This window comes from Camarhynchus parvulus, chromosome 8, assembly GCF_901933205.1.
Source record: "Camarhynchus parvulus chromosome 8, STF_HiC, whole genome shotgun sequence".
In the NCBI taxonomy this organism is placed as follows: Eukaryota; Metazoa; Chordata; class Aves; order Passeriformes; family Thraupidae; genus Camarhynchus; species Camarhynchus parvulus.
In genome coordinates this window covers 27,359,259-27,476,804 of record NC_044578.1, presented here as the reverse complement: position 1 = coordinate 27,476,804, position 117,546 = coordinate 27,359,259, and the positions used below count along the sequence as shown (strand labels likewise).

General features: G+C 48.5%; 3 protein-coding genes across 3 annotated transcripts; 1 reads left to right on the top strand and 2 right to left on the bottom strand.

The window, feature by feature from the left end:
* Nucleotides 1–300: 300 nt before the first annotated feature.
* On the top strand, nucleotides 301–83,567 carry ACBD6 (acyl-CoA binding domain containing 6). Its single transcript, XM_030953749.1, has 8 exons — nucleotides 301–504; nucleotides 6,852–6,916; nucleotides 7,397–7,493; nucleotides 26,768–26,853; nucleotides 36,685–36,790; nucleotides 44,092–44,181; nucleotides 79,070–79,100; nucleotides 82,973–83,567. Exons 1-8 carry the CDS (start codon nucleotides 307–309, stop codon nucleotides 83,125–83,127), a joined length of 828 nt encoding a protein of 275 aa, XP_030809609.1. The 5' UTR covers nucleotides 301–306; the 3' UTR covers nucleotides 83,128–83,567.
* Nucleotides 83,568–87,275: 3,708 nt separating this feature from the next.
* LHX4 (LIM homeobox 4) lies at nucleotides 87,276–97,245 on the bottom strand. Its single transcript, XM_030953603.1, has 6 exons — nucleotides 97,154–97,245; nucleotides 91,799–91,970; nucleotides 88,754–88,956; nucleotides 88,411–88,565; nucleotides 87,767–87,938; nucleotides 87,276–87,676 (listed from the first exon to the last, which is right to left on the bottom strand). Exons 1-6 carry the CDS (start codon nucleotides 97,227–97,229, stop codon nucleotides 87,276–87,278), a joined length of 1,179 nt encoding a protein of 392 aa, XP_030809463.1. The 5' UTR covers nucleotides 97,230–97,245.
* A 5,100-nt stretch (nucleotides 97,246–102,345) lies between these two features.
* On the bottom strand, nucleotides 102,346–112,887 carry QSOX1 (quiescin sulfhydryl oxidase 1). The gene is made up of 12 exons (XM_030953924.1): nucleotides 112,593–112,887; nucleotides 110,305–110,405; nucleotides 108,957–109,005; nucleotides 108,676–108,778; nucleotides 107,813–107,903; nucleotides 107,438–107,583; nucleotides 106,856–106,993; nucleotides 106,602–106,731; nucleotides 104,691–104,813; nucleotides 104,437–104,581; nucleotides 104,022–104,201; nucleotides 102,346–103,663 (listed from the first exon to the last, which is right to left on the bottom strand). The coding sequence occupies exons 1-12, from the start codon at nucleotides 112,858–112,860 to the stop codon at nucleotides 102,942–102,944; spliced, it is 2,196 nt and encodes a 731-aa protein (XP_030809784.1). The 5' UTR covers nucleotides 112,861–112,887; the 3' UTR covers nucleotides 102,346–102,941.
* Between the last annotated feature and the right edge of the window lie 4,659 nt (nucleotides 112,888–117,546).

The window sequence follows — 117,546 nt, the reverse complement described above, 5'->3', positions numbered from 1 at the left end:
TCTTTGGGACAGGCTGCCATCCCTGTAAGCCCTCAAAAACCGGTTGGATGTGTCAGCTGGCGACACAGTTGAGTGGTGAACATGTTGGCGCTGCAGGGGAACGTTTGGACTCGACGATCTCGGAGGTCTTCCCCACCTAAACCATTCTGTCACTCCCCGTCATGTCGCCGCTCGCCGACCCGCGGATCCGCGGCCGCCCGGAACTCTTTTGCGTGGCGCGCGTTTCCCGCGGGCAGCGCGGGCGCGCGTACCGAGGCGCGGCGGGGGAGCGTGTTGCGGGGCGGACCGGGGCGGGCGCGGGCCGCCATGGCGTCGCCCCCGCTGTCGGCGGCGGGCGGGAGCGGTGGCGAGCTCAGCTCGGGCTCCGAGGCGGCGGCCACGGGCGCGGCGCTGCCGGACCGGGACCTGCCCGCGCTCTTCGAGCAGGCGGCCGAGCGGCTCCCCTCGCTGCTGCCCGCTGCCAGCAAGGAGCAGCTGCTCTATCTGTACGCCCGCTACAAGCAGGTGAGGCGGGACCGGCTGAGCGGGCCGGGCCGGGGGGCGAGAGCGGAGCGGTGCCCCGAGGGGCCGGGCCGGGGCTCCGCCGGGGCCATGGGCAGAGGGGCTGCGGCCCAAAAGGTGGCAGCGGTGCCGAGGAGGGAAGTTGCGTGCCGGGGTGATGGAGGAGCGGGGGTGTCTCCCTCCGGGACAGCGGCGGTGGGGGTGGATGGAGCCCGGTGGGACAGAGCCCCCGAAATTTGGGAAATTCGAGGGAGAGTGGTTGGGGAGCGCCCCAGCGGGAAAGGAGCTGGTGGACAGCGGCTGAACGTGAGAAGGCCGAGGGCTGTATCAGCCATGGTAAATAACACAGGGAAGAGAAATTTTCAGTTCCAGCAGGACCAGAGCAGTGAGAGACCTCCTGCGCTGGGCATGGGTGAGGCTCCATCTCAAATTCTGGGCTCAGTTTTGGACTCCTCCATTCAGGAAGGACACTGAGGTGGTGGAGCGTGTCCAGGGAAGGGAACAGAGCTGGGGAAGGGTCTGGAGCACCAGTCTGGTGAAGGGCAGCTGGGGGGGCTCAGCCTGTAGTAAAGGAGGCTCAGGGGGAACTTTGTTGCTTTCTACAACCCCTGAGAGGAGCTTGTGGCCAGGTGGAGGTTCTGCTCCCGAGCAACATGTGACAGGACAAAAGGAAATGGCCTTGAGCTGGACCAGGTGCAGTTCAGGCTGGACATCAGGAAAAGTTCCTCACTGGAAGGGTGGTTGGGCATTGGAAAGGGCTGCCCAGGGGAGGTGATGGAGTCACTGCTCTTGGATGAGTTCAAGAAATCACTGGACGTGGCCCTTGGCACTGTGGGCTGGTGGTCAAGGTAGTGGTAGATCTAAGGTTGGGCTCTGTGATCTCTTTTCCAAACCAAATATTCTGTGAATCCATCACCCTGGTTGTTCCTCACTTCTCAGCCTCACTCAGTGCCAGTGGCCCTGACACTGCGCCCTTTGAACAGCAGGAACCAGACTCAAGTTCTGCCAGCAGAGGTCCAGGTTGGATATTAGGAAAAACTTCTTGCTTGAAAGAATGGGCTAGTGGGCACTGGAATGGGCTGCCCAGGGAAGTGGTGGAATGACCATCCCTGGAAATGTCCAAAATCCAAGCAGAAGCAGCACTTTGCCGTGTGGTTTAGTGGGAATGGTGGTGTTTGGCCAAAGGTTGGGCTGAATAATCGTGGAGGTCTTTTCCCCAGCTAATGATTCTGTGGTTTGGCTTTGGCAGAGTCCAGGGTGGTTGTAATTGGTGTGGAGGACCAGCTGCACACCTGAGCTGGTTGGTTCTGGGGGTAACCTTGCGCACAACCCCCATTTCCCCTTCAGGCTGTGTGACCTGAGCAAGCCACGGGGTGCATCCTGTTGGAACACACAGTGTAGCTTCTTCCTGCTCCTGTGGCAGAAGTTACATAAAAAACCAAACAAAGCACCAGTTGCAAAGGACTGTAACAATCGCTTAACTCTGAGAAACACAAAACTGTTGTTACACCCAGAATATGAAAGAATAAAACTATAAATACAGGCTGGATGGAGCTCTGAGCAGCCTGTTGTGGTGGATGGTGTCCCTGTCTGTGCCAGGGGGTTGGAACTGGATGATCTTTCAACCCAAACCATTCTGTGATTCTGTGGCTCAGGTGTGTGGCAAGAGAGCTGCTGCCTCAGCTTGGGAACTGGATCCCACTCATTTGGATGCACAGACAGAATTGGGTGTGCACATCTTCCATGTATGTTCCTCCCACGTGGATTACCTGTGCCCTACTACTGCCGTGTATAAGTGCTCTCAATTTTTTAGTGCAATATTTAATTATCCTCTAAGCTGGCAGCTCCCAGGCTGTGGTTTGTGGACCAGTAATTATGTTAAAAGCAGGCTGGTCACGTGAGGTTTTGTTTTCAGACTGTGCTTAGTGCTTAAACAGGACTCCAGGTTTCTCTTTCCCTTGTGAGAAAAAAGAGGGTAGGAAAAAAATACAAGGAGAATTTTGCCATGCCCAAGATGAGAGGAAAAAGGGGTCTTTATTATAATTTTTTGTCTGTATTTTCAGGATGCTTGTTGCAATAACATCTTTATTTTTTGCTCTGTTTCAAATGCTTTGAGACTGTCCTGGGTGGAAATGGGAAGGGATTGCTTGCTGGTCAGCCCATGATTGTCCACAGACTGCACAGGGTTTCCTGGTGTTAGCTCTGTGAGACCAATAAGGAGTTTATTGTTAAATTTGCAAAAATAGAAGCTGTTTCACAAGATTTTTGATACAAGTCAGAAAAAGCTGACAATTAACACTTTGTCAGCACACATTTCCATTTGCTTTGCACTGAGAAGAACAGGGCACTTCTGTGTCCTTCTCCTGTGTCCCTGGCCAGGCAGGATGTGACAGGAAGTTCCTTTGTGCTCCTTGGTTTCAGGCTGTGCTTGGCTCCTGGATTTCTTTGCCTCCCCAGTTCAGAAGGTGCCCTCCCTGTTACAGAGTGCCTGGCAGTGCAGTGCTGGCTCTGGAGATGGGAGAGGTTTGCTAGCACAGCCACAGCAGGATTATGCCCTGCTAACTTTAGGTTTTGCAGCATTTTGTGCTTTAAATCAAAACGAGGGTGTTTAATGCAAGTTTTCTGTGTTTAATTACAGCAGCCATATCAGGATGCATAACGAGCTGCTAATATATTACCCGTGTGGATGGTGGAATTGCTGGCACACAAAAGGTGCTGACTCAGATCTGTCCACTGTCCTTGATTTGGCATCCCTGTCTTTTCCCAGTTTAGTGTTTTGTGTCACTAAAGGCTTTGATTTAAGATACAGCATCGTCATAAAAGAGGTGACAGTAACAGCTGAGCTCTCTGTTAAAATACTGTATATAATTTATTTCAAACTGTTTGAGTATATAGGCATTTTCCTGGAATTTTATTACCTTTTATTGGAGGCCATTTCAGGATTTTATTACTTTTCTCTCTGATTTTGTTTATGTGTCAGAGACCTGAAAATAAGGGAATTGCTTAGTTGTCATCTCCAGTGAGGTTTTTAGAAGATGTTGCTGAGTTTATGACTCTGCCCCACAGCAGGAGGAACAGACTAGTCCATAAGGCTCTGGACTGGGACTGATTTTTCTTCTTTTCCACTACTTTCTGTGTGGCTTTGGGCAAATCACTGGTCTGGGCCTTGTGTCTGTAGTGAAGTGAAGGAAGCACTTGCCCATCATGGGGAGGATGTAAAAATCTGAGGTTCAGAAGGTGCAGCAATGGAGACCAGTGTAGCAGTGCTGATTTAGATAGGGGAGGGGATCCACAACTCCCTGGAAATCACTGGACTGGGAAAACTACCCTGCCAGGAGGAGGATGTGTCCATGTAAATGTTGAGAGCTGCTGGCAAGCTGGAAATCCACTGCTGATGGCAAAATGGGGCCTGTACAGTCTCCCAGTGTGGGCTCAAGGATACAATACCAATTTTGCATGATGCCTTTCAAGTATTGTGGGATGTGATGCCTGCCCTGAACACAGGAATTCCTGCCTGCAGCTCCCTGTTGCATGGAATTGTGCCATGGCACTGACTTGGTTGTTACCAGTGTCACTCTCTGTCTCTTTGGGACATGCAGTCCCTTGGTCATTGTGACTCCTCCTTCTGTGGTTGGTGTTTGCTTGTCCTTCCTTACACCCCATTTTAAGTCAGGGCTTTCCCATGGCTTGGGACAGAGCTGTGGACAGGAACAGGCAGGAATTGCTGTCTTGAAAAAGCAATTTAGCTTATTTGGCTTGTGTACAGTCCTGCTGTCCCTGGAGGTTCTGTTCCTGCTCTTGCTCCATAGGGAGGCTGCAAATACAATTCACCTTACAAGATCTGCAATCAGGTGGCAATATTGGGCTGGAACACCCTGCTGTATAAATATATTGGCAGAAAAATTAGCAAAGAGCCATTTAACCACCACCAGGGAGGGAGGACCAGTCGTGGAGTAAGGTGTGAGGAGAATCTCAAGGTTTCTCACAGTGTGGAGCAGCAGCTGAAGGTGTATGGGGATGCTGAACAGCATTAACACATCTCTGAGCATCTCTCTAAATGTCATTGACCTTCAGCTCTCAGGTGAAGGCCTCATCCAAGGTTTCCAAATTTATTTTGGCCACAGATGGAGCTGGCTGCAGATGCTGCCTGTTTGGGGCTGCCTGGGTCACATTTGTGCCACTCAGGAGAATTGTGCCTGCAGGCAACTCAGCATGCAGAAGCAATGCCAGGAAGTTTTTAATGCATTCTGCCTGTCATGTTCTTTTAATGCAGCTGATGAACTGTAAGTGAGGAGAGCTGAGCATCAAGTGACCAGTCAGCACCCTAGAGACCTTCAATAATTATTTTCTGGACACAGAATGAGAAAGTCTTAATTTAAAATACTAATACAGGCTCTTGGCTTCGTGCTGGCTATGGAGTAAAACAGCTTTTGAGGTCCTCTAGGGAAGTAGCAGGAGGACAGAGTCCTGCACAAAATTTTGTCTTTTTTGTCAGTATTGGCATGGTCAACTCCCTTTCCTCAGCTGTCAGGCTCTGATCCTCTTTTATGTTAAATTCCTCATTGGTTTCTCCTGCATTGTGAGTCTTGCAGCAAAAAGAGAGGAGCCAAAATCTTATGTTTTATTCTTTCCAACAAAACCCCTGCAAGCCTTTTAAATGTACCTTAAAATAGCAAGCAGGGCACAAGTGCGCTTTTTTCCCCTCTTGATGGATGGAATTTAACTACTGTTCCTTGATTTGTATACTATCAATGTTACTAACAGTCTTCCCCAGTGCTAGAACAGCCTTTGAGTGCCAAATCTCCAGAGAGGAAACTGCTGTTGTGTTTTGATGCTGGCAGTGGAAAATTAATATTAAAACAGATTTTTTTTTTTTATCTATCTTGGCCAATTTCTGCAGGTTGGCTGTTGAACTAAAGAATTGCCAAGCAGGCATTTTCCATACAGATAATGAATTTACATTTTATTCCCTAGTTTGTTTTGCTTTTTAAAACAAGTGGTCCAATCCACCTCAGAACATAGAGAAAAACCATTTAGACTACATGAATTGTGACTGATTTATAGAACTTAACTGTTGCTAGCCTATTCTCCTATTTCTCCCTGAAATGCAATATGTTGTTTTAAAGGCCAGCTAAGATGTTCTAATTTGGATGAATTGCTCACTGGGAGACAGTCAGATGTACAGAAAATTAATTTCAGTTACAGTCACTCATATCCTCTAACACTTTAAATGAAAACATAGTGTAACTAATAAATATCTCTCAGCACAGGCATGTTCTCTTTAAAGCCTGATTAATGCTTCCATCCTCAGCATAAAATCCCCACCCTGTTAAGGTGAAGAATTGTTCCTTGATTTAAGCACTTCACCTGCCTGAACACTTGAGCATATTTCATAAAACATTTGCTGGATGCAGTTTGGTTTTGCTTGGCTAACAAAACGTTTCTCCAGAAGCCTTTGCCCGCCTCCAGGGTGTACCTGTGTCCCCTCCCTGGGGTCCCCATCTGTGCTGTGTCCTGTCTTAGGGGGACTTGCTGTGGGAACTGCTTCCCAGGAGCTCTGCTCTGGTTCAGCTCTGATTTCTAGCCTTTCACCCATGTGTTCAAAAAATTTTACATGTGGAAAACTGCCTGAGTTCCACTGGCACCAAGTTCATTTTACACTGGCTATGACACTTTTTTCCATATATCTGTCCCTGGGTTCTGTCTCATTCCCTTTCTTCCTTGTGTTTTTTTCATTTCACCCCACACACACATATTTTAATTTCTGCCTTGCTTCTGACAGATTGGCTCATCTCTGGCACTCAGGCCTTGACTTGTCTCTCATGCAGTGCTTCCTGCAGCCAGGTGCCTGGGAGCAAATTCAGGAGCTGCCTGGCATTCCTTTGCTCCAAGTTTGTCCCCTTGCCTTCCAGAGGACCTTGAAAATAATTAAGCAAAGTCTGTTTACTCCAGCTTTGTGCGGAAGCAGGTGAATTTCTGCAGTAATGAATAATCATCTCTGTGGAAACCCTAATCAACAGAATTTTTCTTTATCCTGGTGGAGGATGAGGCATTTGGCTGGGTAATAAACATAAGATTAGTGAGAAATCACTCACTGGTTATCCCTGTGGGTAATGCATGCAAAAGAAATGAGCTGCACGACAAAATTGCTTCCCGTGCATCATGCAAAGAAAACCCAGGGATGCAGAGGTGCTGAAGCAGGGGTGAGATGGGGTTGATGAAGTTTTTTCCCAAAAAACTTCTTTTTATGGCCTTATGACATGGTTACCCTGAAACCATCAGAACACTGAATTTTCCTTGTGCAAGTCCCCTTTGTTTTGTTCTGACAGAAGGAAATTTCTTTTCTTTAGGTGAAACTTGGAGCCTGTAACACCCCCAAGCCAGGCTTCTTTGACTTTGAGGGAAAGCAGAAATGGTAAGAGGAAATCCTTGTCATTCCTAGCAATTCTGGCTCTACTTTTTGTTCCATCTTGTCTCATTTGTAGACAAATTATGGACCTAGGGGAGTTGGCCCTGAAATGGCTTTAAAATTCTTTGTTTAACAGGGAAATGTTTGCTGCTATGCCTGATACAGATGTGAAATACCAGAATCCTTTATTTACTGTCTTCATCCAGAGCTGGCATGCAATACAGCAGAAATGTGAGAACAGCTGCAGCTCTTTGAACACAAACTGTGTTCCAGCCTGGATCAGGATCCCCTGAATGATCCTTTCACAACAGAGCTGCACTGACAGTGGCCATTCATGGCCTCAGAGAAAAGTTGACCATTTCAAGCTGAATGAAAGATGGCTTTGCATACCCTGAAAGGATTTTGATGAGTCTGTTTGCTGTGTTCCACTGATGTCACGATAAAAACCACCTTGTGCTGTCTCTGATGTTTTGCTGTTGCTCCTAGGGAGGCTTGGAAAGCCCTGGGAGATACCAGCCCTCACCAAGCTATGCAGGAGTACATTGCTGCCGTGAAAAAACTCGACCCCAGCTGGAATCCACAGGTAGGAAAGGTGGAATTGTCATTCAGAAAACCAACCAGCATTTGTCTTTGTGAAGCTGCCAATGGTTCAGCTTCTCACAGGCTTTAATTGCTGCATGGCAAACTTCATTTTGAGCAGATTAAAGTCTAAATTTGTTTCTAAAACTCTCCTTTTGTTGTGACTGAAGCATGAAGAACCATCTCTTTCATTCATAATGATCTTTATTACAGCCAGCTCATGCACAGGGTTGGTTTGGTTGTAGTGATCTAATTTATTTTGCTCTTATTGGTTCATGCTGTATTTAGCATGTAAAGATACTTTTTTATCCTTTTCTCATCCTTCTCTTTTCAACTACTCTTTAAATGTTGATCAATAGAAAGCAATCTCCATGAAAGTGACATGAACTGAATGATCAATTCTAAAAATGTTTCCTTTTTGTTTCCATGCAGCAAATTACCAAATCTGATTATGATTAGGTACTCCAACATAACAAGTCTGTATCTGTGTGTTATAGGGAGACTGTACTGTCATTTTAATTAATTTGTCTTTCATCTACCAGGTTTATTACTTGATTGAATCCTTAAGGATATCTCCTGTTTATAGACTGACTTTTATACAATTTTTAAAGAGGATTGCTCTTTAGAAAAAGTATAGCCTTTGGAAATAGAGTGGAGATATTTCACTAATAGTAAAATGCTGAAGGCATGGTAATTTCTTCCCATGGTAGGAAATTTGTTCTTCTATGCTCCTGTGCTTTGGAAGCAAAATCTTGTGTGGGTACAATCCTGTGAACCAAGAATTTGATTTTGAGTTGTCTTCTGATGCTGTTCATGAGGTTTAAGGTTAATTTTTTTTTCTTCACTAGTTCATGTTCCACACCATTCATAGTGCTTTTGCAGCAAAGAAAGGCTGTCATTTAGAAAAAATCCTTTTTAATGCCCTTGGAGAAAATAGTTTTACGTGCTGTGCAGTTAGCCAAAGTTGGCTGCTTGCTGGGTAAATTCTTGTCCAGGCTACAATTCTCATACAGAAATAAAGTAATTTGTAAAAATCCATGTATAATCCTAAATTAAGTAAGTGTCAAGTGAAACACATTAATATTAATTTAAAAATGGGGAAAAAAAATCAAACAAAATACTCAGTGCTTTCCTGAACAAATCATTCAGTGTGCTGACAGGTTTAGCTTTTTGGGTATTCCCTTCACTTCCTTGCCTCAGAGAAATACTGTCAGAGCTGTGAGCTTCAGGTTTCAAAACTGTCAGCCAGGAAAGAGGTGTAATATGTTTTTACAAAATAAATACTTTTAAGAACCCATACAGCAAACACAGAAAGGTTGGCAGCACTGTTCCTCCCCTCTTCCACTAAGGTAAAAAGGTTACCTTAGCAGAAAATGTAATTTAAAAGTCAGCATTGAAATAAAGGTGGCTTTGCTTTCTTCACAAGAATTCACCTGTCCTTCTTATTACATCATCCTTTTAATTCCACTTTTATAGGACCAAAATGCTCTCAGGAATCCTCTCTGATGCATCTCGTGCTGCTCTCCCATTTTTCCTTCTCCCCACCAAACCCACGTTGTGGAGCCACGAGAGGGAGCTCTGTTCTTTAAAATGATGGAGATGTATGTGTCAGGGGATGGAGATAAAATAGCTACTTTAGTCTTCAAATTTCAAATTGGATTTATAGAAAAGAGCTGTGGGTACATTACAAGGTGCTTCATCACTGTCATTGTGTCCCCTTTACATGCTCATCTGCTGGGTTCCTTCAGATTTTTCTTATGTACCATAGATTCTGAATGAAATACTCCAATTGCTTGGTTTAAAAGCAGTATAAAGTGCACATTACAAATTTGAAAAGTTTGGCTTTCATATCATTGTGAATTATAAATAGTAATTATAGTACAAAAGTGTTCGATTTCTTGTTGTGCATCCTTGTGAATTTTGCTATTTAAAAGCTTTCTCAAGGTTCCCAACTTTCTTTTTCTTCAATCTTTCATCTCATCCGTTAAAATTGTTCTTTTGTGTTATTTTAAGTCCTCCTCAGTATCCTGTTTCATATATTTGCAAAAGGGCTTTATTATCCTGATCCTTCAGTAAAATTTTAAGCTTAAAACCACTTATTTTTTTCATAGGTTCATTCTTTCCTCAGCAGATTTGCTGCTGTTCTGCAGCCTTCAGGCTGTCAGTGTTTTTGTTAACAAATAGAATGGAACTAAAGGCAGTATTTCTTGTGCAGTCCAAACAGATCCACTTCTTCATTCCTTTTTCTTGTCTCTCCATTGATTCATTCTTTCATATTGAAGTTTCATTAGTACACTTCCAGCATCAGATTTACCTGCTTTAATTTAGTATCTTTGGTTTGGATGGAAAAAAAAAACCTGAAGTAAAAGGGTTCTGATTCAGGAGGATTGCCCTGAATTTGTGTCCAGAAGCAATGAGAATTCTAACAGCAGCCCCAAACCTCACCTGCTGCTTCCTATTCCTGCACTGACTTTGGAGTACCCACTCTTCATTAGTAGACAGCTGAATGTGCAGAGGCAGCAGCATAGCTGTTCTCTGCTCTGTGAAGTTTGTGTGCCATTTTTGACTGTATCTGCTTGGCTATTTCCAATGTGCTTTAGTTTCTTTTTCACCCTTGCTGCCTGCAGGTTGTCTCATAGTGCTGCCTAATCTTCTCTTTCAGAGCTTTGTCTAAAACCTGGGAAAAAATGATCATACTGCACTTATTTTCAGCAATTTTATTTCCTGGAAAATCTTTAAAATTAACAGGTAACGTTGAGGGTATTTGAGGTCCATTGTCTTTACATCCATGAAGGCACGGGAATCTCATGGCTGCGTTGATCTAGAACAATCACAATTGCCTTTCAGGATGTTCTGCAATTCAGCCCTTCTGAAAGGCTGAATAATACCTTCAGCCAGGTCTTACTATGTGTTATGGGTTGTTTTACTCCTTTTCCCAAGAACAGCTGTTAGCAGGAGGTCAGGAATATTCTTTTCCATGCTGTCTCCATTCTGCTCTTGATGCAGTCTTCCTTTGTCATCTTCTACCTTTGAGCACATCTTTTGTTTCTCGTGAGTCATTCCTTTCAGTCTGAAGTTCCAGGCAGTGGAAAGGTAATTGCTTGGACCAGCTCAGCTCTATTTGCATATTTCAGAGACATCACCTGTCCTTCAAGTCTATTTACTCTTCCTCCAGAACAGAGAATAATTTATGAAGCCATTCTTTTGCGTTCTCCAGCCTGAAACAGAAACATTTCATGCCGTCAGCACCTCCCACTGCTTCGGGTCCTTTACAAAGGAAGATGTGTCCTGGCTGCTTCTCTTCTCCTATGTTCACCTGTCCTCTTCCTGCTTTACTGGCAGCAAATGACAATTGCTTTTGGTGGCTTTGGCTGGTGTGAGGTGGTGGTGACACTCACCTGCCCTCCCTGCCAGCTGCTGTGTGCGTGCGTGTCCCTCTGGCTCTGCGTTCCCACTGTGATAGATAATTAATATGATGATTGACTCTCACAATTAATGGACAAATATCATGTATATAGGTTAAGAAAAGTTTATAGATTTATAGTTATGTTGTACCCCTTGTGTTGTTATCAAGGGACAGCTGGGGGTGGGACATCTGGGAGGGCTGGCTTGTCACTGTGGTGACATCTGACCTCCAGTCAGGATTTGAGGAAGAGATCTCCACCACTGGACAGTGAAGAAGGGCTTGATGGACAGAACTTTGGGAGGGGTTAAAGGGTTAAAAGGGTAAAACCTCCATTGTGAGGGGGCTGAGCACATGGTGGGGAAAATCTTTTGCTCCCAGCACCATAACCTTTTTTCTTTATTCAGTCTTCTGTTGTGTTTTTGATAAGGTTTAATAAACCTTCCTAAACTATGAAAAGTGAGTAGCTATTTCTCCCACCACTGCCATGGTGCTGTTCTGCAGCCTCAGCAGTGGGCTCAGGGATTTGGGGAATGTCACCTTCAGATGATGGGTGTCACCTTCATGCAGTCACTTTGTTCTCATGTACATGGCTGCATAATCGGGCACTTCAGTACTTGCAGATTTGAGAGTCCTAGTGGCTGTTTGCAGCCCCCCACACATCCCCAAATTCTCATCTCTCTTGTGCATATCACAAATCCCCACTGGGTCAAGTTTTTCAAGCCTAAAGAAGCAGAAGGAGGTCAGAACTTCCTTTCTTAGCAGCATGGAACAGTCCCTTCCACCCAAACCCTGTCGCAGGGGCTGTGGGTGGAGGTGTGACACCACACTGCAGGGGTGGCCCGGAGCTGTTATTGATCCGTTCTTGTAACGAGATGGTTATATGGCACAGCTCAAACAATAAAAATAAATAATAAAAAAAGCATCCAGATTTGCTCAGCACATTTAGCCTTCCATTTGCTGATTGCAATTTTGGCATCGCTCGGTTCAAAATATTTCCTTTTCCTATTTCGTATATTACATATTTACCAGTTCAAATCTGAACAGCTTGTCACTACTAACTTCTGTGGCATCCTTTCCCAAACACTTACACACTTCTTCCTATTTGCTTTGAGTGCTGAAACTCACAGGAGGACTTAAAGATTTTCTATTTATATATCAACGCTTTAAAAGTTGGCATTTTAACTTATTTGACTCAGCTTCACCAATAATGCAGTTAGTAAAAGTTCTGCTGTGTAATGAGGAAAGTTGGAGATCAGGAATCTGAAGAGCCGAGACTTCTCTCTAAGGGAAAGAGAGCTCCACCTCAAAGAAAATAGGCATTCACCAAACATCTTCTAAGGCTTTTAAAGGTGTGAAGTCCCACTTCTGATGTTTACAGAGGAGAAAGTTGCCTGTGTTTTTTTAAGTACTATTCTGTGCCTTGTTTGAGCAGGGGAGGATTTAATTCTCTGTAATCTGGCCCAAATGGGAGTAAAATCTCTCCTTTGCTGGGTTGGTGTGGGAGCACCAGATCACGCCAGGAGGGAACCCTTGGGGGACAAAAAGGCTCATGAAACAGAAAACAAACTTCAGAGTGAATAAAATAGCAAATGCACAATTGCTGCAGGCTCGGAGCAGTCCAGTAAGCTGGAAATCCTTTGGGAATAAAACAAATGGATTTGTCCATTGGGTGTTTTTGCAGGAAGTACTGCAGGGGGCAATATTTGATAAGGTGGGTGGCCAGGTACCCTGTGCCCAGGGCTGGGCTCCATCCTTTCTGGTGAAATAACCTTTCTCTGTCACATTTACATGCCAATAAGCAAGTTGAAACTAAAATATGGGAAAGAGAATTTGTAGTTCAGGGATACAGTGAAAAGCAGGAGAAACAATTCCCTGATTTGCAGAAGAGCTGAGGTCTGTGTGTGCTTTTGGCAGGTTGCACCAGGTGTTAGCTGAATTATTTTAATAATTGATTTTAATTGATGAGGCCCTTGTATTTAAGTAAGCTCTCCAAGGCAGCTTAGAATCTCAATAGCGTAAGATCTCCGAGAGAATTGAAAAATTTCTATAATGATTCAAATATAAACTCTGTTTCCAATGACATTAAAAAAAAATTTGGTAAAATTCAAAACTTAATTTTTCTTAATTTTGGATTCATTGCTCAAGTCTGCCCTGTTGATATCTGGAACAAGAAGCTTTGATCTTTTGAAGCTTACAAGTTTTATGTCTGGTCAACTTCTAAGAATTACATTAGTGACTGGTAAATGCAGTTTCAGGCTGAAATCTCTGGATTTCTTGGTTAGTTCTGCAGCCCAGCGGAGTTTCTCCTGGAAATTAAGAAATGCATTAGAAAAACTGTTGTCTGTGAACAAAATGAGTGCACCCATCATGTTTTCCGGTTTTGTCTATCCGTCAAACAGATGTCTCCCTTGATAATCTGGCCCAGCAGCCACTGTTTGTGCTTGGCAAAGAGCAGCAGAGTGGTGTGGGCAGGATTACCAGGGGGATGGGAAGAGCAGGAGGGGAAGGGACCTGTTTGGGTCTCTCCCTGCCTGTCACCAGCAGCAGTGAGCTCAGGCACCTGCTTTGTTTGGGGGAATATCTCAATTTATGGCTTGCTGTGCTGCCAGGCCAAAAACTTTGAAAAACAGCAACTTTATTTCTTTTGTAGTATAAAAGCAATTTAATTGCAGCGTGTAAAGTGGGCACTAATCAAATGATGGCTGTGCTCCCTGAAGCTTGCTGTCCTGTGCTAATGCAGCACACTGGGAAGAGGAGCTGTGCAACAGTGCTGCAGGGGCTTGGCTCTGCACATTTCTTTGTATGGATCCTGCTGTGGCACTTGATCCTTAGGGAATTTCATATCTGACTTTTTGTTTGGGTTTTTTTATTTACCCAAATGTTTTTGATAACAATAACAATAATTTCTAACAAAATATGGAAAACAAACATCACTGTTTGCTCTACGTTTTTTTGAAAGCTCTTATTTCAGCAATGACCACATTGGAAGCATATCACTGAAACAATTTGTAAACTCTAATCAAGCTCTTCCCCTTGTAAAAACAAAACAAAGCCAAACCATCAAACCTGAATTTTTTTAAATTATTATTCTTTTAGCAGAAAATGAAGCCCTAGAAATTAAGATTAAAACCAGAAAATTGATCCATCCCAGGCTTCTGGCTTTAGGGTGTGTGAGACTACAGTGTCTTCTGGGTTTAGACAGACTGCTGAGTTGTTTTTTTGTGAACCACATTGGGGTATGTAATAGTTTTTGGGGATTTTATATCCTGAGAAGTTTTAGTTAACACACAGAGAGATTCTTCTGCTATGCTGCTTTTGCCAGCTGTATGAGGGACAGTCTCTAGCAAGCAAATGGAGTTGGTGGGGGATGCAGTTATTTACAGTGCATGGCTCACAAAACCTTGCAGTTTGTGTACACTTCACTCCTACCTGTGAGACTGGAGGTGAGGTGACCCACCTTATTTTATCCAAGTTGGAAAAAAGGCAGTTTATTATCTGCAAGATTAGATTTTAAGTGCTTTGCTTTTGGAGCATGCTTTCAGAACCAATTTTTCTTATTAGCAAGGGGATGCTTTGTAGTCCCTATTGTGTCAGAAACTAAAATACCACACTATAAACATGAACTAAATTTCCCCATTCTTCCACAATAAAGCTGGGTAGTGTTGTTTTGCTGCATCTCCTCATGAGGAGTGTGCTGATGCTTTAAGTCCCTGGCACAGATCCTACCCACAAAAGCTGTCCATAGGTAATTTGTTGCTTTTCTGTCCCTGTCTTTGCAAGTAACTCACCAACCAGGCATTGGGGTGCTGTGCTGGTGGGGCTGGGATTTTGTTTGTGGACAAGTTTGATCAATCACAGGGTTTTTTATCTCCTGCAGCCTTTTAATGTAGAGCACAAAACAAAATGCCAGACCCCGCACTGTTGTTTGGAATTGTGGCTCTGGCAAGCTGTGCAGAAGGGAAGAAGTTAAAATGAACAAGCATCTCATAGTAGAAATATAAACAGCTGGAATATGTGTCAGCCTCCTACCCCCTGGGAGTGTGTTGGATTGTTCTCTTTGATTTTACATCTCTGCAGAAATTTATGGTCTCAGCTCCTTTTATTTATGACATTCTGATCCTCGACCAAGCGATTGATTGAAATACAACAGTGCCAAGCTGCAAGTCTGTATTTCAGGGAAGCTGAAGTTTAGGAAGCAAACCAGCAATGCAGTCATGGATTGAAGGCTGCACTGAAATCCTGTACAGGGGTTGCCCACATTTCTATGCCCCTAAGCTTCTTCAAAGGAGAGAATTATCATGGCAAGGGTTATGCCTCTTCTCTCTCCCTCCTTTTAAGCTGCCTGTTCTTGCTGAAAATACACTGTATGTTAAATATGCAATCTTACCAGTCATCCAAGGGCTAAATTAGGCATGTAGAGATGCTAGTCCTCCTTTTTGCAGCTCAGTGTTAGTGAGTAGCATAACGTATTCTCTTGCAGCTACTTGGATGTAACAGTAGTGGATTTTGAGAAATCCAACCAAGAAATTGGGGGGGGGGGGGTCATCATTAGTGATTTTGGTTAAATATTAATACTAAAATATTTTTCTTTTGACTATATCACTGAATTAATTTGCACCATCTTGCACTGATTACAGAAATATTACAGAATATACTATTTGGGATGTATTGAGAAAAAAAGAAAAATTAGAGGCGTAGCTCTGACTTGCTGAGTGTGCTATCCCAGCATCATGACTCCTGGCTTACAGATGGATGAAGACACTGCATGCTAGCCAGATACACCAGAGGCAATTAAAAAAAAAGAGCAAATTTATAAATTTATAAATATATGTATAAATTTATACATATATATAATCTCAAACTACTGGCATACAGTGATGACAAGATGAAACAGAGTGAGACAAAGCACTTTACTGTGTAGCTTTGTGTGCAGCAGGGAATTTGTTGCTTTTTTGTTATCCCTGTAATCATTGTCCAGAAGTAACAGGTTCTGCTGTCTGCCTGCAGTCCCACAGTACCTGGTTCTTTTGTGATCCCGTGGCTCTGGGATTGGAAGCACAGGATGCAGCTGAGCTCTGGGATCTTAAAACTTCACTTGAGCAATTGCTGTCCTAGCTGAGAAAGCATCTCAGTGTCAGGGACCTGATCACCAGATCAGGTGTTAGTTGCTGCAGATCCTCTGCTGAAGGTTGATGCTTCTGTGGCTGAGTTGACAGAAAATGGTTAAATACTGGTGTTTCCAGGGATCTTGGCTTAAACTGAGATGGCAGGGTTGAATTTGTTAAAATTTCAGACCAGAAGCTGAAACCTCTGAGATGCAACCAGAGGTGCCCTCTATCATTTCTGCCTTGAGGTGGCAGTTTCTGGCAAGGCAAGGAAGGTGTGTGAATGCCAAGTGCAGTTTTCATTTGTTGCAGATTTTAGCAGCAATGCTGCTGCTCCTCAGCACAAAAACATGAATGACAAAAGCACTGAAAAGCTCATTTTTGTGAAGTAGCTGTGTGAGGCTGGAAGCAGGAAAGAGCAGTGTTCTCACATAAGAAGTGACTCCACCAGCAATCAAACCTTTCCTGTGAGGTTCATTTCTGTACTGAAAACTCTAAAACAAATTGGTACAAGATGCTTTTTGTAGTGCTGACATGACAAAACTGGGGGCTGGGAAAGCTGCAGGGTGGCCTTGGGGCAGGGGAGAGGTGTTGAACCAAGCAGGAGGGTGCCATGGGCCGTTCAGGAGCTTGGAGCAGAGAGCTGAGCCTCTGGGGAAACAGGAGGTTTGGAAGGGGAGGAGAAATAAATAAGAAATTGCAAGATGAGGAGGACCAGGAGGGCAAGATCTGCTCTCTCTGCCCAGTTTTAGCTGGGGTTGGAACAAGGTGACCTTTGAGGTGCTCTCCTGTGACCATGTTCACAGGGGTGTCAGGTTGAGGGAAGAGATGAGGATCTGACTCCATGTTTCAGAAGGCTTGATTTATTATTTTATGATATATATTACATTAAAACTATACTAAAAGAATAGAAGAAAGGATTTCCTCAGAAGGCTAGCTAAGAATAGAATAGGAAAGAATGATAACAAAGGCTCGTGGCTCGGACTCTCTGTCCAAGCCAGCTCACTGTGATTGGCCATTAATTACAAACATCCAACATGGGCCAATCACAGATGCACCTGTTGCATTCCACAGCAGCAGATAATCAATGTTTACATTTTGTTCCTGAGGCCTCTCAGCTTCTCAGGAGGAAAAATCCTAAGGAAAGGATTTTTCATAAAAGATGTCTGCGACACTCGCCTACCCAAAGCATTCTGTGGTTCTGTGATAATTCCTGCTGCCCAGGTTGCTTCCTGAGCAGGACAGAGCCTTTTTGGATCTCATTGTTTCCCTGGAGTGCCCAGAAATGTGGGAAAATCCTTTTTTTGGAATAGCCAAGTGAGGTGGTGAGTGAGGGTGGGGAGGAGCAGGGACTGACTCCTCAGCTTGTGGCACTTGGTGGACGTTCCAGAAGGGAGCTTGGACTTGCTCTGCTGCTCTCTTGCTTGCTCTGCTCCTGAAACTCCTGCTCCTATTTTTGCCAGGCTGGGCAGGCAGCTTTAAATTGGGAAGGGCTCGACCTCTAATTACAAAAAAATCTTATTTTTCCAAGTAATTGAAGCTGTTGCAAGACTCTCAGCTTGCTGTGTCAGAGGCTCTTAAAAAATTCAGGAATTTGGGTAGAAATTGCAGGTTTATCTTACTGTGGAATATGTAATACATTGATGTTTAGGTGTGGAGCTGTAGACATTTACTTGAAAGTATTCAAACACAGGAAGGGTCTGTGTGCCCTGCTGCTTCACATGGCAGGGGAAAGGCTGGTTTAAAAGACAGAGTGTCTTAATTAAAAATAACATATGCTTTTGGGTAGGAGAAACCAGCTGTAATTGTTCTGTGTACAACATAAGCTATAGCATAAGTAAGCTGTTTCTTTAGTGAAAATACTGCTTTTTGAATTAGGAAAAAGGTTAAGTGGCTATGTTTAGCTTGCTCTTTACAGGAAATATCAAGGAAGTATTGAGTGTAATGACTGGAGATTAGGATTTTGTTTGGATGTTAACTAACAGGTTGGTTAATGTCATGTAAACACTATTTGTCTCCTAGATTGGAAAAAGTTTTCCTTTACAAGGGCACCTATTGGACACTGTTGTTCCAAATTACTCCTATTCTAAGGACAGGTGGCACTCCTCAAAGGTCTCTGGAGCATCCTGTAGGTATTTTTTGCTGAACTAACCCACACAAAGGCAGGGAAAGGCTCAGTGCTCAGCACTAAGGGCTGCTGCTTCCAGATCCTGCATCCCTCTGGCTGAGCCTGCCAAGGGTTGCACTGTACATTTGGAAACCTCCTTGTTCCTGCCTGGGACCACTGAAGATCTCTTCATTCTGCCATTCCTGGGCCTGCAGACCTCATAAATCCACTCTCTGCCTTCACAACTGAGATGTGCTGTGGGAAACAAATGTCCATGGCACTGCTGTAGCAGCCTCAGAGCTGCTCCTTTCACCAATGGGGACGTTGGCCTCTGCAGGGGTGTCTGGCCCAGTGTCACTCCAGAAAGCACAGGATGGCTGCTGATGTCCTTTATTTATCAAAATTTAGGGTTACATTCAGTTTTCAGGCTTCAGAGCACCTGTTTCATCCCAAGCCATGGAGTTTTTCGGTATTTCCAGCTTGGCTCAGAATATATTTCTTGCTCCTACAAATGTCTGTGTAAATCTCTGTAAATATCTTGTATTAGATTGACAAAACCCCCCAACAATTACAGTACAGGCTGTGTTTGTGTCTGTAGCTTGGTCCCCTCTGCTTGGGCATTCCTGGATTTTCATACAGGTGATGGGACAGAAGGGATTGATTGCTCCAGGACTGACCTGGTTTCCTTCGTGCTGGAAGGGTCCAACCAACACCACTCCCTTCTCCCTTTGGGCTGCAGGCACTGGGAATGTGCAAGTTTGGGCAGAGTCCATGAAAAGAATGTGAGGAAAGGAGCTTGCTGGTGATCTTGTGCTTGCCACCTCCATGTCTGCTTTTCCTTTTAAAAAAAGTGCTCCACGAACCAAAAACTGTGGGAAGCCACTGCTTTGGGGCTTTTTTTTTTTTTTGAGCATAGTATTTCCTTCCACGCATATGCCAAAATGTGTACAGTGAATCATGAAATCACAGCTCCTAGCAAGCATTAGACTTGCTCAAAATTATATTATGCATTTTCCATTTATTTCCCTTCCCCTGACTGTCTTTACTAGTAATTTCCAACTGTGATTATGGTGCAGTTATTAATTAAGTCGTTAGAGTTAAATGAGTAATCTGCAAAGCTTTGCTTTAGATCACAGCACTATTTAACTATGACATTACTTATAGTATATAAGTATATAATATACTTATAGTTGGTTTTAATTTTTTGACTGTAATCTGGAAAATATTTTCCCTGTCTTAAACTGGTTTTTTAAATTTGTTTTTAAAGGGAAATTCTGAGATGAGACTTAAAAGAACTGGAAAACTTTATGTAGACATTATTGGAATATTAAATAAACTGTCCCTTTAATACTTAAAACAAAAAAACCCTAAAATTAAAAAAAAAAAACCACCTCAACCCCACCGTGCTGGCATTTTTCACAGGCAGTTTGCTCAGATTGTTCAGATCCTCAGTGGGCTCTTGAAAAGGCTCCAGGTGCTGAGTCATGTGCACGCTGGAGCCGAGCTGCTGCTGGGAGCCAAGAAGGATTGTTGAGAGAGGAATATTAAAATATTCTGTTTATGACAGTCATTAATAGGGCTGGTGTGGAGGGTACGGCAGCCTTTTGTGAAAAGGTGGCTCTGCAGAGGCTGTCCTCAGCCAGGAGGGATTTATGTCTTATTTGGGTGTTGTGGGAATCTTTAAAATCAGAGGGTTTTGGGAAAGCTGCAAAAGGCAGGCCTTGGAGACAGCAGAACTGGGATTAGAGCTAAGCAGGAGCCATGAGATGGATCAGCAGAAAAATTATATAGGAAGTAAAAAGTAAGGACAAATAGAACAATGGTCTGTGTATTCACTCTTGTCTAGAAAAACTCTCTAAGCTGCAGAAAAGTTTATCTAGAGAGATATTAGGAAGTTATAGGCTTAATAATGGAGTGCATTGTGTTTTACGGCTTACAAACCGGTCTTTTATTCAAAAGAAGCAAGCATTGTTTAACCAAAGGTACGTGTGCTTATAGTGCTTGGATGGAACTATTGTCAATGTGCTTTTGCTTTGCGTGATTGGTCAAGAAACTTATAAAGTGAGTTGTAACATTGAGTTCTTGGTCTGCTGCCTGGGATGTGAGCTACTGGCATCTTCCCATTGTCATAACCACGTAATGAGACTGATGCTGGAAAATAAACCAGCTCAAGGCACGTTCCCAGCAGTCCTGTCCCATTTGATTTGTACACAGCCCCCGACCAGCGATAGGTGTTGCTGCCTTACAGTGCTCAGCAAAGAGAGTGAGAAATGCTGAGCTCGTGTCTTCGTCAGGAAGGAAGGATTTGATGAATTTAAACCATGTCAAACAACGCCTAATGTTATAAGTGGTTAAAGCTGTATTTCCTGTGGTAGCATCACCTCCAAAGGGTTAATATTTCCCTTCGCTCCCGCTGCAGGGTAGCGCGAAGTTCAGCCGAGCTGTAAAGTCAGAAGGATACAGGTGGAAAATACCTTCGGAAGGGAGCATTGTTTGTCCTCATTTCACGCCTCATTAGCCGCGCTGCCGGAGGAGCCTCCCGCATTGTGCCGGGGTCAGGAGCCTCCCGCGGCGTCTGCGGGGACAAGGGACATCTCCTCCCCATCCCAGGGCTCTCATCTTCGGACCACCTGCGTTCGGGGTGGAGAGCACCCTCCTCCCCTTGCCTCTCCTGGCACTGGCCTTAACTAGCAAAGGAAAAGACGGCAGCAATTATGGCACACGCAATTAACGAGCTTCTAATCTCCAGCCTTGTGTGTAATTGCTGCTGTCAAATACAATTAGTCTCTGCCCAAGTTCCCTTCCCAGGGGGGTGGCCAGGCCGTGGCACACGGCGAGAGGAGGGGGGCGACTGTCTGAAACTTTAGGAGGGTTTGCATTTTCTTGTTGTCTCCCCAATAATCCTAGCTCTTCAAATAGAGAAATGTTAATCCAGAGCATTAGGGGAACATGGTGGCCAGCAGAGCAGGTCTGCTCTTGGGTCTGAAGTGTCTTCTGTAAAATTTCTCACTTGAGACTATGCCAGCTTAATTACAATTCAATCACAACATGGCAGGGATTTACTGGTACCTTCCTGTGAGCCTGACAGGGCTCCTGCACATCACCTGTCCTGCTATAACAACAGACTGGAATTCCTACACCTCCCAGGTGCAGTTTGGGGAGCTGGGACATGGGCCAGGGTTTCTCCTTCCCCTGCCAAGCAGATCTCTGTGAGCATCCAGCAACTGCAGCTCCTCCAGGCTTGGTGGCTCAGGACCCTTGGTTGCACTTCTAAGCCCTGCAGCACTTTGAAAAGCCATGACAGATCTCGGTGGCTTCTGAAGGAGTCACATTCCTGGCAAGGAGAGTGTTACACCAGTCTGCTGCTGTGTGTGCACCTTGCAGACAGGTACAGAGCAAGGTGATGTGTCCCTGTCCCCAGGGCTGGGTTCTGTGCCTGCCCATGCAGGAAAGCCAGGGAATGTGCCAGGCTGCCCCCTGCACTGGAGGAGCAGGTGAGCTGGAGAAGGGTGAATTGTGCAGCACAAGTGCAGATTGGAATCTGCACCATGCATTTGCTGCTGCAGAAATGCTTGAGAAGCTTTGAGTGGAGTCGTTTTGTTAGGAGTATTTCTTGTCTGCATCCCACAAAGCTGGATACAGCTGCTGCTCTGGCTCCAGCTGCATCAGGCTCAGAGGAAGAGGAAAATAATACAATAAGTAGTGCAAACTTCTTCCATGAAGTGTGGTGGCTCAGGTGTGAGATCCTGATGCATCACTCTCTTTTAAGTTGTCTCACTTTTCTGTTTCCAAGGTGCTGAAAACCTCAGTATTGACCATTTTAAGGCATTGGCCAGAATAACTTTGAAGATCAGTATTTTGATGAGATGGACCTTTTTTTGCTGATGGCTTTCTCTTCTTCTTAAATATGTTTTTATGAGAAGTTATTTTAAGGTTTTGGGTGTGGAGAAAAGCCAGAGTGAGATGTGAGGGAATTGGGGGGTGATAGATGTGCAGTGCAGCACAGCCACGTGCCTTGCCAAATAGCTGTTGCTGTGTTTGCTGGGTGTCTGGGCATGCAGAACCAGCCAGGCAGAGTTCCCATGTTGCTCTGGATAAAACTGGGATGCCCTACATTTAACCCATGCCTGGGACCTAGCTCTTCTATTAACTGGAAATTATGGTCTTTCATTTTTTAAAAAGCTTTACTGAAGCTTGTGCTGTTCCTGCTGTTTTGTAGTGTTTCTGTAGGACTTCTCTGTACCTTCCTTCTGTCAGAATTAGGAGTCCCTTGCCCTGCTTGTAAATAGCTGTGTCCCGTTCCATCCCAGCTAATCACTGAGAGTGAGTCTATTTGCATATCTATAGCTACTTCTGCCTCTCGAGCTTGAAGTGGGTCATTGGGAGGACCCATGAATTTGCCATCTTGTTAAATCTGTTGTAGCCTGTTTTGTGTAGATTGGAACAAAGCTTGGGTGTGGAAATGAAAAACAATCCATCCCTGTCCTGTCTTCAGGGATAGGGCAAGAGAGTGATCCACCAAACCAACCCCCATCAGGAAACTCCTGCTCCTCCTCTTAAATGATATTTTTCATCCCACTCCCCAAAAATGCCAAAGGAAAAATGGATCATGTTGCAGTCATGGGAGAGTTTTGTGACAAAACCCTCACAAAGAAAATGTTTGTCTGTAATTGTTTTGCATTTCCATAATGCTTAGTATGATAAAACCATCTTCTCTTTCTCCTTTATTTTTCAATCATGATTAGGCTTTAATGTTGTTAAAGCTTATAAGTGAGTTTGAGCCACTGTCTTGTTGAAGAGAAGATGGAGCTGAAATTTTCAGTGAGGCATTGGACAGGGTTTTTAATGTGTCTGTCATTATATGTTAACCTCTGAACTGGGACACGACGTCTGTTTTATGGCTGACAACAATTTAAAAGTATACATCTTGACATGGTGGATAAAGGAAGAAGGGGGAGTGGGGAAGAAAAAAAGAATTAATGATGTTAGCAAATATTAGTCCCTGTATTTCCATTCTGTTCTGAAAGTGGTTGTCAGGCTTTGAGGCTGCCTGGAGCAGCATTGCCAGTGACAGCCAGCCGGGATGCCATTGTCCCTTGGATCAACTGGGCTGTTATTGACAGACCCAGGGCACTGAGGCAGGGATGAGGATGCTCCACTGTCTGTTCCTGGAGGAGTGTGCCTTTTCTCCTGGCATTCCTGGTGACATTTGAGAAGGATAGTTCTGGGTTTAGTGGAGTTCCCTGTGCCAGTCCCTGAGCCCATCTGGAGTCAGGGGGGTAGAAGTCTCCTCAGGAATACGTTTGCTGCATGCCCAGCCCGGGTTTGCCTGTGATTGATGCTGGTTTTGGCCAGCCAGACCCACCCACCAAAGGTAAATGTCACAGGAACAGTGACTTTGACATCAGCCTTAATTGTACACCAGCCACAAAGAATCAGTGGGCAAGGGGAAAACATGAGAAATTTCACTGCTTAAGGCATGTCTTACACTTCTCTATCATCTTTTCCCCTGTTTCTTATATGCCACTGCCTGTGCTTTGGCACACAAGTGCAATCCTCCAAGGTGTCTTCATGTTCTGTCACAAATTCCTCTTTATTCCCACAGTTTTTAACTGGCATTTTAAGAGCAATGTCCTGTCCTTATGGAGTCCACAGCAATTTTGCCTTTCCTACAGCACCTCTCCTGCATGGTCCAAGTGTGGCTGCTCCTGCTGTCATCTCCCTTGGGTTCAGGTTCCAAATTATGGAAGCCCTGGATCATGCTATTCCTTCACTATTATTAGTTCCATGTGCATCTGCAGTGCTTCTGCACAGTGCTGCCAACAGTGAAAGAAATGGAGCTGGCTTAATTGAGAGCCACGTAGTTAATTATTAGTGCCTTTTTAACAGAGGAGACAGGAAATTTGCAGTGTCAGTTTTTAATTTCATTGTGGTTTGCGGGGTAATGTGACTTTAAATTCATGAGTCATTACCTGCATATAAGCAGCCCTAAAAGCTCTCTTTTGCTGTAAAAATTTCAAAAGATTTAAGAAGGGAAAGGGCATTACTGATCCTTTCAGCCAGGATGAACAACAAATAAAAACACCAGTTCTTGTCAGTGCTGACAGTAGCTGTGACGTGATTTGGAGGGAGCTGCTGCTTCTTGCTCCACTTTTTGTGTCACTGAGTTTGGAACATCATGCTCAGATATTGCGTGGAAATTCTGGCAGGCTGGGCAGCAAGGATTTTGGAAGTGGGCAATGAGCTCATGGATAGGCAGGTTGTCAAAGGCAGCTGGAAAGAAACCAGTTTGTGTCTGCATTGAGAGAAACCAGTTTGTGTCTGCATCGAGACAAGTTTGTGTCTGCATGGAGAGAAACCAGTTTGTGTCTGCATAAAGAGAGACCAGTTTGTATCTGCATTGAGAGAAACCAGTTTGTGTCTGTGCTACAGCAGAGTTAACTCTTTTGGGAAGCCTGGACACATTCCCCTTTGAAAGCCCCCTGAGGATGAAAGGTGGAGCCTTGTCTCTGTCTTCATGGCTAAATACTGAGAAAACAGATTTTTTTCCTGGACCTTCTTCATAAGCTTGTTCTATAAATCAAGGATTGTGATGGAATAAGCTTGCTTCAACATTCATAAAATGAATATTGAATTACCTATTTCTGTGTGAAAGAGATGAGATAAAAGCTACTTGGACAGAGTAACTTGTATATGGATTAAAAACCAGAGAAGTTTTGGCCTGAGTGTTTTTGGGAGAGCCTTTATCACTAAGTTTCCTGATGACCTTATGTGTACTCAATCAATGTCATTAATCTTTGGTAGAAATGCATTCCTTGTGCAAAGAAGGTGAACTTAATCCTAGAAATCTTTTTTTTTAACAATTTCTGCCTCTAGAAAGATTAAATGTATTTTTTCAAATGTTTTTTCTGACTTGGTAAAAAAGCAGCAACCAAGAACTAGAGTAGCCAGAGATAAAAGAATATAGATTAAAAATTTGTTGCAGTTTCTGACACTGATTGAATGCCCATCATCCCTCAGTATCAAACAGGATAGACTAATAGTAAGTATAGCTTCATTGTATAGGAATAACTCTTCTGTGCACTTTCAGGTGATCTGAAATTAATTTTATTTTATTAGTGGAATCGAAGTAATTGATGGACAGTAAGTTTCCCTGCTAAATAATTTTTTAAGAGGGGCACTGCACTGTTAAGACTCTGAAGCCCTTTGCCTTGAAGAACGAGAACTTCATGTCACTTTCTACTCTAAATTAGAGTCTACTTGCCATGGAATAGTCTTGAAAGTCAATTTCCTTTCCTTTCCTTATAAAGAAGTTTGTCTGTGATATCTGCAGACCTAATGTAATGGCTTTGGGCTGGTACAGGAGAACTGAAAGGTGGAACTGGTTGGCTCAAGCTGGGCAGAATGTAAAAGTGAATTATTACAGGGAGCTAGTACATTGATTTAAAACAAAAGCAACCTGAGGAGCAGGAAGAAAGACAAAGTATTTTTTTTTTCATCAACATCTTTCTAAGTAGAATTCTGATGGTACAGCAATGCTTTTGGGTGTAATGAAGGGATGAGATGGGATGGAGCAACTCTCCCATGAGGAAAGGCTGAGAGAACTGGGATTGTTCAGCCTGGACAAGAAAAAAGCTTTGGGGTGATCTAATTGTGGCCTTCCAGTACCTGAAGGGAATCTACAAGAAAGATGCAGAAAGACTATTTACAATGGCTGGAGTGACAGGACAAGGGGGAATGACTTCAAATTGAAAGAGAGTAGGTTTAGATTAGATATCAGAAAAAAAAATCTCCCCTGTGAGGGTGGGGAAACCCTGGCACAGGTTGCCCAGGAAAGCTGTGGCTGGCCCTGGATCCCTGGCAGTGTTCCAGGCCAGGCTGGATGGGGCTTGGAGCATCCTGGTCCAGCAGAAGCTGTCCCTGCTCATGATGGGAGAGTGAAAGTAGATGATTTTTAAGGTCCTTTTCAACCCAAATCATTCTAGGTTTCTGTGATTCTGTGCATTGCAGCTACAGAGAAGCTGCAAGAGGCCGGGACTTTGCTCCTGATCTTTTTCGCCCTAGATATGACACTCTGCCATCACAGAAAGCCTCAGACCTGTCCACTGACAGCAGCAAGTTGCAATTAGTGGGCTGATTTTTGTAAGGAATTGCTGCTGCAAATTCCAAACCAGTTTTGGCTGCTTATCTGAAAACCAAAATACTTAATGCCATGGAAGAGTTTGGGTCTCTGGTTCCCTGCACCCCCTAATTGGGTCAGGCTTTCAGACAGCAGGCACTTCCCCCTGCTGAAAGTCTGGCATCAATGTGAAGTCAGGCAATTGAAGATCCCAGGCTGCAGGATGGTTTTTTGAAAAGGTAGGCCTGGGGCTCCATATCGATCAATCATTATTCTAATTGTTCATTTCTATTATGGTGGGAATCATTCAGAATCCTAGAGTTCCTGGGAGTAAATCATTTGGAAATGCTGCCCATTATAAAATTTAATTTTAAATCTATATTAAATAGATTTATAAAGGCAAGCTTTGCAATCTAGTAACAGAATATTATGCTGCCTCACAGAGGCTCAGCTTTTGGGTCCTGAGGGGCCAGGGCTGGGAATGAGAGTTGGGAATATGGTGGGAGCCAGGATGCTGGACCAATCTTTCTTTTTCTTTCAGACACCAGAGAAGAGGGGAAAGGAAAGCAAAACTGTATTTGGAGGCCCAGTCATCAGCTCATTATATCAAGAAGAAGAAATAATCAGGTGATTATCTGTGCTGGAATTCGGATAAAAACTCTATTTTTCTAATGTCATTTTTTTAAGCTTTTTTTTTTTTTAATATTGCACAAGTGTGGTGGCAACTACAACAGGATAATAAATGACAGGAAAGAACTTTTCAGGTCCATAATCATTTAAATCAATATCTGCCTGTATCATTGCCAGGTAGTAACCTTTCCTTAGCACAAGATGTGGGGGAAGGGCAAGGCTTCCCATTTTTCAGTTATATGGCTTAAAAAAAAAGGCAATATCGGATATTTTTAGTAGAAAGCTATTCAGGCACTACCTTTTCCAAATAGTTATTTCTTTACCAATACATTCATTAGGGGCTGTTCAGTGAAGGTTTTAGTGTTGGACAATGTTTGCCTTCAGGGACGGTTTGTGCCTTATATCAAATTAATTTTTTCTAGGCTCTGCAGCTAGAAAAGCCAGCTCTGCATTTACTGAACTAGAGTGGCTGCTACTTAAAACTGTCAAGGTGCAAGTAATAAGTGACATTAGCTACTGAATAAGGACACCTGGATGGTTTTTGTTTAGTTTATTTTTTTGCTGTTCCAGGCTACTAATCATGGGTATAATATTAAAATCCAATACCAAAATGATTTTGTGGAGGAAATTTTAGAATACTGTATCATATTTTTAGTTAAAATGAACAGTCAGAGAAGACTAAATTTTTGACAGTGCTTCCCATCATGTAGTCACCCATTTACATGTGTGTGATCCCATTTTTTAATCAATGTCTTGCATCTTTTTACATCCAGGAAATGTGAGCACTGATTTCTCAACATGCAGTCTCCAGCTGAGAACTTACCTAAAGAGTTAAAACTCTAGCACAGCATTTCTTTGACTTGTTGTCACAAACCAAGGAACAGAAATGTTGATCAGGTGGCTCCAAACCCTTTACAAAGAGCTCAGGTAGGAATGGAGGCAGCTGTTGGAAGCAGGCAGGGTGGCAGATGTGTGCTTGGCAGTAATGCAGGCATTTCCCTTGGGATTGCAATCCACTTTGGAGTGGAGTGGAGGGGAGGACTTGGCCAGGAATAGCTTCCTCCCCTTGCATGGAGAGCCAGCACCTCTTTGTCTTGCCCTGGCCCTTGAGCAGAGGTGGTCAGGTGTGACCTTGGTTTAACGCACTGAGGAATGGCACTTCTGCTGACCACCAGCTCCTTTTTTGTCCCTGCTCCATCAGTGCAGGTCTCAGCCTCCTTGATCTCACAGCTTGACTTTGTGGTTTAAATCCTGTTCAAGCTCTCCTCTTAGGGGTAGATCAAATCCCTACAGTGCTGGCAGAGTCTTGGTTATCCCAAGTGCTGCCTATGCCCTTTCTTGGGTTTGAAATACAGAATAATGTACAGAAAAACAGAGTTTGCTCTGGTTGACTTGACCAGCCTAAATTTTTTCATGTGTTTGTTTTTATTTCCAAGAGTACAACTGCAAATACATTTTTCCAAACATAGCATGAGGAACATAGGTGCTGTTTGTTTAGCACAGCACAGCTGTCCTTACAAATGAGGCTGTAGGCAGGTACAGTCTCCCACACAGCTGAAATAGGGTGATTCTGCTGAAATTTGTTGAATGAAGTGTCCTGATTCTGCTGGCATAGTGGAAACTCATGTAGTCCATCTGCTCAATTTGACTCCCAGGCATCAGTGTCTTCCTTGCAAGACAGGAATGAGCAAGTGTCACCAAGATCTATCCCCAGAGCTGGACAGCTTCACATTTCCTGGTTCTTTTATCTACTGTTCTTTCCCTTCCTGAAACAGGGAATAAACATGCAAGTCCAGGCACATCTCCAGTGTGATAATTCCACTCATAAAAGCATAGCCTTAAACAGCAAAGTTGCTCTGGTACCAAACCTGCAAGGAGACAAACCAAAGAGAGAGTGGCTCTAAACATTAGGGTTGGTGTCCAGGTTTGTGTAGAGCAGGTTTTGGTTCCATAGCTGTAGAGAAGGGTGGCTTTTGTGAGGCTGTGAGTGGTTATTTAGAAAAACATAAACTTAGCATTTAGTAATACTTCATAAAACAGAATGTTATAATAAAAACAAGGCATTTTCTGTAGAGGAAGGACATGAAAAATTTTAAGGGGAAAGAAAACTGATTAGCTTGAGCCAATATAAGCTTTAACACATTGATAGCTCTGGGTAAGTCCTGTGCTGTCAGTTCAGAGTGTATGTGTGTGCTCCCTCAAAACCTGCTATCTGAGAAAAGAAACTTTGGTGCAGACTCTTTTATTGACTCAGTTGTCCTTAGTGGGTCCAACAAGCTTGCAAAAATTTGAATAGAAATCAAACCACTTCAGTTTGTTTCCTGGTGCTGTTGATAGGATGTTTTCTTGTTACAGGAACACTAAAGAAGCCCAGAATAACTAAGAAAACCCTCTTATTTTGTGTACTAAAAGCTAAAACTCGAGTCCTCATCAGCCCTGAGTCCTGACAGACTGCTGGAAGCAATTTTTTCAGCAGGTATTACTCTGCCAAACACAGCCTACACTGTGCCCTTTAGGATTCTGCTGATCCAAAGGCAGGAAAAGGCTGCTGATTTATTTGGACCTCAGCTTGCACCAGGAGAGAGACAAGAATGCAGGTGCAGAGTTTTGAAGGGTCGCCTAAGCAGGTTCACTTGTTTTATTCTTTACCAGAACCTTTTGAACAGTTTATCAAACAATTAAAGCCCTCCAAGCTGTTGCTGTTAGTATGAAGGGGAGAGAAATATAGAATGGAATGGAATGGAATGGAATGGAATGGAATGGAATGGAATGGAATGGAATGGAATGGAATGGAATAGAATAGAATGGAATAGAATGGAATAGAATGGAATAGAATAGAATAGAATAGAATAAAAATAGAATGTTTGAAATAGAATAAACCCCTTGTTTGCCATCAGCAGTAGTTAGCAACAAAGCAGCAGTGTCATTGATTTCAAACTGAGTGTCTAAAATGATTCCTAAATAATTCTCACATTCTTTTTGTGGAATGAAATGCTTGGGGGTTAGGATGCAGATCTAAATGATGGACAAAGTGAAGTCACAATACCCTGCCCTAAAGTGGATCAGCAGTAGGAGGAACTCTGGTGGTGCCAGGGCCACTTTTTTTCCTTATCACTAATTATCTCAAATGTTTCTAATTGAGAACAAGATAGAAAAATGGTCAGTCTGGCTCACAGTACATTGCACTGATTCCAAATAAATTCAAGAGCATCCACAGAAACAGGTTATACCGATCTAATTAAATCAATTTAGAAGGAGATTCGGGTAAATCAGTGCAATTTGTGTGTTCATAGATCAGCCCTCAAATCAGGAGAAGGTCTCTTGAGCTAATGAGGCATAGCAGTTATTTACTTTGGGGTACTGGGCACTGGTCATCAATTAGGAGTCATTAATAAACGCTGGCAATAAAGAGCTCAAGTACCCCCAGTGAGTAATGGGGAGCAGTTGCAGGATGTATTAGCATAGTGCTCTGCCTCTGGGTTTCTCTGCAAATCACTTATCTCCCCTCAGGCATTGCATAAAACTCCTGCATGCTGCTGACTGATGATGGGACTTGGAGGTTCCCTTGGAAGGAAAAATTTAGAAATTGTCAGTGATTTCAGGCTGGCTATAGTGGTGGTTTGGATTTTTTTACTGCTACATAAAGCTTTATGTTCCTTTTCTGGTCTTATTACCAGAACAAAGCAGTAGTAGTGGAGCTCTTTCATGATCAAAGCACTATAATTGGAGTTTCACAGACCTGGGAAATGACCAAGTGATCTGAGGTTGACTGATGTGTTACCAGTATAAATCTCATCCAAGACACAATCTGAGAGATACGCCAAAAATACCACAGCCTTGGAAATCCAGCTTTATTTTTCAGGGTTTTTTTTAAGCCAGGGCAAGGAGTGGGCAGTTTATAAGTGTTTTCAGGAAACAAATACATTGATTTGGCAGGTGGAGAATGAGAAATAACATTGCCAAATGTCCTTGTCCCTTTCCACTTCCACTGGAGGAGCCCTCCTGCACTCTGCCACTGGGGAGCTGCTTCCCCAGGGCCTTGGCATGCCAGGATGGGAATGACACCTGCCAGTCAGCACAGAGACCTCCCTGAGCTGTGTTTTACTCCTTCACCCCCAAGGGATGCTGAAAAACCCCTTTTCTGGTCAAAACCACCATGCTTCCCCAGACATTTGGGAGCAACCCCACTCATGAGTGGGGCAAACATTTAGGATGTGGGTGTGGAGCAGGCGCCCCTGGTGTGCAGGACCTGCCTGCTGCCGTGCAATCCATCAGAATTGTATTAATCCCACTAACGCAGCCGCCATCTGGTCCCGCTGCCGGGCCGGCTCGTGCGAGCCCCCGTGATGGATGGCCCTGGGAATTGATTAGTTGTTGTGTGAGACAAATGAACTGTTTTGGCAGAAAATACCAGAGGTCGCTGCATGTGGTCAGGCACAAAGGCTGCTGAATTTTAAAGAGCTGCTTCCAGCATCCATTGCAAGGATGCTCCTTCAGAGCAGAGACGGCTTTTGGGATGAGCCCAGTGCTCCAGAGCACGGTTGGGGTTTTGTTATCTCCCTCCAGCCTTACTTTTGGGAACACCAGCACTGCAAATGAGTGTAAAGCTGCAGAGAGGTGTGGCATCTGTGTTGGGAATTATGGGCTGGTGTGGTGCATGTCGCAGATGTGTCACTCACATAAGTAAGTGCTGGGCTGTGCAATCCCTGTGGAAGAGCTTTCCTGTTCTGTGGAACCCACAGTGTGCTCAAGCAAAACACCTGTGGGTCCTGGCAGCTGGGACTTGGGGTTTTTCAGGTCAGTGTTGCTTAGAAAGCGGTGCTTCCATGGTGATGTTCAGCAGACCAATCTTTTGACTTTAAGATGCTTGCCAAGTTTATTGCTACTACTCCTCTTTTTACTGTCCCCAGAGCAGTGACCTTTGGGGCTTTGCTTTGTTGTGCAAGGGGCTCAGGCCTGCCTTCCCTTTGGAGAGCACATCCTCCTTTGGTGGCTCCCACTCTGGGTTTTCCCGGCTGCCTCCTCTGCGGTGCGGTGGCTGGGGAATTGGATGACACATGTCCCGCCATGTCCCAGTGGCTCTCCGAGGGATGGCACACAAGTGTGCCGGCAAGTGGGCAACACTTCCCTCGGGACGGCCTGCCGGCTCAAAATAAACTTGAGTTATGGATTTATTCAACTTGTAAAACCTCAGCTGGCATAAATAATTGAGAAAGCAAAGGTTTGTCTCTGGAGCGTACCTCAGGGACCTGCTCCTGCCTCCCTCCCTCCCACCACCCTTTCTTATGAAAATGATCCCAGTTGCACTGATAGATAATAACAACACCAAGCAATTAAAAGCTATGGGTGGCTGGAGAGAGGAGAAAAGGTTCAGTTAATGAGCTTTTCCTCTTCCTGTGCCCAGGAGAGCCTCCGAAGTGACGAGGCGATTAAAGCGAAGAGATAATTATAGATTATGTGAAAATGGCTCCCTTGGGGGGCCCGGGGCCCTGCCATAAACAGCGAGTGTTGTGAGTTCCTCTCGCTCCCCGCACACGTTCTGTTCCGCTCCGCCGCCGTGCCGAGCCGAGCAGTGCCGAGCCGTGCCAAGCACCCGGGCCAAGCCACCTGTTAGTGGCACCCGGGGCCACTCCACTGCAAATCCACTGGGATGTGCCTTGGACCAGCCCCAGGAAAATGGGAGAGGGTGCCCAGAGTAGAGCCTGGTCTCAGTCCTCTGCCCTGAGCCTTGTGCTGGAGGTAACCTCTGGAGGGGGAGGAAGGGGACAGGGCAAACCTGGAGGGTGTTCTCTGCACAAGGGTAAAATAATGGGAATTTCAAATCTCTTCTTTGCCCTTTCCAGTAGCAGCCTTGGTGCTGTTTAGAAAGCAAGGAATTTTACAGCGCTCCAGATAAAATAATGGGAATTTCAGATGTCTTATTTGCCCTTTTTGGTGACAGCCTTGATACTGCTTTAGCAAGCAAGGAGTTTTACAGCACTCCAGATAAGAAGGAGATGATCTACTGGCAGCAGATCTTTTCCATGAGTTGTTTTAAACCTGTTGGTTCAACCCATGTGTTTTGGACAGCCTATGGAGAAAGCTTGCAAAGCCTTCTAAGCGTGGAGAGAGATGACTTGGTTTAAGTTCTTCCAAATCCTTTTATTCAAGGATGGAAAAAACTGCCCATGTGTTATTTGCAGGCGACAGGTATGCTTTAACTCATCTTTAAATCAGAATCTTCTTGGGAATGGGGGAGAGCACAGGGAAATAGCTTTGGGAGCCATCAGCAGGGGAGAAGAGAAACCCTCTGGCCATCCTAAGGAAATAGATGTAAAAACTCCACCTGCCTCTACTGACAGTCAGGTGCTTGCTAACTTGAAGACTCCTTTTTGTCTCAGCAATTTGACATGGAAAGAAAATCGTGTCCAAATCTTCCTTTTAGCTACAGGTTTTGCATTATTGTGCACATCTCCATTAGGTTGAGTTTCATGGTGTTTCTCATCTGAAGATGTCCTGAATACTGTATTTTTGATTTAAATTGAGATTTTTCTGAAAGTACTGATGGAAATGCTATGGGTTCTCTCCCCTTAACATGATATAAGCATGTCTTTGCCCTGTCACTTCTGTATTTCTCACATGTTTATGTCTGGTTTTTGCCTGTTTCTACCACTTTCTGGGCCTTGCTGCTGACTCTTACCAGTTTTATGAAGAGTACAAATTCCTGATAGGAACAGGTCTGATAAAATCATTACATCCTTTTCTTTTCCTGTATCTACTACAGTGGAGGTATTATTATATGCACATAAAATAAAGGAAGGGATAAAACAGAGTTTTCAAGTTTTCAAGCTCTGTTTCTTATTTGTACTGTGTGGTTTTCAATGCAAAGTCAGCAAATAACAGTAACTCATCATTATTCCATTCACACCGTTCAAGAAGAATGTCTTCCCTAGTATTGGTCCCTCCAAAAATCTGGGTTTAACTCCTCTGAGTTCATTCCTCAGTTTCCCTTCCAGGTTTTAGCTGGATCAGGTTGTTTTAAATGTCTGGAGTGCAGCTTCATATGATTACTTTATATATAGTTAAAATGTTCTCATTGTGAATGGAAAGGGCTTGTTTCTCTTTGTTAATATTTATAGAAAAGTTGGATATAATATATGCATATATATATATTATATATATATTATAGAATATATAATTTCTAAGGAGGGCATCAGGAGCAAAGGAATGCTTTAAAAATTGAGAAATAAGTGCAGAGTAGAAGAACGAAATTTCCCGAAACCTTATCTTCAGGTGGGGAAATTGGTATTCTGGATTAATTCCATTGTGGACACTTCTGAAAGAAAAGTGGTTTTTTGGAATGGGGATATATAGAGCATTTGCAGAGTTGGTTATTCCAGAAAACTAAATCATATCCAAATAGCTGTGTCAGGTCATTTTCCCCTTACAGACAGTAATATCCTCGGGAAAAGACATTAAAAGTCCTGTCTAGAGGCTGTGGTGGGAAAATGGGCTGGTTGTGGTAGGTCAGGGTTGCTGTGCCCTCTCTGCTGGCACAGACCGCATGGATGCTCCCTGTGGAGCACAGTCAGGTGCTTTATGGCTGCCAGGTCCCTGCTGGTACCTCTGGGGCTGCCCTGTGAGCTCTGTCAGGGCTCTGCAGCACGTGGAATGACCAGGTGGCATCACTGCCAGGGAGGGAAGGGCAAAGCTCAGGGTTGTGACGTGGAAAATCACCCAGGAGTAACTGTGGATGGCTGTGGGCCTCTCTAGTGAGAGAGGAGTGGGCTTTGCATCTGTAATAAATGAGGGAGGTGTGGCTGTGCAGTGGGGAACCAAGTTCCTGTACAGCGTTGTTTGAAAAGCAGCTTCTCCCAAAAGGCTGCTGTGGGCAGCCAGGGCTGTGTTGGAGAGGTTGGACTAACAAGGCAGGACTGGAGGGACTTCCCAGCATATCACATCAGCCCTTGGTAGCAGGGGCAGGCATGTCTTGTGACCTCCATCATGAGTCTGTCAAGCTCCATCTCAAGCAGTATAAGCTTTTGCCTTTTCTAATCCCGCTGTGAGATTCTTTTTTCCTGGAATTCAAGGTAATTGCATTTAAAGAATTCAGTGATCTGTTTCCCAGGAGTTTATGTGTAACGGGCAAGACCTCCAAGGGATGAGTTCATGACAAACTGGTGAAGAAACTGGGAGCCTCCTGGAATGTCCTTAGGCCTAAACAGAGAGTGTGGAATCCTGTGTGGCTCCCAGCTCTTCACTAGAAAGGTGCAGCTCAGGTGTCTCTGCAGGGAGTGCCTGTGTACAAAGGGTAGGGGTGATGTGCTGGAGAACAGTGCTACTGAGGCAGCAAGGTGAGAGGGAGGGCAGAGGAAGTGACTTCTTTGGAGAAAGCAGTGATCTGCCACTGGAGCAAGTATCAGTGCTTTTTCCCACCTTTTTCTGGCACCCTGGCAGGACACAGATGCTTGAGGTGTGAAGAATCAGACTGTAACTCAGCAAGCCAGATGCATAACAATAAAAGACAAAGTCAAAGTTGGTTCATGGCGCTCTGCAGAGGACATGGCCTTGCTGGCATTTGATTTCTGGGGGACCACAGGTTGAAGAGTGGCACTTTTTGTTTGTAACCCATTGCTCAGAAATGCCAATGTTATCTAGATTTTTCTTTTCCTTCCTGGAGTTCTTCAGCCTGTGAGTTTCAGAGCAATGCAGATTTATAGAAATGCTGTTGCCATTTAGCACCAGGGGATCAGTTCTCAAATTTCCCTGTTGAATTTCTCCTGCCCACAGCAGACTGAGCTCTTTACTGGGTCTGACCAGCTCCAGCAAGCTCCCTTTTCTCTGAGTAACTGAGGCTGTCACTCTGAGTTCTGCTGAGCATCCAGAAGGTCTTTAGTTAAGGTGATTGAAAACTGGGGATGTCATGTGAGGCAAGAACTCTTGTGTTTAACTCTTGTGAAGCTGCCAAGTCCTATAGCAATGCTGATGGGCTCATTTGAACCGTGGTTTTCATCTGGAAACTAGAAAGAGAGGATTATATGGGCTTTTTGGCTTACTTCTGGAAAACCAATGGCCTCTTTCTTCCCTGCTAGCAGCACAGTGGTGTCACTGTACTTATGCCCAAAGGTATTATTCTTGTAAGAATCTGTGAAGGGTCTTAACTGCATTAGAGGTGCAGTTTGTTTGGCAGGTAAGGATGGAAGTTCTACTGTGTCTGAAGCCAGAATATTGCTTTTAGCTGTAGGAGGAGCTGTAGGTGTGACTCCAGCACCTGTGACACCATCGTTTGATCTTTCTGCCTGCAAGCAGTTCGAAGTGAGCCCTTGCTGGTGTTGTATCCAGGATCCAACATGTGTTCAACCAGGGACAGATTGCTTTGCAGGTCTCCTGTTTGTCCTGCTGTTCTCTCCAAGCCATGTTAGTGGCCTCTGTCCAGGGTGGATGGCATTGGACAGGACTTTGTTGTGACCCAGAGTGGCTCTTACAAGAAGAACAGCTTTACCTTTTCTCTCCTGTGGGATTGCAGTGATTTATACCAGAACCTGAACATGGATTTTTCTGGCTAACTTCATACATGTCTTGTGCTATTTCACAGGAATAAACTGACATTTGTCTGGACATAATACTGTTAAAAAACAACCTTTGTTTTTCTAGGAAGCAGGATCTTCTGTCTCTTAACTTAGGGGAGGTGGGGAAAGGCACATAATTCTGCATGTGCAGTACTAGATGCCTGTTTGGATCCAGTGACAGCACTGAAATGTCTGTAACAAAGTTAGAGCATATAATGTGCATGTGGCCTTTGTGTTGTGGAGTAACATGGTGTTTCTTTTGCTTTTGTTTCCTGAACAGGGAAGAGGACAAGAACATTTTTGATTACTGCAGAGAAAACAACATTGACTATGTAACCAAAGCCATTCAATCAAAAAAAGTGGATGTGAATGTCACAGATGAGGAGGTATGGAGAAAAGATAAGGACCATCAATCTTTTATCTGTTTTGTGTATTAATTCACTGCTACTCCTTTTTAAAATTCCATGGATAGAATTGTTGTAACAAGGTGCTGCAGCAGTTGGACAAACACTTGGTCGTTGAGACAGGGTAATCTGGAAACAGCTTTCCACTGATTTCTGGTGGTGGGGATGTCTAACTGTGGGGCTGTAGCATGTCAGATCACAAACTTAGTTTCTCTGTTATTATTTTCAGCAATACCAGCAGCCACTTGCAGAGTAAGATCTTCTGAATACCTCCCTTTCCCCACTTTGTACACTAAATGTGGTCAGACAGAAGTAGGAAGTGAGGGAAACAGCTTTTTTGACCCATGGGGTCTGTTCAGGTTGAAGGAGGATTTCTGACATGCCACGAGCTTTTCATCATTTCAGACAGAGGGGAAATGTTGTGGCATTCACATTCTCTGAACAGAGAGACATAATTCTCTCTCTCAGACCTTTTTCCTAGAAAAACACAGAGAGAAGAAGAGAAAAACAATTCTTATCTCTACTTGCTACTCCTGTTATCTTGCACATGTGAAATGTGCTAAAAAATTATTTACCTAAAATAATATGTCAATTAAATTCTGCTAAAGATTGTTTTGTTTCCTTAACCAATTAAAAAAAGCTGTGTCCTGACTGTTGGGAGACAGTCACGAGTTTTCTTTAATATTCTTTAGTATTCTTTGTAGTATAGTTATAATGTAGTATAGATATAATATAATATAATCTACTATAATATAGTATAGATATAATATAATATAATCTACTATAATATAGTATAGATATAATACAATATAATATAATATAATATATATTCAATATAATATATTTGATATAATATATACAATGTAATATATATGATATAATATATTTTAATTAATATAACAATTGTTCAGCATTCTGAATCAATAGAGTCAAATACTCATCATTTCCTTCATCAAGAACATCCTAATTTTACTATAACGAGTGACAGAGGCTTTCCAACTTCCCAAAACCAGTGATATGGTCCAGTCTTTCTGTGCTCATCAAACTCAAACCACCATTTCCCCACAGGGAGATAATACAGATAATACACACTAAAACTGTGAATTGGCTTCATCCTTTTTTTGGTAAGAGCAAACACCTGGTGAGGGCAGTTTCCTGTTGATCCATCAGGAGTTGTGGCCATACCAGGTTTGTCACCTTGGTTTCCCTGCTTGCACACTGCCACCTAGCCCTGTCCCTGGTCCAGGCTGAGCCCAGCTCCTTCCAGCACGTTGTGTTTTGGTGAACAGATGAAGTGCTTACACATTCATAGACTGAGACGCCTCAAATTCAGTTGGGTTCTCCTGTAGCTCTAAGCAGATTTCTGCCCTCTGAGCCATGACAGCCCCGGCTGGGGCTCTGAATGCTGATGGCAGGGCCTTTTATTATTAATCAGGAATTCATGTGAATTAATTTTCAGAGGAGAGGAGGGAGGGTGTTCACAATCAGGATTGGAATTTCACATCATAAATTCAATGAACTGAAACTGTCATGTGCCACACGGTCGCTGCAACAGCGCTGTTCCTGAGCTCCATCCTCCTCCTGCTGATCACAGGTTACAGGAGGAGATGTCCAGGGCAGTCCCACAGAAAATGCAGCTGGAGTCTGTTCATTAATGAAAGCTCATTTTTAGGATCACATGTTTGCAATAAGTGCATGTTAGCATTGCTTTGTTTCCACTGGCAAGTTACTCTTTTGTAATTAGCAGCATTCAGAAGCTTGTATTTTCCTTTCTGTTCAAGTAATGTTTCTGTTCAAATATGCTTGTTTTCAGCCAAAGAAATACTGTTTAAAAAAATCAAAATATTTTATGGAAGCTGAAGTATATAAACTATGTAAAAAACTACCAGATTACATCCTCTTTGGGAGTTATCCATGAGTCCCTGACGTAAAAGAAGTCCTGTTTCTAGCTGATGGATATTAGCAGGTGGCTGTTGCAGAGTATGGGATTGATTCAGCACAGGCAGGAGCCAAAAACATCGGCTTACCCGTGAAGGACTTGTGAGAGGATTCCTCCTGGGACAAAATTCTCCCACATATTAAATTCTCACAGCTTCAACAATTCTGGTTTACCCCAACAAATGCACTCAAAACCCCAAAAAAATACCATACCAAAAGGAAGAATCTGAAAGAAATAGTTGTTTCATGATATGTTATGGAACTGAAAGCATTGCCAGTGTTGTTTGGTATCCAAACATGTTCTTCCCAATCTGGGAGGAAACTTCTTTTCCAATATCATGCGGGTTGATTGAAGTTTTAGAACCCATTTTAGACTAGAGATAACCCAGACTGAGCCTTTCATGAAGTGTATGCAGGCACAATCTTGTCGTTTTTATTAACTATTTTAGTGTTACTGGGTAAATCCATCCTGCCAAATCCAAAATCTGCCTCACCTGGCATCTGGACATAATTCACACTATCAATCCTTTGATTTAAATACCTATAAATTGAAAATGTCAGCAGGGTACATACAAAGAGTTAACTTCGTATGAAACAAAATCTACTGAAGCACCAAATAGGCTCGTGCTAAGCTGCAAAGACATTCAGCTCAGCCTTTCCTTGGACAATAAAGACTTGGCTGGGGTTGTAGGGTGTTTAGATTTTATTTTTATGTGATATGGTAGTAGTCCATCTAATTGTATCCCCCCCATTTTGTGCAAACCTAGAAGAAGTCAGTGAAGGAGAAAGGAAATCAAGAATAAAAATGTAAAGTGTGGTATGAGCCAACTTCATCAAAGCAAAAGGATTTCAGAAAGGGCAGCAGAAGATCCTGGAGTTTAGATAGTTGCACTGGGAAACTTCCAAAGCATAAGTGGCCTTCTCCTCAGAAGAAGTAAAGCTCTTCATGTGCAGCATTCAGGCCAGCATACTGCTAACAGTTTGGATATGATAAACTTCAATTTAGAATTAAACAAAGAACCTAATGACAGTAATCATGTACAAGCTTCCATTTACTGTATCTAAATTGCCCAGAGTTCAACAGAATCGCTTGCATTCACTTATAAGAAGTAGCACAGACTAAAACAACCTGTTTTCCTTGTGTATGTCAGCAGGACTAATGGAATACGAAATGGACTGTGGCTGTGAAGTCACCCCAGGCACATCCTGAGAGTGTGCCTCACTTGCTGCCTTTTTGAAAATAGTATTTCTTCACCTTCTAACAAACCAGAAGATGCTCAAAGGCAGAGATGAGTTGCTTTTGTAATTTGTGCCAAGGGCTGTGGAGGTTGTACCTAGATAATTTTTTTTAATTGTTGGATAAATCCCAGTAAACAAACATGTTACCTGTGTGCAATGTCTAAGCCCTTGCCCAAACCTTAATGAAAGGCATCTGACAGGATGCTCACTTGGTCCCTGATCCTTGTGTTTTTGAGACAGCAAGTGCCATACTGGTGCCAGCTTGCCAAGAAAAGGACAGGGGGGAAAATGTATTTGAGGAAGGGTCACATCCTTCTGGATTTATAGGCTTTCTCCCATTAGAAAAGCTTCACCAAACATTTCAGAGCTCTGAAAGTGATTGACTTCCAAGTCAAGTTTACCTGTGTAATTGTAACAACAACCCTTCCATTCACTGTTTCTGCTGTCACAGGGGGATGCAGCCATTCTGTAGATATCTGTCTCTTCTTAATTACTGCTCACAGAACACTTGCCACAAGTTAGAGTGGCTCATTGCTACCCAGCCATTATAGCTGCAAGCATCGTGCCTGGAAGTGCAGTTTGATACTGTAGCGCATCCATTCGGTTTGGCTTTGTTCTCCCCTTTCTCTGCTCAGGCTAATTGATGTGAAAATCATTCCCATCCATTTGTCTGCCGACTCAGTGTATGGGAGACAAATCCCTGTCCTGTGCTTTGTTTGTGAACACCCTGTGACTTGGAGCTGAGCAAAATTGATGTGCTGTTGGCTTGAGAAACTGCTGCAGGAGCTGGCCAAGCTGGCAGCGGTTAGCCAAGCAAAGCACAGAAGATTTAAAAGGCAGGGTTAGTGCACTGGGGCTATTTTTATGCTTTTTTTTTTTAATACTTCAAAGGTGGAGGGAAAATGCATCTACTCTCAAGTAGGTTCTGCAACAACTGTTGTGTTTGAATTGCAGGGAGGGAGTACCTTGATGTTTGACTGCATCTAGCCAAGACCTCAGTGCTGCAGTGCTTTCCTATGTGAAATTATTCATGTTGCTTTGAGTCTCTCACTGCTTAATGAAATAGTCATGTGGGAATTGTTTTGGGAAAGCTCAATCTGTGGCCCTTAAGATTTCTGCCACATTATTTAAGCACACAAACACAGGTTGTATGCTGATATCAAGCAGCAGCTGGGCAGACTAAAGAGTTTTTCAATATGCAGAGGTGATATCCCTGCTAAACAAAGATTGGCACTGTATTTTCAATTTAAGCTTGACTTATCACTGAGGTTTATTTTAAGAAAGACATGGGTAACAAGTGGATTTTGTATCTGTATACCTGCCTAAGTATGTTAGCTGGAGCTGTTGACTGTTATTCTGATGTTCTACAAATAATTGTGAATATTATCTAGTTTCCAAATAAATGTGAATATTATCTAATAGAGCCATTAAGGTTGAAAAAGACCTCTAAGATCATCAAGTCCAACCATTTTAAATACCAAATTTGTGTAGTAATGCTTTTTGTTATGCAATAAGTGGGTTGAGATTCTTCTGGAGGTATTTTTCCTTCCACATCTCCTGGTGTGCTCTTGCCCAGAAGGTTTCCAAAGCCCTTTGCACCCCTTGTCCAGGGCATAGCATGCTGCAGACATTTCTTGGGTGGAACGTGTCAGCTGTTTAATAGTGCACAATTACAATGCAGAGCCATTTAAGGCACTAATTAGAAAATATTGTATCCATTTAGAGTTGTGGAGAAAATATATAGGTAAGCAGAGTGTAATTACCCAAAGTGGAATTGGCCCAAGACTTGAAATCCATACTCCTGCAAATAGCACAAGGAGATTTTTAATGACTATGGATGATCAGGCTTCAGGGTTTTGTCTTGTTCAAAAGGCACCAAGTGTAGCAGAACCAGCCTGCCAGTGTCATGGGCAGGACCAGTTGCACAGTGCTCTGGTACCCCTGAGCTGTCACAACTAACTTGGTTTTCCATGATTGGTCTCAGCCAAGTTCAGCACCAATAAAATAAGATTCTCCTTGTCCAGAGACAAATGCAAACCAACATATTTTAGCCCCTAATCTGTAGCATGGATTTTGATATAAAGGATAAAGGTGCCTTTATTTTATCATGTAATTGTACAATGAATACATTTGAATAATTGCAGTATTATTCGTCTACACATATATCAAGACACTGAAATCATCTGTTGAAGTATTCCTTGTTATTGTACATATTTCAGATGTACAAAGGAATTCAGATGTGCCTCTTCCTTTTGAGACAAACATCTGTGGCTTGAAAAAAGTTGATGTTTTTCCAATGAAATCCTAAGTCTTAAGTAATTACCAGTCCAGAGATGAGTTAAGGATGCTAAATGTGAATTAAAGATCTCTCCTTATTTACCAGTTGTTTTAAGTTGTTCTCTTTCCCCCTTGTAGACTGTGATAGGGGTGTTGAGTGCAAGAAAACTAATCATTGAATGCCTGTGGATGTCATCAGTGCTTCCATAGAAAGTCACTGTCAGAAAATTCTTTCTAATGCAAGGTTTATCAGTGTAACATTAAAATTACATGTTACAAAAATTAATTAGAGGCTGGGTCAAAAAGTGTGAATTTCCTGACTTAAAATCATGCTCTACCTCTACTGCCCTGCCCAGGAATATCCAGCAGAAGCAGTGTGAGCTTTGGTCACAGGTGTCTTTCTGCCCCTCCTGCTTTCTGGCACCATGGCCAAGAAATTTGGCTCAGAGTTCCCATTAGCAGATAAATGAGTTGCTCACCTTGTTCCCCACTGCTTTGTCAAGAGATTTATAGCCAGGCATGGGCTAATTTAACTGATTTCTTTTGTGAGGGTCTGTGACTGTTTTCCTTGGCATTTTGAAAAACACAGGTCAGTCTGCTGGTGTCACAGCTTGAGGGAGGTGATTCCTGGTGATCTGCAGGGTGATTTCCAAGAAATCTCCTACAAGTGTGCTGTCCTAAACCAGGAGAGACTGATAGAACATTAAGGCTAATTTGCAAAGTGTACATAGGAGGTTTTTCTTTGTTTGCCATCTCAAACTGCTTTGAGTTCACAGAAATCACAGAATCACTGGGTTGGAAGAGACCACCAAGATCATCGAGTCCAACCCAGCCCCAACACCTCAACTAAACCATGGCACCCAGTGCCACATCCAGGCTTTGTTAAACACACCCAGGGATGGGGACTCCACCACCTCCCTGGGAGCCATTCCAGAACTTTATCACTCTTTCTGTGAAAAACTTTTAACTAATACCCAATCTGTATTTCCCTTGGTGCAGCTTGAGGCTGTGTCTTGTGGTTGTGTCAGTGCTGCTGGAGAAAGAGCCCAGCCCCAGCTAAGCACAGGCACCTTTCAGGCAGCTGTAGAGAGTGATAAGGTTTCTGAGTCTCCTTTTCTCCAGGCTAAACAACCCCAACTTACCTTTCTCAGGGATCCTAAGCTACTCCCCATGCCCTTGGGCGTGCAGGAAGATCTGAACTTCCACTACATCAATCCCATGGTGGCAGACACCTGTAGAAAGGGGATGGGAAGCAAACTCTGAAGGTTTGGGAGGTGCTGGAGGTATGGATGCAGCAGCCTGCCCAAAAGAGAACAGTCGGGGTGCCTGCCCAGACATCCAGTTTTAATCTTCTCTTCCAGCAGAGGCAGGACCCATGAATTGAGTGCTTCAGACCTGCCAGAGGAATGAGCATTTGGGGACTTGGCATCCAGGTGACTTAGGCAGCACTGAATATCCTACTCTTGCTGTGTAAGTCACTGCTCCCAGAAAAGTCAGAGGTGCCAAAATCCTAAATCTATACAGGAAAACAAATAATGTGCTGGTTCCTGTGTTTCATGCTTTGCTGCTTTCCCCCTCTACATTTCTAGCTGGCTTGTGGGTGTGGTGCTAAATTAATGAAAAATTGAAGTATGTGTCACTTTTGACATTTCTAGCATTATTGTGGAAGTCCAAATCACCATTAAGTGGCATACTAGTATTATTTTGTATTTTTTATTAGGTCTCTGTTAATTTTGGTACTGGTACTTATTACTTAATAGCAAGACTGATTTTCCTTTTTTTTGGTTTTTTTTTGCTTGGCTTTGTTAATTTTGTCCTGGCTGTTTCAGGGCCGGGCTCTGCTCCACTGGGCGTGTGACAGAGGACACAAGGAGCTGGTTTCAGTTCTGTTACAGAACGCTGCTGATGTGAACATCCAGGTAAGAGGGAGCACACAGGTAAATGGGATTGATGTGTTACACAGCCTCCTGACCAAATGTTTCCATGAATTCTAAATTCTTCCCAAACTCCACAGCAAGCTCTCTCAGGGTATTTATCACAGAAAAGCTGCTCCGTTCTGGTGAGACCCCACCTGCAGTGCTGTATCCAGCTCTGGGGCCCCAGCACAGGAAGGACATGGACCTGCTGGAGCAAGTCCAGAGGAGGTCACAAAGTTGATTAGAGGGGTGGAGCACCTCTCCTATGAGGCTGAGAGAATTGGGGTTGTTCAGAGAAGGCTTCAGGGTGACCTCATTGCAGCCTTCCAGTACCTACAAGAAAGACAGAGACTGTTCACAAGATCATTTAGTGCCAAGGGAGAACAACTGAAACTGAAAGAGAGTAGGTTTAGATTAGATATTAGGAAAAAGATTTTTCCCTGTGAGGATGGAGAGGCCCTGGCACAGGGTGCCCAGAGAAGCTGTGGCTTCCTCATCCCTGGAAGTGTCCGAGGCCAGGCTGGACAGAGCTTGGAGGAGCTTGATCTAGTGGAAGGTGCTGCTGCCCATAGCAGGTTTGGAACTAGATGATCTCTAATGTACTTTTTAACCCAAACCATTCTGGGATTCTCTTATAAGAATATCCAAAAAAAGTAATTTTTGAAAAATAACAGAATTTTGAGCCACTGAGGCTTGCAGCCCACTTGTCTGAGCTTAGCTAGCACCAGTTTTAGGATGTCTGAACAGACCAGGTTTTCACCTAAACTGGTTCAGCAACCACTTTGCAAATGGTTTCTTCCAGCCAGCCAGTCTGCCAGTGCTCCTGAGTCAACACTCCCAGTTCTGTCTTGTTGTAATTAAGGGCTGGCCTGTGTGTGATTGTAGTCAGAAATAATTGTCCAAAATATTCCTGTCAGATTATGATTGACTGCTCTTTACCATCATGGCACTTTTTGGCTCTGCTCTCCTTCCCAGTTTGGACATAGATACACCTTTGCTGATGAATCTTTGAGCTCTTACTGGTGAGATCTGAGCAGCCTTCAATAAATGCTTGGGTAATTTGTAAGAGGTGGATTTGAAGCACAGCTGCAGTCTGAGGGCTTGTGGGCAGAGCTGTGGTGTTCACAAGCTACAGATAGCTGTGTTGGTATTTACACACACTTCAAATTGTTGTAAAACAGTCTGTCTTGCCCTTTCCTGGGCAGAATTTCTGGTGGGGTGGGTATGAGGAAGCACAGCTCTGTGGTGTCTGGTGAGATCTGTATGTTTGTGCTTAGGTCTCCAGGGTTTCAGCTGTATGGATTTAATAGGAGTTTTTCCTGACACAGAACAGGGGTGGGGTGAATCCAGTTCAAATGGGGGGCTTTGCACATCCTGTCCATCTCCTGTCAGTCAGAGCTAGTGAGTGCTGTGTTGGATACAGACAGGAACAGCTTTCTGTTGAAATTGGGAAGGAGTGGAACCAAGCTCCTGCCCATTCCCTTCGCCCTGGCATCCTGGGAGATGGTTCTGGCTTCTCTCTGAAACATCTCTTCTCTTTGACACTTGTCTCATTCCATTGCAGGTAAAGTTCAACTCTTAGAAGAAAAAGCAAAAGAGAGAATCATCATATTTTTTCCCCCCAAGTATTAATTTTCTGTTAAATTCTTCTCTTTTCTTTTTGATGCATTGCACATTTTCTAACCAGATTATTTTTGGCCAGTAACAAAAGGTTAATAATAGTCATAAAAAGAAAAATCAATCTTTGATATGTTTTTCCCCACCAAGGTAATAAAGGAGAATTTTTTATAAAGGTCTCTATTTGCACGTAGGTGTGTTCCCAGAGAAAGCAGACACATTTTTATTCTCAGCCATATATAAATTGCAATAACATTTCAAGACTTTGTGACCTAATGTTTATTTCTTTCTTTTTTTTTTTAATTTTGACCTTTACCCTGGAAGAATTCACATCCAGACCAAAAGCAGGAGAAATTTTAAAAGCAACCAGAAGAAAAAGGGAGAGGGAGAAACTCTGGCTTCCTAACAGACCATAAACACCTCAGCACCTGCTATAACACATTACCAAAGGCACTTTCAGTTAATGTGTAGGCTGTACAGAGCAGTGGGTTCAGTGTGAGGGGATATCTGCTGAATGGGTGATGCTGTTTTTCCAGATGTAATCCCAGCAGAATTTCCTTCACACCTCTATCCAAGCAGCCTCCACAATCCCACCTGCCCCTCTAGGTCTTCAGGAATTCTTCTTTCTAGTTCAGTTTTGCAGCAGCACCTTCATTCAGGCAGCATGAGAGATAAAGAATAAATTAGGGATTATGAGGGTTATGAGCAGGTAGTGAAGGAGAGGAATGCTACAGACCAATTTTTTTTTTAATTGCCTGTGTTTTAGTACGCTTCCAAAAAGTTAGTCAAACAGCATGACAGATTTATGCTCTCTTCCATTACATTTTAATAAATGTTCTTCCATCTTGGCTCTTTTGCAGTGTGCTAAAGGATTTTAGCTGCCCTAAGCAGGCAGTGACAGTGCTGCTCTGCTGGGTGACCTGGAGCAAGTCTTACCTGCTCACTGTGCCTTAATACATTTTTGCTGCCTTATTTTAGTTACCTTTATACTGTCTGTTGTCAGAGTACTGCAGTGTCTGGATCAAAAGGGTCTGCAAGTGTCAGCTTACTGCTTTTTGCTGGTAAACAGCTTTAGGAGCAGGAAGAGAGGTCTCCTGGCTCTGCTCATTCTTGTAGCATGTTCAAACCCACTTTAAATCTGGGAATAACCCCATGCCCCTGGAGTGCAGTGATCCAGGGTCTGTGCTTTTTGTTTCAGCAGTGGTGCTGCACTTTCCAAAGGGTGGTCGCTGAAAAGCTGCAGCCACTGAATTCTCTGCTCGTTCATAATTAGCTCTAATAGCACATTTGAAAAGAGGTGCTAAAGCAATTGCCATGGGCAAGGGAGTACAAAAAGGCAGCAGGCTGCTCTGCTTTGTTGAGAAGGGGCATTTGTGTAATTGAATTACCTAAATCTCCAATGCCAGGGGCCATGTCAAAGTGGGTGGTGGGATGGTGTTTTGGAGCTCTGCTGGAAATACCCAGAGCTTGGGGCTCAGTCTGAGAACAACCTCCTTCACTGGAGCTGTTTGCCTAAACCAGCAACATAACAGTTGGTAACATCATGTTAAGGTAAAAGATTCTAAGCATAACACAGTGGTAACATAAGAGTCATGAAGAGGCTCAGCAACACGAATATCCATTTCTAGCTTTAAATCATAAGAAGACACAAATTTTCCTTGTAGAGGATGAGCAACAAAGGAAAACCCATTTCCTCTATGGGGAGAGCACCTTGTGGATGTGAGGTGCTGCTCAAGCAGCTTTAGAGGAGATCCTTTAGTGTATTTGGGGTCATAAACCATAGACTTTCCTCCTGGACTTCTTGTGGCTGCATTTTGTTTTATTTGTGGGTACTCTGTACTCCAAAATAATAATCCATGTGTTCATGGCATGCCCTTGGAAGTGTATGGGGAACTATCTGGGAGTGGTGCTCAGCAGCTCAGCTTACTCTGGTAAAGCTTTTCAAGCCCATTTGGCCATGTGAGCAAGTCTTAACATAAATATTGTGAGTTGTGAAGGGAACTGTGTCACTGGACACACAGGTTAATTAAGGGCTGTGTACATATCTATGAGGTAGAGCAGCTGAGTTTCAACCATTTCTAAATATTTTATGATTTTTAAACTGCATCATTGTGCAGTTATCAGTGTTACAGTAATAACATTCTGTGCTGAAATTTTTCTCTAATTCTGACTAAAAGGATGAAAATAGCTGTAACTGATCTTCAGTTTTTATTTCCTGATTTTCACTTTCCTGGTAAAGTGCAGATCAGTGCACTAAGGCTTTAAACCACTGGTCAGCAAGTTCTCAGTAGTCACTCGTTGACCCTTCAGGTGTTTGAGAAGGCAACTTGAGAGCAAAGCTGAAAATCATCAGGTTAAGAAACCTGTTGCTAGTATATGTGGGGTTCATTTTATTCATTCATGTATAGTAGTAATTTCAGTGAAAAGCATCTGGTGTCTGTGCTGTCTGCAGAGAGCATTGGTTGATTTTTGGGAGCAATGTTGGATTTGTATCTTGTACCAATTCATGCAAGGCTGCTCAGTCATATTTATGCACTGAGGTGGTGCTTGTCAGCATATTTTGAGTTAGATTGGGTGTTTTTTCCCCCCCTTTTTTTTTTTTAAGGCACTTAGAGTAACATGGTTCCCTCCCCAGGCTGTCTTTCTCCCAGTTCCCAATTTCCCTCCTCTATTTGCATCCTAACACTGTTGATCAGAGTGTTCCTGGAGACATGGAACATGGAGCAGCCATCTCCTTGTAATCCCTTCACTGACAAGGGATAAGAAAAAGGAAAAAACCTTTTCAAATGAAGACAATACAAACATAATAAATGGCAGGGAGGGTTCATCTCCCTCATGACTCAATCCTTTTCAAACAACATTATTATTGACTGACCTATTGGTTGCCAAAAAGGAAAATCAATTGTACTAGAAGTAGTTGCTGGGCCACAGATCACAGTACTAACCCAGCAGAGACAGGTTGATTTTTATCAACTATGCAAAGACTAATTTCCACCATTAGCTAAAAATTAAGTAAAAATTATGGATATGTCGAAGATTGCTAAGATTGGTGATCTGCTGGTTTTGTGTGTTTGTGTGGGTTTTCTCTTTTTCTGCCTGACTTCTAAAAGGCTTCTGTCTGTACAGGGTAAAAAGAGGCAAGGAATAGTCAGGCCTGCTTGCATGCCTGCTTTTTTTTCTTTTCATCCTTCTTCATTTGGATTTCACAGCCAGGGTCTTGTGTTGGAGGCATGTAGATATTTAAAAATTAAGCTGGTCTCAGCAAATGTGCATCCCTTCCCTGCCTCCTGCACCAAACATTAGTCATGCCCTCATGATCCTGTGCCTGTAGGGAGATGGAGAAATTGATGTGGATGTTTTGGCTGTTGTGACCAAGGACCACAGGCTCCATCTGCACATCTTTCCCCCTCCCCAGTGTGATGGGGGATGAAAAAACACTTGTGGGTAAGGTGCCAGCTGCCAAAGTCCTCTACTGTTCTGACCATTCTCTAAACCTGGCTGAGATTAAATAGGAACACGACAGCCTTGTGCCCTTGCAGTTAGTGTCCCTAGGATCAATTTCTCCCTAAATATACTAAAAGCCTGGCTCATAAAGCCAGAAGGGGTCCTGTCCTGGACCTGATACTGCAGCAGAGGCTTTGGCATAGGCATGCTCACAGCAAGCAAAGGATGTCACAGGTACTGCTGTGGGAAGGAGCTACACTGGCAAACACATGGGGACACTAAACAGAGATGAAAAGCAAAACAATGAGAGCAGATTTATTAACCACAGTAGTGTCCTTCTTCCCTTAACCACCCCCCATCCCCATCCCTGTCTCAGCATTTCCATGGTCAGGTTTGTTAAGCAGATCTCTGAAGACTCTGCAGCCATGCACCCCTTCAGTTTTGACACTGCTGCCAGTGGGTGTGGAAGCCATTAGCCAAAAGAAAGGAGAGATCTGCTCAGTGACAGAGGGTAGCATTCTACATTAAAGCATTGACATGGTGCCAGTCACACAGTTATTACAGGTGGCACAGCTCCATGTCTCTCCTGAGAGTCTCTCTGTGGAATGTAGATTGGCAGCAGGTTGAATGTTAAATGGTCACCACTCAGCAGATGCTGTTTTTACCTACTGGGAGAAAAGTCCCTTTCAGCAGAAACATTTGCAAAATATTTGCACTCTAAATATATGCTGGGAAAGGCAGAGATTTATCCCTGGTTTGCTCCTGAGCTTCTGAAGCCCCCTCAGGCCTCATCAACACTAACCATCAGTTGTACAGATGATGAGATGTTTCCTTCTGCTTGTCCAGGCTGGGCTTTTTTAGCATCGTTTCTTCCTCTCTTCCAGCTTGACATATCCAGTCTTTGTTTCTTCTGCTGCCTGTAGACAGATGAATCATTGCTTCATGGCTGGTGCAGCAGAGCAGTTGGCACCCTTGCAGGCAGCCCATGTGCAGCCCCGCCTGCAAAGCAGCTCAGCAGCCAGGAACTGCTGCAGGCTCCTGTGTCCTGCAAAAGCAGTGTTTGAAAGGTGAAATCCAAGAGCTGGCCCTGAAAAAGCTCACAGTGGTCTCTGCTGCTTTGCCCTCGAAGTCTCCTTTTGGGGTAATCAAAAGGCAGGACCGAGGACAGTGGCACATTTTAGTGGCTTGTGGGCCCTGTACTGAGGGCTGTGCTGTGCAGAGGGAGGCATTTCCATGGCCAGTGCTGGGCCAGGAATGCAGTCTGCCAGAAAGGCACACAGGTTTAGCTCAGGGAGCCTTGTGCTTGAGTCCATGCCTGACAGCACAGCTCTGTTGTGGTACCCTCCCTGTCAAGGCTCACAGTAGACAGAAGCCAGCAGCAGCAGTGAGCTTTGAGGTCGGTGCAGGTGGCACTGTGGAGGAGAAACAGGTATCTTGCTCCCCACTGTGTTCATGTGTCCCTGCAGAGGCAGGAAAGAGCCTTACCTTGAATGCCTCCCTCTGAGGACATGGGATGGCCCCATGGCCCTTGGTCCCAGGGTCATCTTTGAAATCAGCATGTGTTAAAACACCTGTAATTCCTGAGGTCATTGTTGGAAATGCCTTGGCCCCTCATTAAGGTGTTTGGGTAACTGCACAAACAGGATGCCACTGGCAGCCAAGCTGGTTCTTCAGGTGAAGCATCACCCTAGGAATGGTCTCTAATCACCCTAGGAATGGTCTCTAATCACCCCAGGAATGGTCTCTAATCACCCCAGGAATGGTCTCCAGCCTTGCTTCATTTCCTATGGCTTTGGTGTCACTCCTCCCTGCCAGAGGAACCACCAAGCCATCAGCTACCCTTTGCTCAGGAGAGATGGTTCCTAGAACATCTTTTACCATCAGCCTTTTGGAAAAGCTTTCCCTGTTTTGAAGAAGTTCTGCCACTCACCTTCTCCCTGAGGACTTCTCAATTTGAAAAAAGTCTCAGGGCTTTACTTTCAAATGGAATTTTGTATTCATCTGTTGTCAGTAGCTGTTTCTTCTGGTTTGTTCTAAAAATCAAAACCAACAAACTTATGTAGAACAAAAAAACACCAACAGCAACAACAAAAAAAACCCAATTCTGGGTAAATCATTGGGGCATCTCAAATTTGCAGTCTTCAGCACAAAGTACTTTTAAGTTTTGCTAAATAAGATTGTTCTAATGCTTTAGATATTGGGGCAGTAACTCTTCAAGCTTATTTTGATTAGATTTTAAGTAAGATTTTTCATTATTATAGCTCCATGGATTGTGGGTGGCAGAACATCACTGAAAATGGCAAAGTTAATTTAGTAGGTTCCTGTTTCTCAACTTGCACATGTTACTTTTGCATCCATGTCAGTGTTTGCATCCAGTGTCAGTGCAGGAAACTTTCTAGCTCAGAGTCCTGGCTCTGGTGGCAGGGAAGAGTGAATGCTTAGGAGACAGAGTAGGGTAAGCATAAGTGATAATTTCATATATTTTCCCAGAATCCAGGGCTTGGAGACTTCCTGAACCACTATTACTATTTTTGCACTTCTGGATTTTTCTTTGATAAATTTCTTTCATCCCTCTTTGGATTCCCAAACTTTATGCTAGTGGGAGTCCTGTAGTTTAACTGTGCATTTGCCTTGCACTTGCCACGATCATTTCATGTGAGAGCCTATTTTTCTTGTGCAATGAGAAACAGTAACTGTTCCCCCAGTTACCTTCTCTGTCCTGCTTTTGACTTTCTTGGCCTCTTTGATTCCCCTTGATCACTTCTTTTTCAAACTGAGGAGTTTTATCTGTTTAATCCTACCCCATTTGGAAGCTGCTCAGTAACTTTGTCACTTGGCATTCTTTGGGTCATTTCTAGTTCTTCCTTATTCCTCTCAGATGAAGGGAGCAGCACTTCTCCCAGTGCCCAAGCTGTAAGTACAATATGAGATATAATGAAGAAATATAGTTGTGTTTTCTTATTTCCTTTTTTTCCCCCAGTGCCTCCTTGTTGTTTGTTTTTTATTAACTACTGTTGAATACTGAGCTGGGGTTGTAAGAGCTGTCTGTAATAACTCACGATCTGTCTCCACAGTGGTTGTATTAGCTAGTTCAGAGCCTATTGCTCTGGATTTAGACTGAAGATTGGTTTTTTCCACATGTGCATTACTTGTTTTTTTGGAGTTGAATTTCATCTGCAGGCTTTTCACCCTGTCACCTTTAGATCCTTTTGTAGCATTTTACAGGCAGCTTTTGGTTTAAAGGACTTGGATAATTCACTCCCAGCCTGCTTCCCCTGTTCCCTTCTGTGGGCTGAACAACCCAGGCCCTTGCACACATCCCTCAGAGGCTCCAGCTCTCACCAACAATTGTGCAAGCTGGTTGTTTACTCCTATTCAATCTCTAATTTTGCAATCACTTCTCAAGCAAAGACCTTCCCTCTTGCTCTATGATAGCATCATTTAAATAGTCTTTGGTCAGAGGGTGTGTCCAGAGGCTTTTGGAAATCCTTGCAGAAATCTTGGGACAGCAAAGGCTGCTGCCATCCTCTCTCTGCCTGTCACAGAAAATCTACTCAGTTGCTCCCTTTTGTAACAAAAGAAGTAAATCCTATCTTGGAGTAATCTTCCAGTTTATCTAAAACACCAATGGACTGTCCCACCTTAGGCATACCATGTTGCAACAAGTCTTCCCTCCTCTTTTAAGTGCTCGGCTTGGCTGGAATAGAAGTTTGTTACAAAGCAAAGGCCTGAACATCCACAAAGGTGTGTTGAGGCTGTGTGTGGTGCTCATTCTCTGGCTAGGAGGTGCCTGTCTGCAGGCTGGGTACCAGCATTGGAAAAACTGTTGAACTTCCATCATCTAAACCCGTTTCTGCTGTTCCAGCCAATTAAACATTAAAATGAGCGTGACAAATAAGTGTTTGTTTATGGGTCAGTAACTCTGGAGTGTGGCTGTGACATGGCTGCCCTAGACAATCCATTTCAGGGCAGGCCTGGGCAGCCTGACATCCTTGGGTGTGTAATTGCTTTTATAGGGAAAGGGAAGCAATAAGGATAATGCAGCTGTCAGGCCCCAACTCACTAGTTCAGAAACTTCCCCTTGCCAATCAAATTCTTTTGGTATTCAACCAGTTTTAGGCTTGTTCCAAAGGCATTATTGTGCTGTCAGAAAATATCCTGATGGATATATGCATTCTCTCCAGTGTTGGATGTTACTTTTTGGTTTTGTCCACCAGCCAGCCCTCAGTGCACACTTTATGGCAACAGACAGGCCTATCTTGTCCCTCTCCCTTGCTTCCCCCTCCTCTATTATATTTTTTTTTCAGCACTATTAGATTATTAAATGCTTAATGACTATTCCATTCCTGCTAACTATACTTTTGATGAGCTGCAGTAATAAAACTTTGTAACAGTGAAGCGTTTGTCTGGTTCCTTTATAGGAAGGGCACATTTGGGGAGCTGAAGTAATGGGGGATAAAACTCAATTAATGAATAGAAATAAAAAGAAGTAAATGAAGTAATCAAACTCAGAGAAATTAGTATTGGCAGATCTTGAATGATGCTCTTGGATGAACAATCTTTCAAAATCCTTCCTTGTATGCTGCTGCTGTCTCTTTATTTATTATTAAAATAACATGATCCATGAGGCGCTCGGGGTGACTCCCAGCCTAGCTAATTCTAATTAATCCAGTCAGGGAGAGCAGCAGGGTAAGTGGAGCAGTCTATCGGATTGAAATTCATAACTTAATTGAGGTCAAAGTCCTGGGCTGGGAGAACAAAAGTCTTTCACTGGGACCAGGCAGATCAATAGCAATAAATATCTGGCTTGGATGCAAGTAGCTTATAGTGACGGATTATCTGACACTGGCCAGAGGTCTTGGTCTTGTTCAGGGCAAAGTCCTATGGCATGTACAGTGGAGGGTGACTTTTGCCAGTGTTCCCTCCAAAACCCCAAACAACTCTTGAAGGACTCGTGGGACCCTCAGGAGAAGGATGTCCATACAGAAGTCCACATGGGTCATGCTGAAATTTGATTTCTCAAGGTACAGTGTCTCATCAGTAGCACAAGGGCAAGTGTCACATTAGTGCTGATGGAGGCTGGAAGAAGTTGCTCAGGCTTACAGGAACTTGGAGCTAAATCACAGTTTGTCCAGAAAAAGACCTTTAGGATCAGGGGAAGCTGAACCGTGGATGGATGGGCTTTATGCCAAGTCTGTATTTATAGCACGTTTACATAGGAGGACAGAGGAAGGTTGGAAGAGGGAAGTGTAAATAATCATTAAGTTGGGTTTGTAGTGTGAGAGAAAACAGCAGAGGCAGATGTGATGTTGCCTGTTCTTCAGAAAAGCATCCAGTGTCTGCTGTTGTCACCGTCATATTTTCTGGAAAAATCTCTTTGCCCAGGATTCTTCTCCTGGGAAGCCGAGAAGCCTCAGAGAAAAAAATGAAAGCAATAATTATCTGATTCACTTCTCCTGTGTTTTGCTGCTTTGGAATGTGTTTGGACATTGTTTAGCAACTGGTGGTTGTTTCATTGGTTTCATGTGAATTATTTTGACTTACTAGCCAATTACAGCCAAGCTGTGTCAAGGTTGGAAAGAGTCACAAGTTTTCTTTAGTATCTTTCTAGCCTTCTGTCTGTATCATTTCTGTATTCTTTAGTATAGTTTTAGTATAGCATTCTTTAATATAACATAGATCATAAAATAATAAATTAGCCTTCTAAGAACATGGAGTCAGATTCATTCCCTCACCTTCGTTGAGGGCACCCTGAATACAAGATGCTGTGACCTCCAAAATGTTCTGTTCCAAGGGGTTTGCATGTGCTAAGGGTGGCTGCTTTCCCAAGCCCTTGCCCTCTCCTAAACCAGAGAGGAAGCCTGAGGTCCTTTCTGAGATCTGTGGCCTTGCACTGTGCACACAGCTTTCCCGAGGAGTGGGCACTGAAATACTCATCAATACCAGCAACTGCAGAAGCTTCTCTGAACTTTGAAAGAAGCAGGTCCTTCGGCTGGAGTTCAGAATTAAAATGCAATCTTCACCTAGGCTATTATTAATGCAACATTTATGCAGATTGGAGTGTTCTGCTCGTATCCTCTTTGCAGAGGACAAATCCTGCTGTGGTCAGCACTTGATACATCCCAGATGGATGTTGTTCTGCCAATGCACTTCAACACAGCTTGGAAGAGAGATGAAAACCGCAGCTTGGACCCAGCCAGGGACTTGGTTTGACACACCTGCTCCTCCCATTAACAGTGCATGAGGCTAAAGCATCTCTTCTCATCCAGAAATGTTCAGAAGATCTCTTTGGCTCCACAGGTCAGGTTTCCAGGTGTAGGGCAAAAGCCTTGGCTGGTCAGGTGTCAGGTTTTAATGTGATGAACAACTGTTGCTTTTCCTGGGTGTGTAAATGTGTAGGGGGACACAGTATGGGTGAGTGAAGGTAATGCAGAATGTAATCTTATCCCCCAATGAGTTGCAGCTGGACCCTATTACAAAAGATTAGGAGCAGGCCTAATGATAACAGGCAACACCTGTAGCAAATAAGAACAGTGGTATAAAAGAGTGGACTGGTGGGAGCTGGATTCAGAGGAGTGAGAGGAGTCAGATGGTTGTTGTAAGGGCCAAGAACAGTCGGTGCTTAGAGGAGTTGCCTGCAAGAAAGATTGAGGAGGTATGAAACTCTGGTGCTACAGAATCCTTGCACCATAATGGTAATAGAACTGTTGTAATATATAAGACGATGTAAATGATACCTCTGTACCCTCACACCCTTTTGAAACTGTCTCTGGGAAACACCTCTTGTTTTCCACTGCAGGACATTTGCTTTGTGTGGACAGAATGCAGTGAACAAGGCAGCTGTTCAGTACATAACTATATATATATATATAAAGTACACACATACACTTGCTTTTTCTATATACTGCTGTTATTATCTACTACTTACTATTCTGCTATATACTGCTTGCTTCATTCATGTCCCATCCATGGCACAACCTCCTCCTTCCAAGCTGGTGGTTTCACTTGTTTGGACCCTAATTACTGAGAATTTTAGACAAAAACCAAAAAATCCATTATTCACTCTCCAGATTCTTGGATTATTTATGTGTTCCTGCTTCATTCCTGCCCAGCCTGTATGAGAGCAAAAGGTTCCTGAAGCTGTTAAACACTGCACTGGCAACTGTCATCAAGGGGAGAAGGGGTTGAGTGATTTATTTTGCTGTATATAAAAACTAACAGAAAAATCCAAGTACTGAACAACTCATGACTTAACAGCAAGATTTCCTGAGCAATGCATCTTGAATATACAGAACTTTGAAATTACACTTTAGTTTGAGTCATGGCTCTTCTAAGGTTTAGAAGGAAAATAATTTAGAATATGAACATTAACATTTTTTCCACTTTATAGAGCCACACCTGTGATGCAGGTTAGAGAATTTGTTGGGTTTTTTTTCATTTGAGAGAAATTACAAGATTTGTCCATTCAGAGCTGGATTTCCACAGTTATATGTTATTAAAATACATAGCAATAGATGCCCAGATCTATAGAATATCTGTGGATTCAGTAAAGAAATTCTGTTTATGGCTCTTTTCAGAGTCAAGTTTAGGTTTCTAATTCTCCAGTTCTGCTACAGAATCCCAGCGTGACCTTGAACAAGTCACTTGATTTCCTTCTGCCATGGTTTCCCATTTGGGAAATGGTGGGGCAAATAATCGTTTTTTATCTCATGGATATAACAAGATTATAAAAATATGGTACTTTTAAGAACCTTAGAAAACTGATGAAATGAAATTAAACAGATCCTGCAGTCCGGATAAAATGAGATGAAACAAGCATGAAACTATTAGTGAAAGAAATGTTTCTTTATCTTCTGCAAATAAAAATGCAAAGTGATTAAGTGGGTCTTTTCTAGCTATTAGCAATAGCAGCTCTAGCCAGCTGACTTCTGCCACCCTTGTAAATTAATTTGTGGGGTACAGTCCTGAATTTAGTATCCTCACAATAAATACCCTTAAAAATTTTGTCACCTTCTGTGATGCACAACATTACTGCCATGATAGTACTGCAATTAACGTGCCCTGCAGATAAAAAGTGGCTGCTTTAAATGAGATACTCTAACACAATGCTTCGCAAATTTATTTTAATTGATTTTTTCCCCCTCCCTGTGATATTTCCTGTCTTTACTGTATATCCAGCAGTATTTTTGTGAGGCAGGGGAAAGGAATGGGAATAAAGTTAAAGGTTTTCCTTGTCCAGGACTGGGTTGGAGGTCTGGTGGAGCAAACCCCCCGATGTCCCTGCTGCTGGCAGCAAGGCTGAGCACGGTTACTGATGAACTTTGTGTGGGTGTGGAGTGCTGGAAGAGGAGCAAAGCCCCAGCTCAGACTGTGGGCATTTTCCTCCCCTGGCTTGGTGACTGGATGAAAAAGTCTCTCTTTCAGCACAGCTCTCAAGTCCAGGTAGGGATTAATGAGCAAAACAGGATAGGAGGAGTTTGGACTGGTTGGCTTTATCTAACACAGAAGGAAGACAAGCAGAGTGTGTCAGAAAGCAATAGGCTGGAACATGGTACAGAGAAATTTTGAGATGTGTGCTGGGACTCAGCCAGAGGCCAGGTTACCTGTGTTCAGCAAATCCCAATTTACTCTTCTTTTCTTTTACTTTTTTGGGGTTTTTTTTGGTTTTTTTGGTTTTTTTTATTCAAGTTTTAATCACATTTGGACTGTGCAGATGAAATCTGAATCAGAAGCCAGATCTGCCAAAGCTGCCTGGTTCCCTTCTCTGTGATGTCCTATTCCTGCTGCTGTTGTGGGGATGTTTTGAAGCAGTGCTCACAGATTACATAGTAATTTGGCTTCTGAAGTGGTATGAAATTGAGCATGACACTTTGAATTCCAGTGGTCAGACTCAGAAGAGATTTGTTAAGTTATGGCTCAGCAATTGCAAATGATCCATTTTTCACAGCTTAATGACCAAGGGCTTGTTTTTGGAGTGATGGGAAGTGATCACATACACCCTTACCTCCAGCACTAATTGCAGAGTAAAAGAGGTTAATTTAAACCTTGGAGGCACATTTGATCTGGGTCTTTAACAGCAGCAGGAAAACTCAGAGCTGTGGTGACTTTAAATCACTCATTTTACCTCTCAGAAGGAAAAGTTAAGCATGGATGTGGTCAGTTTGCTCTCATCAGCTGGAAAGAAACAACTTGCTGAGCCCATTCAGCTGGGATAAACCACAATATAAAGGTTATAAATGTGTATTGAGACAAAAATGGAAGATTATATAAACTAGTCATTTAGACGTGGATTTTAAATTATCCTCTTTTTTTTTGCCTGTCAGTTCAAGTGTTCCTCTTGTTCCCATTTAAATTTTAAGTCAAGGCATTAATAAGAGCAAAGACCATCCCTGTCCCAAAGAGATCATCTTGGCATCAGATACAGTGCCACAGGTAGTGCAAATGGGAAGGCTGAGTGAATGGAAGTAAGAGAACAAAACAGAGATCAGCAGAAAAATGGAATTCTTGGCTCATGGCTTCCCCGGGCAATGCCAGACAGCAGTGACACAGAGGGTCATGGCAGAAGGAGTCTTAAAGGAGGATTTAAAGGATGGGAAGGTGTCATTACTGAGGACTTCTGGCAAAGGATAAACACGTGAATTCCTTGCTTAAATCAATGGGACTTTTACTGGCATGTGTCCTAGGGCTGCGTGTGTCCCTTGCTGGGATCAGTTAAAAAAAAAACCCTGCAAATGCTGCATTTTACCAGATCCATTGGGAGGAAGAATCAGTGATGGAGAAGAAATGGGAGACTTTTCATAGAGAAAAAGAGAAAATTGCTTCATTTGCATAGGAATGTATCACAGCTGTACCCCATGCAGAAAATATTTCCTTCTGGGACAGGGTGGTTTAAAAACACAGTCACCCAGCTGCAAAATTGGTTCTGACTCAAGCAGACAATGGCCCTCATTTCTGGATGGATGATGCTTTCAATCTTGTGCCCAGCTACTGAAAACACCTGCTAGAGTTCTGGTCTCCAGGACATCATCTTCCAGTTAAACACAGGAGTCTGGCTGTTTCTAAACAAAGAATTTCTGAGCACCGTTCCCAAGCTGGGGGAATTGTCCATCTAGATTTGCCAATCACAACCCATCTTGTTTGATGTGGCTGCTTGATGGCTTCAGTGGTAGCATCTCCTCCATCATCAGATAGCATAAAAACATCTATCATCATTTGGTCTTTGAGACACTTGGTTTGGAGCTGGTGCTGCATTCCAGTGGCTCAGGTGTGTGTCCTGGGAATCTGGAGTTCTAGCAAGTCACAGGTGATGCATGAAATCAGAAATACAATTTTGGGGGTGTCTGGTGGGTTTTTAGCAAAAATCCAGGCAGATCTGTGGTTCTTTCATCATGCTGGCTTTCAGAAACCACTGCTGTGGAGAAGTAACAAGGCACCAAAACGGAGGGTTTCACCCTGTTTTTTGGCTTAATAAATTCTCTTGGAAATGTGAGTTCTAGTTATTGTTACTACCACTAATTTATATCCTACTCTAACCTTAATCTAATCCAATATCTAAATTGTGGTGTCCTAGCCAGGTGTGGTTTTTCCTGTTCCAGCAAGAGACTTTTTGCTTCTTCTCTTTTCAAAACACTTAACCAGTTTTCACCTCCATTTCTCTCCCATGTTTTTCATAGCTACAGGTCTACAAAATGTTAGGTGTTGTCTCTTCAATACCATTTAGGAAAAAGAGAGGAATGCAGGAAATATCTGATCTTTAGCACTGAGGGCTATTTTCTGCTAAAAAAAAAATCCTAAGCCTAAGATTCAGGAGGTTTCAAAGAGACATCAGTTAAACCTGCCTACTCAGTGAGAGCCAACAGTGGATCTTTCAGATGTCTGAGTGTTCCCTGGGGGTTCACATTATTAATATCTGCCTTATGACAAGGTGGCTGTGCTGATGCCAGGCTTTTTTTCCCAGCCAGCATGATTAATTTTTCCTTCCTTTCTTAATATCTCTGAGCCAGATGCTTCTAAATGTCCTCACAGGGTGGATTGCTGTTCTTAGCTACTCCTCCTTCCCCCCTACCCCTTTCCAACTAATTCATATAATGGCTCTGGAGATGCATTTTGTAGCATCACAAAAAGCAAAACTTTGAAAGCCTCCTAAGGTGATGGACTTGACACGTGCAGCTCTGGCCTCCTGATGTTCCTGGTGGGCTTGAAAGCTTCGTGCCAGGTAGTCTGTCAAGAACATTTCCCAATTCAGAGTGTGCTTATTTGCCTAGCACTTTACAAATTATATCCATGCAGAAGTGCTGAAGTGCAAGTATTCCTGGTGGGGAGGTTGACAGCAGGGTGTTGCACTGAAGTTTTGGAGACGGGGAATTTTGGCCGAGGCAGAGGAGGAATGTTTGCATTATTTATGGAAAGTGCAGTGGATCTTCAAGCACTGATTTATTTTAAGGGCTTCAAAACATTGTGGTGCTCAAAAAGGTCGTCATTCTGCAGATGAAAATGAATTCTCCTTCACAGGTCTGGTTCCACAGTGCAGCTGCATGGGCCTGAGTGGTACCAGCTGAGAGGGAAGACCTTAGCAAGCTCTACAGCTTGTTCCTTAGGTGTTCCTGCTTAGCAAACTGATATCCATCAGTTTCCTCCATATAATAGATTTGTGGGTCTTCTGTATTTATCCTCAGTGGTTTTCAGTCATTAGTGCATTCACCTGCATCTCAGGGGATTTTTCCTGGAGGAAGCAAAACCCATGAAGAGAATAGTTAGTGGTTAATAAATGAAGATTTAGTTGTGTCTTCTTTGTAAGTTACTTTGTTAATACTGTCTGTGCTAGGTAGATCAGTGGATTTAATGATGCAAGTCTGGATTTAATGATGGAAGTCTTAATTTAGGAAATCTAGAAAATAGCATTTCTTAATTTCTTATATGACAAACTAAAATCTCACATCTATTATATTCCACTGTTTGGGAGTGTTTTTGCAATTTAACAGTGAGAAAAGGTATAATATAAAGCAATTAATTTGCCAGTGCAAATAGAGCTGTAATTAGGGGAATTAAGTCTTCCATTTGAGTGTGAAGTTCAGTTTTTTTGTGAGAAAATGAGGATACTAAGAATGTCCTGAGAGTAAGGACGCTCTTAAGAGCACGTCTGTTCCATAACAGACAGCTGGCCATTTAGCCATGTGTAAGGCAGCCTCAGACAGCCCTTTGGCCCACAGCAATGTGGGAATTAAGTTAAAATTAACCTGAGTTTGGAAAACAACTAGCACCGCTTTATTTGTCCATTTAATTGAATTATATGACGCTGTGTAAGTATGCTGACCCACAGACGTAAATTGCTCCACCCTACCCATTTCCCTCCTTAATTCTCTCATGCTAATGGAGCTGATGGGATGTTGACTGCAGAGAGAGAGAGGGAAAGAGGCTGGAAATAAAAGAGGCTGGAAATAAAAAGGGACTGTTCTAGCCTGGTGCAAACCTTCCCCTTCGGTGAAATGCTCTGAGTGTCACAGCTGCACTAACTGCACTGTGATCTTTGTTGCCATTAAGCTGATTATATCCATAGAAGGGTTCATCCAACTAATCCCACAATGCTGCAACCAGTTGCTTTACATTTAAACACAAATTTTTTTTCTAAGAAATACGAAGTCAGTCAGGCTTCACCAGATTCTCAAAATGGTTCAGGCTCGTACAGGGACCCACATTTTTTTCCTGTTAGTTTAATAGAGGAAAATAGGACAAGTTAATGGGCTCTGTGGTATCAGTGGATATGCTTAGTTTGGGAGCCTGAAGTGTAATTTGGGGTGAAGGTGCTGTGTGTGACTGTACCTTTGGCACTGCATCATTTTGTGTTTGCCTGGGTGGCCATACCATAGAGCAGCAGCTCTGCATCCAACAGTGACTCTAATGAGGGAGATCCTGACAGGTTAAGATTGACTTAATTGATTTAATAATCAATTTATATCTAGTTCTTGATTATTTTTCTAAGGAGAGGTTGATCTTATTGGTTAGTAGTCATTAAAATGTGTTCATTTGCAGCTAAATATAACCTTTGTAGTAAATTTAATTCTTCATTTGCTAATCAGGTACACAATGTCTGCCCATGTTTGCTTAATGGTGTAGTTTAACCTATTCTTTTAGCATTCTTAATTTTTACATTTGAATTGGGATAGAAAACAGCAAATGAGACATTCCTTCTTAGTTTAGGCTATTAGGTTTTTTTGTTCTGTCTTGTGCACAAGTACATCTGAATAGAATTAGAATTTAATTTTAAAAAAAAACTTTACAAGGAAATTTTAAGATGTTTCTTAAAAATAAATTTAAATCACATTGTAAGCATGGTGTGTTTGGTTTTGAAAGGAAAAACTAAATAGAATTTTCCTTGTATTTATGAATTACATATGAATTAGAATTTAATTTTAAAAAAACCTTTACAAGGGAATTTTAGAATACTTCTTAAAATAAATTAAAATCACATCATAAGTATGGTGTGTTTGGTTTTGAAAGGAGAAACTAAATAGAATTTTCTTTGTATTTATGAATTACATACTACATAAAGGAGACTGTGTGGCATTCAGGTAGTCAACTCTCCTCAGGTTTTGTTAACAAAAATCAGGGATTTCAGGAGGAAAAGCAAGGAGCAGCTGGAGAAAGGCCTTGATTCTGTCATTAAGCATTCAGTGTTGGATGAAGTTATATCCACTTTTTTCATGCTGTCTGTTGTCTGCCCTGAGACTTTGGGCTGGACTTTGGCTGAGCAGCTTCCCGTGTTCCAGGCCAGCTGGGAGTGGACAGAACATCCCGTGCCTTCAGCAGCATAAATCACAGAGCACTGTGCCTTGAGCCTTACCATGATTTTCCTGCAGGGTTCTCCTAATTCCTTGTCTTCTAAAAGCCATTCCTTCAGACTTAGTCTGTCTTTATCACTCAGATGCTTTGACTTTTTACAGTTCTCCCATACCACAGGAAAGGCTGTTGTATACAAAAGCATACAACATTGGTCATTCCTTCCAACTCCTCAGTATTTTAAAGCCATCTCCTGTTGTCTCATACCTAATTTTTATCCATTAGGAGTCCAAAGCTAGTCTAAAACCTCAAAAGGATGCTTAGGGTGACTTACCTGGTCAGTAGTTTGAGTTGCTTTAGAAAGCAGTTGTCAGATGTGTGCTGCATGAAAACACACATCCTTTTTCACTGAATGTATGGATTTTATGGAATTGTGTTCTGTTGGGTCATCATTTGAGGTGTCCTAACTTTGAATCTATTAAGGAAGTATTTTTTATTCTAGAGAGAGAAAAAAGCATTGGATTTCACCCTTCCTAGCCATTGATTACCACCAACATTCTTTGCTCTCATGGAAGCTTCTAAAAAATAATTGTTTCATGATTCCAAGTACAAACTTTAAGGGCCCATCAAAAACTGGTGAAACAAATTATATTAATTCTTTTGGGATTTTTGTCTTTAACACTTCATTGTTTCATTGACCAAGAGTGGTGAAGCTGCCTGCAAGCAGAGGAGGAAGAAGCCTGAAGATATCTCTGCAAAAGCAGGTGCCAGCCCAGCCAGGATGGCCTGGGAGAGTCTGAGTTCTCAGCTTTTGGTTTTCAATTTCAATATTTCCTTCCAATATCACAAAGTGAGAGTGTCCTTCAATGTAGACTTAGGTGAAGCCAGATCTTAAGAAGAAGGAAGACTTAGTGTGGAAAAGGACAGTGTGTCCTGACAGTCACAGCACAGTGCTGGGAGCTCAGCATCCCAAAACTAATCCTGCCTGTGGGTGCTTTTCCTCGTTTGACCTTGAGCAAGTCAGACAGTGAGGGGTTTTTGTGTGTCTCAGTGTCTGTAACCAACATGGGAATACTATGTGTGTATATCCCTGGGTCTTGCCTAGATTAATAAATCAATATTTGTAAAGTAAGGCTTGATAAATGCTAACTGTATTACCATGTGTACTTGAACCTTGTGCAGAACTTTGGGAGTGTGCCTGCATTTCTGCTCTGTGAGTGGATGGGGCCCAGGCCAGGGTGGTCAGCAGCCACAGAGACAGGTTTGGGTCATTTTCTTCCTCCCATGGGACTGCCTGTAGCACATATCTGCAAGAAGGTCTTGAATACAACTTTTCCACTTAACATGCTCCCCCATCACCCACTGTCAGCAATGAGATTAAATTCTGTGCGACTGCAGAGGACGTTGCATGATTAAAATCCTCTTTTAGAAATTAATATGTACCATCTCTCCCCAGTACTGTGCCTCCTCTCAGAGAAGGGTATTGTCTCCTGAGCACTCAAGGTGTGAAAAGCCACCCAGGGAAGCTGTCTATCTTTGAATTTTATGCTGTTACACAGTTACTCCAATGGGAGCTACAACTGCATAAAAATCACAGGAATTTGGGGACTTCTCCCTTCACAGGGTCACGAGATGTGGGGGAAGTTTTGCAGAACAATAGCAAAAGGAGTGTGGGAACTAGAAGTCCTGGTTACAGGACCTGAAGTTCTGTAGAAAATGTTTCCTGAGGGAGGGTAGTCAAAGTCAATAACCACCCATTTTCCTTAGGAAACCTTGGGTGTCCTGGGAAGAAAATAAAACAAAACTTTGTTTCCAGGTATTGCCCAGCTTTTCCCAACCTTGCTGCCTGTATCAGCCCAGAGAAATACAGTGATCAGGACATTTGTAGATCCAAGCTTAGTATTCATTAGGCATCATGCATTGATGCAGCCCACAGAGGGGCTTTACTTGCATAAACTCTTGGTAGATGGAATTAGGTGTTCAGGGCTGCTGCATTCAGTACAAACTGAAGCTCTTGAGCCATAATTTGCTGCTTCAGGTCCTGACAGGCTTTGTGGCATGACCAGGATGTGCTTAGGGTGAGTTTTCCTGAATTGACTGATGATGGCTTTCTGATGGAGCTTTTCTAGAATCAGCTGAAATTGCCCACCAGGAGTTTGAAGCACAGGGACAAGTGCCCCAGCTGGAAGGAACGTGACATTTTACAGGTGGGGAAACTGAGGCACGGGGTTTGTCCCATTCTCTACAGCAGAGCTCCTTCTTCCCATGCTGGGCATTCCCTGTCTCCCCAGGGAAGACAGATACTTTTACCACAGGGACTGGATTATGTGGCAGGCTGGATTTGTGCTTGCTGCTTCGTGTTCTGAGTGTGTGTTTCTGCTAAAGCCTTTCCCTGGCTGCTGGCAGGCTCCTGGCTTCCAAGAGCTCAGCCCTGGTTTTCCTTCTGGACTAATTTATAAGAACCCTAACTCAGAGCAGGCCCATGGTTTCCAAAATTTAATCTGGCTTTCCAAAGCTTTTAGCAGAAGGGTTGATTTGGGTCAAAATTAATGCAAACGCTTGTGTAGACCATTTAATGTTTAGGTTATGGACCTGTTAAGGCAGCAGGATAATCCCTTTAGATTACCCGTGTAATTCCTAGTGAATATTTATTTTAAAGTGACTTCAGTGCCCTTAGTCATTAGCAAAGGTTGGTAATGCCTCTCACAGCTGCCAGGCTCAATGCAACAGCATTTGTCAATGGGATGGCTTCTCCTTTTGTTCCCTCTTTTCTGGTTTGTTTGTTTTTGAACATTTCTCCAACTCTTGCCGGCTTAATCCCGTGGGCTCACCTCTAATCACAGGGAAACCTCCGAACTGCCTTTGCAGCGCTGATTTCCTCTTGAGCAAGGCTGAGGAGGGAGTTTAATCCTGGCCTTTGCTGCTGCCTGCGTGGGCTGCGGCAGGACGGGGACGGGCGGGTTCAAGGACGCGCTCCCGCTTTAATGTGCGCAGACATGCTCCCGCCGCCTCCCTGATTGGCAAGGTTAGCTCCGAGAGCCTGCAGCTTTTTCGACTGATTTGATTAGACCCACTACTTTATCCCATTCCCTCCCCCACTGCTTGGCCCACCACCTCCTGATCCTTTTAACACAGCCCCTGGTCCAATAACCAGCCAGTCTGATTTTTTTTTTTCTTTCTTTTTCTCCCTACCCCCTTTTTTCCAATTTTCGTGCTGGATTTTGACATTTTGTAAAATAGATTATGAAGCCCTACATAGGGAAGATCAGTAGAAAGTGGCTTGGTCTCAGGACTGGGTTTGAGAGGCTGGGATGTGACTCCTCTTGCTTGATTTCCTGGGCTCTGCACCTTTCCCAGCTCTCAGTGCACCTGTGTGAATTCCAGAACAAGAGACTGGTTCTGGTCCTTTTAACACAGCCCCTGGTCCAATAACCAGCCAGTCTGATTTTTTTTTTTTTCTTTCTTTTTCTCCCTACCCCCTTTTTTCCAATTTTCGTGCTGGATTTTGACATTTTGTAAAATAGATTATGAAGCCCTACATAGGGAAGATCAGTAGGCAGTGGCTTGGTCTCAGGGCTGGGTTTTATTGGGACTGTTTGAGAGGCTAGGATGTGCCTCCTCTTGCTCGATTTCCTGGGCTCTGCACCTTTCCCAGCTCTCAGTGCACCTGTGTGAATTCCAGAACAAGAGGCTGGTCCTGGTCCTTTTAACACAGACCCTGGTCCAATAACCAGCCAGTCTGATTTTTTTTTTCTCCCTACCCCCTTTTTTCCAATTTTCGTGCTGGATTTTGACATTTTGTAAAATAGATTATGAAGCCCTACATAGGGAAGATCAGTAGAAAGTGGCTTGGTCTCAGGACTGGGTTTGAGAGGCTGGGATGTGCTTCTCCTTGCTCGATTTCCTGGGCTCTGCACCTTTCCCAGCTCTCAGTGCACCTGTGTGCATTCCAGAACAAGAGACTGGAGGCTCACATACCCCAGTGTGGATGCTCATTGCCTTCCAATTCCTCTTTTCTCTGCAAAATCAGGCTTGGGGAGAATTACACACTCAAAATGATTTGGCATCCCAGGTCCTCTTTCACAGTGGTATGACATGTTCACTTTCTGCAAAAAGAAACATGGACAGTGTGGATAGAGAACTCCCATATCCCACAGGAGCAGAATAATGGTGGGTTTTAGTAGCAAATGTTACTGGCTGGGGTTACTTTGGGAGGTCACATCACCCATAGCTCCCTGGCTGGCTGACAGTGGGATGAGCACCAAGGGGCTCTGAGAAGCTGTTTTGGCATTAATGCCCTCAGGCCTTGGGACAGCAAGGTTGGAGCAGGCACCAGCCCAGCCTTCATGGTCCCATTGCCACCTTTAGCCAGCGTGCTTTAGTGTGTTGTGCGCTGCCAGTTTACAATTCTAGCCTCTGCTTGTGATATTGCCCTGTTTGTCTTCTCAACTATGCCAGGGGAATGTGGAGCCTTATGTACAAAAGCACCTCCTGACAATTTTCCCTGGCTCTCCTATAAATAAGTGAATAAAGCCTAAAAATGACAAGCTTTTCCAAAACCTGAGAGTCCCAACTCACAGAACAAAATCACTGGAGAGTGAGCAAGCACTACTGAATTTTTGGTAGTCCCAGACTAGTCCAGGGAAAGCTGCATCTCATCTTGTTTTCACTTGCCTGTTTGTTCAGCAGACCTGATCTGAAGTGGTGTGGGCTGTTTGAGCAGCTCAGTGCTGACAGGGACCAAATCCAGTGACCAGGACCGACCCTATGGAGTCACCCTGGTGAAACAGCACAGAATGCAGACAATCCCCTGCACACAAGGTATTAAATCTTGACATACTGCATTACTTAAGAGGTCTCGGGGAAAATTAAAACCCTTTTGACTGGGTTTTGCAATGCAGGGAAAATTTTAGTGACATTTAAAAGGTTTCTCTTGTGTTCCTCTAATGGGATAAATAAAAAAAGGCTTGTTTTAGGCCAGCAAATGGGGGGACAATCCAATTTCCCTGATTCCATCAAGACACTCTTAAAGCATTAGCTTGTGCAGTTTTAAAAAAACCCACAGCAGACTGACCCCTCTGCCTGATGGCTTTGAAAAGTGTCCTGATGTGGAGGTATTTATCCTACACCACATGCTTCATCGAGGCACTCCAGCAGTGCTTGGAAATATACTCCTTTTTTATTAAACTGTTTAGGAGGACAGCATGCACAGCAGGAAACACAAACACCAGTTTATTATTTACTGCAGCCATCCACACTGGGGCTGTGCTCAGACTAATGCTTGATGACGTGCTCTTTAAATTTGGCGGAAGGGAAAAAGGGTGGCATTAACTAGGAAGGCTGAAACCTAAGCCTGCCCTTAACTTTATGTTTTTAAGTGTGATTTGGGCTCAATATAAATAAAGATTCCCCTGTGGAATGTTGGTTTCCATCAGTCAGAAAGATTAATGTATCAACACTTACTCCTGAGGGGGCTCTGGGGATTGATAATGGGAGATATGGAGCCTTTCACCTCTGGGTCACTGGTTCAGCACTGCCCCATGTCACTGCCACCACCAGCACCTGCCATCTGCTCCAGTGGGCCGGGCCCAGTTCTAGGCCCAGCTGGTCCCAGTGGGCTCCCTGGGCTGCTTTAGTAGGAAATGGGATGGAGCTGCTCAGCCCAGCCCCAGATGTGACAGCAGCCCCAGCCCTGAGCACAGAGCCAGCCCCAGCAGGGAACTTGACCTTCTGCCACGCTTGTACAAGCCATGAATGGAGAACCTGTTATCCCTGCCCTGTGCAGAATCACTCATTCGAAGAGCAGGACACCCCTGAACATAAATCTGTCTGTTATAAAGTTGGCTGAGGTTTTCCCTGGTTGCCTCCAGTTCCTGCTGAATTTCATTAGGAACATCTCTATTATACAGCACAAGGAGAGAGCAAGTGTTGCCTCTAGACTTTGAAAGAGCCCTTTAAAGTGAAGATCAATTTTGCATCTCACTAAATACCTAATGACAGACCAAACTGCAAGTACTTAGTTCAGCTGTATTTTAATAGCACCGTGGCTCCATCGAGAAATCCCAGTTACTGATAGAGTTTGATGTCCTGAGGCAGTTTTCTCCAGACATTTTTCCTCTTTTTTTTTTTCCTTTAGTAGTAGCACTTCATTAATAGCTGTTTGGAAACCTGACTGTCTGGGAATAAGCAGTACCAATAAGCCTTTTCCCTCACCATTTATTCCTCTTTTCTTCCATCAGGAAACAGCCCCAGTGATCACAGACTGAGTTTTCAGTCTGATGTTTAGCTGTACTTGGTGGTGCATGAGCAAATGAAAGAGCAGCTTCATGCCTTATAAAATAACAAATGGTAAATCAGCTACTAATACAATTCACAGAGGCTGCTAAAAGGCTGCTGGAGGTCACAAAAACAGCAGCCCTTTGAGGTGATGAGATGGGAGCTTCTTAAGTCAACACATGCAGTTGGCTTGTCCCTGGCAGTGCTCCACTGTGGGGCAGGATCCAGGCTCTGATGCCTTCCCCCTCTGGCAGATGCTGTGAGTGTGTGAATGTCCTCTCTAATTCCAGATTAGCCACAAAGAGGAGTCATCATCCTTAAGGAACAGGCATGCTTGGAAGGGAAGGGCTGTCTGGAGGCTGCAGGGCACAGCACTATCCTCAGGTGCTTTGAGATGTCTGAGCAAGGTTCCTGGCAGTAAAGGAGGAGAGAAAAAAAATGTGCTTTTCATGCTGAGGGCTGTGTGCCACTGGAACTGAGCTTCTCTGCTACCCCAGGCTTTCTCAAGCTTGGCTTAATAAAATCCAGATCTCATCTAATGAGTTCAGAGGATGCTTCAGAATGTCTCAGTGTGGAAAGTGCTGATTTTGCACACCAAGCCAAGGAAGGTTTATGGCACTAAAAGAGTCTCCAAAGTCTTTATCCTCCCTGACTTGAAGGAGAAAAAGCTCCCTGGGCTGTTAGCAGCACCTCTGCTCCTCCTGCAGCACATTGTGACTTGGCTTTTATTGCAACCATGCCTGTCCTCATGTCACAACCTCTCTGACAGTGCTCCAGCCCTGCCATGGCATTCCTGGGCATTTCAGCTGGGCCTGCCTTTGCCCAAATCAAGGGAATCAAACCTGTGGGTTTGGGACAGACATTGCTTTAGCCCACACAGGGCTGGTTTCTCTGCTTTCTTCTGGATTTTTTTCTCTCTCATGGTCACTCAGTTGTTGGCTTTAAATGACAGTTTCTACAAAGAGGACATCTGGAAAGGCAGAGTGGCAGCTCTGAGCCATTATAGTTGACAATTAAAAGTGCAACATCTCCTCCATCATGCAGGGCTTTAGGTTCAAGCCTGCAGAGGAAAAGGAGTTACTTCCAAAGCCCTGAATACTTTTAAATAAATATCAGCCAGCATTTGCCTTGCAGTCAGCACAGGCTGGGGTGAACCAAGCAGTGTCAGCAACACTCTCCCTAATCAAGCACCCTTCTCTCTCTTTAATCAGGTGGAGCAAGTGGCACGTTGATTTACTGGTTGGTGCTGGATCCAGCCCTGCTCCTGCAGGTTTGCAGCCCCTGGGCAGTGCCTGGGGCAGCCATCTGTGGGGCAGCAGCACTGATGGGCCACCTCTGCCTCCTAATCTCCCTGCTCCCATCCACACGTGCTGTCCTGATACCCGACAGCCGGTCCCATGCGGGCATCGTGCCAGCAGTGACTTTACAGGCTTTGTGGCAGAGATTATTTAAAGGAGATTAACCCTTCTAAACCCCTTAGATTTTAATTATTTCTGTATGTATTTATAAAACCTGCAGTCTGCTAGTTCCAGGGCACAACTGCCCCAGTCCCCATCCTTAACCTGGATTTGTGAATGTACAGCACACCCCTATTGCAGGACAGGAGCTGGGCTGGACAGGGCTTATTGAATTTATTTATTTATTTATTGCTATTCTGGAACAATTCACATCTGGGATGAAAATTAAACGTTGTGGTTTCAAATTGTAAAAAGAGCTGATAATGTGAACCACTTTAAAATACTTATAGGGCATTAATTGAATTGTTTGAGTCAATGAGGCGTCTCTGGCTAATTATTTTGGTTAGGGCAGCTCTGTCATTAATGCCTCCCCACTGCCCATGTTGGGAGCACACTGTGAAACACTGTCTCTCTGAAGACAGGACTATCTGTAAGGCTGATGTACTGGAAACCAGGAGAGGGAAGGACTGTTTCTTTCATTCAGTCTCCTAGCAAGTTTATTATATGCATAATAATGTTATAAGACACTGTAGTCTTGAAAACTGTCATGACTAGAAGCTACTAGTTATAGGAGGGGAAAAAAAAAGGTGTGCACTTCCATCCTTTCATGCTTTTTGTCCTGTTAGTCATGTTAGTGCTGGTCTAATTAGTTTGTTAGAGTTAAGGAGTGGTGGAGGGAATGTTTCCCCTCTGCATGTGAGCTGTAAAACCCAAATAACACTGGAAATACCTTATTTCTGCTTCACAGCACAGCCTGGCTTATCTTGGGTGATGCACACCTTGCAATATTCAAAAGTATATGGAATCTTAGAATGGTTTGGGTTGGAAGGGACCTTAAAGACCACACAGATCCAAGCCCCAGCTATGGGCAAGGACACCTCCCACTAGACCAGATTGCTCAGAGCCCCATCCAGCCCAGCCTTGAACACTTCCAGGGATGGGGCAGCCACAGCTTCTCTAGGAAAGCTGTGCCAGGGCCTCCCCACCCTCACAGTAACACCCTCACATACCTGCCTGTTTTGTAAATGCAAGCATAAAAGGTGAGTGTTGGAAGCAAAAAAAAAACCCCACAGCATTATGGACCCCAGTGATCTGAGAAAAAAATAGGGTCATTTTGAAAGAATTCCTTAAAATCAGATGATTTTTATTTATTCTTGTCTCCTGAACAAGGAAATAAACGCAGACAGTGCCAAGGACTCCATAAATAAATTTTGTTCTTGGAGAATCTCTTTAATATGCACACAGTCCTGCTTCTGTGGTAGTGAACATTTGACCAGTAGCAATTAATTTCTTATCACAGTCTTTCTATGAGGTAAGAAAACATTAGTGTCTCCATTAGGAGGTGGAGAACAGGAGCTCTCCAAGAGCAAATGATGTGCCCAGCTTCATTCCCCTGCCCCACAGCTTCCCAAGAGCTGTTGGGAGGGAGAGGGCATTGCAGGGATGCCTCTCCTGCAGCACAGCTGGATGTTCCTGTCCAGGCAGATCCATCCTGCTGATCAAATGATAGACTCAGAAAGCGTTCAATATCTGTATGTTTCAGGAGAAGTATCACTGAGCTGATGAATTTTCAGCAGCTTGCTGTGAAGCATACAGCATTCCCTGTATTGGCAGGTGGAAAAGAGAGGAGAAAAAATAATAAAGGTCCCTGGTATGAATCTCTTGTGTGTGGAAAGGTGAAAAAGAAGGTTTCTTACAGAAAATACCATGGCATGTCAATGATTAAGCAGAGTGTCCCAAAGGTTAATAAAACTTTTCTCATTTAAATAGGTAAGATCTCCAGCTGAAAGTGCTGGACCCTGCATCCAGCCCCGGGGGGGGGGGAGCAGGGAAGCAAAGGGTTAAATTTCGGGGCTGTAGAAGCAGATTGTGTTTTCCTTCTATGATGTGGGCTGACAAGACATCAGTATTCTATTCATCTGTTGGGAATTAGGCTGTTAATCCAATCAATGACTCTTGAGCTAGCTGCAGCCTGCCTCCCCACTGGGGAACAATCGGATCAGACGGGAGATTGTTTAAGAGCACAGAGCGCTCCCGGTGTCAGGTGGAATTTCCAAGCGTTCCCTAGTGAATTGGGGATGGGAAAGCTGTCTCAGCCCATTTATCCTGCCCCTTAAATAAGCAGGTATCTGCCTCAGCCATGCTAAAGTGATAAAGCAGTCGAGGAGCACTAACTTTTATGCGGGGAGGGGGCAGGGAAGCACCCTGAGAAGAGGATATTAGCATCCTGCCCTTTGGAATATCATCCTGTCCATGGCTTGGGATGGCATTTGCATGGTTTGCCAGGGGCTGGCTCAGCCACAGCACTGTGACACTTGTTACAGGTTTAGGCATTGACTTCTCCAAAGACATTTTTGATCCCTGCAGCTTCCTGGCAGTTTTTCTATTGCACCAACACACTTGTTTGATGAGCAGCAAGATGCCTGGTGCTGAAAGTAACAGGCAGTAGCAAATATTATTTGGATAACCTATAAATAATGTCCAAATACACAGCTGGGCACAGAGTGCTGGCTGCAAAATGGGTTGAAAATGCTCAACAGCAAAACATCCCTGAGAGTTTGTGTTGCTGCATGAGCTGCTGCATGGGTTCAGAAATCAGTTTGTTCTGCAGTTAATGACAGCCATGTCTGCAGTGGGATATTGAGAGCCTGTATCTGTGCCAGCAGCACTACATGCTGATCATAGTAGATGTGATAAATCCCACTGAAATTGCACTTGGAAATTTAGGTACAGCACCAGTTAGAAAGTAGGGCGATGAGGGATTAGCATAACCCTGGCACACTGAACTCCTCGGGCTGGGGGCCTTTGGGAGCATTAGCAGATGCAGGCTTCAGGAGGGAGCCAGTGGTGGTTCCTGGGCATCCTCTTCTCTCTGAGCTTTCTTAGATCTGCTTTTAACTGCAGCTTTACAAGCGAAGGCCTCTCCAAATTAGTACTCCTAAATGAACCACGGGTATGAGCTCCAGCAGTGAATACAAGCAGGGAGGTCCCCAGACAGAAAAATCCCCAGCTCAGAGGCTTGGCTTTAAAGGGCTTCAACATCCCTCTTCCCTTGATCATAATTTTGAATCAAACAAAAGCTAATGCAATTTTCTTTGCCTTTCAGTAGCAGATTGTGCTGTAAGGGTTCATGCCATTAGAAATGTAATAATTGCTTCTCTATGCAGATCTAATTTATCTGTGAGGCACTTAGAAGACAGGCCAAATGATGGCCTGGCAGTAGGCTCTGGAGAAGGGCCCAAGAGGTGATGATAAAAACCAGTCTAGCACCTTCATCCTGAGGGATATCTGCCTGGCACAGTGCAGGAAATGGTCAGAATGGGAGGAATGAGCAGAGGAGAGAGCTGAGAGCTCAGCTGGCTGAGAGGGACAGCTCAGTGAGAAGGGGATCCCTGCCAAACCTGTGTGCACACACAGGGGAGGTGGGAGAGTTAATTGAGGAACCAAACTTAAGAGGATGCCCTGCACTTGTCAGCCTGGGTTATTTGCAATCCCTAAAAAGCAGCTGTTCCTGACCAGTGCAGGCTGTTTGGTTTTGCTTCTATCAGAGGTTGCTCTGTATCCTTCATCCCATGGTATTGGTCCTATTGGTATTGGCCTGAGCTACCTTGGAGTTGGGACCAAGGATGCAAATGGGGATGTCTCCTGCTGAATCATGTGGTGGAGTTCAGACTGGTTATATTTGCCTGGTTTTAGTATTGGTGGGTATTAGCATGTAAATTCTGGTGTGTTGAGCCTTACCCTCAGTCTTCTTGGAGAGAACATTTCAGAGAGAGAACATGATGATGAGGTTAAAGTAAATTGTTGGGAAGTTGAAGTCTCAAGTAGAAACAAATGAGAAATAAAACCCTTTTTAAAAGTGGATGGAAGTATTTTCTTGCTATTTTTCATCTCCCTGGCTTGAGTGAGTGTGTGTCGTGAGGCTGCAGAGATTTATATTACAGCTCCTAAGCATCAGTGCTTGTTCAGAGTCTGTATTATTCTGGCCCTTTTTATTCACTCACCTTCTAAAGATGTAGTGTAAATATTTATCTTCCCTCTGGCCCATCGTGCTGCCCAGGACCCAGTGCTGTTAAACACTCTTATCACCTCATCGTTCTTATCTCCTGCGATCCCTGCCAGCTTTCAGAGTCTGTCAATGGGAATGAGCCCTGCACCTTAAAAGGTGCCACAAATGAGCAGAAAGGAGATATGGGGGGAAAAAATACCTTAAAATAAAGAGCACACGTGCTACCCCTCAAAAGGGCAGGGTTAATGTAGAGGTTTCCTGCTGTGCTTGGGGAGGAGACTGAAGGTGTTGAGGTGAGGTCTCGGTGTGGAGCAGCACTCAAGGAGGTGTGGGGTCCTCTACAGACCCTTGTGCTGGTGTGGAGGGTCCAGCCCCAGCTTCATCACCAGTATGGGGTCAGGCTGGACCAAAGCTCACCCAGGTAACCAGCATAGATTTGGTTTTCCTCTTTCTCCACTGGTGCTGAACAAAACAGGTGAGATGGTGGAAGAGGGGGTGTCTCCCTGTGGGTCACCCTGCCCCTGCACACAGCCTGGAGGGTGAATGAAGCAGCTCTGAGCTATCAGTGTTTATACAGCACTGCTTTTATAACTGCCCCATGAAGCCACAGTCAGACACTGGCCAGTCAAAGTCTACTTGAAATGGCAAATTGTGTCTTACAGAGTGCACAGCATCACAGCAGGTTTAGCCAAGCCATCTCCTTGTCTCTGCCCTTCAGTCCAGACCTTGTGTTAGGTTAAGCAGGGAACAGAAATTCCCAAGGAATGAACATGGGATGGCAGCACCAGTATAATCCCATCAGCTATAAGACAGAATTCATGTGCAGCTGATACAGAGCAGCCACAGTACCACTTAGCAGATAAGGCAGTTGGTCCATCTGCGCTCGGTCCATCTTCTCCCGTTTCTCTTGCTTAAATTTCTCAGGAGCAGAACAAAATCCTGTTATCCAATAAGTTATCCATGGTAGTTGGATTTTCATTGAGTGACATCTGCCACATGTAGGAAGTACCAGTGATTTTGTAGCATCTTTGTTTTGATGGGTTTGGTAGACGTGGACATTGGGTTTTCATCTCCCAGAAAGGTTGTGCAGCTCAGCTGTCACCCTAACATGGCCAGATGTGCCAGGAGGCTGTAGAAGCCACCAGGGATGGCACTTTAGCAGGCAAGAGGAAATCTTGGAATCAGATCTGTTGTTGGTCAGTCTGGGACTGAGCACTCCTACATTTGAGTGTGTCATGGTCTTTCCTTCCTGGTCACTTTCTGTCTGCCTGTGTGGGTTCTGCCATTTTCATGAGCTCCTCCTTTTTACAGATGGAGAATTGCTAAAAGGGCTCTGGGACAAGGGCCTAGCAGTGCCTTGCAAACCTTTACAGAAGGTGTATTGATGCTTTGAGCCTGGCTGTTGCCCTCTTTGTGTTGAAGCTCACCAAATCAGAGCAGGTTTCCTCCTTTTTAACCTGTGACAGTGGCATTTTCCCAGCTGATACAGAGGCATGAAAGGGCACTTCTCAGAGGCATCCTGGCTCAGTGTTGGCCCAGAGCTGCCTATCTCCTGTTCCCCACTTACCTTTACTCAGCACCTTCTCTTTGGTCCATCTGCTGAGAGGATCCATCTGATCACCGCTGGCATCTCTTGGCTGCAGAGTGCTCCAGATCCCCTGCTCCTGGCTGATGCCAGTGGGGTGAGGACAGAGGCTTGTACCTGCCCATTCTCTGTTTGGGATCATCCATCCTAACACAGACACATCCTGGGAGAAGGATGCTCAAGAGGCCTCTGCTTTCTGCTGCACATCAGGAAATACCCCTTGCACCCAGGCCAGCTACAATTCATCTTCACTCATCTTCTGCACATGGTGTTTGATTGCAAATCAGACACTTCCAGTGCCTGGCAGGCAGTATTTGTTTCACATAATATTTGTTTCACATAATTCCCACAAAGGGAGCTGTAATCCTGACTTTCACAGCCCATCTTTGATTAGTCTCCAGGTGTGACCACTTTGCTCTGAAGGCTCAGCGTGGCCATACCTGGAACAGCTGGGTACATCAGGCTGCAATTAGCCACGGTGCTCCAAAAAGCCAAATCAAAGAGGGATTGAGATCAGCAGCTTCCCGAGGGCTTTCAAGGCCTTTAGTGAGTGACCACACGAGAGCTTTTTCCATTTACCTGGATTAAAATTTGTCACAGAGGAAATAGAGGCAAACAGCACGGCATCTGAGAAGTGTAACAAATAGCATTTGGCCACTGGGCTGGCTCAAAGCAGGGGGAAAATCCGCAGCGTAAATAAAGTGCAAACCATGTTTGCATAACATTGGATTAATAGTTCTTTTTAAAAACCACACTGGGATTAAAGGGATGCATTTCCTATGCCGAGACCTGCACTCCCTCCTTAGCCCAGCAGATGCCAGGAAGTACATCTAAGAGAAATAAAAAACCTTGTTATCCCCAGCCAGCTGCTGAAACAGCAGTGCTTTCTGCAGGCCTTTGGAAGAGGAACAAATGTCTCTAGGATTCCTGGAGCAGCCCTGTGTGTTTTAATAGGGAGTTCTGCAGCAAAGCTGGGAAGGGGTTTCTGCTGCGTGGCTCCAGTCCCATTCACCTGTGGGTTTTGTTGGCTGCAGTCTTGGAGGTGGTGATGCAGAGGGGAGCTGGATTCCCATCCCCCAGCCCACACATTTCACATCCTGCCTTTCCAATAACTCATTCGGAGCGCTCCCGCCTCTCCTTCCCCAGCCCTGCTGAGTATTTTGCTGAAGTCAGTGCTGGCCCTGTCATTCCTCCAAGCAGCCATGTGCTTAAGGAGAGCTCAGGGGCACTGGCTCACACTGGTTACCTTAGTGTGGAATAATCCATGGAGGCTGGCTGTGATTCCCTCAGTTCTTTGGTTTGTGGTACCATCTAATTGACACCCATTTGCATTGTGCTCCCCAGTTTGGGCAGAAATAGGCTCCTGGAATGAGGCATCTTCAAACACTGCTCTGAGTGACATGAATGGGACATGGAAGGAAAAATCAGACCCTCCCACCCCTTTGCTTGGGAAAGACATGAAATGGGTATTTAGGCAGCAGATGCCTGTTACATCAGGCTTTTTATCCCTGTTGCTGCCATGGTTGTTGTGTTGGTGCAGTGTCCCAGAGCAAAGCATGGCACCTCCCACCCCAAAACACATTCCTAATTCCTAATTCCTCAGCCCAACAGGCTTAATATCAAACAGAATAACACACTGAGAAACCAGAAGACTTCCAGCTATAAGTGGAATTTTCTAGTTCCTTTCTCTTTTGCCTGCTCCAGAATCTACGGCAAACTGTAGAATTTGCACCTTAATCCCAAAGATGATGGTAATTAAAAACTTAAGTCTCCATAGACAGATGCAAATAAATTAAGGAGGCAAAGAACTGAATTAGAGGCTAATCCTGGTTGGGGTAGTGAAAGCAAAGGGGGCAGTAATTCTTTCCTTCTGTTATTTCACCTGTTCTGGTGGCAGGGGGAGGCTGTGACAGGGTGAGGTGCCTGGGTTTGCAGTGCTGGATGTGAAGCATCAACTGTGGTAGAGCCCTGGGGAGGGGACACAGGAATCTGAGAAGGGGACACACTGCCCAAAGCATTGCAGCTGATGCAGTGGCTTAAGTGTTAGCTGGACCAGGGAGCTGTGTGCCAACACCTACAAATCTCACACTTTGCTTTGCCCTTGCACTGCAGGTGTTTCACAAGGATGAGTTTGGCAGCTTGCTTTCATCCTTGAGACTCTGCCCTTTTCTGACTTGACAGAACTTAACCTGGGTATTGGGGTAGACCTAAATTCTGAAGGCAAGGACCTAAGATTTATTCAGGTGGAAGAAACTGGGTTTTTTCCCCCTGTGGGCTCCCTCCTGTGTGCTGAAGAGCTCAGTGCACTGAGCTGTGTGAGCATCCCAGTGCTTTACCCTTCCCTCAAGTAGTTGACCAAAGCTGGGTTTGCAGTGAAACATCTTGCACTAAAGCACCAGGAGTAGTGAGAATCCCAGAGTGAGGCCATAGGACTGAAATCCTTCATTTTTATGGGCTGGAAGTGATAACAGTATGAACTGAATTATACTCACGTCATGACGTGATCCACGCACTCTTATGGGTGGATAGATATTGATTATCCATCAATAGGGAGTGATGGTGGATGATGATTCAAATCCCAGCTGTCAGGTAGCTGGGTGTCCTGGCTGTTTGTCTGGTCAGTTAAAACATTGCTGGGATTCAGCCTATTTATTTAAAACTGGGATGTGTTTGTATTACCACAATGTTACCTACACCTCTAAAATCAAGTCTCTTTCTCTTTTTCAGGATGGGGAAGGCCAGACTGCACTCCATTATGGTAAGCTGCCTCTAAGCTTGGCTCTTCCTTCTTAGCAGTGTGGATTTGTAGCTGGAGTAAATGCTCTATACACAGAAAACAAGTTCCAGGAGAAAAATGAGCTAGGAAGCTGGATTTGATTAACCAGTGGCTACCTCCACTAGCAAATCCCAGGATGGTAAGGGTAGGAGAAAATTGTTGCCTTCCCTTCATTCTCCTCTGCAAATGTCACCTTAAAGCCTTCCTTTTTCCTCAGTTAATGATGCAGATTTTCCCTGTACACCTCTGTGTCTCCAGGATGTTGGTGTGCCACCTGCAGAGCCAGGAGTGGCTCTGGTTAGGGGATGCCAAATCCCTTGGCCTTCGGAGAGGCTCTGTGCCAGTTTTAACAGGTTACAGAGGTCAGGGGAAGGGGACAAACAAGGGGGCCTCCACCTTCGTGTGTCCTGGTGCCAAACCTGTTTGATCACAGCTGAGAGAGCAGCAGCTTCTCTACTACCAAAATCAGCAGAGGCAAGTCACAGTTGGTGTCCCTCCTACAACTACAGGCTAATTAGATCCATGATTTAATTGAAAGATTGTTCTATCTCCAAATGAGAAGAGCAGAGACTGAAGTGATGTGTGCGGTGCTGATGTGCGGGGAATAGGAAAAAAGTATCAATTTAATCTGGATCATAATCTCTTTCCCAAAATTAAGACATAGCCAGTTATTGTCTTGTACTCTCTCTTGATGCCTGTCACGGTAATTAAGAGCATACTTGTCATTCTGAAGTGTTTGTGTCTTTCTCTCTCTTCTTGATCTCTCCACAAGGACATTAGCAGAATAGCAAAATTGCTTTGCAGACATCAGTCCAAGGCACAGCATTTGGATCTGGAGCTAAACTCCCAGATTCCAGGGTCCCTGAACCAAGACTGTAGTTACAGTAATGTGTGATTTCTCCCTCTGGGATCTTTCCTGTAGGATACTCAATGTTTCAAATTCCTGTCACTGTGACTGGAATGGGGAATCTGTTGCTTAGCACAGCATTGTCCACAGATGGACAGCACTTAAAATGCCACATTGCCTCTTTCTCTTCCTAAGCCATTCCACACTTCGGGCATTCTCTCTCCTGGGAAGATGTTTTTCCAACTCCTGAGGGGTTCACGGTAGGTTGTGCAAAAGCATAGCACATGTGTAAGTTATCCAAGAGCACTTGCTTCTAGCAAGCCCAGTATGTGAAAGGAAAAGGTGGATGCATCACCTGAGTTTAAATTCCATGCAGATGGATCCCTCTGGCTAGGGACTGAGGCAGTTGTTCAACACAAGCAAACATAACTGATATAATGAATATTATTTCAGAAATGGTTTCTCTGATCTACCCTTCCAGCTCAGGTGTTTCAATAACTACAGTTTCTCAGGATTTTCTTCCTAAATGTTTGTGAAGTGTTGAAATTTTTTCTTCCCCTTGAGTATTGTCCCCTCTCTCCTCCCTGTGTATCATCTTTGGGAAGCCTCTCTGGGTCGCTGGCACCCAGGCCTGGTGTTCCCATGGGTGCCCAGCTGTCCCCAGGACATCCTCATTCCCTTTCTTCTGATCTGGCCATAAATCACCCTGAGCTTGGAAACAGCTTCTTAAATGGGTGACTGGGTTGGATTCAAGTGGCTGTTGGTGTGAAACTGGAACTCACTGTCACCTCCCAGTCCCATTTTGGTCAGCACTTCACAACCCAGTCGTTAATTGCAGTGGGGAGGCAGGAGAGCTCCTATGGACACCACCTCTGAGCAGAGCAGTGCCTTCACAAGGCTCTCCCTTTTGCTATTCACAGAGTCCAGGGAAGGGTTAAATCCCATCACCGAGGCAGCCCCTGCTTTTAGGGTGTCTGCATCCCTTTTTATGAGCCGGCAGCGTGGCCTGACAGCTGTCCTTGTGGTGACAGCTCTCCTGATTACAGCCGGTGTCAAAGCGCATCCTGCTGGGGGTTATAAATCCCGGCTCCTTCCGATGGCCGCTGACCCCGCCTTTCATCGGGGGTTAAGCGGAGGCCACCGGGGGAGCCGCGGCTGCAGCCCGGGCTGTGTGCTCGGGGCTGAGCAGCTCCTTCTCCCCGGCTCCCTCTCATCCATCCATCCATCCATCCATCCATCCATCCATCCATCCATCCATCCATCCCCGGGACATACTGAAATCATCGCTGCCGCCTCTCCCCGAGGAAATCAAGGCTTCTCCAGCTGCGGTGGCCGCGGAGTGGGCAGGCTCCGTATCCTCCTGGGCACTCCGGCTTCCCTGCGAAGCACCATCTGCTCGGCTCTGTCTGCGCCGGGCAGGGCAGTGGGAGGGGACGCTGGAGGGGAAATAAATAATAAAAAAAAAAAAAAATTCATCATCCAAACCCTGAGGATTAATGGAGTCGGGAGGCGAACTGCGCTGAATGGAAATTCATCTTCACCCGTGCCACTGTCAGGGCTGCCGCTCTGGCCCTTGACGAATCGAGGGTCCCAGGGTGTGATAAATCCAGCAGCTGTGCTCGTCCCCAGGGATGTCCCCAGCCTGCTCAAGGACGTGGCATCAGACGAGAAAGGCACCTTTCCCTGTGGGGACCAGCTCCCCGTGCCCAGAAGCTGCCCCCGTACCTTCCTTGGCACCTCTGGAAGTCTGTTTTCTGCAGAGGGATGTGCTCAGCTCAGCCTCACCCACACCCCCACCTGCTTCCTCACCAACCTGTTTCCCCTTTTTTATCCTTTCAATATAAACTCCAATCACACATTGAATTTATTTTAATGAGACATTACTGCTTGTCCTTTTGGATCAGTAGGAGACTGCAGAGTAATGCTAAAGACACTCTAATTACTAAAGGAGTCAGTCGGTTGCTTTATAAAAACACCCAAAATATGATTAAAACCAATTGCTACCAATGCAAGAGGAAGCTGCCAGCTTCATGGCCTTGCAAGGCAGGTTTTGGCTTCACTAGGGTCTGAGCTGCACAGGCTGAAGGGAAAATCCAGGCTCTGGGACTTCTGCTGATGTCAGCCGAGTCCCGTTCTCCAGTGTTAAGTTTTCCTGATTTTCCTGGTTCCTTTTCTTTTAGCATCCTTAGGTAAGACATCCTAGGACAGAGAAGAGCTCAGGTTGAACTTGACTCTATCTTAGGAGAGAAAATGAGGGATGAAAAAACAGTTACCAGTGGAGGTGTGGGGAATAAAATGTGTGCCATTAACAGCTGTCCCAGGCCATGGGCACAGTCACCTGGAGCTGGTGCTCCAGGATGTGGTGGCCTCAGCTATAACCCATCTGAATTTTGTGCAGAGAAAAGGGATGGACAAAAGCCAGGAGCGAGGCAGTACTGAGGATGTCGTGCCTGGGATGTGCTGCCTGCTCCCTGGGAGCTGCAGGAGGCAGGTGAGGGCCAAGGGCTGACAGATCCATTAGAGATGCTGAATGCTTTATAAATTCTGGGTACAGAGGCAGGCAGGGAGCACTTTCCCAGGTGGCACTGTGGGGTCCCTGCAGCGCTGCAGTAGCACTCTGGGGCCCTTCCCAGCCTCTGTCTTCCATCCTGGATGGGAATGAGCCTTAGCCAAGCTGTTCTGGGCTCCCTCTGTGTCCCAGGTGATTCCCTGCAGATTTCTCAGCTCCCAGCACCTCTGACTGGACTGCGGGCTCTGGGTGCTGCTTGCACCCCCTCAGTACTCCTGGTTTTGCATTGCTCTCACTCTGTCCTTTTTCCTTCCCGTGCACTGTTGGATCCACAGCGATACTTTGTGTTCTGAGCTCTGCCCAGCCGTGCTCTGCCGAGCCAGGCCAGCTGCTGAGCCGGCGTTCCCTGCCTCCCGCTACAGCCACCGCTCCAGAAACGCCCATCACCGCCACCCCTGCCAGCATCCCCGCACTAACCCTTCCCTTTCCCCCCTCCAGCTGCCACCTGCGAGTTCCTGGACATCGTGGAGCTGCTGCTGCAGGCGGGAGCCGACCCGGGGCTGCGGGACCAGGAGGGCTGCCTGCCCGAGGAGGTGACGGACTCCAAAGCCATCACCCGGGCTCTGCAGCAGCACGGCCCCGGCCAGCCCTGAGCCCCGCGGCACAGAGATGCTCTGCAATAAACACCCCTTGCCCCCCTCCCTGCTGCCCTCCCCAAACACCTCGGGGGTTCCAGGGGACCTTTCAAAGCACAGGGTCTGGCTGGGCTCTCCAGCACGAGGGCCGAGCGCATGCCCTGAGCAGGGTGGCATCAGAGCTTGGCGTGCTCTGACCTTCATCAGTATTTGAGGGGGGAGGGAGGGGGGAGAGGGCCTGCAGGAGGCCCCAAGTGTTATTTTAATGTATCAAACACGAGTACTGTATGGGCTGTCTCACCAGAGCAGCGTGGGCTGACCTGTCGGCTCCTCCATGGGGATGCAGGGCCAGGTGAGATGCTCATCTCTCCCGTTCAGGCTGAATTTTGGGTTGTTTTATTTTTTTTTTCCCTGGGTCCAAACAAATAATATAAATAAAAGCACAGTGTTGGGATCAAGCCTCGATGTGTTTGTTTGGTTTTGGTTTTTTTTTTTGCAGAGGGTGACTTGGAAGCCATAAGAATGGGAGGCAGCTCAATGCAGCCTTGGGAAGTTCTGCTGGAGCTCTTGTCCTGGGAAGGGAGAGCTGCAAAGACAGCAGGGTCATACAGGTGTCTGTCTGTCCCTCTGGTTCTCACACAACACATGTTGCTAATCAGCCTCTTCAAGCTGACAGGACTTTTACCCCTTTGCTGAATTGAATGGCTTTAAACGCCATCTCAGCAGCTCCAGGGTGTCCTGCTGTGTGTCCATCCCTGGAATGGCTCCTCAGGGCTGAGGTCTGGTAAGAGCTGAGCACAGATAAACCTGCACCCACCCTGTCATCCCTCTGGATCTCTTTCAGACACTTCAAGATCTTCTCAGCTGGTCAAGTACCCAGAAAGGGGGGAAATGTGCCTTGTGGCCATGGCTGAGTGAGTGTGGGCTGATCATGGGCTTTGGTGCTGCCCCATCCCAGCTGGGCCCACGGAGCTGCCAGGGTGGGGTTGTGCTGTGGGATAGCTCCCAGCTGGGAGGAGGCTGCTGCTCTGGGGGGGTGTGTGGCAAGAGGAGCCCGTGGCTCCCCTGTGGGATATTGCCATGAGTTTGCTTTTCCCAGACAAGATTTACAGCCTGGGGGGAGCAGAGGAAATCTCCATGGCCGTGACAGGAAGCTGCTTGCCCATCGGGTTCTGCAGCACATCCAGCCTCAGGAACATAACTGGGAACGTTCCCTTGGCTAAGGAGTGGCTGGGCACAGTGGGTTTGGCCCCTCACAGTGTCTGTGCCTCCTGCCAGCGTTTGCTGACACTGACAAAATCACTGCGCTGGCTCCACCACACCACACACAGCACAGGCTCCGTGCTGGGGACAAAATGGCTTGGGCAGGTTATTTCCCAATAATTTAATATTAAGCAAGACCCTCCTATGGCTTCTGCTCCCCTTGCCCCTGCCCAGGGCAGCTGCAGGCTGGCTCATCACAGCCTGGCACTTTTGCACCCGGATGCAGATGAAGCAAGGATGCCAACCCCAATAGTGGGGTCACACTGACTTTGGTGGCACCAAGGCTGGGGACAAGCAAGGCCACCTCTCTGCAGGGCAGTAATGCACAGCCACTGCCTGGCTTGATGGACAAGCTGGGTAATAAAAAATCTCTGTTAAAGCCAGGATGAAAAGCAGCAGCCACGGTGCCGGTGCTTTCAGAGAGCACATTTGGGGCCGAGCGCTCAGCCCTGGAGATGTTTATAGCACTTTAGGTCTGTTTGTGAGGTTGGAGCCTTTCCAAAAAAAAAGAAAGCAGGGGTGAGGGTGGGGGGGAGGAGAGAAAGACATATATTATTGTTTATAATCTGCTTTATTCAGCCAAACCTTTCCCCCAGCAGCCTTGCGGATTGCTGTTAAATCCCTTGGTGCCTTTAACTACCCATACAGAAAGTGGTTAATGTGCATTCGCCCTAAGCTTGGCATCTACTCCAGGAAATCACTTTAATTGAGAAGCATTAAATGTTAAAATGATTAAAATATAGAAAGCAAACGCACAGGTGCCCATGGAGGGGCTTGGAGCCCTCTGTCCCTCCTGCCTGGCACGGCCCTTCCATCTCCCCTGTGCCCGCTGAGCACTGTGGTGGCACAGCCAGGCACCCAGTGTCACTGCTGCCAGGGGGCAGGAAAGCTGTGCCACCTTGGGCTGCCATGTGGCAGCCATGGAGATTCCCACCCCAGACCTCTCTGTGCCAGCAAAAACCAGGACACAATGACCAGTGCCACTTGTTCCATCACCCAGGGATGTCAGTGCCACCATCCAGACATGATCCAGGCAGTCCTCACCCCAAAGAGCCAATGGTGCCGGAGCAGGCGGTGCCAGTGGTGAGCACTGCCCTCCCACTGAGGAAGAAAAATCCCAAAGACAGAAAATCCCAAAGACAGCAGCTGCTAAAAAGCATCCCGAGTTTATTTGCCATCGCTTTCCCTCACGGCGAGGGGGTGACTGTACACATCTCATGCCAACACACTAGAGGCAGGGTACAAAAGCAACGCCCTGGGCCCGAATCCGGGGGCAATTTGGGGGGATCATTTCTCCCCCAAGACATGGCAATAAATAAGGTTTTATTCTTTAAAATTTTTTATTATTAGTCTTTTCGTTGGGTTTTATTTTTTTTTTCCTTTTTATTCCCCCAGGAAACAAGACTCTCACTTTGTGGAACTGTACAAAATTTACACAGCGAGGGGAGGAGGCATTTGGCCTTGTTGAAGGGGGATGGGAGCAGCAGGCACAGCTCTGCCCCGTCCCCCTCCCCACCAGGGCCGGGAGCTTGGCACGAAGCAGCACCCAAGGCTGGGGAGGGGGAGGCACGTGGATGCAGCTGGGGCAGCTCCTGCAGCACCAAGGCACCCAGCTGGGGGGCAAGGAAGGACAAGGACAGACCAGTGATGTGCTTTCTCGTGTGGCTTTTATTTTTTTTTTTTCTTTTTCTTTAATTCTTTTTTCCCCTCTGCTTTTGGAGCCTCCACACCTCTGGAAGGAGCCTGGACTGACTGGATCCAGCCCCAGCCCTCCCTGAAGGGCAGCCTGGGATCATCAGCATCACCCCAGAGACAGAGAGGGTGCAGGGACCCCATGGCCAGGGCATCCCTGCGGGGCTGGGGCAGAGTTGGCACCCTAGGCAGAGAGTGTGGGGCTGGATCTTATCCATGGGGCTCAATGTCTGAGGGTAGGGGCTGTGGCTGTGCTGGGGCACATGGGCATGTGGCTTTTGAGCAAGGGCTGGTGCTGAGTGAGCCTGGCCAGGAGCAGACCCCATGGGGCTGGTGGGATGTGCCAGAGCCGCCGGGATCCTTCCTGGCTGCCTGCACTCACCCTTCAGTGCCACCTGACCCACGGCACCAAAGGAGGAGGGTGACCCACACCAGGAGCATCTCACAGCCCAATCTCCCCTTCCCACCACCATGCAGGTGCTTCTGCAGCTGTCAAAATTCCTGTTCCCCTGTGTGGGAGGAATTTTTTTGCAATGCCCTCAGAGCAAAGGTTGCCCACCTCTCTCGCGCACCCGTCCGGTGGCTGCTGTGCAGGTGCCAGCCCCAGGCATCCCGGCTGGCCCTGCCGTGGCACAGCTTGGCCAGCGGGCATCCCGGGCTGGAGGCAATTTGTTTTTATTCCTTCCCCTCGCGTGACCATGGTACAAAGCAGCGATGCTCCTGCGTGCCCGGGGTTAAATCGCGGCCGCTGGGCCAGGAGCAGGCAGGATGGCCCCTGGGCAGCGGGGCTACGGCCCCGGCAAAATAAACCCTTCTACAATATAGACTTCTCTTTCTGCAGAGGCTCCGGGCAGCGCCGAGCTGCGTTTCAACACCATATGGAAAAATAACTCTGGAGAACAGCTGCGGTGCTCGGCAGGGGCTGCGGGGCTGGCGCGGGGGCCGCCATGGGCTCTGCCACCCCCGATTGTTCTTCTCTCCCTCCCGCCGGCCCCGCCACGGCCGGGTCCTCTCTTGTGCTTACACCCAAAGGCATCCGTGCCCCCCGCCCGAGCGCAGCCGCCGCGGCCGTGGCTGTCCCCCCTCCCTGCAGCCCTCCAGGGCCGATTCCCACGGGATCTCCTGGGAAGCTCAGCCGCCGGCGGGTGCCCTCGGTGCTGCGCTTGCGGGCCGGGGGGAGCGCGGGGGGCCGGGGCGGGGGCGAGCAGCGCTTAGAAGGGGGGGTGATCCATGTCGTCCAGCCAGGAGGCCGGGCTGGTGGGAAAGTCTGGGTACCCGACGCTGCTCCCCGTGGAGATGTCGGAGGTGGGGCCCCCCCCGGCCATGGCCCGCAGCGTCTGACTCACCCCCTGCGCCCCGTGGGCCAGCCCCAGGCTGCCGTCCATGGCGTAGTCCAGCCCGTTGAGCAAGGGCCCGTGCGCCGGCAGGGACGAGATGGAGGACGGCGACTGCGGGAGGCCGTAGGGGCTGCCGTCCCGCAAGTCCTGGTACGTCTGTCCCGTGCCCTCCATGGAGAAGCCGCCGTTCAGCAACTGTCCGCCCGCCACGTCCCCCACGGAGCCGTAAACCCTGTTGTTGTTGTTGTGGCCGAGCTCGGAGAGGATCTGCTCGTCTGCCGGGGACAGGAGGGAGAGCGGAGGCGGGGGGTGAGCGCCGGGGGCAGCCCCGCGTTCCCCCGGCCCCGCTCGGCCGCCGCGCTCACCGCGGAAGCTCAGCTCGCTGTCGCTGACGCCGCAGTCCTCGGCCGAGCTCTCCTTGTCCAGCTTCCCTCCGCCGCGGCTCCGCTTCACGCTCTTGTAGAACTGCCCCCAGCGATGCCGCCCCGCGTCCTTCTTCAGCCGCTTCTCCTTGGCCCGCCGGTTCTGGAACCACACCTGCAGCGGGCAATGGGGACATCGGTGGCACCGCGACACTCCCGCCACCCTGGCAGTCCTGCATGGCAGCACCCCTGCAACCCAGCGCCTCTGCAACCCAGCGTTCCGGCATCCCGCCACCTCTTACATGCCAGCACCCCTACATCCATCCCAGCACCCCTACATCCATCCCAGCACTCCTACATCCATCCCAGCACCCCTACATCCCTGCATCCCAGCACCCTGGCACACCAACATCCTGGTATGCCAGCATCTACACCACTATGCAACCCAGCATCCCTAAATCCTGCAAACCCGCATGCCAGCCCCCCAGCTCCCGCATCCCCCTGCAACCCAGCATCCTAAACCCCTGCAGCGCAGCTTCCAGGCTCCCCGATGCCCCTGTGACCCCTGCACCCCCTAAACCCAGCCCCCCCCAGAGGCTGCACCGCCCTTCCCTCGGGGCAGGGTGAGAGGGGCACCGCGGCCTCACCTGCACGACCCTCATGTCCAGCCCCGTCTCGGAGGAGAGCTGCTCCCGCACATGGCGGGCGGGCTTGGGGGAGTTTTTGTAGGCGTTCTTCAGCGTCTCCAGCTGCTTGGCCGTGATCGTGGTCCGGGGCCGCTTCGCGCCCGCCTCGGAGTCATCTGCAAGCCAAGGAGCCGGTGCTAACCCCGAGCAGCAGCAGCAGCAGCAGCAGCAGCAGCACACCCTGGGGAAGATCTCCCCAAAAGCGGCTGCCCCGGAGCCCGCAGCGCCCCTTGCCGCGGGTAACCCAGCGGGTACGGAGCCCCCGAGCGGGCCGTGCCCCTGGCAGCCTTTTCGGGGTGCCTACCGTTCTGCTTGGCCGTCTCGTAGTCCTCCTTGCAGACCAGCCGCCCGTCCTCCATCAGGTAGAACTCGTCGCCCGTGGCCAGCTGGCGGCTGCAGATGATGCAGGCGAAGCAGTGCAGGTGGTACACGAAGTCCTGGGCTTTGCGGACCACCTGGGTCGGGGGGATGCCCTGCTGGCACGCCGTGCATTTGGTCCCGAAACGCCTGCGGGGAGAAGAGGGCGAGCCTGAGCCCCCCGGCCCGGCGGGGTTTGCCGGGATGGGGAGCGGAGACAGGGCAGAGTTGAAACCAGCGATCAACCTTATTATGCATGACACTTCACACGGCGGGGGTTTATCTTCCTCAGAGTGAGAGACCGGCCTAATGGAGCCGAGAAGGGTTTGATTTTAATGATTCTTTTAACTAATGCTTATAGGCTGCCTGATTTTTTCCCCTGCAAGGACAGTACATATTTCATCCACATTAACACCAAATAAATTAATTACGCCGCCCCGCTGGCATGATGAATGCCAGGTTAATGCGGAATGATGGGGCTCTTACACCAGAAGGATGGCCTGGCAGGGGCGTGGGGTGGGGCACGAGCAGAGCCGCCAGCTCGGCTGCAGGGAGTGTGCAAGGGGGGCGTGAGAGTGGGAAAAGGAGCGTGGAAGGAGCACGGCGCATGAGGGTGGGAGCAGCGTGAAAGAAACGTGCAAGGATGGCACAGGAACGGGGAGGGTTCATGCAGTGAATGTGAGTGCGCGAGAATGGTGCGGGAAGTGTGCAAGAGGGGAAGTCACTGAATGAACGGTGACTCGTGCCATGAGCAGGAAACCAGAAGTCAGCGGATGTTCCACCGGTGGTTTTGGTAACAGACGCCGTGGGACTGAGCTGGGGCAGATCCCCACCTCCCACTGGCTCCACAGGGCTCTGTGAGGTCTCCCCCGCTCCCCAGAGCAGCCCTAAACACCCCAGAGCACCACAGAGCATCCAGGTGACAAAGCTGTCAGAATAAATCTGCCCCGCCTGCTTTGAAGGAGCAGGAACAGGAACGCCCCGAGCAGGAACAGGAGCGCCCCAATCCCTTTGGCCCCAGCCCGAGGCTGCGGGGACAGACAGTGACATTTGAGTGCCGGGGGAGTGCAGCCACTCCAGGCACCTCTGGCTGCCCCCTGAGGCCTGAACAGCCCCAAAAATCACCCTCGAGGCCGATGGCTGCTCATCCCCTCCGGAAATCCAGGGCACAGCCACCACAGCTGGGTCTCTGAGACTGTCCCTGAGCCACGCAGGTGTCACCCAGGGATGGGTGGCAGGTACTGGGCATGGGTGGTGGCAGCAGGATTTTGGGGGCTGGAAGCAGAAGGCGAGAAGGGAAAACCTGGTTTGTCTCATTTTCTGGGCTTGTATCCTAAAGGGAGAGTCCCTGGACATCTGCTGGGGACACCTCAGCTCTCCTGGAGTCAGAGGGGAGGGAAGGTGGGAGAGGAAGGGGGAAAGAGGGAGAGGAGATGGACAAGAGAGAGGGAGGGAGGGATGAGGAAAGGATGGAATGGAGGATAAAGGGAGGAGGGGTGGGAATGGAGCGAAGGAGGAAAGCAGGAATGAGTGAGGGAGAGGATGGACAGAGGATGCTTTTCTGCTCCCAAGGCTGAGCTGGTGCCCACTCTGCAGCCCCCATCCCCTGCCCCTTCACCCCCTCTCACAGAACACTGTAAAAGCCAATTTAACAACTGTCCCCACACCCCGGGCTGCTTCCACATCATCCGGGGACACAGGACCCAGGACAGAGCCAAGGACCCAGAGCTGCAATTCGGGGGAAGGAAAAAAAAAAAAAAAAAAAAATCAGAAATCGATCTGATCCTTTCCAAAGCAGCTCCTGCATTGCCAAGCGCCTCCGAAGTTGGGCTGAAATCCTCACGTGCCCTGCAGGTTCCCTACCCCGAGATCAATGAGCGGTTAAGGAAAGGTGAGGTGCGAGCGCCGAGCTGCTATTGATTGGCACCAAATAATCCAGGCAGGACCTCATCTGAGAAAGTCGCTGATCTTTCAACTCCAATTAACATTGATTACCCGCACCTTTTGGGCGACTATTTAAATGACTCGGAGATTAATAGGCTGGAAAATATCAGAAGTGAAGCGTTATTACCCAGGCTGGAGTGGCCGCTTTGACCGTCTCCGGGAAGGAGAAATCCGAGCCGCAGCTTTGGTCCTGATGCCTGATGAGGATCTGGGAGAGCCTGGGGATGGCAAGGCAGGGAAGTCCTGTCTAGGGACGGACCGGAATGGCTTTAGGATTGTGCTATGGGGTGCTGGGGACAGCCCGTGTGGCTGCTCGGGAGCGGGAGGTGACGGCACAAGGAGGTGGCTTCAGTCCCCGAGGGGCAGCAGCTGCTGCATCCAAGCACTGAAAGGCACCAGGATCCAACCCCCAGCAAAAAACCTTCTCTATCCCTTGGGGAAAATCCCAAAATTCACCGGCAGATTCACCCAGAGCATCCTAAAGGCAAAGTCCGTTTTTAACGGGGAACGAGTTGTCCTGTCTCGTGGGAGCAGGGAAATGCCAAGGCTGGGGCATCGCACAGCTCACAGGCAGCTGCCGAGGCAATCAAATGAGGTTTTCACGCTAATGGGAGCAAAAAAGGGATTAAAAAAAAAAAAAAGAAAGAGGTAAAAGGTGAAGGGAGAGAATCAGCATCATCAAATCCCGAGGGGGCGAGGGAGGCACTCGGGAGGCAGAGGCAGCGCTGCCGGAGCCTTGCGCGGGTTTCTCCTGCCCTCTAGCTCCGAGCAGGGCCGGGGCCACCGAGCGGCCGCAGGATGTCACCCCCGGGGGCTGAACACCAGCACGGGGCAGGGACAGGAGCAGCAGGGAGATCTGGGGCTTTCCCATGGCTGCATCCCCACAAGCAGCATCCGCCCGGCAGCAGCTGCAAAGCACCGACATCCCTTTAGTGCCACGACAACGACAACAAGCTGTTTGAAGATTTTTGGAGAAATGATGCTTAAAATTGGGCTGTGCGTTTGCTGTGCGGGCAGGGAGGCGCTGCCTTTGGGGGGTGCTACTCACTTGAAGAAATCCTCCTTGCAGTAGACGCTGCCGGCGCGGGAGAAGCAGCGCTCGGCCAGCTGCATGTGGCAGTCGGCGCACTTGAGGCAGGAGCTGTGCCAGTGGCGGTCCAGCACCTTGAGGATGAACTTGTCCAGGATGTGCTGGTTGCAGCCGGCGCACTGGGGGATCTCTGCCCGGAGAGGATGGAGAGAAGAGCAGCGTCAGCCACCGCAACCCCTCGGGGCTCCCAAAACCCTGCCCGGCCACATCCTGCGGGTTTTTGGAGATGCCACCCCTCAAATCCCCGCACATCTCCCTCTGCAAAGCTTTGCCAAAAGCCGCCGGGACAGACGAGACACGGCTGGGTCGGACAGACACACACGCGGTGTTTTTCCTTCCTGCTCCCCGTTTTTCAGGCCGTGTTTTCCTCTCTGCCACGCGTTTTCCCTGCCTGCCTCTCCCCCTCTGGAATGGCACAACCACCAAGCAGGGACAGCGCTTGTAGCCCCCCACTGACTCACACATGTGGGAGCAGATGGATTCGGGGGGAAAAAAAATAAAAAGGAAAAGAGTTTTAAAAAGAAAAAATGTTAAAACAAACAAACAAAACCACCAAGAAAATAAAAAAGGAAAAATTTTAAAAGGAAGAAATATTTGAAAAACGAAAAAATATATTAAAAAACTACAAAAAAGGGAAAATATTAAGAAAAAGGAAAATTACTAAAAAGGATTTTTTAAAAAATTAAAGAATAAAAAAGGTTGTTTAAAATAAAACAACGAGATACGAAATAGATAAAAAGCAAGGAATATTTTAAAAATTGAAAATATTTTTAAAGGAAAAATATTTAAGAAGGAAGAAAATCAGAAGAAGGAAAAATGTTTTTAAAAGAGGAAAAGGAAGGAAAGGTTCAAAAAGGAAACCGGAAAAGGAGAAAATTAAGCAGAAACAAAAAAGGAAAAGCAAAAAGAGGAGAAACAAAAAAAACGTGAGAAAAGGAAGGGTACAAGGGAGGAAAAGAAAAGAAGGAAAAGAGGGGCCAGGGAGAGAAAGGGGAATGGGAGAGAAAGAGAGGAGAAAGGCAAAGAAAGAGGAAGGAAAGGATGAAAAAGAAGGGGAAAAGAAAAGAAGAGCGGGGAGAAGAGGAAGGAACGGGCAAAGGAGGAAATAAAGAGCGGGGGGAAGGAGGAAAAGAGCACAGGAAAATCCCATATTGTTACAGCCTCGAACAACATTATTGCAAAATCCTTTGGGGTCCTGCCACGTACCTCAGGGGAGGGCAGCTGATCCCATCCCTGCCCAGGCTGGACAGTGACAATCGCAGCGCCCTCCGACCCCGGCTACTGCTTCTGTCCCATTAACCGCACCATAAATTAAAAATTAATAATTCTACCGTTCTTGAGGTCCCTCTTTCCCTTCCTGGTTTGGGAACACCGGGACGCTTCGCTGCCCTCCCTCCAGCCCCGCGATTTCCAGGCTGGGTGTGCGGAACCCGTTCGGGAGCAGCGCGAACGCCGCTGGCGCCGGCCCCAAGAAATCCTTCTGGGTCGTTTCACAAACGCGTGTGCATCTCCAGGAGACACGTCTTGTGTCTAAATGATTATTTATGTCAACACGGGTGTGTTTGCACGCACCCGTCCTACACTCTCACAAACCAACAAAGAGATTTCCCCTTCCTAAAAGCAGCGACGTAGCTCAGTTTCAACAAGCAGACAACCGCAGCCGAGAATAGGATATCTCCCTTCAAATTTCCAAAGAAAACTATTTGGTTTTTTTTAAGAGGAAACCGATTTTCCTTCCAATTTCGCTGTAGATGCACGGCACCATCCCCACGCACAGGTGCCTGCGTGTGCAATGATGCCTGTGCGCACACACGGGGATGATAATAATAATAAAAATAATAATACCAACAATAACAAAAGGGGAAACTGCCAGGGGAACTAGGAGATGTCCCTCTGGTTGGCAGAGAGAAAATATCTCAAATTCAAGCCCCGCACCCTGCTTTGTGCTTTGCCACAGAGGCAGCTGCCTCCCTGCCTCGCATTTATTGCGCTCGTTTTACCTGAATTATTTTATTGAACAGGAATAAAGTTAATGGGTACAATTGGTACGTCGGGAACGAGGCGCTCCCAGGCTGTCTTTGCCCACCAGCATTCCCAGTTTGTGTGCACAGGGTGGTTCGGATGCTCCTCGTGGGGGGGACACAACCGCGGGGTCCCCGCTCCCCACCCAGGGACCCCCGGGCGATGCAGCAGCCTCGGTGCCAACCTCGCCCCGGGGGAGAGGGGAAATTTGGGGCTCCCCTCTGCCCCCAAAGGGAGGGTACAGCCCATGTGCATGCCGGGCGGGCTTTGGCCGCTTCCCACGAAAGCCCGTGGGCAGATCCGCAATCCCCCCCCGCCTCCTCCCCGCGCTCCCTCCCACGCACGGGCACCCGAGGCACGGCCTGGCCCCGCCGCCGCCGCTGCCGTGATTTATTAGCGGCGGGTCCATCCTCCCATTCCCCCCCGCTCCCCGCCCCTCTCCCCGACGGGAAAAATTAGAGAAATATCGATTGGAACGGAACAAACCGGTCGGTGGCCGCAGTAATCCCCCAGACCGCAAAGGGGAGCGGGGGGAGATGCGGGGGCAGCGCCGGGCACCGAGGGGCACGAACAGGGGCTCTGGGGCAGGTTCTGCTCCGGACTAACAAATCCCGGCTCTGGGGCCGAGTTCTGCTCCGGACTAACAAATCCCGGCTCTGGGGCAGGTTCTGCTCCGGACTAACAAATCCCGGCTCTGGGGCAGGTTCTGCCCCGTTCAGGGGCAGGGACGGAACCCAGGGTGTCCGGGAGTGCGGGGGAAAAGCGGAGCCCAAAGGGGCCCGGGCCGCCGGTACCGGAGCCTGCACCGAGCCCAGGGAAAGCGCCAGTCCGGGGAGGTCCTTCAAAGCGGGGTTTTGGGGGGAGGACGGTCGGAGCCTGCACCGAGCCAGGGAAAGCGCTCGGGGTTCCTTCACAGCTGCGGGGAAAACCTTCCTAAAACCTTCAATTTCTGTGCTGCGGGCAAACGACTTTCTCGGCGGCGATCAATCACAGCCCCTTGGCCGGAGCCTGCCGGCAGCCGGGCACTGTTCCCGCAGCCTTTGGCACAAGTTTTGACTCCGGTGAGATGTGCAAAACAATATTCATAAATAATATTCGGAATTTTATTTTTAACAATCCCGTCTGCAAGGCTAAGCGAGGCCTGGGGGGGGTTGGGGAGAGGCAGCTCGGCTCCCCAAAATCCTGCAGAAAGAGATGCTGTAGGACACAGCCGCTGCTAAAATAAAGGAACTGGTGCCTAAAGAGAGAGGAAAAGCTGTGATTTAATAGCGATTAAAAATTGAAATGTCACGGATTTTCCTCTCACACGTGATGAAATATCGAAATGCTGCTGGGGGCTTCTTGGGAAGGGGTTCCCTGCCCAGGGAGAATTTCCTTCGGCTCGGAGGGGGCCGTGTTCTGTGTCACTGAGGCAGGATCAGGCCCCAGATCTGTCACGACATGAAAGCAGGTGGCTGGGAGCTGGCAGCGGCCGCGGGGCTCAGGCTGGGGCAGCGGGAAAACCACAGGAGGATGATTTCCAGCAGCCCAGCCTCATCTATTTTCTTTCTGCCTTTTTTTTTTTTTGCGCATAAGTATAATATTTATTATTATTATTATTATTGTTAATAATAATAGCATTACCAGAGATATAAATAGCAATATTCGTAATAATAATTGTAAAATATAATAATAATAATAATAATAATAATAATAATAATAATAATAATAATAATAATAATAATAATAATAATAATAATAATAATAATAATAATAGTATCTCGTTGGATTCTTTCCTGCTAACTCTTGATCAAGAGATGGAGAGGAATGACAATGTCATGGGCAAGGGAGTTTGGTGGCCCCGGGAAGGGCCAGCTCAGAGAGCTGTTCTGGGGCAATGCAGCTCCACGGTGGTTTGGGCACCTCATTTTTCTCTTAAATCAAGGGATTCCGAGGCCATAGAAGTGACCCAGCGACCCGGAACCAGCCTGACTCGGGATACGGTGGTGGGACAGACACTGTGTGTCCCCGTCCCTGTCCCTGCACCGACTCTGTGCCCCTGACCGCGATTTTCCTTCCCCTCTGCTGCGGTGAAATTGGCTGAACGGGCCCTCCTGTTTAACCCTCCCGCAGCTCGGCAAAGGGACCGGACCGAACCGGGGGATAACGGCGACAGCTCCCACGGCAAGAGGCAGCACCGAAAAACCCACGGAAAACGAATTCCAGCCCCCGGTGCCCCCCGTGCCCCGGACCCCGGCCGGGCTGCCCCGCGCCCCGGGCCCGTCCCCCCCCTCCACCGCCCCGGGTCCCTCCCCTCAACTTTCTCGGTGCCGAGCATCGCCCTGGTGGCCCCGGTGGGGTCCCCCCACTCCGGGAGCGCGGCGAGTCCCGCTCTGGGGAACGGGGAGAAATAATCATCATAATCATGATAAAAATAGCAATAATAACAACAGCAGCAATTCCCGCCCAGGCGGCCGCCCGCGCAGGCCCCCCCGGCCTCCCGCAGCCCCCGGGCGCACCGGGGCACGGCCGAACCCCGCCGGGATCCACGGGGGGCATCCACAGTGCCCGCGGGGCTCGGCCCTGTACGAACCACCGGGCTGGCAGACAGCCGCCGTGGGTCACCCACAGCTCGGCTCCAGCGTCCCCCCTCGGGGCGCGCCGTCCCCGCTGGCTCCATCCAGCCCTGCGCGCACCGCACGGACGCGCTACCTGTGGCTGCAGGGCTGCCGGACCCACAGACACACGCGGGTGATTTTTGGATGGACGCGGGTGCGGCGGCATCGCTCCGGGGGCCCCGCGGCGCCCAGGCGGGCTCGGCATCCCGGTACCCTCCCGGTACCGTCCCGGTACCGTCCCGGTACCGTCCCGGTACCGCGCACGCACGGCCCTGGGCCCCTTCCCACCGCCGCCTGTCGCGATAAACGATATCAGCGGGCTGTCGTGCGCTGCGCGGGGCGGGCGGGGGCCGGGGCCGCGCACACACACTCACACTCACACTCACACTCATATTCACACTCACACTCGAATTCACGCTCACACAGCACTGCCGGAGCCGCGCCGTCCTCCCCGTCGGGGCCGGGCCCGCATCGCCCCGCTGCCCGCCCGCCCCGGGGCACCGCTCTCCCTCCCGCACCCTCCGCATTTGCGCGGCCGTGAACGGCGCTGCACGCTGGGGAAAACGAACGGAAAGTGCAGAACGGGAGCGAACGGGAGCGGGGGCACCTGCCCGGCCGCAGGGCGCTGCCCCGCCGGCCCGGGGCCGCCTTTGCGGCAGGGAGCGAAGGAGGGAGAAGAGAAAAGCGTCCTTACGTTGCACCGGCACACCGAGGATCTCGGGAAGCCCCTTGACAGCCCCTTCGGCAGCGAGCGCAGAGCTTTGCATCATTTTATTGGCCCGGGGGGCGGCGGAGGGGAGAGAAGAGGGGCGGGAGAGCCGCGGGCCGGGCCGGCGGAGCCCGGCGGCGGGAGGTGGCGTGTCCCGGTGCCGTGTCCCGGTGCCGTGTCCCGGTGCCGTGTCCCGGTGCCGGTGCCCGCCGGTGCCGCCCGCCTCCCATTCATTCCCCTGCGGGGAGCGCGCCTGACGTCACCGCCCGCAGGGGGGCGGGGGCGGGACGGGCCCCTCGCAGCCAATCAGCGCCCGCTCCGCGCCACCGGGGGCGGGGCCTGTGCGGGGAGGCGGGGCTTGTGTGGCGGGGGCGGGGCCTGCGGGGAAGGGGCGGGGCCGGGTTCGGCGGTGCCTTCGGGGACGGAGAGGGACAGAGAGGGACGAGCCCAAGGCCGCGGGCGGGCTCTGCTCCCGGGGCTCCAGGAGCTGCTCCCGCTCCATGGAAGGCGCTGGCGAGTCCCCACTCCGGGCACAGCCCCCGCCCTGTCCCTCCTGCCGCTGGGAACGGAGGCTCAGCCAAGGGGCTCTTCCCCGGCCCCGGCGGACAGCAGCGCATCCCGCGGCACCATGAGCTCCTGCCCAGCGGCTGCCACCCCGCCACGGCCAGCTCTGCTTCCACAGGGCGCTGTGACACATCCCTGGGGCCCGTGCCAATGGTGCCTCCCCAGGGACACCTCTGGGCACGGACAGAGCCGGCACAAGGGTGGCAGTGCCGAAGGGCTCGGGGTGGCTGCGGCCACCGTGAGAATCCCCGTGGGACTCTGCTGAGGGAGAACCCTGAGACAACGCAGCCCCCAGCACTGATGTGGCAGCCGAGGGCTGAGCCAGAGAAGTCACCGAAATGGGGCTGAAGTTATGGTGGGTGCCCCCAGCATCGCCCTTTCATGCTCACCGTGTCACCAGCTCGGGGACAATGGTGCCAAATGTGCTGGGCCATCCCGCTCTGCTCAGGGAGCAGGGCGAGGCTCCCGAGGTGGCGCACGGCAGCTTCTGGCAGGTGAGAGAGGATGCTCAGCCAGCCCAGAGCGCAGCTCAGGTGTGCCCGTGCCAAGCCTTCGTTGTCACACTGTTAGGAAGAGGATTTTGCCGCCTGAAAAAACCTGAAACCCTGTCCCGCCAGGAAATGTGCAGATGGGACAAGCCAGCAACTGGAAAAAAAATTATGTTTAAAAATAAAAGTAATAAAACCTAAGAAATTTATTAAGCCTGATAGTTCCTTAGGAAAAAATAAAAACGAAGTTTTTCTATGAGATGCTGGGGTTTGACCCCCTCAAAGCTCCATTTTTACCAGCAAACCCCCTTCCCCCTCATATGGCAGCTCTGTGCAGAGACCGGCGTGCACTCATACAGGAGAGAGCCCAACCCTGCAGTTCGCCGAACGCCAAAATCTGCTTTCCCCCAGGGAGGTGGATCCCAACCCCTCCCATCCCGTCCGGTCCCATCCCCTAAATCACGCTGCGGCTCCTAAGTGCATTAGGCACCGCCAGACCCCGGCCGGCCCCGGCCACCTGCGCTCCGCAGCCCCCTGGGGCAGGGGCCACCGTGTCCCCGCGTCCCCAGGCAGCCACAGCGCGGCTCCCGACACGCAGAAAGGCGGGTTGGACGGGAGAAGTTTAGCCGGACGCGCGGACAGACGGACAGACGGACACTGCCCCATCGCCACCCTGGTCCTGCTGCTTTGCATTTCCAGCCTATTTCCCTGATTATCCCACCGCTGCCGGGAGTCGCCACGGTCTCCCAGCTCTCTTGGCACGCTCTGATTTATCTCTCAGCCGGGATAAGAGCTCCCTCCACCCCCTTCTCCTCGGGGAATTCAATTTTCATTCATTTTTCTGCTTTGCCAGATTGATCCAGCCCCCTCTGCCCTGCTCTGGATCACTCCTGGCAGCGGTGAGCGGGCAAAGGGAGCCGCACAGCACCGAGCCCTCACCTTGGGGAAGCATCGTGTTGCCGGGGGGGAGGGACGGAGTTGGGGGGCTGCCACCACCAAAAAAACCACCCCAGCAGCATCTTCCCAGTGCTGGCTCACACATCTCCCCGGCAGAGCCTTCATCCCTTCCTCTCCCGGTAGCACGGCTTTGTTCCCCTCCATCCTTCCTGCTGTCCATCTGTTCCTTATGTTGGTGGGGGTCTTTTGGTCTCTTTAGGGATTTTTAGATCACTTTGGGCTTTTGGGTCTCTTTTGAGTTTGTTTTTCCCATCTCACGGGAAGCAGAGGGTGGTTGAGATGGGCATGAGGTGCTTGCCCAGCAAATCCTCTCTGTGCCACCCAAAATGCTGCTGGGTCCTGGTGGTGCCCAGAGAGGGGGGTTATATGTGGTGGGTGTGAAATGTTCCCCCTCCAGGCTTTCTCCTCCTCCCAGAGCTGAATCAGAGCTAAGACTCGATGGTGACCAGCCTGCAGAAGGGTGACTTTCATCAGGTTGCATTTCTGGGGCACTTTTGGGGGCTCTGGCGCCGCACAGATGCCCTGCTCCTTCCTTGGCATTGCCTGGAGCCCTGTGGCCCTGCAGCCAGAGAAAGACCCGAGCAGCATGAGGCGATGATGCAAAACCCACAGAGGAGCAGGGACGCTGCTCCCACCCCTTCCCTGCTGGGATTCATCGCTAATAAAATGCAGGTAAATCCCAGAGCCTGTGACAAGGCACAGAGCCAGCCTCCCCTTGTGTGCCCCAGCCCTGGGCACACTGGAATTAGGGTTGGCTCGGACACTGTGGCGCCGAGGGGGACATCAGCGCATTGTCCCCTGGTCAACAAGGGGGTTTCTAGGCAGAACTGGGGGAAATGTAAAGGAATATAAGGAAATATAAGGAAAACTGGAAACTCTGAGGTCCTGATTCATGTCTGGGGGTGCGAGTGCAGCTCTGTCCCAGGCAGAAAACTCCAAACGGGTTTGGAGGTGCCAGGGCGCTGAGCTTTGTGCCACTCATGCAGCGAGTTTGCCAGGTGTCAGCGCAGCTCCCAGAGTCCCCTCGTGTGACAAAACCAGCTCGTCCAGACCAAGGTGGGGACATCCCCGCAAGTCCAAAGCCGCCACGGCCACCTCTTGGCATGAAGCCACTTCCCCTCTGGGCAGCATCGGCCGCAGCACCCTGAATCCCACCGCCCCCAGGTCTGAATTATCCCAATAATTCACCCCTCCCACTTACATCCCATTGCAGGACAGGCACACCGAGAGCCGGGTACTCACCAGCAGCCAGGGAAAGCCTCTCCCCTCGCAGGCAGGGGCGTTGCTAATTGTAATTGAAAATTAATCGGCGCTCAGCGAACCCCCGGTGGTTTTATGGCCGCAGCGCGGGTGGAGAGGGGATGCCGGCGGAGAAAGGCTCTTCCCTGTGCCGAGGAGGGAAAGGGAAGACGGGCGAGGCTGGAGGGAGCGAGCGCTGAAGGGGTGGGAAGGTGCCTGGCTGTGCGGGGGGCTGGCCACCGGCCTGGCGGAAAATTAAATTGCACTTGAGGGTAAATTGTGTTAGGGAATAGCGGCCGCCCCGCGCCAGCCCGAGGCCATTTGGGTAATTAGCCCCAGGGAGCCGTGGCAGTGCCGGGAAGGGGTGACCCCGTCAGGGAGGGCACCTCGGGGGCTTGGGCTGGGTCCCCAGGACAGCCTGTGCCACCTGTGAGTGTGGCCACAGCAGCTCCCGCCGGGCAGGGCTGAGGGGGGACCTGTCCCCAAGTCATGCCGAGAGGGGGACACAGTGTGGGGACACTCCGAGCCCTGCAGCAGCCCCGCTGTGCCCTGCCCCGGGGCTCCCCGGTGTTGGAGGGGGACACCCCGGTGCCGCAGGTCGGGAGAGCCGGGGCCGGGAGGATCGGGACTCCACCAAACAGGATTACGGAAAGTCTATTTACTGGACTCTCTTTTTCCTGCGTGCACAGCAGCTTTAGGCTGCGGGCCTGGCGGGGATGCTAATCTGGGCATCCCGCTAACCCCCTTCCGGCAGCGCCCACCTCCCCGGCCCTAATCCCCCCTCCCTGCACCTGCTGCACCCCCTGCCCACCCCACAGGGGTATTTGGGGCTGAGGTGACCACGGGCAGCCCCACACTGCAATCCCACACAGGGGAGCAGCTGGCGGGGGGGGTTGTTATTGATGCTGGGGATGAACTCCCCAGGGAAATCAAGGAGAAGGAGGCAGCAGGGCTGCAGCGCTCAGACCCTGCCCATCCATCACCGGCGGTGGGCAGGGCCGGCTCCCGGCTCGGGGGAACCAGCCCCGCTCCGGGCCGGGAACAGCCCCGCTCCGGGCTGGGCCCAGCACCGCCCAGGGGACGCGGCCGAGGCTGGCAGGACACGGGTGCCAGGCCCACAACGCCTGGAGGCGTGACCAGCACAAACACTAAAGGAAAGATGGAGAGAGACAATTTATTTGACGGGCAGGTGAGGGAGGAAGGGCTGGAGGAGCCAGAGCTCCCAGTGGCGGAGCTGAGCATCCTCCTCCCCATCCCGCCAGCCCTCGCCTCCCACCTGGGCAAAGTGAAGATATCAAGAAAAAGGCTCCAAATCGGATTGACACCCCCCCTCCCCCTTAATAAAGTTTATTATCGGCCGGGCTCTAATCCTTTTAAATCCCCCACGCGGGGGGATGGGCCAGGATTAGGGGAGGGCAGCGTAATCCCAATGAATTTGTTACAGGGGGATTTAGACAGCGCTGGGAGAGCAGATGGCCCCGGCCCTGGCTCTGGAAAACAACCATTTTCCTTAATGATTCCTAACAAGGATAAAAGGGCAGAGAGAATCGGGGACAGGCACAGGGGGCCCACACCCACGGAAGTCCTGGGGGATGCTGCCGTGTGTCTCCTGCTCAGAGCATGGGCATGGTCAGCACTGAGCTGCAGCTCCACAGCTTGTGCCAACTTTTTTTCCAGCAGCTTCCTGGCCCCCACATACTTCCTCTGCCTCCCCCTGCTTGAAGAGAAACCAGGAGCCATCCCAGCCCTGGGGATGTACAGGGGGCAGCTGCCCGGAGGTGCATCATCCCCAAGCAAAAGACAGGAGAAAACATACAGTGGTAATTAAAAATAATGAAAGGATTTTTAAACCAAGCGCTCTTCCCGGGGTGGGATGGAGGCAGGAGCAGGGACATCAGGAATGGGGCGGGGTAGTCCAGCACGCCCACGTGGCAGGGACCAGCCGACACAGCAGGGCAGGGCAGGCATCGGCAAAAATAATTTATTCCACTAAGACAAGCAGAGAACGAACAACAGCGTGGGGAGGGGGCGAGCAAAGATGGGGAGGCCCCGGGCCACATCTCAAAGAGAGGGGACACAAAATGCATCTGAACCCATGACTGCTGCCCCCACCCAGCAGTGTCCCCTTTTTGGGGGGCTAAACCTGCACCCTCCAGGCCCCACTAGTGGTTGGACCCCAATGGGCTGCTCTCCAGCACAGGACTGGGCTCCCCAGTGTGAAACCAGCCCAGTGCCAGGGAGCGTCTGAGGGCAGCTGGGTGCCAAAACACAAACCACCGTTCATGTCCCAGCTCCCACACGCCCAAAAACATGGCACTATGACTTGGAAGGGGGATGCTCTGACACCTCCCTCCTCCCAAAGCTTTCCACCCCTTACCCCGGGTGAGGCAACTGCCTTGAGCAGGACAGCTCCTGAGGGGGACGTGCCAGACCCCTGCCCGCTGTGGGACAAAACGCTGTCCCAGGGGTGTCCTGCCTCAGCAGCTCACCCACCCGAGGAAGAGCCCCGGGCCCCCCAGCCCCCCTCAGGCCATGGGGAAGCCAGGGCGGCCTTTCCGGGCGCGGGTGCGGAGGCGGAAGAAGGTGTACATGCCCAGGAGGCACATGGAGGAGAGGAAGTACAGGGCCACGCACAGGCTGATGTCCAGGCGGGAGAAGCCCAATCCAAGCACCCGCAGCCAGGGGCTCCTCCGCAGGCCCTCCCCAGCCTCCTCCTCCTCCTGATCCCGGAGCAGGACGCCGGGGGCGTGCCGGCGCTCCCTGCCCGCCGGCAGGGCCATGGTGTCCCGCTTGCTGATGCGGCGGCGCCGGCCCGCGGCCGCTCGCAGCGCCTGGCTCTTGAAGTGCTGCTCGCTGAAGGAATCCAGGTCCACGATGTCCTCGCTCCCCTCCCGCAGCTTGGGGTTCAGCCGCACGATGCTGGGGCGCCGCAGCTCGGGGGAGCCCGGGTGCCCCGGCACTCTCGGCTCTCCCTCCGTCTCCTTTTCCTCCTCTTCTCCTCTCCCCCTCTCCTCTCGCGAGCCCTCCGTGCCCAGCCTGGCGCCGGTCCCTTCCCTGGCCACGGGCATGGGGTCGGGCTCGGCATAGTCCATGTAGATGTTGGTCGGGGAGAAGTGTGCCTTGAGGAACGTGACCACGGCCGGCTCCTCCCAGGCATGGACCCCCCGCTCCTCCTTGTGGCACTGGGGACACAAGTCCGGCGGAGGCCACTGCAGCTTGGGGAACTTGGGGTCCTCCGTGTCACCTCCTGCAGGGACCGGAGCCAGCAGCGAGGGGGTTAGAGGGGACACGTGATGCACCCTCCCCCTGTAGCAACACCCCGGAGGATCCAGCAGCTGGGGATGGGGACATTTGGAGGAGCCTCCTCGGGAGGAGGGGTCCTCCGAGGGCAAACAGCAGCTTAGGGAAGCTCCATGTAAGGAGCAGGTAAGATCCAATTGTATCTCTGGGGCAGTCTGATGCTGCATGACCAGCTGCTGTCCCCTGGGACAGGGGACAATAACAACGGGATGTCCCCACTGCTACACCCTGCAGCCATTTGCCAGACCTATCCAGGAGGAGGGACGTTCCTCCAGCTCAGCTCCCCTGGTGGCAGCCCCCCTTACCTGCCAGGCGAGCATTGACCTCGTTGTGGTGGGACCAGAGCCAGAGGATGGCCTCCTCCCTGCTGGCCACCTTGTCCATGGACTGGGCTGCCATGGCCTCAAAGTGCTCGGCGCACTCCTGGCAGCCGGAGAAGTGCCGGACGTAGCAGCGCATGGTGCTCAGCACCTCCAGGGGTAACTCTGGGGGAGCAGAGCACAGGGTGAGCCTGGACCCCTCTGTGCCACCACCACAGCCCCACGGCTGAGGTAGCAGCCCCACACCCCAACCCTCTCTCTTGTCCCCTCACAGAACTGCCCCTGGATGAGAGGAAGCAGGGGAAACAAGCCGTTGTCCACATGCAGCATCCCTGCCCATGCCAGAGCTCAGCTGGACACTCCCTCCCTGAGCCCCTGATGCCCCCAGGGACAGCAGTACCTTTGTCAGGGCCGTTCTGGGCAGCCTGGACAGTCAGCAGGTGGAAGATGGTCCAGAGCCCACAGGGGTAGCCACGGAAGTGGCGTTCACTGCCCTGGCAGCCCACCCAGGTCACGTTGGTGGGGAGCACCGACGGGTGGGAGGCCTGGTGGACAGATGGACATGATGTGATGGGGCTGGCAGGCAGTGCCAGCTGGGGAGCAAGGGGCAGGGGTAAGGAGAGCAGGGGCTGGGGGTCCCCACGGGCATCTTACATCTCTGTTATTCTTCATGGCCTCCTTCAAAACTGTGCGGGGCAGCTCGGGCTCCGTCCAGTTCCTCAGCCAGGCATCCAGAGTCTGCAGGTAGGTCTGCACGCAGGGGCGCCCTGGGAAGTACTGCAGAGGGGGGAGAGGGCTGAGAAAACACACATTTCATCCTGGGAGCAACAGGGCAGCACCAGCATCCTCTCTGCTGGAGAGCAGCGTGGTCCTGGCAAGGTTTTGGTGCCTATCTCTGAGGGGCTGGGGGCTGCAGCTTGTCCCCCCACCCCAGATGACAAGGCCCCTGTGTGCATGTTCAGGCTCCAAGCCCCAGCCCCTACTGAGGGAGGCAAAAAGCCACTCTGTCCATAAGTCTGGCAAAGCCGATTAGCAGCTGCACTTTAAAACCACTCCTGGGAGAGGAGCAGCCTGGCAGCCTGTGCCACCAACAGACAGACAGACAGACTGATCTGTGTGGAGGAGGGGACACCAGCACACCGGAGAAGTGATGGAGAAGTGAAAAGAAGGAGGAGTCTGCTGAGTTTGAGCTGTTCTTCCTCCCAGGCTCATGGGGAATCACATGAAAAGACCCAAATTTGCAGGGGAATTATGTGACCTGACAGTTGTGCTGCAAACAGTGTTCCCTGGCTCCTTGGACACAAGGCTTTGCTGTGTGATTCCCTGCCTCCAGGAACAATGTTTCCCCCCATTAGGACTTTTCCCCCTTTCTTTTAATACCTCTTGGGAGTGCAAGAGTTAAGGCTGGGACCTGCTGGCTGAGCTCCCCCAGGCTGAGCCCTGGGCTGCAATCCTGGGGATGCTGCTCCGTCCTGTGGAGGAGGAGGGCAATGGCAGCGCTGGCTCAGCGTCCCCCGGGAAGCACCAGCACCCACCAGCCACTGCTGCAGCTCAGCGAGGGGAAGCTTTGCAGGAAGAATTAAAAATGGATCAAATAAAACCATTGCTGCTCCCCAGCACCCCAGCACACTTGTACCCACGGGCAGGGAGCTGGTGTCCCGGGGATTTATTTCTCTATTTCTGTAGTTCACATTAAAAGAGAAAGAGTGAGGGCAAGCAGAGGAGCCACATGAAGGTCTGAGGACTTAAGGCACGTGTCTGGAGCTCTTTCCTGGGGGAGAGCAGATGGGGGTGGGAGCAGGGGGTGTCTTGCACATCAGTGAGGGCCATGCAAGGTCCAAACTGAGCGTCAGACCCTGGGTGACAAAGGAGGGAGTAAAGAAGGAGGGCATGGCCCCAGTCTGCCAAGCAGCCTGGGCTGTGACAGGGATTGGGATGGAGACAGGGCTCCTGCAGGCCCAGTGGAGGAACCAGCCAAAGGCAGCAGGACTCCATCACAGCAGGAAATTAAACTGCCCTGCTTGTGCTGGCTCAAAGCTCTCAGTCACTTCAGCTGTGCCAGGCCCAACATAGAAGAAAAAAGGAGACCTTAAATTAGACTTGTCTGGAGCCTGACTCAGAATGGGAGTTCCTTTCCTGGACTATTATCAAAGGAGCCTGCAGAGATTGGCTCCTTGAGCTGAGCATCCAGATCACAGCGACAAACCCCTGTGACCATCTCTGACAGCCCAGCAGGTGACAGCCTCTCTTCTGAAAAGACCTCCTGCCTCAACACCTCCTACAAGTGATGATCCCACTGCCATCAAAGCTGGCAACACCCACCTTGTCTGAAACACTCCAGCATCCCCTCTTAGCTCCCACTGGGATTCTGGGCTGAGTTTGGAGATCCACATGGATGAGGACTGCCATGGGATACACCGAGCACCAGCACACAGGGCCCACACCAGACTGCCACGCTTCACTACCCGTGAGTGCTGGGGCACGGTGGCCTGCACTGTTTGCATTTCATAGACAGACAAATGGGAGGCACAGGCAGTTCCCCTCCCAACACCCAGAGCTCCTCACCTTCACCAGCGTGGCCACGTAGCACTTGAAGGCAGCCAGCTGTGCTCCCGACAGCGAGGAGGGACGGGCAGCCTCCACCCGCAGCGAGTAGTGCAGCGCGGACTCCAGGTCGGCCATGTACAGCTTGGAGCTGGGGAGGGCAGCACAACACGAGGCTCCATCAGCCACAGGCCTAATCCTCCTAAACCCCAGGGCTTTTCCCAGCTCCCAGCCCCTCGCCCGGCCCCGGTTTGCCCAGCAGGGGGAGGTCTCACCGGTCGGCTCGCAGGGGATGTGACACGCGGTCGCTGTCGTTGAGGCTGCTGGCCGTGGCGTTCAGCTTGTAGGAGCCGCGGGTGATGCCCGTGAGCGTGCGCAGGTAGTAGGTGTAGAAGGAGCGCGCCTCTATGTGCCTGCCAGGAAGGAGAAGCACTAAGTCCCTCGTCCCTCCCAAACCAGACCCCAAGGAAGGAAGCCAAGGAGATGAAGGCTTAGCCAAGTGGGTAGTTCAGGCCTGGGGAGGGAGCTTGGGGTGCTCCATAGTCTCCATCTGCCCCAGCAGCGGGCAGACTTACATCCTAGAGCAGAGCTGAGCCCCAGGTAGCCATATCATGCCACCTCCAGGCAGATGTGGGAAGGGAATGGCTCAGTCACAAGGATTTTCCCTTGTTCCAGCTCCAGCCAGGGCTGGCAGTGCAGTTCAGTGCCCACCAGCAACCTCCCACCAGCCTCCCCTACTCAGCCACTCTCGTTCCTAATGCACCTTCCCACAAGTACAAAGGTGCACAGAGAGATGGGGCGCGAGGCTGGCACCCCAGCAGCACCCCCAGAGCCACCCTGCCGTGCCCCACACTCACACAGGCAGGCGGGAGAAGGAGCCATTGCGGAAGAGCAGGTATCCAGAGGGGAAGGAGGTGACACCAAACTTCTGCACGAGCTCCTCCTCGCTGCTCAGCACCCTCCTCACCGCGATGTTCTCGTACTGCAGCATGTCCAGGGCCACCTGCAAGCCCCAGGGTCAGATGAGGGGGGCAGAGGGATTCCCCAGCCCCACCAGGGAGGCAGCAGAGCTGTCCAGTGCCCTGTGTAACATTTGGCACTGGCTAAGCTGTGTGCAAGCTGGGCAGGGAGGCTTCCTGGAGAGAGCTGCCCTGCCATAGGCACCCAGGAGTTATCAGGCAGCAGGCACACAGGCTCCAAGAGAAGTGGGGGATAAATGGAGCTGTACCCACCTCTCTGCCCACAAAGGAGTTGCTCTTCTCAAAGATGAGTGCCAAGTACTGGTCCTTGCTCCTCTGGAAGAAGGTGCGAACCTCCTCGGCGCTGCAAGACACAGGAGGACGGCAGCAGGTGCCCCAGCATCAGCAGGATGCTCTGCCCTCCTCCTCACAAGGAGCTCCAGCCCTGCTCGTTGAGATTTGGCAGGGAATGCTGCTGCAGGATCAGCCCCACTGAGCAGGCAACTCCTCCTGCTGAAGTTTCCAGCCTAGTTTTCTGCTCTGGTTCACAGGCTTTGAGAAAACCCACTGGGTTTGGCCAAGGAGGTAGAAAACAAAGCACAGGCAGGGCAGGGCAGGGCAGGAGGGAGCTGTAGGCTCACCCAGGTTAAAAAAACAGCAGTGAACTTGAACTAGGGTTGTTTTTTTTTTGTCTAAGGCACAGAGCAGGTGCCTGGCTCGATCACTGCTCTGGAAAATCCAAAGGCTCCTTCTCAGGACAATGCAGCAACTGCCTGCATCCAGCAAGGACAACTCAGATACTAACAAAATTGTACAGAATTAAGAAAACCCTTTTTCAGGACAGGAAAGAGCTTCTAACACAGCCTCACTCAGCATGGTATGACACTGCCATGTTCCAAAGACCTTGGGGCCCAGGAATTGCTTGCTCTAAGTAAGTCTGATGAGCAGGTTTGTTAGGAGATGCGACAACATGGCCCATCTTGTCTGGGCCATGGAAACAGCTCTACACTGGCCAGGTCATCTCCCTGGGACCTGGGTGATGCAGTAGAGGCTACTTGTTCATTCTGGGTTCAGGATTTCCGCAGAAACCTGTTCCCCATGGGACAGAGGCCACCCTGGCCCCCTGCTGCCCCTACCTTGCTGGCTCCAGCGGAGGACAGGCAGGTGGCCAGGCATCCTGGCTCTGCTCAAGGTTGGTAATGATGGCGTGGCGCAGGTCCTCGACAGTGGCACTGGGATCTGCAGGGGGACAGGACACCAAGGGATCAGCCCTGGGGAAGCCAATCCCAAGGGTTGAGCCCAGGGAAGCTGCTTGGAGCTGCCCCCCAGAGCTCCCTGATATTGCAGTGTATGGGAGGTGTGGGCAGCAGGGCCATTCACACCCAGAGCAGAAAACCACATGGCTCTGAATACTCACTGGTAATCCTTATCCCATCCTCTGGCTTCTTGCTAAAAGCTCTGAAGAACTGAAAGGAAAAAAAAAAACACAAGAGAAAACTGGAGAGAGTGTTTGGAGTGGGACAGGAGGCAGTGCAACCCAGCAGGCTGAGGCTCCCTGTAGACCAGCTCTGCCTCAGTTTCCCCACAGCATGCTAACTGACATCAGCCAGTACAGTGGGAACTCCCAGCCATGCCCCCATCTTTTGGGGCATCCCCCAGAGGGGAGGGATGCAGGCATGGGCTGGGAGCCATGTCCAGCCAAGGGCTGAGCACTGGCAGGCAGTGGAGCAGGTGTCTCCAGGGGTCCCAGGGAGGCAGCTGGAACCTTCCCAGTCCTGCAAACCAGTCTCCCTGCTCCAGAGCTCTGATAAAGTAGGAAAAAGAGGGTTTTCCCACTCCTGGCCTCCCACGGTGGCTCCAGCACCCAGGGCAGAGCCAGAGCAGCAACACCAGGTTGCATCAGCCAGGTGTTTGCTTTGCAGGCTGGGCTGGGAGCTGGCACTGTTTGCAAAAGGTGCTCGGCAGGGACACAGGATGTGAAGTCTTGGCATGGCCACATCAGCACAATGTCCCTGCCTCAGGAGACGTTTCCATCAGTGTCCCAAGGCAGAGGGCACTCAGTGAGACCCCAGGGCAGGGCTGGGCCAAGCCAACCTGCCTGAAAAACCCCAAATCTGACTCCACCTGGAGCTGAGCCTGTAAACTGGGACTGAAGGCATGTCTGATAAAACCCTCATCCCTGCCCATTCCATCTCAAGGCAATCCTGGTTTTAAGTGCTGGTTGTGGCACCTGGAGTGCTTTGGTTTCATTGCTTGTGTTGGAGCAAGGCTCCGTTTGCAGCGGGGAGCTCTGCAGAAGCTGTGTTGACACAGCTAAAGGGCTGGGCATGGGTCCAGGAGGAGGGGTGGCTCCTTGCCAGCCAGCACAGGAGGCTCCCAGGAGTTCCAACCTCCCGCAGCATCCCTGTGCCATCCTCCAAAACCTGTGCCTGCAACCTCTCTTGCCCTCAAGCAGCCTTTCTTAAGTGTTTGCAACTCAGGATTCAGAGTCTCCCTCATCCTAGCAGAGATCCAGCCCCTATGTTTCACCACAAAACACCGTTTTGGCTTTCCCCTCTCCTTGTTGCTCCATCACTCAGCAGTTGCACTGGCTGCAGCCAGGACACAGCATTGTTTTGGGGAAGGGTGAAACAGCTTCAGCCTGCAAAGCCCCAAGGGGAGTATTTTGGTGCAATACCCCTGTCAAGCCAATTAAGCAAGACAGAGACAGGCCAGAAGGCAAAGCACAGTGAAGCCCAGCCAGTACCCAGCACACACAGCCTCACCTTCATGGTGGGGAAGCCGGTTATCCCAAAATCGGAGCACACTTGTTGGTTGTCCTCGTCGGCGCAGTCGATGGCTGCCAGGATCACTGCAGGCCTCCACTCTGTGGGGACACAGGATGAGGTCAGCACAGCTCAGCACCCCCAGGGCCCCAAAAACCACCCTCCTCCCCATGAGTGCTAGCAGAGACAGGAGGGATCTCCAGGGGCAGAGATCCTCCTGCCCCAAAACCACTGCTTGCCCCTCACAAGGGGATCTCCAGTGGGAGAGATCCTCCTGCCCCAAAACCACTGCTTGCCCCTCACAGGACAGTGACTGATGGTTTCCAAGCCCAAACACCAGGGCTGTGCTCCATGCTGGTGTGTGGTGCCCTACTTTCCAGGCAGCAGGAACGCAGGGAAAGCCGTGTTAGGCTTTGCACGCCCTGCTCTGCCAGAGCCGGAGCACAGGCAGCTCTACCCAACACTGCCTGCCCGGCTGGTTCTGCCTGTCCAGCCTCTGCCCCAGCTCCCGGGAAGAGGACACCAGGAGAAGGGGAGGGATGGCTAGCCACAGCTCGGGGAGAGCAAGGAACACAGGCTCCAGTTTGTCTCACCCCAGACCAAGGGCATAGCTGATAACCAAGAGGGAACAACCCAAAACCAGCAGCCAGGCCAGGGCACTGCAGCAGAGCCTGCCCAGGTTCTGAGCACCCACTCCCTATTTGTGACTCCCCAGTGAAGACCAGCATGCCCCTGGGGTAAAACACATGAACAAAAAGGGGCATGGAAGTATTTTAAGCAGCAGCCTCTGAAAACCAGCAGGAAAATGGAGAACAAAGCTCTGAAATGGCTTATTTTTAGTATAAAGGACACCTTGCCTGTCCTGAGAGTGGGACAGGGAGGACATGGTGCTGGCACGCAGATGGAGCCCATGCTGCCCTAGGCAGGAGCATGCTGGAGGCAGGGAAACACTGTCCCGTGTCGCAGGTGACGGGACAGGTGAGCTGCTTCCCACTGCCCTGGCACTCGTGGCACAGGAGAGCTGGTGACGAGCCCTGCTGCAGGGAGCCAGGCATGTTCCTATACTCATCTGCACGTGGTGCCCACAGGTCACCCTAGCATCCTCCCTGCCCAGCCCACTCCTACGAACATCCACCCGTGGGAATGGCAGCGAGGCTGCTGAGCAGCACGGGGGTGGCTTCCCGCCCCGCCTCCACGGGCACACCGTCCGCTCTCAGCCTCTGGAGCAGGGAGCCCTGGGGGAGCCCTCTTTTGGAGAGGGGCCAGGAGAGCCGGCATTGCCCCGCGGGGCCCGGGCACGCACCCCATTCCTCACATCCTGCCCGTTGGGGAGCTCTGACGGCATGCCCAGGGAGGGACGGCATCCCCTCGGAGGGACGGGATGCCCGGCCGGCCCCCTGACTCATGCGGCAGCCAGCGCGCTGTATCAATTAGTGCAATAACAGGGAGAACCCCGGGATGCCGGGGAAGGCAGGATGAGTCCCGGCAGGACGAGGGGCCCAGCAGCGGGGTGTGCGGGTCCTCAGGCGCGGCTGGCACCGGCCAGGCCGGGCATCAAGGTCAAAGCCGGGAACAAACCAGCTGGGATCAGCGCCCAGCAACCTGCCATCCCTATCCCTGCTGGCACCGGGAACAGCGGGGCTCAGGGAAAGTCTGGGGGGCAGCGGGACCCCCCCATGCCTGGGCAGGCTCAGCCTGAGCTTCTCCCTGCCAGAGGGGGTGAAGGGATGCTGCTAAGCCAGGCCTGGGTATCGGGGGAGGGAAACCTGGACACCGGGAGGGAGCAGGGCCTTCCCACCCGGCTGACGTTCCAGGGAGGCTGGAGCTGGGCCGCAGGGGGATCTCGGGCAGCTGACAGAGGGTAGGGCAGAGCGGATAAAGGGATGGCGGTGGGAAGGACACGGGATGTAGGGATGCTCACGGGAACGAGGATGCAGAGCCCGGGCTTCAGGGAGGATGTAAGGGTGCGGGCGGAGAGGAGAAGGACGACGGGGCAAGGACACAGGAGGGATTGCAGGATGCTCCCGGTCTTGGGGGAAGCGGGACCCCCTACGCAGGGGCACAGGGAGGAGGGTTTAGGGGGGCTGAGATAAACAGAGATGAGGTGAACAGAGGTGCAGGGGAATTTGAGAGTGCAGGGCCAGAGACACCCTGTGCTGACGGAAGAGGACACAGACAGGGATAAGGGGTGGGGGGTAACAAGGTCAAGGGCACGGGGGGATCGCGGAGCCGATGGGTCGGGCAGGCGGGGATGAGGGGAAGGGGGGCCAGCGCAGCCGGCGACTCACCGCGGATGTCGTGGGCCAGGGCCCGCCATGTGGGCGCGAAGTGGATGCAGTGCCCGCACCAGGAGGCGAAGAACTCGACGGCCCAAGCGCTGCTGGAGCCCAGCAGCCGCTCCTCCGCCCGCGGCCCCAGCAGATCCAGGGGATCAGAGGCCGAGTAGAGGGGGCCGGGCCGCGCCGCGGGCACCCGGAGCAGCAGGAAAAGCAGCAGGAGCGGCGGGAGAGCCGCCGGGCCCCCGCGGCCCCCGGCCCGCGCCCGCCGCCGCCACATCGCCCGCCAGGCCGGCCGGCACCGCCCGGAGCCGCCTTTAGCGCCCGGAGCCGCCCGTAGCACCGCCCCGGGGCGGGGCCGGGACCGGGGCCGGGACCGGGGCCGGGGCGGGGCCGGCGCGGGGAAGCCCCACAGCGGCCGCGGGCGCGAACGCGAGCCCACAGCCCCGGCCGCGGCCCGCGGTAGGCCTGCAGCCCCGCTCGGCGCCCTCACCTCATGGGGAGGAGCCCAGTACTGCCCTCCTCACCCTTTGCTGCGGTGTTACCCTTCCGTGAGGGGACAAATGGCATGAAATGGTACAATTGTAATAAAGTGAGGACTGCCCAGGGAGGTGGCGCAGTTATGGTTCCTGCAGGTGTTTAAGGAAAGAGTGGACGTGGCTCTGAGTGACACGGTCTGGTTGGCAGGGTGGTGTTGGGCCCAGGCTGGACTCGGTGATTTAGGTCTTTTCCAACCTAAATGAATCTGTGATGGTGCAATGGTGAAGGCAGCTGATTCAGCCCCAAAATGCATTTTGTCACCGACATGAGCACCCCAAGGGCAGCGCCCTGGTCAGATGCCCTGACATCAGCCAGCGTCACTGGGCACCACCTGGACACGCTGTGGAATGGGCACCCTGCAGACATCCCTGCCCTCTCCCCAAACCTGCCAGCAATACTCAGCAAGGATATCCAGTGACACACACAAAATCCAGCTCTACATCTAAAAAAAGCAGCCTTCTACCCCCAGTGGCCCCTTCAATGGAATGTCTTCAAACTGAGAGTTAGATTAGACATTACTAAAAAAAAAAGTCTTCCCTGTGAGGGTGGTGAGGCTCTGGCACAGGTTGCCCAGAGAAGCTGTGGGTGCCCCATCCCTGGAAATGTTCAGGGCCAGGCTGGATGGGACTTGGAGCAACCTGTGGTAGTGGAAGGGTCGGCAGGATGACAGAGCTAGATGTTCTTTAAGATCCTTTCCAACCCAGGCCATTCCAGGATTCCGTGATTCCATCCTCCCGGCCAGGCCAAGCCGTGCCCTCGCTCACGCACGCACACACGTCACCGGCTCCCAGCCCCAGACGGAAGGTGCCCGTTGCTCAGTGCCCCGGGGCAGAGCCAGGCACTGCCAGGGTGGACACAGCCCCAAAATCCAGCCCTCTGCTCCCTCCCCAGCCCCTGAGGCCAGGGAACCTCTGGCAATTGGGGTGCCCATGGCTGCTGAGGGCTTGTTGCTGGCTCTGTCCCCAGGAAGGCCATTATCCATGCTGGGCCCCACCTAGGCATTTTAGGCGGACTTGCCATGCTAGAAAAACAAGCCTGCCAGAGCCCGGGCTCGCCAAGGCAGTGCAGGGCAGGGGCTCCACACAGGGTGCAGCTCCAGAAAACAACAGGGCTCCCTGACACTGCCTGGCCTGGGGGGACACAGCATGGTAGACACAACCCAGCGGATTGCTCCCACCCATCTTCTGTGGATCCAGGCTGATGGAAATGGGGCTGAAAATGGTCTGCTCCAGCCCTGTCAGCTGTAATTAAGTCCTTAAGGGATTATCACGCCTCATTGTCTAACCAGGAGGCAAAGAGACACAGCCTAGCCTGTGCAGGGCTGTTCTGAAAGGTGGTACCTCACTATTGACAGAGAGAGACTTCGCCAGGACTTGTCCTCATCCAGCTGGTGATTAAAATGCAAAAATCCCCATGTTCAGGGAGATCATCACCGTTATCTTCCCCCTAGGTTAAAGCCTTATTTTAAGGGCTCATCAGCTTGATTAGGTTATCAAGGCAAAGGAGAGGTGCTCAGCACCAGCATAATTGCCAGCATCCTCCCCAACCAGCTCACCCCTTCCTTCCAGGCAGCCCAAATTCCTTGAATCCTTTTTTTAGATGCAAAAGCAGCATCTAACAGCAAGGTGAAGGGGCAAGAGCCCACAGCCCAGCCTGGGGCTCCGGCTCCTTTGGAGGTGAGCCATGCCATTGCTCATCCCCTGAGCCCTGGGGTGGGGATGCTCCTGCTTCCTGCTGCCCTGGGAACAGCTGGGCTGCTACCCACGACCCTACTGCCCAGCTGGCACGTCCCATCCCCAAGGCTCCCCAGGTAACAGCCTCCTTCAGCAGCAGGGTGTGGAGTTTTCCAGGCATAGACTTGCCCAAAAATCCTTTTTTTCCTTTGAATGCTGCTGCAAAGCAAGAGATGAGGCTTTTCTTGCACCTCAGACTGGGAAGAGACATATTTTAATTGCAGAACACCCTGACACAGGGCATGGCCTGTGAAGCCAAAGATGAAGCAGAGGCTTTGAAATAACTCTTTTTTAAAGTTGGATTTGAAAGCAACTAAGATGAAATAATAGCAGTCAAGAACCAGCAGAAGTCTGGGGAGGTTTTAGAAACGCCCTCCCAGTGCTCTCTGCCTTTTTGTCCTCTCTGGCTACCAATGGAACCTGCAGGCAGCAAAACCAGGACACAGGTGCTGGGTGATGCTGGATGCCCACCTGCTGAGCGCCCAGCCAGCCCTAAAAGGTCAGCTTTAGGCTCCCACTACATATTTAGGAACCTGTTGGTTTTCACAGCAAAGCCTTCATTGACTACCTCAGCATCCTTAACTTTGGGGAGAGTTGTGTTTCATTCTGTAGCAAGGCCATGCATGGGATGACCACAGAGATTCCTGTGCTGCACCATCTCTGTGCAGCAGCTGAGCATTAGTTCATTAAGCTCTGAAATCTCCTTTCCCAGACTAACACCCAGCAGGAATCTCCTTGAAGTCAGTGAGGCGTGGGTAACATCAACAGGCTGAGAACCTCAAAAGGCGGCCACAATCTCACCAAAATAATTTAAGCACTGCAGAACTTGTTTTGTGCACCTAAAATGGATCATTTTCAGACACAAAGCTACTCAGCTCACCTCTGTGCTGGGTTAGAGAGGAGACAAGGAAAGAGTGGTTGGATTTTATGTGTTCAGCCCTTGAAGTGATGGAAAAGACTACATTTCAGAAAATGGAGAACGATTTTGATTGCCTGTTTTTAAAAGCATGAATCTGTCTATAAAATGTTCTGAATGGCCAGGCGAGCAGACCCAGGACCTTCTCATTCCCCTTTGGTTGTGAAGGTTCAGGGCCACAGGTTGATCCTGAAATGGACTTTCTTCCTTGAAAATTAGAGAACACGTTCCTACCTAATTGTGTGATTCCAGGAACTGACTCCAAGGAAAACATGCAACCAATGCAAGACTCATGATACAATCACGGCAACCCCGTCACTGGCATTTCGGAGCCTGCTCTGAGAGGTTTGCATCCAACACCCCTGCAAGCACCTTGGAAATACCAGCTGCAGAGGAAGCTCAGCAGTTCTCCTTTCTCCAGACTTCACAGGATGATGAACTCAAGGAAGTCCTCTTTGATCTGCAGCACAGCACTGCTTAAAGCGTGGTCCTTCTGTGAATAAAAGAAAAAGCCTCACTTCCCTCAGAGAGCAAAGGAAAATTGTGTCACCTGCCACCTCCCTGACATTCCAATCCAGGTGGCACAAGTCACACCTCAGCTGAGATACGGCTTCTGACAAGACCTTTGGCAGCACCTGTGCCACAAACCTGCCAGCTTTGCTGAGACACCTGGAGGGGATGTGAATCCTGACTGCTTCCCACACTCTGCATTGGCTCTGCCAGGCTGACACCTGTGGAGACCAGGATGGCCCCTCAAAGCCCCACTGGCAGCTGGGAATTGCTGACTCCATGAGACAGGCTTGGTCGGAAATCGTTGATTTCTACCTTTCAAGCCCAACCAGCCTGTAATAACAAGAGGCACAAAAGCAAATCTGGGGTGCATTCTCAGGATGTGATGAATGTGTTCACGTAGTTTGCATCTGCAGAGAGAACACAGCAGTACCAGCCTCCTGCTATTCACCCTCTGCTGATTCATCGCTGCTCCAAAGGACAGCAGCCACGCTGGCCTTGCTCTTTTCAGAAGAACCCAGGGAGACCAGGAGGAACTGGCACTGTCATTGGTATGTCTGGGTAGGAAACGTTTTACCTGCAAATTTCAGATCTGCTAACAGTCATAAATGATTACCATGACCCAGGCTGCACAGAGCACATGTTTTCCAGTCCAGCTCATGTTCCTAGCTTTAAGGAGCAGATTGGAGGAGGCCACACCGCCCAGATTTGCCACATCACTATTTGGCAGGTGGTTTAATTGCAGTGCATGAAACTGGGAATACCACAGGGATGACAACGGAGCACTCCTCTCTTGCTCTGACAGTAGTCCTGCAACGTAAGCAAGGTCTCACCTTCCAAGGACTGCTGTGCCCAATCACAGGTTCCCTGAGCAGTGCTGGCTCCATCAGTCCTTGGAGCAATGCAGCAGACACAGACACTGGACCAGGCTCCTTGCTGAGCTCCCCAAGCCAAGCCAAGCCAAGCCAAGCCATGTGAGCAGTGGGATCCCCTGCAGCCTCCTTTATTTTGCTGGAATAAAATCAAATCATAGCTGTGACACCCCCTAGAAGTCATGTTACTTCCACTTCCAGCAAATTCTCAGACAAAATCTGAGTTAGAGTCAGACTAGACTTCATGCAAGAGGAGGCCACTGGAAACCCAAATCAGGGAGGGAACACAGCCCAAGGGACACAGCAGGTCTTGTACAGGTGGAGCCAAGGGCTGGAAAACTGGGGCCAAGAGAAACACTCAGAGCAGGAACTAACCACCTGCTCCAGGCCACCAA

What these genes read in the sequence shown, in the direction of transcription:
- QSOX1 (XM_030953924.1), bottom strand. Translation starts at nt 112,860, where the DNA reads ATGTGGCGGCGGCGGGCGCGGGCCGGGGGCCGCGGGGGCCCGGCGGCT. An exon ending in TCCTTCTCCCGCCTGCCTGT is followed by an intron (nt 106,994 to 107,437) that starts GTGAGTGTGGGG and finishes CCTTCCTGGCAG; the next exon opens with GCACATAGAGGCGCGCTCCT. An exon ending in CATCCCCTGCGAGCCGACCG is followed by an intron (nt 106,732 to 106,855) that starts GTGAGACCTCCC and finishes TGCCCTCCCCAG; the next exon opens with CTCCAAGCTGTACATGGCCG.
- LHX4 (XM_030953603.1), bottom strand. Translation starts at nt 97,229, where the DNA reads ATGATGCAAAGCTCTGCGCTCGCTGCCGAAGGGGCTGTCAAGGGGCTT. An exon ending in TGCAAGGAGGATTTCTTCAA is followed by an intron (nt 88,957 to 91,798) that starts GTGAGTAGCACC and finishes TTCTCCCCGCAG; the next exon opens with GCGTTTCGGGACCAAATGCA. An exon ending in CAGCGAGCTGAGCTTCCGCG is followed by an intron (nt 87,677 to 87,766) that starts GTGAGCGCGGCG and finishes TGTCCCCGGCAG; the next exon opens with ACGAGCAGATCCTCTCCGAG.
- ACBD6 (XM_030953749.1), top strand. Translation starts at nt 307, where the DNA reads ATGGCGTCGCCCCCGCTGTCGGCGGCGGGCGGGAGCGGTGGCGAGCTC. An exon ending in TGTACGCCCGCTACAAGCAG is followed by an intron (nt 505 to 6,851) that starts GTGAGGCGGGAC and finishes TCTTTTCTTTAG; the next exon opens with GTGAAACTTGGAGCCTGTAA. An exon ending in TGAATGTCACAGATGAGGAG is followed by an intron (nt 36,791 to 44,091) that starts GTATGGAGAAAA and finishes TGGCTGTTTCAG; the next exon opens with GGCCGGGCTCTGCTCCACTG.